This window comes from Microtus pennsylvanicus, chromosome 7 (assembly GCF_037038515.1).
Source record: "Microtus pennsylvanicus isolate mMicPen1 chromosome 7, mMicPen1.hap1, whole genome shotgun sequence".
Taxonomy (NCBI): domain Eukaryota; kingdom Metazoa; phylum Chordata; class Mammalia; order Rodentia; family Cricetidae; genus Microtus; species Microtus pennsylvanicus.
Genome location: NC_134585.1, coordinates 118,970,082 through 119,091,977, shown reverse-complemented (window position 1 = coordinate 119,091,977; position 121,896 = coordinate 118,970,082). Strand labels below are relative to the sequence as shown.

The following is a 121,896-nucleotide window of genomic DNA, read 5'->3' as shown; positions in this document are numbered from 1 at the left end:
AAAACAGGCCAGGTCATGGTGGTACACGCTTTTAATCTCAGTACTAGGACGGCAGAGGCAGGTGGGTCTCAGTTTCAGGACAGCCTGCTCTACAGAGCGAGTTCAAAGACATCCAGGGAGACACAGAGAAACCCTGTTCAAAAAACAAACCAACAAAAACCAAACTGAGGCCATGACTGAATATTTTAAGCACAGCTATGTGACAGAAATCACATAGGGAAGGTTGAGCGCTCCAGCTGAGTCAACCAAGCAGGAGCGAGAGAGGGGTTTGTCGGAGGTGGAGCCACTATCAGAAGAGCACAAGGAGGCGAGTTAGGTGAGCTGCAGGCTGTTCAGACTCTCCAGGCCCGATTACAAAAAGAGACAAGACCTCAAACAGGAAGAAAGTATTTAATACAAAACAAAAATGCAAAACAAAGTACCAAAGTCACAGGACACAATCCCTTTGGTTCAGTGATCGCACCAATAGTTCACGTTCCCAATGGCTACAGACATCATACCCTAAAGTGAAGTCGGGTTGCCCCAAACCGCCACATCCTACAGTTCATCAATATTGTTTGCAATTTAAATGGGGTAAGAACAGGGAAAATGGGCTGGCTGAAAAAAAGGGGGAGAGGGAGAGACCACACATGCAGACCAGTCACTGGGAGAGAGCTCGCTGCCGGGTCATGATGTATCCCTGTACATGCTACATGAGGCTAAGTCCCTTGGTACAATCACAAATAAACACACACAATCCAGCAACTCTGAGCACTCCCAGGGAAGACAGCAGAGGAAGGAAAGGCTGACATAAAGAGGGGGCAGGTCACAGGATACCGGGAACATCTAGTCCTAACCCTCATTTACAGATAGGGAAATGTCTCACCCACCCATGCTTTCTTTAACATGAGCAACACCAGAAAAGACAGACGAGAACCTGCCAGAGCCACTGAGGCGGGAGACATCCATGGCCCAATCAAGTTCTTCCCTCCTAGGAAAAAAAATGCCTACAAGGTACTAACAGCCTTCCTGGGTGCTCCATGAAGCCAAGAACATCTTGATGCTCCGGGTCTCCTCAGGCTTCCTGTGACCCTGGGACAGAAGCAGGCAAAGAAATAGGAAGTCCAGCCACAGGTGCAAGATGAGACACGAGGCTGGCAGTGGTGGCACACGACTTTAATCCCAGCACTCAGGAGGCAGAGGCAGGCGGATCTCTGTGAGTTCGAGGCCAGCCTGGTCTCCAAAGCTACAGAGAAAACCTGTCTCAAAAAAACAAAACAAACAAAAAAAAAAGATGAGAGACTGGTCAGGTATGGTTGGTTATACGTGACTACAATTCCACTCAGGAGGATTAGGAGTTCAAGGCTCGCCTCAGACACATCCAAAGTTCAAGGCAAGTCTGGGCTAGACGGGTCTCTGTCTCAAGAAGAACTTTTAAAAAATGAAATGGAGAATTCAAGAAGACAAGTAGTTGGTTTCCTGACAGACCTGGCTCTGCCCATGGGCCTTCTGAAGACATGGAAATGGGGTCTACATTCCTTCAGTCCCGCTCTGCCAGGACAGTGGCATATCACACCATACCCATCAAAATTCGAACAGAGGAAAATCAGTGCAGATCAAATAATAAAATAAAACTTGTCTGACTGGTAGAGACTGGCTGGGAGAGGCAGGAAGCCATTCTTACAGCAGCTGCTTTCTTCCCTCCCAGCTTTAGGAGAACAGTACACCAGATCCTGGAGCAACAGACACGCTTGCTGAAATGGTCAGACATCTCCAAACATGCACCTGAGGTGGGCAGCCACCTCCTCCACTCTCCCCACCCCTCCCAACAGTCACTTCTTTGATGGGGAGACTCTGGCCGACTGGGACAGTGAGATCTGGCTGCACTTCTCAAAGACAGCCTCGGCTGACAGCTTAGGCAGCCCCTGATCCAGAGGGCACTCATCCACCAAGCTGTTCATGGGCGTGGGGGGCAGCGGAGGGTCCTCGTCATCCTGACTCAGTCCAGCCATCAGGGAGTTACCTGCCCTGTCCAGTTCCTTGTCTGCCTGCTCCCTGGACATTCCCACTACCTCAGGCTGCCCTGGAGGCATCTTCCTTGAGTCAAAGTAGGCTGAGAGGGCTTCCTGGAGCACAGGCAGAAGTTTCTTGCGAGAGACCTGGGTGTTGCCTTGAAGGTAGGTCTGGAGGTCAGGGAAGAGGCTCGGGATGGGGGTCAGCCTCAAGGCTGGGGAGGTGGACTGCTCCAGGACGCCACATATCTGCAGGAGACAAGAACAAGGCTGATGCTAAATTTGGCACAGCAGAGAGCTGAGGTTTCTGACGGAGGGAAGAGTATTCTGTGTGTCTCACTGTGTAGTCCTGGCTGGCCTGGAACACACGCAGACCCACCCACCTCTGCCTTCTCAGTGCTGAGGTTACCTGTGTGCCAGCATCCCCAACTGAGGTGCCTGGGATCAAATCCAGGGCTTCAAGCATCCGGCAAGCAAGCTGCAGATGATTTACATTTCCAGACCACCTCCCCACCTCCCTTTTTCTTTTTTCTTTTTCTTTCTTGACACAAGGTCTTAACACATACTGCTACCCTGGAACTTACTAAGCAGCCTAGGCTGGCCTTGAATGCATTGTAATGCCCCTGCCTCAGCTTCCCATGTGCTGATATTATAAGACACACAGCATGGCTGGAACATTTATTTAGATGACATATTTGAAATCAAAGTACACAGAGGTTTTCTCTCTGTCTCTCTCTCTCTTGACAGGACTGTCATCAAAAGTAGTGTTCTAAATGTCTTACCTAGGAGGGAGGGATGAGATGGCAGAGTAGACAGTAAAAAGATCCTATCTCCCAGCATGAAGAGCATGGGTAGCTACCATCATCAGAGTGGCAGAGAGGGGTAGGTTCCGGAAGATGGGAGGATACTTTCTTATAGCTGAAGTACCTTCCCTTAGCATGGTTGGTGAGAGTCACATGAACATGGACTCTGCCTCAGAACGCACTTTACGCTGACGGCCACGGCAGACTGCAATGATGACACTTACTTGAGTCATTGACTCTAGTCCTCTGGCTTAGCTCAAAGGGCGAGTGGGCAGGAACCCAAGACAGAAATCACGTCTACCTGATTATAAAACCTACTTCTCTCCATGTGCCAGCTACCCTACACCAGGGGAGGAAACAAAGGAAATGTGGCAGCAAAGGCAGACACTCCTCTCCCGGGTGCACACAACTTCTAGCTAGTGCACAGCTGAAAAGGGTCCTACTGTGTGTGCAGGGGTAGGGAGGGGCCCCCTTCTCTCTCCTCTCTCTCTCTCTCTCTCTCTCTCTCTCTCTCTCTCTCTCTCTCTCTCTCTCACACACACACACACACACACACACACACTCTCTCTCTCTCTCTCTCTCTCTCTCTCTCTCTCTCTCTCTCTCTCTCACACACACACACACACACACACACACACTCTCTCTCTCACACACTCTCTCTCTCTCTCTCTCTCTCTCTCTCTCTCTCTCTCTCTCTCTCACACACACACACACACACACACACACACACATACCTGCGCGCGAGCGGCAAGTGCCCCACCCCTGGGCCACACCCTTCTGTCCATAAATTGCCAAGACAATGAAAAGAAAGAATTGATTTTCTCTTAGGTTTTTTGTTTGTTTTGGAGACAGGGTTTCTCTGTGTAGCTATGGAGCCTGTTCTGGAATTCACTTTGTAGACTAGGCTGGCCTTGAACTCAGAGATCTGCCTGCCTCTTCCTCCTGAGAGCTGGGATTAAAGGAATGTGCTACCACCACCGGCTTTTTTTTATGTTTTTTTGTTGTGGTTGCTTGTTTTTGTTTTTGTTTGAATGGTATTGCAAACCCAGGGCTTGGGCTAGGTGAGTACTCTATCACTGAGCTAAATCCTCAGTCTCTCCCTAAGTTCCAGGAATACAGGCCTGGGTCATCATGCCCAGTTAAGAGCAAATTTTTAAGTCCAGGTTGACATTTCCTTGTAACCAGAGTTTGTTTTACAAACTCCTCGTAAGCAGGAATTGTTGTCTCTAGCTTTAGGAGTGCTTTTCTCAGTAATTGTATGCCTACGGCTACTCCTCGTAGATCATGTGGATAAAAACACGCACGGGGCCTGGTCCTTGTCTATGAGATTCTGAGTAGCTGGGCCTGGGGCTGGAGACTTCACTTGCACAATCATGAAGACAACTGAATTCCAGCATCCATCCATGTTGGGTGGCTATGTCACTCTCGCTCCACAGGATCTAAACACCTCTTCTAGCTTCCATGGGCATCCATACACACATATGCACATGCTCACATGGACACAAACACACAATAGTGAATAAAAATTATGCCGGGTGGTGGTGGTGCACGCCTTTAACCCCAGCACTCGGGAGGCAGAGGCAGGAGGATCTCTATGAGTTCGAGGCCAGCCTGGTCTACAGAGTGAGTTCCAGGACAGCCAGGACTGTTTCACAGAAAAACCCTGTCTCAAAAAAATAAATAAATAAGAATAAAACTAAAACACAGCCGGGTGGTGGTGGCGCACACCTTTAATCCCAGCACTCGGGAGGCAGAGGCAGGCGGATCTCTGTGAGTTCGAGGCCAGCCTGGTCTACAAGAGCTAGTTCCAGGACAGGAACCAAAAGCTACAGAGAAACCCTGTCTCGAAAAATCAAAAAAAACAACAAAACAAAACAAAACAAAAAAAACTAAAACACACCCTTTTATAAAGATACAGCCTGAGGCAGGGTCTTTCAGCACAGAGCTATAGAACACAAAGGCACACTCTGGTCACTGACCCTCAGATTGACTGATGGAAGACTTACTGTCATTCGAAGTGCCGAGTGGGGACAGAAAACAGCTAATTGTCGTACTGGCTCATTCTGAGTGTTGAAGAAGATAGTCATGGCAACCAGGGCATCATAGCTGTGCTCATGGCAGAAAGCACTGAGGTCTTCCAGGAGGTCCAGCCGCTGCAGAAAGGCCTAGAAAGATGAAGCCGAGTAAGGGACGCTTACAGCCAGACCATATTTTTTTTAATTGTTAATTATTGATCTCTACATTTTTCTCTGCTTCTCTCCCTGCCCTCCCCCCCCCCGACTTTCAATCTTCTCCCAAGCTCCCCCAAGCTCCCAATTAACTCAGGAGATCTTGTCCTTTTTACTTTCTTAGATCTATGTAAGTCTCTATTACTGTCTGCACTGTTGTCTAAGTTCTCTGGGATTGTGGTTTGTAGGCTGGCTTTCTTTGTTTTATGTTTAAAAACCACCTATGAGTGAATACATGTGATAATTGTTTTTCTGTGTCTGGGTTACCCCACTAAAGATAATGTTTTCTTTCTTTCTCTTTCTTTCTTTCTTTTTCTTTCTTTCTTTCTTTTTTTAAAGATTTATTTATTTATACAGTATCTTGCCAGTAGGCCAGAAGAGGGCACCAGATCTCATTATAGGTGGTTGTGAGCCACCATGTGGTTCCTGGGAATTGAACTAAGGACCTCTGGAAGAATAGTCAGTGCTCTTAACTGCTGAGCCATCTCTCCAGTCCCCAAAATAATGTTTTCTAGCTTCATCCATTTTCCTGCAAAATTCAAGCTGTCGTTAATTTTTTTCTTCTGTGTCGAACTCTATTGTGTAAATGTACCACATTTTTCTTATCCATTCTTTGGTCGAGGGGCATTTAGGTTGTCTCCAGGTTCTGGCTATGACAAACAAAGCTGCTATGAACATAGCTGAGCACATGTCCTTGTGGTACGACTGAGCATCCTTTGTATATATACCCAAAAATTGTATTACTAGGTCTTGAGGAAGGTTGTTTCCTAATTTTCTGAGAAACTGCCACACTGACATCCAAAGGGGTTGTACCAGCTTGCATTCCCACCAGCAACGCAGAAATGTTCCCTTTTCCCCACAACCAGCATAAGTTGTCATCAGTGTTTTTGATCTTGGTCATTCTTTCAGGTTTAAGATGGAATCTCAGAGTTGTTTTGATTTGTATTTCTCTGATGACTAAGGATGTTGAACATTTCCTTAAGTGTCTTCTAGCCATTTTAGATTCCTCTGTTGAGAGTTCTCTGTTTAGGTCTGTACTCCATTTTTTAATTGGATTATGTGATCTTTTGGTGTCCAATTTCTCTGGATATCAGACCTCTGTCTGATTTGGGGTTAGTGAAGATCTTTTCCCATTCTGTAGGCTGTCATTTTGTCTTGTTGACTGTGTCCTTTGCTTTACATAAGCTTTTCAGTTTATTTATTAATTGTTTCTCTCAGTGTCTGTGCTGCCGGGGTTATATTTAGGAAGTGGTTCCCTGTGCCAATGCATTTAAGTGTACTTCCCATTTTCTTTTCTATAAGGTTCAGCCAAACTTCTTACTACCAAGTAAGGGACGCGTACAGCCAGACCATATCCTTGCTAACAAGCGGTCTGTGCATGTGATTCAGTGTGTATACACTACAACGGTATGGAGCATTTCTGCTGGAGCTGTGACAGACGGGGAGAATGCAGGCTTCCGATTAAGACAGAATTGTTTTAAAAATTAGCTCTACTACAGTGCCTCTCAGGCGTAAGATCAAGAAGTGATAATCATCCCACCTTCCGGGCCTAGGCTTCCTCAATAAAATAAGAAGACAGCATTTACCAAACAGCTGTTTTAAGGATTAGGCCTGAAGAAGACAGAGAAGGAGAGCGTGAGTGTGGCCGGATGTGCCAGTTAGAGTTTCTGCTCGCCTGGGAAGAGGAAACGCCTCCCTTAGACCTGCCTGTGGACAAGCCTGTGGGGCATTTCACACTAATGATTGACAGGAAAGGGCCCAGCTCACTGTGGGTGGTGCCAACCCTGGGCAGAAAGGCCTGCGTTATATAAGAAGCGGGCAGAGCAAGCCATGAAGAGCAAGCTAGTTCTGTCTCCAGGGTCCTGCCCTGGTTTCCCTTCAGGATGGTAAACCATCCTTGGCTCACTCTTTGCTAATCTATATCACCCAAATATTTTTCATGCAGCGTTTTCTTTAATACATCATACTGGGCTTTTCTCAATTCTTGGCCTTTCTTCAGTTAGTGTGCGTGTGTGATATGTGCACATGATACATGCGTGTATATGTGCATGCGCAGAGACCAGAGGAGGACATCAGGTGTGCTGCTTTATCACTTTTGCCGTATTCCTGTCTCTAGGCTGCTGGCCAGGAAGCCCCAGTGAGCCTCTGTCTCCTCCCTGCATGACACTGGAGTTGCTGGTGCCCATGTCCTGGGGATCTGAGCTGGCAACTGAGCCATCACTACATTCTAAAGTGTCAGTCTGTACAGTGGCTAGGCTGCGTGGCAACCCTTTCGTGTTGTCTATATTTTTTCTTTTTTAAAGATTTATTTATCTATCATGTATTCAATATTCTGAATGTGTATATGCCTGCAGGCCAGAAGAGGGCACCAGATCTCATTACAGATAGCTGTGAGTCACCATGTGGTTGCTGGGAACTGAAACCAGGACCTCTGGAAGAACAGCCAGTGCTCTTAACCGCTGAGCCATCTCTCCAGCCCCTATACCATGGTTTCTTAAACTGTGTGTGTGATCCACATGGGACCTGAAATATATGAATGAGGGGCGTGAAAACTTTATCCAATTTCAGTGGTAGTGCATTTGCCCAGCATGTCCTCAGCACTGGTAAACAGACCAACCTATGAGACTACTGTATAACAGGAACTGTAATACTTTTTGTTTAGATTTATTTACTTTATGCGTTTAGACTGGGTGTATGTACTTGTACTATGTGTATACTTGGTAGTGTCCACAGAGGTCAGAAGAGAATGTCTGATTCCATGGAACTTTTTAAACTTATTTATTTTTATTTTCTGTGCATTGGTGCTTTGCCTGCATGTGTGTCTGTGTGAGGGTGTCAGATCTTAGAGTCACAGACAGTTGTGAGCTGCCATGTGGGTGCTGGGATTTGAACCCAGGTCCTTTGGAAGAGCAGTCAGTGCTCTTAACCAGTGAGCCATCTCTCCAGCTCCAGAAACTGGAATTATAGATGCTTGTGAGCCTCCAAGTGCATGCTAGGAACCAAACTCAGGTCCTCTACAAAGAAACAAGTTCTCTTAACCACTGAGCCTTCTCTCCAGCCCTCGATTGTTGTTGTTATTGTTTTCAAAGATTTATTTGATTAAGCACAAATGTGTATGTGCACACGAATGCTGATGCCCTTGGAGACCAGAACCATCAGGGCTGGAAGGAGGTAAGGCCAGAGTAAAGGTCAGAGGGCAGATAAAGGTACAGGGAAAGCTTTAGATTGTGTAAGAAACACAGTGAAAAAGAATAAAGCAAGGAGGGACTAGATGTGATCTCATTTATTATTTTATCTATTTATTTATTTATTTAAGATAGGGTCTCACTACATAACCCTGGCTGGCCTGTTTCCCAAGCACTGGGATTAAAAGCACTTGCCACCATACCTGGTGTTCCAGTGAGGGTTACTATCACTGTAAGGAAACATGACCAAAAGTGGCTTGAGGAAGAAAGGGTTTATTTGGCTCATATTTCCACATCTTAGTCCATCACTGAAGGAAGTCAGGGCAGGAGCTGATGCAGAGGCCATGGAGGGGTGCTGCTTACTGGTAACTCCACATGGTTTGTTCAGTCTGCTTTCTTACAGAACTCAGGACTAACAGACCAATCAATCTCACATTGACCACTAATTAAGAAAATACCATATGGTCTTGCCTACAACCCAATCTTATGGGGGATGTTTTATCAGCTGGGGTTCCCATCTCACAAATGATTCTAGCTTGTATCAAGTTGACATAAAACCAGCCAAAACACCTAGCCTGAGATATATATTCTCAGGTTATATATACATACATTCTAAAATAAAAAAAATTTATGTGTATATATAAGTGTGTCTATGTGAGAGAAGATACTTACAGAGGCCAGTCAGCATAGGAATCTCTAGAACTGAAATTATAAGTAGTTATAAACTGCCTGACATGGACTAAACCTTGATCCTTTATAAGAGCAGTGATCACTCTTATTTGTTGAGGATCATTCTACAGTTGGCTATGGTAGCTCAAGACTGTAATCCTAGCTCTTAGAAGCAGGGATGATGTGTGATGTCCTTCTGTATATGTGCTGCTTTTATTGGTTGATGAATAAAGCTGTTTCAGCCAATGGCTTAGCAGAGTAAAGCCAGATGGGAAATCCAAACAGAGATAGAGAGAGAGTAGGCAGAGTCAAGCAGATGCCAGCTAGCGACCAAGGAAAGACATTGTAGAAAATGAGTTAACGCCACATGGCAATATATAGACTAACAGAAATAGGTTAATTTAAGATATAAGAGCTAGCTAGGAATATGCCAGAGCTGCTGGCCAAACAGTGCTGTAATTAATTTCTTTTAATACTTAGGACCATTGTCCCACCACATTAAACGATTTATTTATTTTTATTTCCTGTGCAATAGTGTTTTACCTGGAAGTATGTCATGTACAAGAGTGTTGGGTCCCCTGGAACTGGAGGTGCAGAGAGTTGTGAGCTGCCATGTGGATGCTGGGAATTGAACCCAGTCATTCTAGAAGAGCATCTGGTGTTCTTAACCACTGAACCATCTCTCCAGCCCATAAAGGGATTTTTTTTTTTTTTTTGGAGACAGGGTTTCTCTGTATCTTTGGGGCCTGTCCTGGAACTAGCTCTTCTAGACCAGGCTGGCCTCAAACTCACAAAGATCTGCCTGCCTCTGCCTCCTGAGTGCTGGGATAAAGGTGTGCGCCACCACCACCCGGCAACAGTGTTGTAATTAATACAGTTTATGTGTGATTATTTGGGTCTGGGTGGCAGACAAAATGTGATTGCAGTCTCCATTTATAAATGGCACCCAACATGGGGCCATTTTGTAGATGTAATTTTACTATGTTAAATTTAAAGCCTTCCTTTTTAATCAGACAGAAAATGGGAGATAATGTGAAATGTCCTGCATTTGTGTTGCTTTTATTGGTTGATGAATAAAGCTGTTTTGGCCACTGGCTTAACAGAGTAAAGTCAGGTGGGAAATCCAAACAGAGATATATAGAGAGAGACGCCATGTAGCTACAGAAGGAGAAAGATGCCAAACCTTATGGGTAAACCACAGCCTCATGGCAACACACAGATTAACAAAAATGGGTTAATTTAAGATATAAGAGTTAGCTAGGAATATGCCTGAGCCGTTTCTGTCTACGTAGGGGCAGGAAGCTTGTTTTGAATTCAAGACCAGTCTAGACTACACAGTCCCATGCCAGCCTGTCTTGAAAACAACACGAACAGGGCCAAGCAGATGGCTCAGTGGGTAAAGGCACTTGCTGCCAACCTGAGTTCAACCCCCGGAATCTGCATAGTAGAAGCAAAAGAACTGACTATTGCTTGTTGTCCTCTGACCCTCGTAAGTGTGTTACAGGACACACTCTCTCACAAACGCCAATAAATACTCTGCTTTGTTTTGAGAAAGGGTCTCACTCTGTAGCCCCACCTGGCTTGAAACTCAGAGATCTGCCTACCTCTGAGATTCCAGAGTGCAGAGATTAAAGGCATGTGTCACCATGCCTGGCATAAATGTAATTTTAAAAATATTTTGAGGGGGAAGGACCTAGGACTTACCACAGGGCAGGGAACCCTGACTGTTCTTTGGACTGGAGAGGGAGGGGGAGAGGAGTGGGGGGAGGGGGAGAAGAGTGGGGGGAGGGGGAGAAGAGTAGGAGGAGGGGGAGGGAAATGGGAGGCTGGGAGGAGGTGGAAATTTGTTTTTTTTTTTTATTCTCCTTTTATCAATAAAAAAAATATTTTGAAAGGGCTGGAGATATGGCTCAGCTGTTAATGGCTAGAATATATATATATATTTTCGTTTTAGATTACTTTATGAGTGGTGTTTTGCCTACATTATATAAGTGTACTATGTGTGTGTGTGGGGGGGCCCATAGACGTCTAAAGAGAGCACGAGAGCCCCTGGAACTAAAGTTACAAATCACTGTGAACCACTATGTGGGTGCTGAGAACTGAACTCAGGTCCTCTGTAAAGTGAACAATGCTAAGAACCACTGAACCAACTCTCTAGCCCTGTTAAAGTATTTCTTAAAAAATACATATATAGGGGGCTGGAGAGATGGCTCAGTGGTTAAGAGTATTGCCTGCTCTTCCAAAGGTCCTGAGTTCAATTCCCAGCAACCACATGATGGCTCACAACCATCTGTAATGAGGTTTGGTGCCCTCTTCTGGCCTGCAGACACACACGCAGACAGAATATTGTATACATAATAGATAAATATTTAAAAAAAATACATATATACAAAATCACTGATTATATGCAAAACTGAGGTGGGCGCAGAGAAGCTAATACCCAGACTATGACAGCAACACAGTGAGAGGTGATGGGCTGTGGAGAATCCTAGAGGACACCGGGACAAGTGGAGAGGTACCAAGGCAGCCCACAGTGGGCAGGAGTGAAGGGCAAAATCTCGTGGATGAAGAAAGATGCTCCCTTCACGTTCACACCGGCGGTTGGCTCTTACCTCCAAATCCATGTAGATTGCACTGATGGTCACCTTGGTGCCTTGTCTGTAGATGGTCTTCTGGTCTTTTCTGAGCATCTGCTCAGTGGTCAGGCCTAGAAAAGAGACAGGAAATTAGGAGTCAGAGAGGGCATGCGGCCTAACACCATAAAGGGGAAGACGAGGAAAACGGGAGCAATAAGTGAAGATGTAATTACAGAAGGGATCACTTGACTAGTCAGGTCACAGGCTGGAGAGATGGCTCAGCAGCTAAGGGCACTGTTTGCTCTTCCGGAGCGCCAGGGTTCAATTCCCAGCACCCACATGGCAGCTCAAAACTGAGTAACTGTAATTCCAGGGGATCTGATGCCCCTCTCTATCTTCTGAGGGCATCAGACATGTACATAGTACACAGACAAAATGCAGGCAAAACACCCATAAATTAAAAAATAAAAAATTTAAAAGATGGTAACAATCAGGTCAGAAGAGTTGAATGGTCACCTTTAGAGTAAGGGACTTTGCAGAAGGGTCAAAGAAGAGGCGGTTTACTGGGTGTGGTGTGCACACTGTTATTCCAGGGCTATGGAGTCACGAGTTTGAGACGAGCCAGGTCTATACTGTGAGTTTCAGGTTAGGTAGGGCTATACAGTGAGACCACATCATTAAAACAAACACAACACCTCAAAAAAGCAAACGAAAAATCAGAACCAACACAACAGGCTTTTACCTCTTCCCCAGCCTCCTCCTGTCCCCATCACTCTTTCTTTTTTTTTTTTTAATATTTATTTATTTAGTATATAATATTCTATCTGTGTGTATGCCTACAGGCCAGTAGAAGGCACCAGACCTCATTACAGATGGTTGTGAGCCACCATGTGGTTGCTGGGAATTGAACTCAGGACCTTTGGAAGAGCAGGCAATGCTCTTAACCGCTGAGCCATCTCTCCAGCCCCCCCCATCACCCTTTCTTTATTGATTGGTTTTGCTGGGGGTCACACCTGGGCCCTTGTGCATGCTGGGTGGGGCCTGCTCTTTGGCTACATCCTTGGCCCTGGGGTTTTCTTCCTTTCTGTCTTCTTTTAACTTCCTAAAAGTACGCGTCACATTTCAGCTTCCTATTTTTGCTTTTCTTACACCAACAGGTAGATTATGGGAGTCCTTGGTTCTCTTTGTCCTTTGGACATACACTGAATTGCTTTCTTCTTTCTCCAGTCACATGGCTCCTGCTCTGATAACTTACCCCCCATATATGTTATTTATGGCCTACATTCTCAGATTAGACTGGGACTCTACAATTTTTATTCTTTGAGAATTTCATATAATACGTTGATCATAGTTACCCTCCCAGTATCCCCAGGCTCACCTGCCTTCCGAACCACCTACTTCCTTCCTTTCCCTTTTCCTAGCCATCAAGTCCCATTTGGGCTATGCATATAGCCTTGGGACTAAATTTATTTATTTATTTGTCTGTTTATTTATTCGTGATTTTTCGAGACATAGTTTTCTGTGTGTAGCCCTGGCTGTCCTGAAACTCACTCTGTAGACCAGGCTGGCCTCGAATTCACAGAGATCCACCTGCCTCTGTCTCTTAAGTGCTGGGATTAAATGTGTGTACCTGCCACTTCTCAGCTAGTCTTGGATTTTTTTTAGGTCCCTTTTATTTTATTTTTTTTCTTTCAAGACAGGGTTTTTCTATGTAGCTTTCACTTTTTGAGATAGGGTCTCCTTCTATAAACCATGCTGTCCTTCAACTCATTAAGTAGTGCAGGTTGCCCTGAACCTTCTGTCTTCCCACCTTGGCTTCACCAATGCTGGGAGTATAGCATGGGCTACCATCCCCAGATCTTCATCCCCAGCTCTTCTTATCTCTTCCAAACTCAGGATGGAATAACCTAGCAGATGACTAATCATTCATGGGCAGCCATGATGCCCCTTGTTTCTTTCTGGTGTACAGAGTAAACCATTTTAACGCTCTGACATCGCTCTGACACCTTTCTAGATGCCATGTTCAAAGCTTGCCCACTGAGTTCCTCATGTGGGAAATCCATCATACCCGAGACGTCAAACTTTGCCTTTTGCAGAGAATCAAAGATGTCCTTTCTCTGGGGAAGATCTGGGAAGAGGGCCTCCAGCTTTTCTACGTATTTGCTGTCCTTTGGGGTTGCCTTTCCAATTTTTGCATCCATGTTGACACAGTCCAGAATGATGGTACCTACGAAGGGAAGGGATATGGAGGAACAGGAGTACTGTGAGCAAGTCACAACCACCGGCACACATGTAATTCCAAACCCAATGGACACAATCTAGAGAGTACAGCCAGGGCAAACCATGAGAACAGACAATACATTTGGACTGACCATGCCCTAAGTGTGAACTCCCAAAATGAAACACAATGAAGAGCCTGGGAAGGTGGACAAGAAGCCTGAGGTTGGAGAGACGCTCAGCGGTGAAGAGAACTGGTTCCTCTTACAGAGTCCCAGAACCAACACGGCAGCTGACAACTCCAGGCTCTGGAGCTCTAAAGCCCTCTTCTGGCCTCCCTAGGCACCAGGCATGTACATTATGCAGATATATATGCAGACAAAACACACACATAAAAGTAAATAAATAGAATAAAAAGAAGCCTGGGCATCCTGGGCCTTGTGGGTTTCACAACCTCAGGGGAATCCAGCTCCTCAGTAAGCCAAATTCCATCACGGATTTTTTTTACATTTTTATTTATTCTTTGAAAATTTAATATTCTTTTCCCTTCCCCAGCTCTGCTTCCACCTCCCTACCCACCCAACTGCATGTTCTTTCTCTCTCTCAAGTAAGCAGGTAGGGGCTAGAGAGATAAATGGCTCAGGTAAGAACATTGGCTGCTCTTCCAGAGGACTCAAGTTCAATTCCCAGCACCCATACAGCAGTTCACAACAATGACACTCTTCTGAGTGTCTGAGGGTACCAGACATACATGTAGTGCACAGACATACATGCAGGCAAAACGCACGTCCATGTGAAAATTTAAAAATTTTTTTAAAAAAAGACAAAAATACAAAAGCAAAAACCCAGGGTTTTTGTTGGCTAATTATTCCTAAGAATGGAGCCTGCTCTGAAGAGTGTTTGAAAATACCTAAAGTCACTCCACAGAAAAACAGATTCCCCTCTTTCAGTAGCTATGAATTTCAAATAGCTGCTTGGCTACAGATGAAGCTTTGCGCCTACTTCCCTCTGTGTTTGGGTTTTGTCTTCCACCACAGATATCTTGGCTATTACCATTGGAAGAGACTGCCTCGGACAATCTAGTCTCAGCACACACACAACTGGTGGAAAAATGAGAGGAAAAAGGTGAGGAGAGCTGTCAGACACACAACCGCTTCCTGGTGGGACGTTTCCTATTTCTCCGCGAGTCCTCTTTCTATTAGACAGAGCTGCCAGAGGGAACTGCCAAGGTCAGCTGCCCTGTGCTTCCTTTTCATGGTCTCCAACACAAATCCCCAGGCAGTGAGAAAAATGCCCAACTACCGCGAGCGACCATTCACCCTCTGTGATGAGGGATGGCTTCGAGGGCACAGTTACAAGTAAGGCTGCAAGCGGCTAGACTTTCACGCTCCCTGTGTGGGAAGGGAGCAAAGGAACCCATCAGGTCCTAACCCAAAACTGATCCCTTACCGTGCAGTAGGGAGGCAGTTTGTCTGTCCAAGATCTCTGGCGCCCCCTGGAGGATTCTCTCTGCCACCAGGGTAGCACAGGACCCCACCAGCTCAACTGAAACATGACAGGGAGGACAGTATTTCTGCTCAATTGGTCGATGGTCCAGCACCTCTGCTACCGCCTCCTCCAGAGCAGCGTCACTTCTGGGGAGGGCGGTGGTTCACAGAAAACAGGAAGAGAGAGAAACATAAGAGCATTCCAATGCCAGAACCAGTCTCCACCGCAAAGAAAAGTGTGGGCACCTTAGGCAAACACACAGAGGTCACTTTTGCCCCCCCCTTCTCTACTCTCTTTAATGTGGCATCTGAAATGGCATTTAAACAACAAACTCTGTGAACCGTCTGCTATGAATGTCTACATTGTCCTTTAGGTTGCCGTTCCAATTGAGTGTCCACTCTGATACTCAACAGAGAACCTTCTTCTCTCGACAATCAAGTACCACTAGGTCACCAGGTTAGGGCTTTACCCATCCATGCCTTCCTTCCCACCCCTGTGCTACACCCTCTGGAGCCCCTAGACTGTTTTGGCTCTTCACCAGGGCTCATTAAACCTTCAAACGTTTCCTGAGTGATCACTTACTTAAAAACAAGACAACAATAAAAACTTTATTCTGTCAGGATCTGGAATAATATAATCCACAAACTCTATGCTACCTAAAAGTAAAGTCTACACTCTCAAAAGGCCCTATGCGGCCTCCATGATCTGCTCCGCACACCTCGGTCGCATAAATTCACGGCTTACCTCTCCCACACATTTAATGTCAGCTGCACAAAACAATTCCCAGTTCCCCAACTCAGTGTGCAATTTCATGCCTGCCTGGCTTCGCTTCCATTAATTCCTCTCAGCCACCTTCCCACCCCTGCAGGGGACAAACACCAAGTTCTCTTTGTAGACTAGGCTCAAGGGCCAACTCCTCTACAGACTGAGGCCCTCAGTTTCCCTCCAGTGCAATGAGATAAGTCCATGTCTAGTCCATCAAGTCTCAGCATCCTCAGTGTGACAGTTACCACTTCCCTCCAGCATCCATGGTGATGATCTGCTTGCTTACTGCCCTCTTCCTGACGGAAAGATTCATGAGATTGGCCACCTTCATCCACTTCAGAAAAAGGTTTCACTGAATAAACTCACGGATGCCCTCAGGGACCACCACTCCTTGCTGTAACCACAGTGTGCTCAAGGGAAAACCATGCATTTTGAAGAATAGCAAATTTCATACTTATGTTGCTTTCTGGCAGCATTTTGTAGTCCTAAATTAGAAGTGGAATTATTATAGATGTACACATTTGTTGAACAGACTGACTGATATTTCTAGAGTCTACTAGAACATAGTATTCCTGTGTTTCAAAACAGCAAAAGGTTCTGACATTAAAGGCAGATCTAAGGTATTTTGAATGATTAGTTTGAACTCACTAGGTGTTTTTATTTCTTTCTATCATAAACATCATATAATTAGAGAAATGACATTATTTTAATAGGTTGTTCATACTGGATATGACCCATTAATTATAGTTAGCTTCTGAGGCAGGTGGATTTCTGAGTTTGAGGCCAGACTGGAATACACAATGATTTCCAGGCCAGTCAATGTTGCACAAAACAAACAAACAAAAATCACAAAAACAACAAAAATTAGCCTCTGAGATTCCAGAAGGCAAACCCCCTTCCTTCTGTGTCAGCCACGAGTCTAAAATGCAAGATGAGCACCCACTTACTTGACTCCGTCCCCGCCACTCCGCCCACTTACTTGACTCTGTCCCCGCCACTCCGCCCACTTACTTGACTCCGTCCCCACCACTCTGCCCTCTTACTTGGCTCAGTCCCCCGCCACTCCGCCCACTTACTTGACTCCGTCCCCACCACTCCACCCATTTACTTGACTCAGTCCCCACCACTCCGCCCACTTACTTGACTCCGTCCCTGCCACTCCGCCCACTTACTTGACTCCGTCCCCACCACTCTGCCCTCTTACTTGACTCTGTCCCCGCCACTCCGCCCACTTACTTGACTCCGTCCCCACCACTCCGCCCACTTACTTGGCTCAGTCCCCCGCCACTCCGCCCACTTACTTGACTCCGTCCCCACCACTCCGCCCACTTACTTGGCTCAGTCCCCCGCCACTCCGCCCACTTACTTGACTCCGTCCCCACCACTCCGCCCACTTACTTGACTCCGCCCTCTTACTTGACTCAGTCCCCCACCATTCGGCCCACTTACTTGGGTAAAACGTGATGGTCAACAAGGATGAGGGTGAGCTGGCCAGCCTGGTGCAGTGCGTGGAGGTCGATCTCATCCCTGAAAACCAGCGCAGACTCTGGAATCTGAACCTTCTGGAGGAAGAAGACATTGTCCCCGCGTAGAGGAAGCTCAGCACGGTTTATGTTTAACACCGGTATAAAGATCTCTCCTGCCCCCGCCGTCTAGTAAGGAATTGAAAAGAAGACATCAGAGGTTTTGGAAACAGCAAGGAAGAGTTAAGTAGCAAGATTGGGCTTTGGGTTTACTCACTAACACACATATGTAAAAAACAGTCCAAAGCATACATGACCTGGGGTAACTTACCACCACACACTTATTAAATAAATAAATGTTTAAAAAATTTTATTTGAGACAGGGTTTCTCTGTGTAGCCCTGGCTGTCCTTCTGGAACTCGCTCTGTAGACCAGGCTGGCCTCGAACTCACAGAGATCCGCCTGCCTCTGCCCTCTAGAGCTGGGATTAAAGGCATGAACTACTGCAGCCCAGCAATTGCCGCCTTTGAACCAATTACCAAATCTATAAAAATAAAAGGATGACTTTTTTTTTAAACTAGAGAATCAAACCCAGAGCTTAACATTGGGAGCACACATTCTATGACTGAGCTGTACCCTGCTGTTCTGAGAGGATGGTTCTTGTCCTCCTTCTCAGCAATAGCACGGAAATCAACAAGTTGACTTATGGGAAAGACCTGCATACAGACTTCATGGTACAGGGAAGAGATTATCAGCCCTCTATTAAGAGTTAACCTGAGGGGCTGGAGAGATGGCTCAGAGGTTAAGAGCACTGGCTGGTCTCCCAAAGGACCAGATTCCATTCCCAGCACCCACATGGCAGCTCACAACCATCTATACCTCTGGTTCCAGGGGATCTGATGCCCTCTTATGGATTCTGACGGCACCTGGCATACACATAGTGCATAGACATACACGCAGGCAAAACATCCATACACATAAAATAATGGTTTTTAATTGACCTGAACCGGCAGGGATGTAGCTCAGTTGGTATAGTACTTACCTGGTGTGCAAGAGGCCTAGGAATTCCCAACAGTATGGCCTATGCCTGTAATCCCAGCACACGGGAGGTAGAGGCAGAGTTAAAAATTCCATGTTAGCTGGGAGGCGGTGGTGAATGCCTTAAATCCTAATGCTCTGTTGGCAGAGGCAGGTGGATCTCTGAGTTCAAGGCCAGCCTGGTCTATAAAGCAAGTTGGGGCAGCCAGGCTGTAACAAAAACCTGCCTCAGAAAAAACAAAACAAATTCAGGTACCTTGTGAGTTCAAGGTCAATGTGGAATAAATAAAAGCCTGTCTCAAGAAAAAAAAGCAAGCAAGCTAATCTGAGAAGACAACTACTAGATCATTGGGATCCATAAGGAACTCAGTAATAAGCTAAATATAATTTTATGGTTTTGCAAACCCCTTGGTGTGGTTTGAATGAGAATTACTCATTTGCTCATGTGCTTGAATGCTTAGTCATCAAGAAGTGTTACTGCTTGGGAGGGATTAGGAGGTGTGGCCTTACGGGAGGAAGTGTGTCACTGGGGGTGGGCTTTGAGGGTTCAGGGCCCAAGGCAGGCCCAGTGGCTCTCTCTCTTCTTGCTGCCTGTGGATGTGGACGTAGAACTCAGCTCCTCTCCAGCACCGTGTCTGTCTGCTTGCTGCCTGTCATGGTGACAATGGAGTAAACCTCTGAAACTGTAAGCCAGCTCCAATTAAATGCTTTCTTTTATAAGAGTTCCCGGAGTCATAGTGCCTCTTCACAGCAACAGAAAGACATTCCTCAGAACAGATTTATACATTCAGATACTAATACAGAACTCGACAAGGATCTTGATTCATCTTGTGCTGTGCACAGGTGTATGTGTACCTGCCTAAGCATGCATAGAGGTCAGGGGACTCTCAGGTGTCATTCCTAAGGCACCAGAATTGCCACCAGACAGGGTGACAATTCTCTCACTTGTCCGAAACTCAACAGGTAGGCTAAGCGGTGGCCACTGAGCCCCAGGGATTTGCCTGCCTGCGCCCTAGTGCTGGGGTGAGCAGGGAGTGCCACCCAGCCTGACCTTTTCCTGTGGGTTCTGGGGATCCAACTCGGTTCTCCATGCTTGCACAGCGAGACAGCAAGACCGTTGCTGACTGAGCTACCCCAACTTCTCTCCAAGTTTATTTTCTTTTTTATGGATTTATTTTATGTTTGGGTATCTGACCTGGGTGCTGTATGCGTATCACATGTGTGCTTGGTGCCTGTGAAGGTCAGAAGAGGGCACTGGATCCCCTGGAACTGGAGTTATAAATGTAGGTGTTGGAGAACTGAGCTCTGCTCCTCCCAGCCATGTCTCCAGCCCTTTTTCTTTTTCTTTTTTTTAAATGAAATAGGCCAGTCCTTATCCTCTTGTCTCCCACTTCTAAGGCCTTACAGATATGTGCCATCACACCTAGCTGAGGCTTAACTTCAGTTTAGCCAATGCTAAATTTTTGTTGTTATTGTTGTTGTTTGTTTTTTGAGACAGGTTTCTCTGTGTAACAGCCCTGCCTGTCCTGTAATTTACTCTCTAGACTGGGCTGGCCTTGAATTCACAGAGATCCACCTGAGCATTGGGATTAAAGGTGTGCACCACCACTGCCCAGCACTAACGCTAAATAGTAATAAATGATAGAGCTGGGTCTTGAACTCAAATCTTTTCACTCTAAGGGACTGTTTCTCGGTACTCACCTTTGTTAGGTAAAAGGCCAGGGCGAGAGCAGACACCATGGAGTCTAGGTCACAGGCTTCATTGCCCAGCACAACATGTAGAGGCCGGGACTCCTGGAGGGGAAAGAGGAATTCATAAAACCGTGTGTTTCCCGTTACCTCCCACTCATGTGGGGCCTCATGGACATCTTCTCACCCCTTAAGGACACGGTACTGCCATGGGATCAGCAGAGAGGGCCCTTGAGGCTTGGCTAGTCTTTATGCAGTTATACACATCCAGTTGGCAGAAAGACACTTATTCCTCTCCGCCAACCTTGTCCCTGCGCGTTAACTCTCAGAACACTTAACAATTACCTATTTGCTTACGCATCTTTGGGCTCTCACTGTAGTCAGAGACAGAATGTTCTGGCAATGGACAGTTATGCCATGCCCTCAAGGATATCAGGGCTGGTTTGCCACTCATTGCCCCTATTTTCAAAATAAAATAATAACTTTTACGTTTCTACGCTAAAGAAATAAGCAAAGAGGCTCTGGATATGAAGGTGAAAATAAAATCTAGAGTCGGCAAGAGGTTCGGTGGAGAAGGTGTTTGCTTGGTGACCTGAGTTGGGCTCCGGGAATCCACACGGTGGGAGGAGAAAACCAGCGAATGGAACTTACAGGCTGGAGGCAAGCACCTTCAGCCGCTGAGCTGCCTCGCCAGCCCCTCATCACTCCGTACGCTGACTACAGAAGTAAAGGGGCTGCTGCTGCTGGACTGGCTCTGGACTTTTGTTTTGGTGCCTGGCTTGAACACCTATGAATTTGGTGTGTGCCCGTAAGTGTGTCTGTCTGAATTTGGGTGTGCCCGTAAGTGTGTCTGTCTGAGCAAGACACTGTGCCATGCAGAGGTCAGAGGGCAACCTCAGATGTTGGCCCTCTCCTTCCTCCTCTTTTGAGGGAGGGTCTCTTGCTCACTGCTGCAGGTCCACACATTTCCAGGGGTTCTCCTGTCCCTGATACCCATCTGGCTTTGCTGTAAGTGCACTGAGACAACAGTTTGTGGCATCGGGCTTTACATGTGTTCTGGGATCTGAGCTTCTGCCCTCACACTCTCAAGATAAATTCTTCATTCATTCAGCCACTGTACTGGCGCGCTTTATGTCAATTTGACACAAACTACAGTCATTGAAGAGAAGGGAGCCTCGACTAACTTGGTTGGCTATTGATATAGGAGGGCCCAGCCCATTGTGGGTGGTGCCATCTCTGGGTTGGTAGTCCTGGGTTCTATAAGAAAGCAGACTAAGCAAGCCATGAGGAGCTAACCAGTAAGTGACACCACTCCATGGCCTCTGCGTGAGCTCCGACGCCAGGATCCTGCCCTGTTAGAATTCCTGCCCTGACTTCCTTCAATGAGGAGCAGTGATGTGGAAGCATGAGCCAAATGAACCCTCTCCTCCCCAAGTTGCTTTGGTCATGGTGCTTCTTTTTTTCTTTTGGTTTCTCGAGACAGGTTTCTCTGTGGCTTTGGAGACTGTCCTGGAACTAGCTCTTGTAGACCAGGCTAGCCTAGAACTGCCCGGCTGGTCCCGGTGTTTCATCACAGCAATAGTAATGCTAACTAGACAGCCATCTCCTCAGCCAGGAACTTCTGTGTTTTGTTTTGAGACAGGGTCTCACTATGGAGCCCTAGCTGGACTTGAACTCATACTCTCCCAGTGCTGGGATTAAAGGTATGTGCTTCCACGTGTGGCATGGAACTTTGAAAAGTCCATCTGCTAGCCAGGTGGTGGTGCTCACCTTTAATCCCAGCACTCAGGAGGCAGAGGCAGGTGGATCTCTGTGAGTTTGAGGCCAATCTGGTCTATAGAGCTAGTTCCAGGACAGCCAGAGCTGTTACAGAGAGAAACCCTGTCTCAAGAAAAAAAAGAAAGAAAGAAAGAAACAAGTCCAGGTGCTGATAATGCAGACAGAGAGAGAACTGATAACATTAGCCTTGTTCCCATTAATCTCCCGAGCTTTCAAAATCGTCAAAGACATTTAGACGATAGTATCTACAATAGCAGGCAGGCTGGTTTTGTTTTTATTTAAACATTTGAGGGTGACATGCATTATTCTAATACTTTTACACCAATTAACTGATCATTTAGTCTCTATAACAGCCAAAGGAGGCGTGCACACACTTCAAGCATTACCAAGCTGGGTGTAATGGCACAAACTTGTACTCTCAGCACTTGGGAGGTAGAGGCAGGAAAATCAGGAGTTTGGTTCAGCCTCAGTTAAATAGCAAGTTTCAGCCAGTCCAGGCTATGAATCCCTGTCTATGAAGAAAAGAATTATTATAACCTGATATTTGGGTGCTGGGGAACAACACACACCGGACCAGCACCCTGCTACTGAGCTATATATATATCTTACTGTTGAGATAGGGTTTCTAAATAATCCAAACAGTTCTCAACATTTTCATTTTGATCTTCCTACTTCAACCTTTCTAGCCCTGGGGTTACAGGCACGTACCACTGTGCCCAGTTTATGTGTTGTTGGAAATTGAACCCTGGGCTGTGCATTCTCGGTAAGATCTCTATCAACTGAGCCACACCTTCTGGCTTAAGCTAGCTTATTTTTAAAACGGTAGGGTGGTGGGCTGGGCATGGTGGCACCTGCCTTCCACCCCAGCACTCAGGAGGCCTGTGAGTTTGGGAACAGCCTGGTCTACACTGCAAGTTCCAGGTCAGTCAGGGCTCACAGTGAGACCCTGTCTCAGAAAACATCTCAATTCTGTGTGCTCCTTCCACCCTGTGGAGTCCAGGCGCCAAAGCAGGTCATCAGGCTTGAGTGAGAACAAACGCGGCCTACCAGGCACTGATAACTGGAGCGGGGAAGCCTTTGCTGTAGGGGATGTCCAGCCCCTTAGAGAACTTTGACAACATCTCTGGCCTCCAGCCAGGAGGCACAGATAGCAGCACAGTCATAGCAATCAAAGCCTGGCTCCACACTTGATAAACTGCCCCAGCCTAGGACTACTAGGCTCCAAGTAGGAGCCACAAGGTAGAAAGCCACCGTGCTTCTTGTCAGGAAGTGTGCTAGGCAGAGTTGAGTAAACTAGCAAAGGGGTTTGGAAGACTCGGACATAGCAAGAGGCAGCTATCAAGTAGTGCGAGCATTTGTAATTAATATTAAACTTCTGATGACCAGTTGAGAACGGCTGCACTACAGGAAAGCTCCACCTACGCCCAGATTCAGTTCCCAGCACCACAGAACCAAAGCATCAGCCTCTTTAGTAGCTGCGCATGAGGGCTGGAGAGAAGGCTCTGTCTTATGAGTGTTGGCTGCTCTTAGGGAAAATTGGGGGAACCTACAATGACCCTGCTTAGATATGCAACCCTCCTCCCTCTACCAAACAGGTCAAACTAGGGAGATACTCGGCCATAGACAACTTTGTTCTTTTTTTAAGATTTATTTATTTTACATATATAGGGGTTTTGCCTGACTATGTATGAACCATGTATGTGCCTGGTGCCTGCAGAGACCTTAGGAGGCCATGGGAACCTCTGCAAGTGAAGTGACAGATGGTTGTGAGCCACCAGGTGGGTACTGAGAGCCAAACCCAAGTCCTCTACAAGAGTAGCCAATGCTCATAAGATGGAGCCTTAATTACAAATGCTCGGTCGAGAGTTCAGGCTTGTTACCACCTACCTCTGACATTTAAATTAAATTAGATATTTCTTATCTAATCTGTGTCACGTGACTCATGGCTTAACTCATTTTCTACATGTCCTGCTTCCTCCAGAGGCTAGCTGGTGTCTCTCCCGACTCCACCCTTCTTCATCCCAGTATCCTATTTGATTGCTCCCCCCAACTTTAACCCGCCTTGCTATAGTATAGGCCAATCAGCTTCTTCATTAACCAATGAGAGTAATACATACTCAGTGTCCAGAGGATTATTCCACAGCACCTCAGGAGTTGAGTGTGCTAGGTGAGCGCTCTAGCACTGAGCTTAAGCTATATTTCCAGCCCACATACAGGCTTCTTTTTGCAATCCACTCTCTTCCCCATTTCTTATTTGTACCACAAGAGAAACAAAAAGCAGGGGTTGTCAGGCCTTTGGGGCAAACATGTAGGATGTTTGCTCCCAGGGTCTGGCATGCCCATTTCTGTAGGCCTACTTCAAGGGTACGGAACCCTTGGGCCAGAGAAATGCCTTAACAAGTGAAGGCCCTTGCGGCCAAGTGCAAAACCCTAAGTTCAATCTCCAGGTCTCATATAGTAGAAGGAGAACTTGTCCTCCGACCTTACTATGTGTGCCATGGTACACATACACAAAATAAATTAATTACTTTTTTGGATGAACCCCTTGTCAGGTGTGGTTATTTATACCTGTGATCCCAGGAAACTGAAACCAGCCTGGATTACAGGGAGTTAGAGGCCTGCCTAAACTGCATCGCAAAACCCTGCTTCAGGAAACAAACCATGAGCTGGTGTAGTGGTGCATGCCTGCGACCTCACTCCACTCGGGATGGGAACGGGGCGGGGGGGGCACAGAAAAGGGGGGACCAGTAGTGGTGCATGCCTGCGACCTCACTCCACTCGGGATGGGAATGGGGCGGGGGGGGGGGACACAGAAAAGGGGGGACCAGTAGTGGTGCACGCCTGCGACCTCACTCCACTCGGGATGAGAACGGGGCGCGGGGGGGGGGACACAGAAAAGGGGGGACCAGTAGTGGTGCATGCCTGCGACCTCACTCCACTCGGGATGGGGACAGGGGGCCAGAAGTCTCACTTGCGTTGTGAGATTGAGGCCAGCCTGTGCTATGTGAGCCAAAGGAACAATCAAACAGCAACAAAACACATCAGGACTAGAGACGCAGCTCAGGTAACAGAGTGCTTGCCCTGGTGAAAGAAGTCCTTGTCCAATAACCCAACACTGTGAGCCGAAGTGGCAGCACCTGCCTGTCCTCCCAGGTAAGAGCGTGGTGAGAAGCTCAGCTACTAAGCAAGTTCAAGGCCAACTGAGGCCCCAGGAGACACTGTCAAAGGAAAAGTAAAAGAGCTGGGAGTAGTGGGGCTCGCCTTTAATCCCAGCACTAGGGAGGCAGAGGCAGGCGAGTCTGAGGCCAACCTGGTCTACACAGTGACCTGTAGCCTGGGCTACAGTGAGACCCTGTCTTGAAGGGGAAAACAAAGACAAAAAGCAGAAGTGTAAGATCATGAACATGTGAATGACAGATATACCAACCAGCCTGACTGGACGGCCGCGCACTGCGTTTGTGTGTGCAGTGTGGGCCCAGTCATATCAAAAGCACCTCAGAAGGGCTGGGCTTTCACAACTTTTTTTAAAAATCGTTTTTGGAGATTTATTTTTATTTTTTGTGTTTGGGTATTTTGTTTGCATGTTTGTCTGTGTAACACATGTATGCACGGCCCACAGAGACCAAAGAGTATCTCTCTGAACTGCAGCTACAGACCACTGTTAGCCACCAAATGAGTGCTGGTAACCCAAGCAGGGGCCTCTGGAAGAACAGCTGGGATTAGCAACCCTGACCCATCGCTCTGGCCCCAACTTTCTTTTTTAATGTTTTGTTTTGAGTCATCCGGTCTCGGCCTCCCTAATGCTGGGATTCTACACATAAACCACCATGACATGGCACACACTAGACTCTTTTCCAAAGCAGTAAGGTAACTCTATACCCAAGACCCCGGCCATATGAGATAATATCTCCTTTGATTTCTGAGACAAGAAAAGGCCCCTCTGTCTGTAGATACCGAGAATCACCCTGAAGGCTGTGGACCAAAGAGACAGGAAACTCTAGCACTGAGTGGCTCAGAGCCAGCTGACTCACGGCGGCACGAAGGGGTTGTAAACAGAAAGGCCACGCGCCCCACCCGGAGGGAAGGGTAAGAGGTCAGGGGAAAGGCTGAGGAAGGAGCTCTAGGAACTGGAACAAGGCGGCCAAACCACAGCCAGTCAGGTGCCCAGCATGGAAGGAAGGTAAAGGAAAGCTGAAGGAAGGGACCAGAGCCACAGTGTGAGGAAGGAGAAATGGCTGCCGTCGAGCTCCGGGGCTCAGTCAAAGCCAGAAGCAGGCAGCAGGAATGCTCCGCCAGGCAGAACCCCCCAGACCTGAGGTGCAGTGACAAAAGATCTGCAGCCTTTGCTCCTTTTCCCGACCCTTCCACCCCTCGCGACCCAGAACTGCCTCGACTATGCGCCCACCAAGCCACGATGTGTGTGTGTCCTGCAAGGCCCTCTTCGCTCCATCCTGTCTCTGGATGCAACAGAACACCTCTTGGATAATCACGGACTACTTCAGTTCAAACCTGCTCCTTACTTGATATGGGGTCCTATGTAAAAATGAGGGCAGGGCTGGAAGACGGCCAGTGGGCAAAGGCTGCCAATCACAACAACCAGAGTTCAATCCCCAGAGACACTACGGTGGAAAGAGTTTGGAGTTTTTTGTTTTGTTTTGCTTTGTTTGTTTTTTGAGACAGGGTTTATGTATAGCTTTGGAGCGTGTCCTGGAATTCGCTCTTGTAGACCAGGCTGACCTCGAACTCCAAAGAACTGGGATTAAAGGCGTGCACCATCACCACCCCGCTAAGAGTTTGGAGTCTTGCAAGCTGCTCTCTGACCTTTACAGATATGCTATGACATGCTACCCACCCCCACAAAATATATACAGAAATGTTTAATTTTTTTTATTTTTGGACTAGAGAAATGGTTTATGAGTGTTTTTGAAGAGAACCCAAGTTTGACTCTTAATCACTACATTGGGTGGTTCAAAATGGCTAGTAATTCCAGCTCCAAGGGATCCTATGCCCTCTTCTGGCTTCTGGGGGCATCTCTGTTTACATATACATTCCTACACATACAGACACACATATACATATAATTAAAAATAGGGTTTGTTTTTTTTTTTCCAAGACAGGGTTTCTCTGTTTAGCACTGGCTGTCCTGGAACCCGATCTATAGACCAGGCTGGCTTTGAACTCAGGGATCCACCTGCCTCTGCCTCCAAGTGCTGCGACCAAAGGCGTGTGCCATCACTACCTGGCTTCAGCTATTTTTTTTCTTTTTTTAACGAGGATAAACTGGGCACGTTGGCGCACACCTTTAACCCCAGTTCTTTGGACTCTGAGGCCAACCTGAGCCACACAATGAGTCCAGGTCAGCCTGGAGTACGAGTGAGACTGCAGAACACCAGAAGGGGGTCATGCTGTGCCTTGTTGATTCCTGCCACTGTATGGATTAAGTGAGATATCCACTAAGAGCCTCCTCTTAAGCGAAGCGCCCCTTCTTCCTCCTCCCTGCTCAAGCTGGTGCACCTTTTAAAAAGCCCCTCCCCTGTGAAGCCCTCCTTAGTGACCCCCCCAGCTTCCCGCAGCTGCAGTGCTCTGCAAAGATGATACTGAGGGGGCTCCACACCGTCGCATGAATGTGTAGCCTTAATTCATAACACAGCTTAGGCCCCACTGGGAGATCCCTGAGAGCGAAGAGGGCACTCGTCATGAAAATGAAGACCCCTGGGTGCACGGCTGCCCCCAACTCAGCCGGCTCTGTCCTCTTCAATTAGGAAAAGCATGGAACTCTCATCTCCAACCCACCCCTCCACCAGCTAACATGGGCCAAACAGTCCGTTTCCTAACCGGAGGAAGAGTTCAGGAGAACACAGCTAAACTTAGCAGCATGTGAAACCCGAGCTGCCAGCGGAAGAAACGGAATCCGAGAGCCACAGGAAACACACTTTTTTCAAAAGACAGAATCTAGCTATGTTGACCTGGCTGGCCTTGAACTCACAGAGGCCCGCTTGCCTCTGTCTGGGATCAAAGGCGCATCCCCGGCTGACCTAGCGTTCACTACGTAGGCCAAGCTGGTAACTGAACTTCTGCTGCTTCTGCCGCCCAAGTGCTGGGACTGCAACATGTGCCACCATGCCCAATTTGTTGTCTTGGCACGGTCTCTGTGTAGCCCTGACTGTCCTAGAATTCGATATGCTGCAGACCAGGCTGGTCTTGAATTCAGAGAGATCCTCTAGCTGGTCCTAAAAGTGTGAGCCATCACATCCAGTCAAAAAACTTTCAGAAAAAAAGAAAGGGGTAGATTATGGCTCGTTGGGTAAAGGTGTATGCTGTCCAGCCTGGCAACTTGAGCTCAATCACTAGGACCCATATGGTGGGACATTAACCCCTGAAAACTGTCCTCTGACCGCCAAGTGTGCACTGTGGTATGGGAGTGTGTGTACTCTCAATAAATCAGTGTAAAGCTAGAGAGATCCACTGTGGTTAAGAGCACACTTGCTCTTACAGAGGACCCAAGTTCAGTTCCCAGCACCTACATAGTGACTCACAACCATCCCTAACATCCCTTCCAGGAGACCTGGCATCCTCTTTGACCTCTGAGGGATTACTCATCCACATAAAATAAATTAATCTAAAAACATTTTTTTCCTTAAGAAAAGGAAGAAGAAGAAAAGACCCATTAGTTGAAACAACACATCCTGATGGACTTTGTTTGTTTTCTGCCCTGGATGGCAGGCAGGAGGAGGCTTTAGGGCTAAACCCTCTTCCCCGAAGGGTGGTGGTGGCGCATGCCTTTAATCCCAGCACTCAGGGAGGCAGAGGCAGGTGCATCTCTGTGGATTCCAGGCCAGCCTGGTCTACAGAGCTAGTTCTAGGACAGCTAAGATAATACAAAGAAAGCTCATTTCAAAAACAAACAAACCAAGGAAGGAAGGAAGGAAAGAAAGAAAGACAGACCACTTCACCCCTGAAGCTAGATATGTTCTGACAGCTAGCTACTCTACACAATATTAACAAAGGGAGGGGCAGGCCAGACAACACCCTCGCCCCCACCCTCCTTACCCCAGAAAAATGAGAGGACTCTGTAAAGGACAAGCAGCCACTCCTGACTGCAGCCTCAGGCCTGAGAAGGAGCCCCACCCCAAAGAAAGAGTTCTTCCCACTGGAAGGGCAAGAGGAGTCTGTCCTAGGAATAGAAGCCCATTCAAAACTAAACAAAACAAGAACAAAAACAAAAACAGGCCTTTCTCCCTCTTCCCCTTTCCTATTTTTGGTTTTCAAGACAAGGTCTCACTATATAGCTTTTGCTGTCCTACAACTCTCCGTGTAGACCCGGCTGGCCTCAGACTCCCAGAGATCCGCCTGTCCGTGCCTCCCAAGGGATGAGATTAACGGTGTGTGCCACTACACCCAGCTTCTTTCTGATTTTTTTTTTTTAAAACACAGCCCAGGCTGGCCCGGAGCTTGCTCTGATCTGTTCATCTCAGTCTTAGCTACCATGCCCAGCTACGCAGATTTCTCTAAAGTGGACCATGCTATGGTCATTGTAGCAGAGGCTGCAGAAAAGTTTTCTGGTGTCACATCTAAAAATACGGTATTGCAGGAGAACTGGCCGCATTATCAGCTGTCTCTGGCCTGCGCGTGAGCCAAGTATTCACAACGCCCACAGAAGTCAATGGTGTGTCTGTCTGAATCTCGTCTCTCTTTACACAGGCAGATGTGAGGGTGACCTGGCCGAGACATCCATCATCCCGCTCCTCACCAGGACTACTTCTGCTGACCCAGGCTGCTAGGCCAGGGTCCAGCTTCCTCCTCTCCATCCCACATACAGCCCTCCTGAACACACACTGGCCCTAGGAGAGAACAGCCCTCTCGATCAGACTGCTCTTTGGCAAGGGTGTGCATGTAGCTGCATTCCTATGCTTGACCCTCCAAACAAACTCTTGTTTGTCTGACACACAGTCTCTCTGTGTAGCCCTTAATGTCCTGGAACTTGCACACAGACCAGGCTGGGATTAGGATCTCTTTATACAAGAAACATTAACAGAGACTGGAGATAGCTCAGCAGTCCCTAGCACCTACATGGAGTGGTTCACAACGGCTCCAGGGGATTTAATAATACCCTCTTCTGAACTCCAAGGGCGCATGTGGCAGATAATCATAGATATACACACACACATGCATAAATTCCTTTTAAAGAAGGAAACATTAACAGATTCCGGGGGAACTGGGTGGACAGGAATGAAAAAAAAAGGCCTTTATCTTTTTCACTTCATATTTGTTTTGTGTGTCGATGTTTTTCTTATGTAATATTTCTATAATTAAACAGAATCAAAATTACTGGTACCCCTAGGCATATACTGTCACAATCCTAAAAGCTAATATTCTTAGGGTCTCACGTTCAGCTCACTCCCACCTAGTGAGGCTGTGTGCCGAGAGGATTCTAAGGCTCAGTCACCTTCAGGAGGAAGCACACAGGTTCACAAAGGAGCTAGATTCAGATCCTTGGAGGAAGAATACAGAAAAGGACTGGGATAGTGTGGGACTGGAGAAGTCAAATCTACTGCCAAATTTTTTAATAGTGTAGATGAGCTGTGATCTGGGGCGGGTGTTGGGGGAGGAAGGAGAGTTGTGGTGGTTTGAAAGAAAATGGCCCCTAGAGGGAGTGGCACTGTTAGGAGGTGTGGCTTTGTTGGAGGAAGAGTGTCACCGTGAGGACAGACTTTGAGTTCTCTCACGCTCAAGCTACTCCCAGTGTCACAGGCCACTTCCTGTTGCCAGCAAGATGTAGGCAACTCATCTCAGCTACTCTCCAGCACCCTGTCTGCCTGCACGCGGCCATGGCCTACCATACCGAACTCCTGAACTGTGAGTCACCACAATAGAATGTTTTCATTTTCAAAAGTTGCCATGATCATGGTGTCTCTTCACAACATTAGAAACCCTAACCAAAACAAGGGTAAACGCTGGTAAGAAGATTGGTGCTTTGGGTAAGGTTTCAGGTCCAAGGGCTTTTCACTAACTGGTGGGAAAGAGAACATGATGCTGGAAAATCTCCAATAGGACAGCACTTAGCATGATGTCATAAACACTCTGCATTAGTGTTTGGGGACACTGCAGTAACAGTGCTTGCTGCTCTCCAGAGTACAGAAATTTTGTTCCCAAGACTCAAGTCAGGCGGCTCACAACTGCATAGCTCCAGTTCCAGGGGATCCAACACTCTCTTCTGGCTTCCTTGGATGCATGCATGCATGTGCACAGACATACACTGAGACACATATACATGCATGTGCACGTGCGCACACACACACACAAATAAGTAAACCTTTATGCACATGCGCGCTCTCACACACACACACAAATAAATAAACATTTAGGAACTGAAAGGATGGTTCATTAAAAGTTAAAAGGGTTTACTGCTTTTGCAAAGGACTGAGTTCCATTTCTAGCACCCACATTGGCATGTTCACAACCTCCTGTAATTTCAGCACCAGGGGAAATCTGAGATCTCTAATCTCCAAAGGCACCTACACTGACGTGCACACACACAAGTGATTAAAAAGAAAACTTGCTAGGCAGTGATGACACACGCCTTTAATCCCAGCACTCAGGGAGGCAGAGGCAGGTGAATCTCTGTGAGCTCGAGGCCAGCCTGGTCTACAGAGTGACTTCTAGGACAACCAGAGCTACACAGAGAAACCCTGTCTTGAAAAACCAAAAATAAATAAAATAAATTAAAAAAGTAAGTAAATGTTTTCCAAAATCTTCAAAAGTAAGTCTTCAAACAAACAAACAAACAAACAAAAAACTTTCAGGGCTGGAGAGATGGCTCAGTAGTAAAGAGAACCTGCTCTTCTTTCAAAGGTCCTGAGTTCAATTCCCAGCAACCACATGGTATCTCACAACCATGTGGGTTCTGATGCCTTCTTGCACTTGGAAGGCTGAGACAAAAAGACCAAGAGTCCCAGAGCAGTCTCAGCTGTTGAGCAAGATTCTGTCTCAAAAAACAAGAGCCAGCAATGAAGGGGAACAAATGAGAATGAAGTCTAAGTGTGTGTGTGTGCACGCGCACGCACGCACGTGTGCAAATGCTACAATGAAAACCCCATTGTTTTATGGAAAAAAAGGAAGGAAGGACAGACAAATGGAAAGAAAGGAATGAAAGAAAGAGAAAGAGAGAAAGAAGGAAGGAAAGAAGACGGGACGGGATAAGGTGGTTCAGCAGAAGTCACCAAGCACAACCACCGGAGTCTGATCCTGGGACCCATATGCCGGAAGAAGACTACCCAAAGTTTCCTCTGACCGCCACATGTGCCCACTGCACGGCTAAGGCCCCCAACACACCAATACATAAATAAATAAAACTTAAAGCAACAATTTTTAAAGGTTTAAAGAAATGACTGAGTGCTAAGGAACACATACCAGTCTTACAAAGGGCTTAGCACCCACGTCAGGTGACCATCACTGTATCTCCAGTCCTGGAATCCATGGGCACTGCACTTAAACGTGCGAGTCTGTCATTTAAAGGTAGTGCACGCCTTTAATCCTACCACTCGAGGCAGAGGCAAGTGGATCTCTGAGTTTGAGACTGGTCTGGTTTACATAGTGAGAACTTACATAAATTAAATTAAGCAAATAAAAAGATAGCCAAACTGGGCATCACAGTAGACTCCTATAATCCCAACACTTGGGAATTAGAAGCAGGGGGACCAAAAGTTCAAGGTCAACCTGGGCTACAACGGGACTTCAAGGATAGCCTGGGCTACTTAAGACCATCTTAAAAACAATCACACTAAAACAAAATGCAAAGCTCAGGCCAAGTGTGATGGCACACGGAGGATCTCTCTCTCTCTCTCTCTCCCTCTCCTCTCTCTCTCTCCTCTCTCTCTCTCTCTCTCTCTCTCTCTCTCCCTCTCTCCCTCCTCTCTCTCTCTCTCTCCTCTCTCTCTCTCTCCTCTCTCTCTCTCTCTCTCTCTCTCTCTCTCTCTCTCTCTCTCTCTCTCTCTCTCTCTCACACACACACACACACACACACACACACCAAAAAGTAACCAGTGAGAACTGGTTCCAAATTGCTTTATGAATTAAAACAACTTTCCCCAGATGCCATGGGACTTTTGTTTATTTGTTTTTTTCTAGGGGTTTATGAGGAGGGGTGAGTTCATAGAACCCAGTTTCCTCAGACCTCACTGTGTAACCCAGGCTACACATCAGCTAACAATTCTTTTGCCTCAACCTACCAAGGGCTGAGATTACAGGCATTCAGCCTGGTCAAATGTTTTCAAAAGGAAAATTTTAGTGTAGCTAGCATCAAATTGAAACTCACCCCAAATTCAAATTGAAAATATCCATTTATCCCAGCGTCTACAGCAAATTAGGTGACTTTCAGGGTTTGTTAAAGGCCAGAAAATATTGCTCAGAGAAATTTTAAATTTTGTTCTCTCTCTACATTTTTTTAATTAATTAATTAATTAATTAATTAAAGATTTCTGCATCCTCCCCCATCAAGTCCCCCTCCCTCATCAGCCGGAAGAGCAATCAGGGTTCCCTGCCCTATGGGAAGTCCAAGGACCACCCACCTCCATCCAGGTCTAGTAAGGTGAGCATCCAAACTGCCTAGGCTCCCCCAAAGCCAGTACGTGCAGTAACACAGAAGAAGTGGTAAAAATTGACTTTATGAAAGCAATAGAGTCCCTTGTTCTATATTTTTGTGGTTGTTATTTTTTGAGGTTTTTTTTCCCCCCCAAAGCTGGCCTGAAGTGGTGAACCTTCAGCCTCCTCCTCCCAAGTGCTGGAACTAGAGGCATGTGGCTACCACACCCAGCTAAGTTATTTTAAAGGACGCCGGCCATCTGTCTAGGTTTCTACAGGGGCAGAGAAACGCACAGTAGGAGGCCAGGTGACTTGGAGCCTCTAATGGGAACAGCGATCCAAAGCTGCCGTGGCCTGTCAGCGCGGCTGGGTGAGTCCAGCTGGCGCAGGAAGCACCAAAAATAAGCTACAAAGCATTCTGGAGCCGTGCTTATGGTTTGGATTCCAAACACACTTTGTGTTTATCCCTCACCAAGGAGGGGTATTTTTACGTATCTGTGTGTAAAGCGAGACTAAAGGAGAACACTGGAGGCAAAGGAATGTAAGTTGTGGGCCTGAAGCTTAAAAACAGAGATTTAAAGTAAAACACTAGGAACGCCTCTGTCTTGCAAAAGAAGGCAAACCGCCATTCAGAGGCAATAAAGCCGCGCACCCAGGTACCCCCCACACTCCCGAGCTTCACCTGGGGGCCGGTGGACAGCAGCTCGGCTCGCCCGAGGGAAACTGAGAGGGGCGGGGAGAGAGGGACAGACACACCTCGCCGGGCGAGGCTGGCGGCCACCTCACTCGTCCAGCTGAGGGACCGGACCCAGGGGACCGAAGGGAGACTCACTTCTCCGGCTCTCCAGCCCATGGGCGACGGGTTTGGTCCCCAGCTCCCCCGCGTCCACCTCTGTGATCCCTCCACAGATTCACGATCGGTGGATCGTCCGGGCTCCCCAGATCCCACACCTTCGTCCTTCCCGGACCCCACGCTGCATTCCTTTCGGTCACAGATGGGAACCCGTTACCTGCAGAGCGGCTCGACAATCCTGCAGGTAGTCCTCCATGGTGAAGCCAGAGGTGTGCCGTCCCCCCTCGGCTTGGAGAGGTAACCCGGCCGAATGCACCCCGCCCCAGACTCAGGGTCTAGAGCCGAGAGTCAGGGGGCGGGACTCGAACCCGCCACACAAGGGTTCGGCCTCCGAACCCCAGGAGGAAGTGCGTAATCCGGCACTCCTGCGTTGCCCCGCCCCCAGAGGCGGAGGCTGAGTTCTGAGCCCAGAGACTCATGGGAGGTCAAGGAGGAGCAAGTCGCAGTTCCTCCTGGGAAATGTAGTCCGGAAGCTCCTAAGTGTTTTCCCCCAAGCGAGCAGTTTTCTGAGCGCTGTGACATACAAGTTGTGTATGTGTCACAATAACTCGCCTTTATGGCATCTGAACTTGCTCTTCCACATAGGACTAGGTATAGTATCTTTCCATATATTACATCGAGCATCTGTTTGAGATTAATGTAAATTGATCTCTCAAAAAAAATTTTTTTAAATACAAAGTCTTGCTATGTAGCCCAAGTTAGTCTTTGGTGAACGCTGGATTCGCAAACCTGGTTTGGGCGGGACTTTAAATTACAACATATGTCTATATCTTATTAAAAGAGCTTCCCATATTAGGTGTTTTATTTTAATTCTTCCCTTTACCAAACTGACCTAGTGTGACCATGCTAGGAAAACATTAGCATAATGAAAAACCTAGTGTTTGTTCATGCTAGGAAAACATTAGCATAATTTTGGACCTGTCGTCTTAAAATCTACAGTCGCGCCAACTCTTCATAACGTCCTAACTCTGCAGCCTCCTTCCCCTTACAGTCTGGACAAATATCTCCTGTCATTCTTGGACTGATGCAACCGTGACTTTGCTTTCTGGGTCCCTGTTGCAACTGTTCTCTCTTTCAGAGTTGCTTGAAGTCTTATTCCGGCAGCCACTTCAATAGAGGAGCCTTCAGAATGTAAGGCTAGGTTCTAGCCTCCTCCTTAACTGCCACTTTCGTGCCCCAGCGCAGACTCGGGGGGGGGGGTGTCCCTTTGTCATAACTTGTCCCCTCATTTTTAAATCTATCTTCAGATGTACCCGCTCCTCAGGGAGGTGAGAGGAGACGAGGGTGCGTCTTCTTCACCCTAGATGTGTTAACAGCTCAAGCAGTTTCATTTCTAGCCTTTTAGGAAACTTACAGGGAGGAAGGGAAGACTTGGAAAGGAGCCCTCTGGGGGTCCGGCAAAACAGAAGCGGGGTCTTTTCTTTCACACTAAAGGAGTAAACGTGCAAACACGATGCTCTTTCGCCCGGCTTCCGTGGCTCCAGGGCAGAGGACGGCCGCCGGCATCCAGGGAGGACCCAGCAACTGCTGCCGTCCCGCCCCGCTCCGCTCCTCCCCGCTCAGCCAGGCTGCTCGCTTGCTTTTCCCGGTTCTCACCAGAGAGGCACACGCGCTCCGTCCCTTCCCGCGGCCGCGGAGGGAAGAGAAAGGGTCTGTTGTTTTTCTCTCTTCCTTTCCGCCGCTCACCGGCTGGCTGCACACCGGCTCCGACAGCCCTGATGGGAATCCCACGCGCCTGAGCAGACCCCTCCTCCAGGGACCTCGTCCTCGGCTAATTTGTCTTTGTCCCGACCGAGGGAAAGAAGAAGAAGAAAAACCACAAACTTCCTTTGCAAACCAGTTTGCGGCCAGGGCCTGAAGCGCACGCCGGAGAGTCAGTCGCTCGGGAACCCTGAAGACGCCGGAGGCCCCGGGAGCGCCGGGCTGCTCCCCACCGGTCCCCAGCCCGTCCCCAGCCTGCCGTCGCCCCCCACCCTCCTCCGGCGTGCCCTGGACTGGCCGTGAGTCCGGAAGTGGCCACGACCCAGGCTGGACGTCGCGCGAGGAAAGCCGTGTCGAGCCGTGGGAGCTCCGGGGCTGACAGCTGGGAGGCAGCTGGCGCTGGCGGCGCCCCTCGACGATGTCCCCTCCTCCCGCGTCGGGCCGCCAGAATTGAGTCCTCTCCCACTCCCGGAAACGCATCCACCCCTTTAAGGTAAAAACTTTGTTTTCAAACTGTCTTCTTCGCCTCTTCTCGCAGCTCTCCTTTCCCACTCCGGCTGGGGGGGAGTTGACACCTGATGTCCCGTCTGTGGTCTCTACACCTGGGTCGCTAATGGGATCCTTGCTAGGCACGGAGAGCAGTGAAAGCGATGGGGGTCCCTTCGTTTCCCCATTATAAACAAACCTTCTCCCCCTCTTTGGGAGCAAGAATTGCAATGTTTGACTTATTCTAGAGGAATCCCAAAGCATTGTGGCCGTGAAGGTTTGCCTTCAGTTGAGGAAGAGATTGGGTAAGACTAGAAAAGGAGAGAGAAGGGTCCTGAGAGAGGGTAATGTCTTCTTGAAGCTAAAGACTACCCATTTAATATGCTTCTTCCACTGTGTAATAGTATCTGCTGCTGACTAGGAAGGGATCGGGTGTTTTAACTCCCTCACCTGCCCCCATAGGTAGGTCTAGTTAGAGAGGAGGTGTAGGATTTGGGCAGAAGAAAAGGCTGAAACCCCAGTTTGTCTGAGTACCCTCCCCTCGGACTTTCCTGCCTCTGGGCTTTGCAAAGTGCGGTTCCTGCCCTGCCCTTGCCGGCCGTCGCTGAGACCCCACTCTCTCCAGTGGTTTCTTGTAGCTCCTCTCTTTGGTCGGCTAGCTTTCCCATCCTCCACTTAACTATTGATCGTTTCTAACCTTGGGCAGAAAAGCCACGCTTTTCCTTTGGCTTTTTAAATTTCCCAGGCGTGGCCTCTGTTTCAGGGTTCACCCTAAGTGCCATGGGAGGGGAAGAGATATGGAGAGGGCGAAAAAAAGTGTAAGGCCAGCATATTAATTTTGCTATTGTGGTTCTAAATTAACAAAATATAAATCACCCACAGTTAGCACAAATTATATTTGAATAAGGAGAATGATCTCTTGAGTTATTTTCAGTAACTTTGACATTTCTCTGTAGCTCAGGCAGACCTTGAACTAGAGATCCTCCTGCCCTGATCCCCTGCTATTCAGCAGGGATTGGCAAACCTGAGACATCACAACAAGCTAATGCCATTCCTGTGCACTAGGCCTTCTCCCAGCCCCCAAGTCCTGAAGGTTTAGAAGAAGAGAACAGGCAATGAAGAAGCTGAACGGAGGGCAAGAGTTCCAGTCAGGCACGTCATAAACCACTTAAAATCCCTTCACTTGGAAAACTGAGGCAAGATTACCAAAAGCTTGAAGTTAGCCTGGGCAAACCAGTGCTCTGCTTGTCTCTGCCCCTCCCCCCCAAAATCCTGGGATTCAAGGTGAGCGCAATTTCTTTTAAAATCATTTAAAAGAAAAAAAAGGCAAGATTTAATTTAATTAATTTGATTTAAATTAATTAACCCCTGCTTTTGTCTTCCTTTCTTTCGATGCTGGCTATGGAACCCAGCACCATGCCTGTGTTCAGCGCGTGACCACTCAGTGCCACATTTTTTGTTCTCACTGCTGAGTAGGGAGGGGCATAAGGAGATAAAGGGAGACTCCAGGGAGGAAGGGATTGTGACTGTCACTATCTGTAGTCCTATCTGTCTGTTACTTGATGTCTAACGCTGATAGACAGCGAGGTGAACAAGTCCAGTGTTCACCTGGAAAACCATCTCGATGGGAGCCGTGAAGAGAATGCTTGCCAGTGGATGTGAGCCTGCAGCCGGGGTGTTGTGTGCCAGGCAAGGCTCCATCGCTGAGCTATACCCCCAGCTCTTAAAGATCCTCCTACCTCAGCCCCCTTTAGTAATTAAAATTAAAGGCTTTTGTTACTACACACAAGTAGTGGGGGATCATATATATATATATATATATATATATATATATATATATATATATATAGTTGTATGTGAGCATTTTTTAATTTTTTAAAATATTTATTTGTTTATTTATTTATTTAGCCTGCATGCCTGCACACACACCAGAAGAGGGCACCAGATCTCACTATAGATGGTTGTGAGCCACCATGTGGTTGCTGGGAACTGAACTCAGGACCTCTGGAAGAACAGCCAGGGCTCTTAAACTCTCTCCATCTCTCCAGCCCAGAGCATTTTTTATATATATGCGTGCCTTCTGTAGGAGTACTTTCTCGTTGGGACCACCAGCCCACGAATCATGCATGACATGGAGACTTCTTATTAATTACAAAAGCTCGGCCTTAGTGGAGGCATAGTCTACCTAGTTCTTATAACTTAAAGTAACCCATATTTTTTAATCTGCATTCTCCCATGAGGCTCGTCACTGCTGCTTCTGCATCTGGCTGGTGACTCTGCCTTTCTTCTTCCCAGAGTCCTTTCTCGGCCTGGAAGTCCGCCTATACTCTCCTGTCGAGCTATTGACCATTCAGCTCTTTATTACACCAATCACAACAGTACATTTTCACACAGTTATAAATATTCCACAACAGTTTTCCTTTATGTCTGTCCATCACATTTTTTTATGTATACAATATTCTCAGTATTCTGTCTGCATGTATGCCTGCAGGCCAGAAGAGGGCACCAGAGCCCATTACAGATGGTTGTGAGCCACCATGTGGTTGCTGGGAATTGAACTCAGGACCTCTTGAAGAGCAGGCAATGCTCTTAACCACTGAGCCACCTCTCCAGCCCCCAGCACATGTTCTTAATGTGCCATAGAAGCCAGAAGAGGATATCAGATTCCCTGCTACTTAGGTTCCAGATCCTTGTAAAGCCCTCTGTGGGTGCTGAGAATTGAACCTTGGTCCTCTAGAAGAGTGGTATATGCTTTTAACCACTGATCCACCTCTCCACCCCTGGAGTATTTTAAATGTAAATCATTAACAGAAGTTTCCTATTCCATGTAAACAGTGAGCAAGAGACTATCTCTGGGTGCCGGCTCTGCTGGAAACAAACAGAAACTGAGGAGTTGTGATGTCAGCTCCAGACGGGGAGAGCAATCTATCAGAGGGGCTTGTGGGAAGCACTTTCTGTGCCCCCATCCTTGGTTGTTATTGATCATACCTTAGTGGTATGATCAGAGCCTGTGCCTTGGGCAGCCCTAATAAGCCAGGTTTGGCCTCTTGTTCCCAATAAGCGAATTCAAAGAACTGAACTAATAGTGAAAAGTAGGAGCAGTGAGATGGCTCAGTGGTTAAGGCTCTTGCTGCTGGATGACCTGAGTTTGACCCCAGGTCCCACATGGTGGAGGGAGAGAACGAATTTCTGAAAGTGTTCTTCCGGTTTCCAGGTATGTATACATTGACACACACATACACATACACACACTAAATAAATGTAATAAGATTAAAATAATCATAGGGAAAAGCAGGAAAAAAACAACAACAACAAGAGATTTTATTCAATGTGGCCACGTTAGGTCTAGGAAGAGAGTGATTTGGTGACATTGCTGAGTCCATCTTCAGAGTCCTAAATAAGTAGAAAGCCAGATACCAGTGCACAGCTCACCGGTGCACAGCTCACCGGTGCACAGCTCACCAGCTGGGTAGGTCAAGGTGCGGTCCTGCCCATTACTGACCCATTGCTGTTTGGGTCCTAACCTCACCTTGGAAGGTTATTGGACAAGTTGTTAGAACTCTGTGAAATCTTTTTCCTGGATATAGGTTCCTGTTTGGCTGCTTCAAGGCTCGGTGTTTTTCTCCTCCCTGCTTGAGATTCCGGGGGAAATTTCAATTCCTTGGGTCCATTGTTTCAGTGGTGTGACAGGCAATGCGATGGAGGATGACATGAAGTGGCTCTTTAGAACAGTGGTTCTCAACCTGTGGGTCACAGCCCCTTGGGGAGGGGTCACCTAAGACCACAGAAGACCACAGATACTACATTACACTTCATAACAGCAGAATTACAGTTATGAAGTAGCATCGAAAATAATGCTACTTATTAAACGTTATTGTTGTGGGGTCACCACATTTGGAAGATCGAGAACCACTGTTGTAGAATATTCTCAGTCTTTGCAGGGATGCCCAGGTTACGGAATTGCTTAGCCAACTCCGACAAGCCCCATGACCTACATTTCCTTTCCCTACAGGAAGCCCCTCCCGAGCCTTTTTGCTGCGGTTGGTTTGGGATTGTGTAAGGTTCCACCAAGTCTTCTGAGAGCCGGGCATGATGGCACAGGCCTCTAACATCAGCACCTGGGTGGCTGACATAGGAGCCTTACTGAAAATTCTAGGCCATAGCCTGGCATGGTGGTACACACCTAATCCCGGCACTCAGGAGACAGGCCGGTGGCTCTGAGTTTGGGCCCAGCCTGGTCTACTCACAGAGTTCTAGGACAGCCAAGGCTACGTAGTAAAACAAACAAACAAACAAATGAATAAATAAATAGAGTCATTTGAGGAGCCGGATTTTCTTACCTTACCGGCTTGGCACAAAATATACGAAGATGGTGTTACCTTTTTACCCCTCACCCCAACCACATGATGGTTGCTCTCTGGTCCCTGGAGTAAACCGGGAGAAGGTGTCTGTAAGGACATGAGCAGCCTTTGTGCTCAGAATGTTGGGAAGGGGCGAGGTTTGGTGTCTGGAACTGATGAGATGTCTTTAACAAGCGGGCTAAATAAACATCACCCCTGTTTGTAGCCACAAGGATTGTTGTTTGTTTGTTTTTTGTTTGAGAAACAACAAACCCAGGGGTCAAACCCAGGGTCTCGCAGGTGCTTGGGAAACATAGCCCACTTTAGGATAGTTTTAGCATTTTTTTATCCAGCCCTCTTCTTCGGTCTTTTGGCTTTGCACTTACCTTTCCCTTCTCTCTTTTTCTGGAAAAAAAAAATATGTTTAATTCTGTTTTGTGTGGGTGTTTTTCCTGTGTATCTGTACCGGAGAGGGTAGTGGGTCTCCCAGAAGTGGAGTTGCAGATGGCTGTGAGGTGTCCTGGGGTGCTGGAAATTTAACCAGGTCCCCTTGAAGGGCAGCCAGTCCCTGAGGCATCTCCTCAGACCCTCTCTCTTTTCTTCATTCTCTGTCATTTTCTGTTTCAGGAAAGCAAGTTCCACCTGGTATCTTCCTTCCCTTCTGAGCCTGGAGGCCCAATCTTGGCAGACGCATCTGGTCACAGCAGGTTAAAGGTTGCACAAGCCAAGGCCTTCAGTTTACGCCCACTGAGAAAAGCTGACTTGGGAGCCAAACTGGCTTTCCACACTGTTCACTTCCAGACTTCTCTTGTTCCCTTTGCTCTGTAACTCAATGACCTTATTGGCCTGGTCTCTCTTGTGCCTATCAGAGTCATTTAAGCAAGGTCCCTGAGGTCAAGAAACCCCTTTGTCCCTCTCAACCGACTCCAACCCCACTATGGAACAACCTCAGGTGGAGCCCCCAGCCCCCAGTAAAGCCAATAGTGCAGAAACTGTTGAATCTGAAAACCACGAGGCTCCGTCTGGACCAGAGGAGCACGCTCCAGACAGCCCTCAGGACAAGGGTGGCGCAGAGGCCGATGGAGCAGGTGGAGAACAGGAATCGAAAGACCAAGTTTTGCCACCAGCCCAGGATGGGGAAAATCTCGAGTGCCCTCCTCCTGAAGCTAGCTCAAGTCCATGTGGGACATCGTCTGAGGTGGAGACAATAGAGACACCTTCTAGGCCACAGGAACTTCCCCAGTCCCCAAGGACCCAGCAGCCTGATCTCGATTTCTACTGTGTCAAGTGGATCCCCTGGAAGGGAGAGCGGACTCCCATCATCACCCAGAGCACCAATGGCCCTTGTCCTCTCCTGGCCATCATGAATATCCTCTTTCTCCAGTGGAAGGTAAGTGCGGAGAACACAGCCTGTGAACTGCGGGGCACTGGGCAATTACGATAGCCTCAGATGCTGGGTGGTGGTGGCAGAGGCAGGAGGGTCTCTATGAGTTTGAGGTCAGCTTAATCTACAGAGTGAGCTTCAAGACAGTCAGGGCTGGGGGCTGGAGAGATGGCTCAGTGGTTAAGAGCATTGCCTGCTCTTCCAAAGGTCCTGAGTTCAATTCCCAGCAACCACATGGTGGCTCACAACCATCTGTAAAGAGGTCTGGCGCCCTCTTCTGGCCTTCGCGCATACAGACAGAATATTGTATACATAATAAATATTAAAAAAAAAAGTCAGTCAGGGCTGTTACATTAGAGAAACCCTGTCTTGAAAAACCGGGGGGGGGGGCAAAGATGACCATAGATTTCTCTTTCAAATGTGCTTGGTTCATTCATACAAACGTTCCTTACAATACCATGCTGTATAAAGGTTACTACAGTCTCATACACAGACGTCTTACCTAGTGGGGAATGGTTGGCTGGGCAGATAACGCTGCAGGGTTCCCCTGCGGACTTCTTTCCAGTAACGACATTTTGGAAGCTCTTTTTCAGGCTTGCACATCTGTGGCCGGCCAGGAGGGTGGCTTTGTTGGAGGTCCCAGAAAGTCCTTGAGCGCACAGGCCAGCAAGCCCAGGCCAGCAGCTAACACTGACAGATGGGCCTTGGTGCTGCAAACTTGAGGGTCTCTGAAGTCACAGTCACATGAGGGCCTGTCTCTAAGTCCCCTTGTTGATGGGTATCAACATAGAACCCTGAGATACCGTGTCTCGGGAGGAGTGTGATCCTGGGGGCCACCTCTGAAGTTCCAGTTTTTTGGCTTTATTCCAGTGGGCATTAGCTTTGCACTGTTGGGGCTCTCAGCTTCGGGCAGCTTCGCTGAGAAGTCAGGGCTGCTTTGGGGTGGCTCACCAGCGTGTCAGAGCCTGCCTTCTTCCCGTCCTTTACCTCGCAAGCATGTGTGAGTCTCAGTCACACAGAAGAGCTTCACTGAAGTTCCTAACAGGAGATGAGTCCTCATGTGGGGGGTGGGCTAAGAAAATACTGGGAGTCTGCTTCTCTGGCCCTCTTCCCCATCCTGATTTTTCTCAAGCCAGTCCTAAATCTCCAGTCCGTCCCTGCCAGCTCCTGTCCCCATGACTGCAGTTTACCTCAGGCTGGGCGTGCCTGGCAGCACCTCCCATTTCTTCCCTCTCCTGGCTTCGAGCCCCCCACCGTGGGTCCTACACCTGAATCTTTCTCCTGTATCTCTCTATTTTGACTCCTTTTTTTTTGTTTGTTTGCCTTTTGTTGTTTTGCTTTTTGAGGCAGGGTCTCACTGTGTAGCCTTGACAGACTTGAAATTAACTGTGTAGACCAAGCAGGCTTCAAACTCAGAGATCCACCTGCGTCGGGCTCCCCACTGCTGGGGTTAGAGGCGTGCACCATCACCACCAGCTGCTCTTGGGGGATTGTAAGCCGGACTGGCCTCGCTCCTCCTGCCTCAGCTTCTTGGATACTGGGATTGCAGTCATGAGCCGCCATGCCTAGGTTGACCCCTCTCTTGCCATGTGTTCCTCCTCCACTGCTGATAGTAAACGCTCACACACCCCCTTCTCCCTCCAGGTGAAGCTGCCCCCTCAGAAGGAAGTGATCACATCAGATGAGCTCATGACGCATCTCGGTGAGTGGCTCATGGGGCAGGGGCTCATTTGGAGCTCTGATGTGGCACCGAGGGCAAGGAGAGTCCGTGTCTTTTCTGTAAAGCTGGAGAGTAAAAGATCTAGGTATCAGAACTTTTGAGTGCTAGCACCAGCTCTGCCTGTGGTTTCTCCCCTCCCACCCCACTCCTGGTTCTGTGGATCAACCACCAGCCTTGACAGCGCTGGGCGAGGACTGTATCACTGACGTGCAGCCCTGGCCGCTGTCCTTGGCTTTCAGTCAGGGAGGTCTTTCACCTCTATAAACCTATTTATTCCTCTGAGAAATTAAAATTCTGGCTTAGAGTTTGAAAATCCATGGTCCTGAGGCATTACCCCATTCTCCAGAAGGGGAGGAAGCCAGCTTTTGGGACAACCGGCAGGGCAGGGTAGGCTGATAAGTTTCCTGTCTTGCAGGAAACTGCCTCCTATCCATCAAGCCCCAGGAGAAGTCCGAGGGCCTTCAACTTAACTTTCAGCAGGTGAGGCAAGAGGGGCAGTGGACATGGGGGCTGCAGGCTTGCGGGGGACACTGGACCTACTGAAAAGCCTTTGTGGGTGATTCCCTAACCTTGGTATCTTCTGGGGTGGGGAATTGGCATCTCTATCATGAAAAAAAAGTTCATTTTTATATTAAATATAGAGAGAATGGGGCAGCCCAGCATAGTATTATACGCCTTTAATTCCAGCTTGGGAGGCAGAGGTAGGCAGATCTCTGAGTTTGAGGCCAGTCTGGTCTACACAGTGAGTTCCAGGACAGCCAGAGCTATATAGTGAGACCTTGTCTTGGGGGTGAAAGGAGGGGATTAAAATAAACGGGTTGTAAGAAAGCCCGAGGCGAACAACAGGACTTCTGACTTGTTTCTGGGTGATGGGCGTGAGAGGTGGAGGGTGCTGGACTTGCCTTCCTTGTCTTTTCCCCCCAGAACGTGGACGACGCAATGACTGTGCTCCCTAAACTGGCCACAGGTCTGGATGTCAATGTGCGATTCACAGGTGTCTCTGACTTTGAGTACACGCCCGAATGCAGCATCTTTGACTTGCTGGGCATCCCTCTGTACCATGGCTGGCTTGTGGATCCACAGGTGAGGACTGAGGAGTGACAGGGTTTGGAGCCTGAAGTGGTGCAGAATTCCTTGACTTTTAATACTGTTGGGTGGAGTCACATACCAATACCAGGAAACCACACACAAATAAGACCCGCTCCTCGGACATCAAGAGTTCAGGAGTCTTTGATCACAGCCACAGTCCTAGGGGCTTGGTCCACTTCCTTCCTTTAAAAATAAAATCTCTTTGTTTCTGTCCCACCCGATCCGACTCCCCAGAGTCCTGAGGCCGTGAGCGCTGTTGGGAAACTGAGTTACAATCAGCTGGTGGAGAAGATAATCACCTGCAAGCACTCCAGCGACCCCAACCTCGTGACCGAAGGTGAGGGCGGTGCCCTCTTTCCTTGTGATTGCGCGTGAAGGCAGCTGAGCAACTCCTGCCCTTCCTGCCTCAGCCTTCTGAGAGCTCAGATCACAGATGTGCCCTCGCAACCCCTAGCTGTCCTGACTGAGCAAATGCGGTCAGGCTTTAAGGAGGGGTTTTCATCTCAACTCTGAGGACAGGGCTTCTCTAGGATCTCTTCTAGCTTAGGCTGAGCCTCTGATCCTGCCTCCAGCCCCCCCCCCCCCAGTACCAGGACCACAAGCATGAATTACCAAGTTTCAACATGTATGTGTACGCCTTGCTGGGAATCAGACCTGGGGTGTTGCACATGCTAAGCATAGAGTCTAAATCTGAACCATACTAGGGTAGCTTTGCAAAGGGGCTTCGGAGGCTCCCGGGACTTTTTGGATAAACCTTGTTTTGTTTGCTTTGGGGCTTTGCTGAGGCTTAGGGGTTTTCGTTTTGACACAGGGTCTCTCTGTGTAGCCTTTGGCTAACCTGGAACTGCTGCGTGGGGCCTGCTGCCCTTGGACTCACAGAGACCAGCCTGCTTCTGCCTCCTGGGTCCTGGGGCTAAAGGCGTGTGCTGCCCCACCCAGGACTGAATTCAGGATCTTGCCCAAAGATCTAAAATTGAGTCAGACTCCCAGCCCTTTTGATTTGTTTTGCTTTTTTCCTGTCGTGGGTTTGGATGTAATCCAAGGCTCACGCATATTCTGCCTTCTGGCAGGTTTGATCTCAGAGCAGTTCCTGGAGACCACCGCAGCGCAGCTGACCTACCACGGCCTGTGTGAGCTCACAGCAACTGCTAAGGAAGACGAACTCAGTGTCTTTTTTCGAAACAACCACTTTAGCACGATGACTAAGCACAAGGTGATGGGGCTTTGGAGGAGGGGAGCAGGAACAATGTCATTTCCCTGAGCCCTTTTCTCTGGGGTCAGTGTGTCAGGCAGGATAAAGTGGGCTAAGCCATGGTAACAGATAGCCCCTAAAATCCTTGTGGTTTGCCACAAGTGTTTGTTTCTAATTCCTGATACATGTCCAGTGCAAACTAGCTCTATCCTGTCTCACACCATCTTCACTCTGGGACTCAGGGTGACAAAAAAGCCTTTCTATATATTGGAATATATGCAGGAAAAGAGAATGACACAGTGCGTTCATTCTTGAGGCTTCTACCTGAAAATGACACTGACCAGAGCGGTTATGAGGAATAAGCCTGTCGTCAAGGGCAGGAAAGGGACACACAACAGTCTTTCCAAGTTAGAAGCCAGAGCTCTCTAGGAATTGAGTAGAAGAGACTGGTCCTGCTCATTCCTCTACTCCCCATCCAGCCCTGGCTGGGCCGGAACTCTGAGGTCTGCCTGCATCAGAGAGCTGGGATTAAAGGTGTGCGCTGTCACCCCTGGCCTTGCCTTGAACTGCTGATCTTCTTGTCTCCAGCTCCCAGGGCTGGTTGTCATGCGACACCATGCCCAGTTTTTCTGGTTCTCAAAAGGGTTTATCTCTATAGACATCAGTAAACAGAGAGCAGAGGAAAGAGAGTAGGAAGCTGGAGTCGGTGTGGTACCCAGTACCCGAGCCCCAGTGATTCCTTAACCAGGATAATCACAGCACTCACCTGTATTCAAGTATCCTTTCCTGTTCCCACAGCCACACAGATTTAAGAACTATGGGACTCACAGTGCTAAGTAAGCTAAGCTCCAGTCGGCACACTGATTCTCTTGGCTGACTGTGAACTGTCTCTGTGTCTCCTGTCCCATCTGTATGCTGTCCTTTTCAGCTTGTGTAAGGGGTGTGTGCTGGGGACCAAATCCAGGGAATGAGCCGACGCACACTCCAGCCCTGGCTGTCTTTCTCTTTCGCAGAGCCACTTGTACCTTCTGGTCACTGACCAGGGGTTTCTCCAGGAGGAGCAGGTGGTGTGGGAGAGCCTGCATAACGTGGATGGCGACAGTTGCTTTTGTGACTCTGACTTCCACCTCAGCCATTCCCTAGGGAAGAGCCACGGAGCAGAAGGTGGGGGCGGCTCCCCAGAGAAGCAGCTGCAGGTGGACCAGGTGTGCGGGGCCCTCGGAGCGGTGGTGTCCTATAAGCGAACCTCATGCCTTCTATTGGCTGAAGGCTGTCCCACGCGGCCTCTTCACGTTACCCTTAGGTCATTGCCTTGCTTGGGTGTATTTCCTGCGACCACAGATAGTAGACATGCCTGCGTTCCACTAGAGAGGGAAGAGCTGGGGAATTTGGACGAAATATGAAATTTAGCCTGAATCTCTCTCTACCTTTGGTCTTAGCCCATCTTGTGACTTGTTTTCTCTCTAGGACTATCTGATTGCCCTGTCCCTGCAGCAGCAGCAGCAGCCACAAGGCATGCTGGGCCTTAGTGACCTGGAACTGGCCCAACAACTTCAGCAAGAGGAGTATCAACAGCAGCAAGCTGTCCAGCCTGTGCAAACCAGGGCGCCTTTGCCCCAGGTGAGCCTGCCCCTCTCTCGGTAGGCAGGGGCACTGGCTTTGCTTGATGCAGAATGCGTATGGTTTTTGTACCCTTCTGAGGTTTTAAACCCTTCTGAGGCACCCCTTTTTGATCTTGACCCTTTGATGTCTTTGACCTCCACACAGGGGAGAGGAGCCACTTCTGGACGCCCAGCTGGAGAGCGGAGGCAGAGGTCGAAGCCTGAGTCAGACTGTGTGCTGCTCTGACTCTGCCCCACACAGCGTGGACACGCCCCTTCTTTCAGGGGCTGACTGGTTTGCTTGCAGGATCCCCCCCCACACACACACACCTCAACCCCTGAGGCTTACGGGGTGATTGATGTGCCCTGCTGGGGGTCAGAGCAGGTACCTCCAAGGTCAGACTTGGTACCATCCTTGCCCTCAGTGTCGCTGTCTTCTCTTCTTCCCAGACAGGGCCCTATGGGGATGGCTGGGTGGTCTCTGGTTCCCAGCTCCCTTTCCTGGGATATTCACATGAATATACAGACCCACGCTGATAGGTGTGGTACCGGAATCTGTGTCCGTGCCTGTCCCTGTCCAGCTGCTCCTGGCCACCCACAGGCCTGTCTCCGTTTGCTTCAGGGTTTGATTTGGGTTTCTATCTTTATTATTATTTTAATGCCTTCCTAGGGGGCTGGAATAAAATTTCTTTCCTGAGATAAGTTGTTTTCTTACCCTGGAGCAGTGGGGTTAAATATTTGACCCGCTTGAGGAATGTGAACCGGGGAGGAGGCAGGAATCTAGAGGTTGCCTGCCTGTCATTTCGCACAGGCCAGCAGGGGGAGCCCGAACGTGACAACTTCCCTCTTCCCTGGTTTAGATCGCTGTTTTGTGGGAAGCGCTGTTCTCAGCTCTCGCTGGAGAGGGACAGATGGACTGGGGGAAAGTTACTGAGACTTCCAAGGCTGGTAGTTTATGTCGATGGCCCTTCGCTAGTTCTGATCCCCTGGTGTCCACTCTTGCTTATCTTGCCTGGGATTCCCGGGGAGAAGAGATGATGAAGTTGAAGGGAGACTCCTCAGGGTGGGGTGTGCTGATAACTGCTCAGTGCAGCGCTGGGGCAAAACCAGGATTCCTGTGGAATGGCTAAGTCTACTTCAAAGACACCTCCGACTCCAAGGCCTCTTCCTGACCCATGTCCTGACCCGCCCAAATTTTAACCAGGAAACTTAAAAAGACAGTGGATTTGGCAAAGGGTTCAACTAGCAGGGAGATGTTCTGGCCGTGGTATGGATTGATGCCTAGGGCAGACACTATCAAAGACATCCTATTCCTCCTCCCCAAAATGTGGCTAGAGATGAGGGAAATCCGAGGATATCAAAGAAATTTAGAGGACCAGCCTCAAGAGGAAGTTAGGGTATATGGTGTTCGTTGGGGGTCTCCCATGTGTTCAACCAAACATGGGAATCCCCAGATTCTTGAATGCTGGGTCAGGGTGGGTCCACAAGGTCTCAGATGTCTTCGGCTCTGCACAGGGCCAGGAGGGCCGAGTGACAATCCCCTCTCACTGTACCCTGCAGGTGAGGGACTCAGGGTCAGACAAACTCATTACCACCATCATTCTCTAAGCATTGTAACCCTCCCTACCTTGTGCCAAAAAAATAGCTCATCGTCTAGACGGGACTCAACAAAAGGAAAGGTGGGGGGAGGGGAGCTGGGACACTAGGGCTCCAGGTTAAGAAATAGCCAACTTCAGTTGAGGTGGCAGAGGCAGGTGGCTCTCTGAATTCGAGGCCAGCCTGGTCTATAGTATGAGTTCTAGGACAGCCAGGGCTACACAGAGAAACCATGTCTTGAAGAGGAGAGAATTAAGTTTTCACCTGGAGAGAAGAATATAGAGACTTCCCAAATTTCTTCTTGAACTCAGCCCGAATGCTCAGAAGATCGATCTCGCTCCGGGAGACAAGGACTCGGGTCAGCACCTGGAAATCAGGCTCAGTTTCCTGGAAAAGAGACAGATAGGGGAGCCTGCAGCAGGCGATTAGGGGTGCTCTCATTAAGGGCAGGGCGTGAATGGCCTGGGTGGGGAGGGAGTGGAGGCAAGGTAGTACTGGGGGATCAGATCCAGGGCCTTGAACATGCTACTTACCACTAAGCTACATCCTCAGGCTTCTCCGGCTTTTTTTTTTTTTTTTTGGAGATAGGAATTCAGTGTGTGTCTTGGACTGGCCTCAAATTCACACAGAGTGCTGGGACTTAGGTATTAGCCGCCCTGCTCAGCCAAGATATATTTCTATGTTTTTGTGTGTGCGTCTGTGTAAGTGTATGAGACATGTGTGCAGATGTCTGCGGAGGTAGAAGAGGGTCTTATATCCCCTGGAGCTGATGTGAACTGCTGGACGTGGGTGCCAGGAATCAAGTTTGGGTCCTCCGGAAGAGCAAGAAACTCTTAACCACTGAGCCATCTCTCCAGATCCATGTTTTTGAGACAGTGTCTTGTGTACCCTAGACTGACCATGGACTCTTGGAGATCCATCTGCTTACCTCTGCCTCTACACTGTTTGGATTTAAGGTGTGGGCCACCATGCCTGACAAGCCTTGAACTCGTGATCCTCTTGTTTTTTCTTTTCAGGTTCTGGGATTACAAGTGTATGCCCTTTTGGCTAGTTTGATTCCTAAAATAATACCTTTTTATATCCAAGAATTCTAGTCTCCAAATCTCAATACACTAAGATGTGTGTTTCCTTTTACGTGTGTTCCTCATGGGCTCAGCGAGTCAGCGCTCCACCGTGAGCCACTTGTAGCCCATAGATTTGTTGCTTTCATATCAGGAACTGAGACAGATAACCACAGGTCTTCAAAGGGATCCTGGTGTTGACTCATTATAATGAGCCGGCCTTCTCAGTTAAGTATGTAATGATCTGTTGTCAAGATGGAAATCTCTGAATGACTGAGCAAGGGCGTATATAGACTGTCATATGAACAGTCATCAGTGCGGCATGATGCTGAGGCTTCTCTGTCCACCGAAATGTGGTAACTCCAACCTTTCATATATTACACTTCCTTTTTTATTTTTATTGTTTTTCAAGACAGGGTTTCTTTGTGTAGTACTGGCCATTCTGGCACTTGATCTACAGGCCAGGCTGGCCTCAAACTCAGAGATCTGCCAGCCTCTGCCTCCCCAGTGGATTAAAGGCATGTGCCACCACTGCCCAGATATTTTTGTATATATTCTCAGAGACCTAGTTCATGTAGCAAAATTATTAGATTCTGTCAAATTCAAGTCAAAGTGACCACTTCTTAGATAAATAATACAGCAGACGCAATGTAGCCCAGGCTGTTCTGGAACTCTCTATAGATGCAGCTGCCTCCTCTGTGCTGGGATTAAAGGCGTCACCACCTCGCCTGCTCACAGCGTGTACTAGAGCGAGCGCTGCAGAGATGGCAGGTGGAGCCCTGAGCAAATTCAGCACACAGTCTACCACCAGGCTTTCCCTCAAACTTGAGGATAAATAATAGGAATAAAATCCAGACAAGGTGGTTGGGCATGGTGGGGCAATCCCAGCCACCATGGGGGAGGCAGAGGCAGGCGGATCTCTGAGTTAGGAGCCAGCCTGGTCTACATAATTTCAGGACAGCCAGGGCTACACAGAGAAACCTTGTTCGGAAAAACCAAATAAATGAATCTAGCCAACTGGAGAGAAAGGAGGCCCGGAGTGCTCGGGACATTTGCTCTTTGTTCTTCATAATCTTCATCTACTTGAACAAGGACAACGAGCAGTTGTGAAGGGCAATTGAAACATGAGTAAAGTGTCAGAGACAGCTCCAAAGTCCCGGATGCCCTGGCTGACCTGGGATTTACAGTGCTCCTGCTTCTGCCTCCTGAGCCCTGAGATTTAGGGTTTTCACCACCATGCCCGGCAGTTATTCTTTATAGAGAGCAATGGTTCTCAACCTGTGGGTTGTGACCCCTTTGGAGGTCTGAGGACCATTTCACAGGGGGTCGATTATCAGATATCCTGCATATCAGATATTTACATTATGATTCATAAATGTAGCAAAATTACACTTGTGAAGTAACAATGAAATAATTTTATGGTTGGGGTCAGCACAGCATGAGGGTTGCAACATTAGGGAAGGTGAGAACCACTGGGACAGTTAACACCTTCCCCTCTGACAACAAAACAGGCTCATCTGGTTTTGGTACATAGACATTAAGATAGACTTAAACTTTAGTGCCTTGTGGGTAACTCATGTAGTGCTAACCAGAACTCACTCCCCTGCCCACGACAAGGCAGTCTGTAAACTCAGGGAACACAGTAGCTAGGGGTTCCACAGAGGTTCCACCGGGCTCGGGTCTGAAGGGCAGGACAGGAAGCAGTGTGCCTCTTACCTGAAGGGCTTGGTGAAGTTTGTCAGCGAAGTACAGCGCTGTGTTTCTCATTATGGAAGCTAGGAGCAAAGGTGAGAGGGTAGAGAGCCACATCTAGGGCCGCAGCTTCCCATCCCAGTAAAAATCCCTCATACATCCTGAGTAGATGCTTACCCAGGCTGAGCAGAGCCCGCTGAGCATCTCCGTGGAAACAGCTGCGGACAGCATCCTCCAATTCTTGCCCAGTGCATCTCCGGTACTGATCAAACACTTTGGTATGTGTAGGGAGTGGTTAGAAAGGTAAGTTGGTGTGTGGCGCTGTTACCACAGGAAGGGTAACCCCACCACTGGCTGTCACACTCATCAGTAGAGCAAGCTAGGTGGGGATAAGGAAGCTTGGGTACCTCGGATGAGGTGTTCAGGGCTCCGTTGTGTAAAGATCAGGACCCACTGACTTGCTGTACTGGATCCTCTGGTCTGCTGGAGTGCCTAGGGACGAGAAGGAACCAGTGAAGAGTGGGGCAGGATCACAGTTTGGAGCTGGAAGCCATGGTTTTGATGTAGCCAAAGAATCTACTGTGGTGAAGAAAATGGGACAGAGGGTGAAAAAGGATAGTGCAGAGGCAGGAGGATCTCTGCGTTGGAGATCAGCCTGGTCTACATTAGGAGTTCTAGGAGAGACCCTGACTCAAAAAAAAATAAACAGTAATAAAAAGAGGCAGGATTGCCGGGTGGTGGTGGCGGCGGCATATGCACTTGGGAGACTGGAACTTAATCCTCTCTGAGTTGTAGAGGCCAGCGTGGTCTACAGAGCAAGTTCCAGGACAGGCTCCAAAGCTACAGAGAAACCCTGTCTCAAAAAACAAAACAAACAAAACAGAAGATTAAAAAGGGGGCTCAGCTCAGCTGCTCTCACAAGAATCTGATCCCCACGATGAGGGCTAAGGCTTGCTTGATCCAGTGCCCACAGGAGGAGAATCGCCAGCAGATGAGATTGGATTCTGTGAACTCGGGAGGCAGAGGCAAAGAAGGCAGCGACAGGCTTGGAGCACAAATGGGTACACAGGATCTGGGCCCAGGGACGGGGCCCAGGAGGAGTCTGTACAAACACAAGTCCTTTTGCTCACCTGGACATCTTGTTCTTCCAAGTTGTAGTCAATGACCCCAGAGTAGCTCTCGCGGCCCCCCTAAGTGGAGACACTGTTCTCAGGAGGTTTCATGGAAGGGCAGTTTTGTCCAGACATCCTGCTCACAGGACAGCAGAGCTCCCTGCCCAGTCCCTTCCCTCGCAGGCCAAGCCTTACCTTGCTCAGGGCCAGAAGCAGGTCCTGCAAGATGCCATTGGTCTCAGTTCTGATATCTTCCTCAGCCTCCACCTGGAAATCTGGGGCAGAGGCAGGAGCCTTTGACTCCTGAATTTTCCCAGGGCAGGTAGCTTTAGGACTTGTCAGGTGCCTGGCCAACTGGGCCCTAACAGTTCTCCTTCTTTTTTTTCCCCAAAGATTTCATGTTTTTATTTATGTGGAAGGGGACGGGGGGGGGGTGCCCAGGAGGAGCCGGAGCTGCAGAGGGCTGCGAACCGTCCATGCGGGTGCTGGGAACTGAGCTCAGGTCTCCTTATGCTCTCAGCTGCTGAACTGTCAACTCCAGCCCCCTAGCCACCCATCCATCTCCTCTGCAGAGTGCCTTGCTGACTGATAGTGCCCAGGATGGAAGCCATGGGCGCCATCGCAGCCACTCTGAAAACGTTCCTAGGCTGTGAGTACTGGAAGTGGCTTCATCTCCAAACCCTCCCACTGGGAATCCCACCCATCGCTAGGCAACCAGAAGTCACTAGAGACAGGGAAGCCCAGATTATGAAGCTGGTTAGGCCTAGCCCTCACCGGTGTTTAGGAAGTGATGTGTAGGTAGAGTATGGGGCAGAGAGTGAGCAGGAGCGGGAAGGCCAACAGTGAAGACTGTGGAAGAGTGTGACTAGCAAGTGCAGAAACCCTGGGCTCAATCTCTAGTACAGGAAGAAGGATGGAAGGAAGGGAGGAAGGAAGAGAAAACAAAAAGTGTCAGCCATGGAGGCCCAAGCCTGCAGGCCCAGCACTTGGGGCTGAGGCATGAAGATCATGAATTCAAAACATTTCATCCACAGGAAACTATGATGTCCCAGAACAGGGGGAAATGGAAAGAAAGGGTGGCAAAGAAAGATGCAAACAGAACCAAGAGGGGATGCTGGAGGTCGGAGAGGGTTAAGGACACAGACCAGCACTGACTGAGCACCGAGGAGAAAGAGGGACTGTGAGCACAATGGGGCGAGATGAGGGTGGGGAAAGCCCGCAAATTAGTAGGTGAGGCAGGGTCTGATGGGTACGGCAGGACTTCGGGTCACCACCTGTCCCCCAGGCAGCAGCAAGGGGCTGGGAAGGTAACAAGGGGCCTCTGGGACTGTGGGCGCCTAATGTCACCACTGGGAAACTGGCCCTAGGGATCCAGACTAAGTTAATCATTGTTTCTCTTTCTTTAATGACCACATAGGGCTCTTTCCCCTGGGGAGACTGAGGCACTGGAGTAGTGTGGGGGTGCCGGGAGCAGAGACCTTAAGGGAATAGAATTTGGTCAGCCAGGGTCCCAGATCTGTAAGCATCGTAGGGGTGGAGTGATTGTCGTGATACCTTCAGCTCTTGGGGACCCCTCTTCAGCTCTTGGGGACCCCTCACACAGTCTTACCATGTTTATATACTGCCAGGCACTCCTGCAGTCGGGGTGCTGCTCGGGTGGCCAGAATTTCCAAGGCTACATCTCCAGCAGAACCTGAGGCCTACAAGAGATTGTGAGACCACTTGACCCTGGGACATATCATTATCCCAGCGAGATGGCAGACAGGGTTGGAGAGCAGGTGCCATCCCCTTCTCCATCTGGGTCACAAGAGGGTTGAGGGGCTGCTAGGCCCACTCTCTGGAGAGGTCAGTGTTAGTCAGCTATCCTTCCTTTCTCAGTTGGTGTCCTTGTTCCCCAGACAACCCAGCAACTGTCCCCCCGCCCCCCGTACCTTCAAGGCTGTCCTCAATTCCTGGGCATCAGACTGGGCTGCAGGCCGTAGGAGAGCCACCACAATTTTCTCCAGGTCGCCAGACAGTGCTGCCTGCAAGGACTTCAGGAGGTCCTGCATAAATGGGCCCCAGACAGACAGAGGCATGGGTCCAGGAAGGCCCCAGAATCATGGCAATCTGATTTTTATCAGAGGCCTGGCCACCAAGTCCCTGATTAGCCCGGAGGACGGGGCTGGCTACGGCTGGATCTGATCCCACGTCCTCCAGGGGTCTCCACCCTGCCCATAGCTCCTGGAAAGCCAGTGGTCCCACCTGTTTGGTACGCTCTTGGAAGGCTCGAGAAATGAGCTGTCTTTGCTCTCTGCTCCGATTGGTCAGGACATCCACAATGGTGCTGTGGTCCACACCTGAACCAAGAGACAAAACCAGGCTGCAGCCAGGGAGTTCACAGGAAGAGAGTTAAGATCAGGGAAGGGAAGACCAGGCCTATGTCGTCCCTGCTTCCATTTGTTCTCAGAGAAGATGCAAAGAAAATGCCAAAAACATTCAGAGGGGCTGGAGAGATGGCCCAGAGGTTATGAACATGGACTGTTGCCGGTAGGTGGTGGTGCACACCTTTTATCCCAGCACTCGGGAGGCAGAGGCAGGCAGATCTCTCTGAGTTTGAGGCCAGCCTGGTCTACAGAACTAGTTCCAGGACAGCTAGGGCTTTTACACAGAGAAACCCTGTCTCAAAAAAAAAAAAAATTAAATTAAATTAAAAAAAAGAGCATGTAGTATTTTTTCAGAGGGCCCGAGTTCAGGGCTCAGCAGTTGATCAGGTGGCTCCTAACCACCTGTAACTCCAGCTGCAGGGAATCCAGGATCTTCTGGCCTCCATGACACAGCATTCACATGAGTATGTTGGGGGATATTTCATCACATTGTGAACCCTGAGTTAACATTCTCATTAATTAAATAAAATTAACCTTGGGTCAGGGGGCTGAGTTAGCAACTAGTTGACAGAAAGTAATCATAGAGCCTCAGAGGGCATGGGGGATAGAGAGACACAGGAAGCAGTAGGAAGCAGTAGGGCGGGGTTTGAGTGGTAAGGCTTCTTTTGGGGGGAGGGCAGAGAGAAAGAACATGTTCTTTTGGGGATGCACCAGCAAAGAGAGAATGTGAGCTCAGCCTCTCTGAGCTAGTTGGTTTCCACCCCAGACTTTGAATCTCTTGTTTTATTTATAAATAAAACAATAGTGATTTAGAGGCAATGACAACAGAAGCCTGCTAGGCTTTGGTCTGAGTGGCCAGGCCACGGCCACTGAAGCAGGCTGGTAACTGTGGCGTGGAAACTGTTGGCTGAAACAGCAGGAGGTTAAGTGCAGCCAGTGTGCCGGGATTAAAAACATGCCTACAGACACACACGGACACCGTTTTTTGGTTTGTTTGTTTTTTAGAGACAGAGTTTCTCTGTAGCTTTGGAGCCTGTCCTGGAACTCACTCTGTAGACCAGGCTGATCTAGAACTCACAGAGATCCACCTGCCTCTGCCTTCCAAGTGCTGGGATTAAAGGTGTACGCTACCATCTGGCTTCTGACTCAAATCCTAATTCAGGCAAAAGTGGCCTAGTATGGTGGTTTAAAAAAGGAAGGGAAGAAAATAAAACCATAAATGAATGAAATAAGAATTTTTAAAAGCAGGGGCTGGAGAGATGGCTCAGCGGTTAAGAGCACTGCCTGCTCTTCCAAGTGTTCTGAGTTCAATTCCCAGCAACCACATGGTGGCTCACAACCATCTGTAATGAGGTCTGGTGCCCTCTTCTGGCCTGCAGGCATACAAGCAGACAGAATACTGTATAAATAATAAATAAATAAATATTTTAAATTAAAAAAATAATTTTTAAAAGGGTTTCTGGGGTGAGGCCCATTAATTTGGCTTAAAATCCCGGATCTCCTGTTATAAACTACGTGATCTTGGGCAAGCTTTTCAGTCTCTCTCTGAGTCCAGTTTTCTCGTGTGTGAGAATGGAAAGAATGAACCTGACCTCACACGGGGGAGGTGGCAGTGGGGTCTGACACACTGCCACAGAACTGGACACGCTAGAATCGATATCTTATCGCCAGTACCCCCAGAACATCACTAACTCCGCTTTCCCGGCTTCTTAAAAATAGTTTTTTAAAAGCCAGGTGGTGGTGGCATATGCCTTTTAATCCCAGCACTTGGGATTGCAGAGGAAGGTAGTACTGTGAGTTCGAAGCCAGCCTGGTCTAAAGAGAGTGTTCCGGGACAGCCAGGGTTACACAGAGAAACCTGTATCAAAACAAAACAAAAAAGACTCTTTTAAAACATTTATTATTTAATAAGTGTGTGGTGGCGGCACAGAACACCAATTGTTCTTCCAGGAGACCCTAGTTCAATTCCCAAGCACAGTTCCCTCATGGTGACTCCCAGCCATCTGAAACTCTAGTTCCAGGAGCTCTGAACCCCTCCTCTGGCCTCTGTGGGCACCAGGCTTGTGTGTGCAGAGACCTACATACAGGCTAAACATACATACATATAAAATAAAATAATAAATAATAAATTTGTAAGAGAGACAGAGAGAGAGAAAGGCAGACCTGCAGCGGGCTCTTGCCTGTAATCCCAGCACACAGGAAACTGCTACAGGAGGATGACCGCAAGTTTGAAGTCATCCTGAGATAGGGGTGAGACCCTGTTATGTGTGGTATGCACACCCTCAATCCCAACACTTGGGAAGCAGATGCAGATGGATAGGATTTGGAGGCCAGCCTGGTCTCCATAGTGAGCTCCAGGCTAGCTGGTGTTACAAATGAGACCCTATCTCAAAATAAAATAAAAAAAGCCGGGCGGTGGTGGCGCACGCCTTTAATCCCAGCACTTGGGAGGCAGAGGCAGGTGGATCTCTGTGAGTTCGAGGCCAGCCTGGTCTAGAAGAGCTAGTGCCAGGACAGGCTCCAAAGCTACAGAGAAACCCTGTCTCGAAAAATCAAAATAAATAAATAAATAAATAAAATAAAATAAAAAAAAAATCAGATCCACAGTGAAAAGCAGCCCTTAAACACCAAGGGCAGGAGCTTACCTTGGCCTGTAATGGCCTTCAGCAGCTTCTGAACATCCTTGTCCACACTGAAGCTCAAGAAAGTCCTGAGGGTGCCCAGGGTCCCCCAAGCTGCTGTCTGCAAGAGCATGAGAAGGTAGCATCATGAGGGGGGAGCCTGCCCTCCTCCTCCCATCTTCTTCATTTATTGTGGGTGCATGCAGAGGACAATCTGAGGACTCCTAAGGATGTTGTCTGCTTCCATGGGGTCCTGGGGACCAAACTCAGGTCATCAAGACGTTCACCCCACTGAGCTATCTCTACTTTCCTCTTCCCCAACATCTCCTGGCCCCTGAGAGGACACATTAAACTTGATTGTTGGGGCTGGATTTTGTGGCTCAGTGGTAGAGCACTGATTGGTCAAGTGTAAGGCAAGAGCAATCACAGCACTGTGGAATACACACGTGCATTTCTGAAGTCCCAACAGCCCGTACCTTGTTGGCAAGGCCCAGCGAGCTAAGGATCTCCTGGGTCAGGGATGCTCCGATTGGTCCACTGCTCACAGACATGGTTCAGTTGGCTTCCCTGTGGAAGGAAATAGGAGTTAGCTGAGGGGATCGTCCCACTTGGGCCTGTGGATGGCCTCCCATCTGGGGCCGGGACTCTCAATCCATGCCTTTCCTTTGTTGCAGAAATAAATGAATGAATATCAGAATATCGAACTTCTTTGTGAGCAGGTGTAAGGATGGAAGATCAGGGCAACAGGAAGTGCCTACCTTTCCCCTTCCTTTCCGAAGCCAGTACTGGCTGGGGAGGCTGCTGGAACCAGCGCTTACCAACGGTTTCCCACCCCCAAAGCCCCTGAACCCTCAGTCTGAGATGGTGCCCCCTTCTGAAGGTCAGGTCCCTCCCTTCCCTGGCCTGGATTCTCCGACTGCTGAGGTGAGGTGGCAATAATGATGGGCACAGGGGAGAGGGGGAGTCAGCTCCCCACAGATTAGCTCCAACCCCTACCTGTAGAGCTGCTTCCTGCCTGCTGCCCTTCCCCCCAGATGGGGTCTTTAGGTCAGCAGGTGGAATCCGGGCTGTTGTCTCTGTCCGTGTAGGAACATGGGTACCTGGGCATAGACTAGACACTCTAGGAGCGCACCACTCCTCCCTCAACCAGTAAGTTCTCCCTCCCCCAGATAAGGGCTCAGTTCCAGGACTTACCCAGAAGGAGCTGGAGGTGAGGTGGGTGTTGTGGCCTGGTGGCTTGCCTGTGTGGGCACCAGCTCCTGGGTAGCCTGCTGGTGAAGAGGAGGAGTGAGGAGCCCAGACCGAGCAGCCAGTCAGATGACCTCTCTTGCAGACCAGCCCAGCTGTTGTCTCTGACTCGGCCCCTCCCAGACGTGGGAGAGGACCAGGCTGTACAGGGTCTACCAGCAAACACCTCCCTGCCTAGCATCTCTCCTCCCAGGAACTGGCCCTTAACCCACGCAAGTGAACTCCACTCAGCCTCTCAGGCTCAGCGGAGGACACAGGAGGCTTTGTGCCTTGCTTTCCCTACGGGGCCAGGTTGGGACCACAGAAACCTAGCCTCTTGAGTCTTGCTTCTAACCTGGCTCTACCACTGGCTCCAGCTCCCTGGGGGTAAGGGGGGGGGGTTAAGGGGAATGTAGGTCAGGCAGGCTCCAGGCTGATTTCAAGGTTGATAGAGAAAAACCTGTTGGGACACATACCATCAGGGCACCCCAGCCTGCACCCCACAGGGGGTCCCAGCCCAGAATTTCCTGTGATTATGCCTTCGGAAAGCCAGCCAGCACGGGTGGGGAGGCAAGGGAATTGTTTATATCTGTGAGTAAGGAAGGGCGCACAGGTAATCAGATGAAGGCAGATGCAGAGTCAAGAGAGAAAAACGCAGAGGGTGTTCCCTGCAGACCGGCACCGTGGGAGAACCGCGCTCCCAAAGGCAGCCAGCAGATGGAGGAGGATCCCAGGGCCCGGATTTCAGTTTCCTCCTGTTGCCTTTTAGCTGCCAGTGTTCCCTGGCTGTTTAGGCTTCAGGGTGATGCAATCCCAGGGTGCTACCTGAGGTAGCACACAGCGGCAGGCGCTCAGTCCCTCGGAGCCTCTGGGACCCTAAGCGGTTAAACCTCGGGGCTGACCCCTTAAGGCTTGGGGAGCCGTATTTTTCTTGCCTTCAGTCCTGGGGCAGGAATGGTCTTCCTTGATCTCCCAGAACCCCGGAAGGAGAGGGCCACAACATAGTCACTGCTATTCCACACAGAGAACAAGCTTGGGGACTCCGGTAACGAAGTTCCATTATGGAGGTCATATGCTGGCTTTGGTCCTCACTCAAGTGGAGAACATACTCCAATTTTAGAATCAGAGTCAATCTCTTTTTCGTTTGCTTTTTAAAAAAGATTTATTTATTTATTATGTATAGTGGTCTGCCTGCGTGTATGCCTGCACACCAGAAGAGGGCGCCAGATCTCATTCATTATAAATGGTTGTGAGCCACTGTGTGGTTACTGGGAGTTGAACGCAGGACCTCTTAACCTCTGAGCCACCTCTCCAGCCGGCACAGTCAATCTCTAAGTTTTATTTTATTTGCTTATTATTTATTTTGTTTTTTGAAACAGGGTCTCTCTATATAGTCTGGGCTGTCCTGGAACTCGCTATATAGACCAAGCCTGGCCCCTGCCTACTCAGTGCTGGGATTAAAGGTGTGTGTCACCAGCCCAACAGCCCAGCAATCTCCAATTTTTAATTAATTGGTTTTGTGTGTGTTTTTTTTTTTTTTTTTTGAGACGGGGTTTCTCCATGTAGCCCTGGTTGTCCTGGAACTCACCTTGTAGATTAAGCTGGTCTTAAATTCACAGAGCTCCACCTGCCTCTGCTTCCTGAGTGCTGGGATTAAAGGCGTGCGCCACCCCCATTCCTGGATCCTTAGGATTCTCTTTACTGTGCCTGTGCCCAGCCTGTGTGGAGCTGAGGGGAAGCCCAGGGGAGCAGTCCTCTCCTCTAGCACTGATTTCCAAGGTCAGGTTGCTCTCCCCTCGAAGCTTTGGTTTCTGCTTGTTTCAGGGAAGGTGCGGGTTTTTTTTTTTTTTTTTTTTGTATAGCCCAGGCTGGCCTGAGCTCACAATTCTCCTGCCTCAAATTCAAGTGCTGAGATTTCCAGGTGTGAGCCATCACCCCCAGTCTGCCACTTTTTTATAATCTGCGCTAGAAACTTCATCATCTCTAAATGGGAAGGACGGGAGAAACTGTAGGCAGAGGAGGAGAGGTTGTTGTGTCTGAGAATAGGTTCCTTTGGGAGGAATAAATGAGGCAATCTGTGTAAGCATAAAATCACCTTGCAGCCTGGCGGTGGTGGCGCACACCTTTAATCCCAGCACTCGGGAGGCAGAGGCAGGCGGATCTCTGTGAGTTCGAGGCCAGCCTGGTCTAGAAGAGCTAGTTCCAGGACAGGAACCAAAAAGCTACGGAGAAACCTTGTCTCGAAAAAAAAAATCACCTTGCAAATTAGGGGTGTTAGATTAAATAAATAAAAATATACCACTTCCACTTAAGTTAGTTCAGATAAACAATGAATGATTTGCTGTTAAAAGTATGACCCAAATATTTAATGTGATTATTTCTACTGACAAGTTATTTATTGTTTATCCGAAATTCTACTAATTCTAATGGGATAGCCTGTGCTCTGCCTAACACCCCCCACCATAGGGCTTAATCTTTACACTGTGGCTAAGTTGAAAGCTGCAGGTCTAGACCCCCCAGAGACAGAATTCTGACTTCGCGGACGATGGTGACTATGCTGGATAGGTGCCTGACAGTCCCGGCTGTTTCCTTATTCTTGGAACAAAGCCTGGGGGCAGGCTGTAGAGCTGGCTCAGCAGATAAGAGCACTGGCTGCTCTTGAAGAGGATTAGGGTTCAATACCCAGCACCCACAGGGCAGTTTAGGATTGTCTGTAATCCCAGTTCTGGGGGACCCCATGCCCCCTTCTTGCCTCTTTGGGCTCTGCGAGTACATGGTGCACAGCTATATACGTAGTTGAAACACTCACACATGTAAAATAAGAAAAAAAAAGGGGTTTTGTTTTTTTAAAGACAGGGTCTTTCTATGTAGTTCTGGCTTTCCTGGAACTTGCTATGTAGACCAGGCTGGCCTCAAACTCACAGAGATCCTCCTGCCTCTGCCTCCCACGTGCTGAGATTAAAGGTGTGCACCACCGCCACTTGACTAAAATAACTCTTTAAAAACAAAACCAGGCTGAATAAGAAGCCGAGTCCCTGGTTCCAACCCCAGCACTGAAAAACACAAAACCTCTCTCATATACACAGAAGGAGAAACAAGAGACTGGAGAGAGCCGGCTTAGCAGTTAAGAAGACTTGCTTCTCTTGCAGAGGACCTGGGTTCAGTCCCTAGCACCCAGCGCCAGGAGATTCGATGCCTTCTTCTGGCCTCTCCAGGCACCAAGCACGCGTGGTGTGCTCACAGACATGCAGGTGGAACACTCATACACAAAAATAAATCTTTAAAAAGAGTTTTTATGTTATAGATTGCTGGGAGAATTAGATAATATATATTGAGGTGGAGATGTAGGTCAGCGGCAGAGCCATTGCCTCTCAAGGATAAGGCCCAGGTTCGATCCTAACAAATACATATAAAATCCTGAGAAAAGTGCTGGTCACGGAGCACTAAGTATGCGTGTCAAATGCTAACATATGGCAACAAGAACTGTTACAATCTTATTTATACTAGTAACAGTTGCTTCTTTCTGTAAAATCCAATCCTGGCAGGCTTAAGTTCTTTCCTGCCATTCCCCAGGAGTGCCACAAGAGGGCACCAGCAACCACTGAGAGTATTCTTAATAAATCACCTGGGGTCACTTGCTGCCCCTTGCTCCACCTGAGCCTATCAATGGGCTCTCACAATCCACTTGTCAGAAGAACAGCTTCTTGAGAACACAGGGATCTGGGCGGACTTGGTGGCAGCTAAGGTAAGGAGCCCCAGCGAGATAACTACTCACGACAGGCAGATGGGGTGACTACACGGCCCGCCTTCTGACTCTTCAGAATTGATTCTGGCTACAAGTCATGGTGAAAGGGAGGGAGGGTGAGGGCGCCTGTTTGCCCTGGCCAATGCTTCCCAAGGGACTCCTGGCCAGAACCTGCGCGGTGAACTCTAAATTCGTAGATGTCACACAGAAACCCAGTCACACATGGCCGAAGCCCGGCCTTCCTGCAAGTGTGCAGGCTGTGTGCTGCATCCACAGCGGTTCTGCTGAAACTTGGGGGGATTTCGCCGCTCTCAGTCTGGCCTGGGACAGACTGACTGCCTTCAACGCCCATGCTCTAAATTTAGGAGTGCACACTTGGAGGACCGCTCAGTGAGGATTCACTCTACACCTTCATTACAGACTTGAGGAGGGCAGGGACTTCCCACACCCAGGGACTTCCAACCAGAGTCCAGGTATCTCATTGCCTCTGCTTTTTCGACTGTTGATGAGGAACAGGTGACTTGGGTGTCCCTTGTGGAACACTAGGGCACCCCAGTGCTGCTGCCCAGTGCCTCAGCTTCCGACTGTGAGCTTTTCTTCACACTCCCTGCCCCCACTTTGCTTTTCTTTCTTTCTTCTTCTCTTTTAGGACCCCCCATATTTATTGTCTGTCTGTCTTGTGTGCACGTGTGGCCTGTGAGCACCACAGCATGCCTGTAGAAGTTAGATGACAACTGTAGGAGTTATTCCATCCTACCATGTGGCTCTTCGGACTTCCACTCAGGTTACGAGGCTTGGCAGCTCTTGCCTTTAACCACGAGGCCCTCACACCAGTCCCCATGTGCCAGCCCTGTTTGACTCCATACTCAACTCAGGTGGGCTTCCGTGAGCTTGTGTGTGTGTGTTATATGATATATATATGCAATGTATAAAAATACACATAACACACACAAAATAGGGTTTTAGTGTTACATGTTATATATATATATATATGCAATGTATAAAAATACAAAAATACATATAACACATACACACACACACACACACACACAACAGGGTTTTAGCTCTGGCTGTTCCAGAACTTTCTATGTTATACCACTGCTGGGATTGACAGTGTGTCACTATGATGGGCAGGATTCTGTGTTCTATAGGCCGGCTGCAGTTAGGGTCCATGTCATCTGTCTTCCCAGAAGCCTGTCAGATACCTAAACTCTGGCCCATGGCCTTTTGACTGCCTTGGGACACCTCAGCAGCCTATTCAGAGGAAGTGAGTCACCGCAAGCAGGGCACACTTGGGACATTGTGGGCATGGCAATGCCATCTGAGGGCGGGGGACATGCTGGAAAGGCGTGGTGATTCTAATCTCCTGGTCCACCCAGGGGAGGGGTGTGGGGACATCATCCCGGTGCCGCTGGCCGAGGCCAAGTTTCTCTTCTTTCCCCTTCTCTTTGTCTGCCTTCTTATCTCCATTTCTCAGGCTCCCATTATCCGGCTTTTGCCCACAAAGCTCCCCACTGTTTTCCCTTCTTTCCTTCTCTCTTTCTTTCCTTTAAACTCCACTTCACTTATGCAGAGGAACCATTTGGAAAGTCTGGGGGAGTTGAGCGTGATAGTTCACACCTGCAAATCTAGAACTCAGGAGAACTGGCTTTGAGTTTGAAACCAGGCGTGGCTACATAGTGAGCTACTTACTATCTCAAAAAAAAATATCTGGGGGACTGGAGAGTTGGCTCAGGGATTAAGAGGACTTGTTGCTTTTGCAGAGGGCCTGAGTTCAGTTCCCAGTACCCACATGATGGCTCACAACACCAATTTACACACACACATAAAATATAAAACACACTTTTCTAACCTTCAAGGGCACTGTATGCACATGGTACACAGACATGCATGCAGGCAAAACAACATTACACATAGAATAAAAAAATAATCTGGTGGGGACCAGAGGAAAGCAAGGTATTAAAGAACAAAAACCAAAACCAACCAAACAAAACCCCAAGAAAAGAAGTCATAAACTGAAAGAAGAGGGACAGTCCCTCCATCAGTGTGGCTGGGCTGAAGAGAGCTAGCTGGGGCCCAGATAGCAGTCACAAGAACTCTCCTGGAAAACGGTGAGGCTGTGTGGTAGAAGATTCTGGCAAGAGCACTGAAGGGAGAGCAGAGTGTGGGGACCCCGCAGAGCGCAGAGGACAGTCACGCTCGTGGGGTGTCTAATCCGTGCTGGGGTTCCCCCGCAGCAAGCAAGTGGACGATTGGATGTCATCTAAGGCCTCTTTACACCCACCCCAAGATCCAGAAGCCGACTCCCAAGGGAGAGTCGTGCGGCCACACCTCTGTCTATGGCAACTGGAAAGTACTGGTGCTTGGCTGTATACACTGTGAAGCAAGCCGCTGCCACAGGCTTGGTGATGACATAAAAATGCTCTTTCGTGGGCCGGAGGGAAGGCTCAGCAGTAAAGAGCACTTGTTCTTGTAGAGAAGCAGGTTTGGTCCCAGCACTCACATGGCTGCTCACACTGTATCTAACTCCAGTGCCAGGGAATCTGATGCCCTCTGCTGAACTCCGTCGGCACGGGGTGTGCATGGTGCATGTACATACATGCAAAACATTCAAACAATAAAATAAATACATATTTTTAAAATATACCGTTTCGCTAAGGTGAAAAATGATACTTCTGCTTCAGTTTCCCAAAAGCTGGGACCTTGCTTGGGGATGAGCCACCAAACCTGGCCAGGTAGGTTTGTTTGTTTGTTTTGGGTTTTCAGGACAGGGTTTCTCTGTGTACCAGGCTGGCCTCGAACTCGCGGAGATCTATCTACCTGCCTCTGCCTGGCGTGGCCAGATAGTTTTAAAAATATTTTTTACATGGAAGAAGCTGCAGGTCTCCCTGTAAAAAGGCCCTCAAGTACAACTTACTCAGGTTCTGTCCACAATGGGAGTCAAGGCCGCTCTCTCCTTGAAGCACAAATTTTATGGGGCCACTTATGGGATAACTGGTTTGACACTGATCGCGGCTAAGCATGGAGTGTCGACTGGAGACGGAAGCACACTTTACTAAAGGTTGAGAGCAACTCCGCTCGGGCTCCGAAAAGCAGGGCTGGGGTACTGCGGGTCTCCCCGCCGGGAGCCTCGGGGTCTGTGCAGGGCTTTCACCGGGTGTACCTGGACGGGGCTCCCGGCTGCGCCATTCCTCCCCCACCGCGCAGTGCGGCCGGGCGCGGGAACTGTGGCAACCAACCCCAACCCGGGAGGAACTGAGGGCTGCACGCCGGGCTGAGGCTGTCGACCGCAGCAGGGCCGCGGGGTGGGGCAGAGGCAGCCGGCTGTGAGCCGTGTCCTCAGGCGCCTGGGGGCTCCTTCCCAGTGGGCCGCCTCCGCGCCACCCAGAGACCCGGGCGGCCGCCAGCGCGGGAGCCACCCGCCCCGTCGGGGCTCCGAGGCTCCGCAGGCGCAGCGCGGGGTTCCGGGATTCTGGTCCCGCCCGGGCGCTGCCCACGGCCAGCTCGGCTCGGCGCACGCGGGGCCTTCCCTCCGCGGCTGGGCTCGGCCTGGGCTCGCCGGGGCTCGGCGGGCAGAGGAGGAAGGAGGGAGGGAGCCGCGGGCGGCGGAAGGGGGAGGAGAGGACCCGGCCCAGCCAGTGCGCACGGGCCGGGCGCTCGGAGAGGAGACGGAGCAGCGGCGCCCGGGCCGGCCAGCTCTCCACCGGCCACCGAGTGAGTTCATGCGCCGTGCGCGGGGGCCGTGGGGGCCGCGAGGAGGCGGCAGGCGCGGGGGCTCGGGGCGCAGCTCGAAGGCGCCGGGGACTCCACCGGCTCATGGCGGCCTGCCTGCCGGAGGGCGGGCCGAGCACTGCGGGAGCGATCGCGCCGGGCCGGGCCGGGGCCTTGGCGGGGAGAAGGCCTGCGGGGCAACAGGTAAGGGCCGGAGCCCGGCGCTCGCCCAGGACCCGAGCCACAGACGCCGACCTTTGGTGCGAGAACCTCCCGGTGGGCCGCGTGCGTCCCGGGGCCTGAGTGCGGAGAGGCCCGGGAAGAGCGGTGGCGGCCCCTGGTGCTGCTGCTGTTGCTGCTGCTGTGGCCGCCGCCGCCTCAGCCACTGCTGCTGGGCCCCTTTTGCCCATCCCAGAAGAGAGGTTAAGAGCGTCCATGTGCTGAACGGGAAACAGGAAGGAGTAGACTTGCTCTGTCCTGGCCCCAAAGGGCTAAGATTCCTGTACCGTTATGGGGTGTGCGTGGCCAGCTCTGGGAGCAGCTGGTGAAACTAGCTTTATGGGTGGCAACTTGCTAATTACAGGCTCAGAGGCCCTGGAGCTAGTTTGCTAGGGCAGGTGCGTGACATTCATCGTTGGCATGAGCTTGGGAGTGTTCTGTGCCTCAGACGCGCTCCTGGCATCCGAACCAGATCTCAGATATTTGAGTTGCCAGCCTCAGCAGTCAGGGAGTTGTAAGCATCGTGAGGTCTGGAGTGAGGCGGTCTTCCCGGAGAACTGAATTAGGGAAGGCCTCCTGCAGGCAATTACTTCTGTTTATGTTAGAGCTGGGGAAAGAAGCCACTTCCCATCCCAGAATCGAGGTAACTAGCTTCAAGTTTGTTGACGGCACTTGTGATGGGGCCCTTGAGGGTAAGGATTGGGCTGCAACACTGTTCCTTAGGTCCTGGTCCTGGCCACACAGTACTTATTTTCTAAGATGTGCGCGCGCACGTGCGTGTGCATGTGTGAATTTGTCCTTGTCTCCATTCCTGCCCCATACCTCTTTCACCTCACTGGGCCTCTGGCCGGGTTTTGCCCTGGAGAGAGGGCGCTTTCCCTCCGGCCTCTGGCCATAGGCAGAGTGACCCTATACTGTTCCTTTATCACCCATCCACACTCAGCTGCTGCTTAAACCTGCTGGCTTCTCCGTGTGTCTGGGGGCCACACTCTTATAACGTGTTTGGGTTGGGGGTGGAGTTTGTGAACTTCTCAGACAAGCTCTAGACCACATGAAGCCTGGGGTCGCATGGTTGCCACCTCACACCCCCATCTTTGCCAGAATCTGACCCATATTTTTGGGCTGGTGCAGTAGTATCCTGAAGCAGAGACACACCTTTTGACTTCGCCCATTGTTCTTCACCTGCTAGAGAGAAGTCCATGAGCAGCTGATGCTCCCCGGAAGGAAAGTTTTCAACAAGAAAGAGTACTCCGACCTCCTTCAGACCCCAGAGCCCGTGGGACCCTCTCTTTTTTAATCTCTCTGCAAACAGAGTCACCAGGACTGTCATCCATTGAGTCTGAGCAGTTTTTCTTACAGGCTAGCTACACTTATCCCTTCCATCCTTCTGGGCCTGCAAGCTCCATTGGCACCTGTCTGCCACCCTTTTCATCTGCTGGGGAGAGGCTGTGGGCCAGTTTGAGGAGAGAAGGCTGGAGCTAGGTTGAACCTGCTCCATTTGGGAGTCACACAATGCCTGTGAAATCCCTGCCGCACTGGCCCCTCTCCAGCGTGGTATCTGTGTCTGAGGCAGGTGTGCAGAGTGGGAGACCAGTAGATGAACACATACACCGTATCTCTCTGTGTGTGCAGGTGGCATAATTTTTGTGAGTGGAAAAGCTGCAGGTGTAATCAAGACTCCATCTACCCTTAGGGACGAGGGGGCTGAATGTTGCCTTTTCTCTGCCTGATGTTTATGGATGCTTGTCTTGGTGTGCTGGTGCCAGTGCCACCTGGGGTGCAGCAGGGAGCAGAATGGTTCTGGGGAGGTGTGTAAGAGACTGGCTGGAAACTCCAGCCCCTTCCCCTCCCTGCTGGATCTGGGGCAGCTTCTCTGCTGTTCTGGACAGCAGGGACTCTGATCACAGCGTGCAGCCCCCACTGGCCCGCACCCCCTAGTTACACACCACTCCACACACAGGGTGGAGGAGGTCTGGTGTGTTGTTCTAGTGCTTTCCCTCAGCCGGTTCTGTGATACCCACTTGCCCCACCCCCAGCCCCTAGCTCTTACCTTCTTTGTAGGGATAAGAAAGGCACTAGACATTCCTCTGCTCTCGGAGACCAGGAGAGAGGCTCCACCCACCCTGCAGGCCCTTAGCTAGTCCTCCGTATCCTTAACCCTCTAGAGGTTCTAATGAGAAAACATCCTACTAAATGTGACGGGATAGCCCAAGGCTAGGAATTTAGGTCTCACTGGAGGAGAAGTTAGGCCCTGCGAAACAAGGTAGTCAGATGCCAGGGTCAGGCATTGGTCCCCACTCCTATCTGGCTAAACCACAAGGTGGGGAGGAAGAAATGGAGGTGTACAGACCGCCCCATTAGTCTGGTTTGCTGCTCTTCCCTTGCCTGCTCAGTTTTTTGCCTCTCTTTAGGAAGAATGTGTGCTTGTGTGGGCAGTTACATTTAGTTTTGTTCACTTTGAGAGGCTCCCATCTCTTTTCAACAAATTAAATATTTATTCGGGCTAAGGTGGAGTGGGAAGGAACACTGCCCTCCACGGCAAGGCCTGGAATGCATGGTGGGGTGTGTGGAGCTGAAAACCCTTTATCGTCTATGCTGACCTCTGGTTTCATCCGAAAGAGCAGTGACCAGGAGTGGGGACAGGAGGGTAAAGTCCTCAAGCTGGAATACTGACTGACCCGTGACAGGCAGAGAGGGATTTCGCAAGTGCTTCTGTAGAGGGTGGGGGCGGAGCTGCTGAAAGAGTCAGAGCCCAGCCCAGCTCAGCTGTGGGCTGAGGTGTCCGCCTCCTGAGGCAGCGCCACTTGAAATTCAGAGCCTGGTGCCTCCGCTCACACTGACCCTCCAGCTCCTGCTCTCTCTCCACCTGTCACAGCGCCCAGTCCATAGGTCAGTCTGAATGCTGCCACCTCTTCTCTCTATTCAAGGAGGATGAGAGGTGGGGACTTCCTTGGCTCCCCTACTCCTCGAGTCGTAGACTGTCCCCTGCCTCATCTGGATCCCGGCGTTCAGTGCCAAACTGTTTTTCATCTTTCTGTGGAGGAGAGGAGGGAAATTGAAAGCAGCAGCTCTTTCCTGGCTTGAGGATGTTGACTTGCAGACAGGTTTTTATGTTCTGGATGCGCCTTTGTAAGAAATAGGTTATGAATGCTGGGTGATTGGTCGCACATGCCTTTAATCCTGGCACTTGGGAGGCAGAGGCAGGTGGATCTCTGTGAGTTCGAGGCCAGCCTGGTCTACAAGAGCTAGTTCCAGGACAGGCTCCAAAGCTACAGAGAAACCCTGTCTTGAAGGAAAAAGAAAAAAAAAAAGAAATAGGTTATGGCAGCTGTGGTGGTGAGCTTGTCATTTCAGCACTTGGGCTGCTTGAGCTGCTGAGGCAGTAAGGTCATGAGTTTGAGACCAGCCTGCACTGCATAGGTGCTGTCTCAAAGAATAAAGGAGAAAGAGGAGGAGGAAGAGGGAAAATAGGTCGCTTTGCCAGATGTCTTGTTTGCTGTGCAGACCCTGTCCTCAGCGCTGACACTGTGTGTGCCTCTCACTTCCCTTCTGAACAGTCTTAGTGATCATGCTCTGCCTCACTTAAGAGACTGAATGCCTTGGCATGGAGTGCCAATGCTCACTGTTCTTTGGGGATGGTACCTGTTTCATTTTCTCCTGTAGATCTGCTGGCCAGCTAAGGGTCACTATGTAGCCCTGGCTGTTCCTGTTCTGGACACCGTGGCCCTACCTGCCTCTGCCTCCTGAGTCTGGGATTGAAGGTGTTACACCACGCCCAATCAACCTGGATGACTTCCCTGGCTGTTGACTATTGCTTCTCTGGGTCTTGCTTGTTCTCTCCAGGTTGAGAGCCAAAAGATAAGACTGATAAGAAATTAAGAAATGAGTGGGTTTTTTTTGTTTTTGTTTTTCCCCAGGGGATCAGGCCTTTGTGGTATCAGCATCAGCTAAGGTTGCAACAAACTGTAAATGCTGGAACTTTAAAGCTGCTGATTTCCTATTACAGATAAGGAAACCGAGTCAGTGGAGGAAAGCACTTTGTTCCAGGGCCATGTAGCCAAACCCAGAGTCCCAGGCAGAGTCCCAGTCCCATTCCTTTTTTTTTTCTTCCCTGCGGAGCTCTGACTAGCTTCTCCCTCCCTCACTTAGGATGCTCCAGACATTGTATGACCACTTCTGGTGGGACCGACTATGGCTGCCCGTGAACCTAACCTGGGCTGATCTAGAAGATAGAGATGGACGTGTCTATGCCAAAGCCTCAGACCTCTACATCACACTTCCCCTGGCCCTGGTCTTTCTCGTCGTTCGATACTTCTTTGAGCTGTGAGCATGCCCCACACCTCCGACTGCGGCCAGCCTAGCAGACTTCATGTTGGTCTCTTGAGACTTAGTTCTGGACAGTGGTGCTCTCTGCACCCAGGTCCCTGCTGCCTGCTTGCCCTCCCCCAGGGCACCATTGTCTTCCTGAGGCCTCAGCACCCCCAGCCCTTTCCTTCAATAGCTGGTTGTTCTCACCCTGTGCCCGCCTCCTCTTCGCCTGGTCAATAGTGAACATAGGCAGCTTTGTCGGCTGTGGGCAGCCCAGGAGGCTAGAGGAAAGGGGGTTGCCAGGAAACTTGGGAAACTGAGGCCCAAAATTAAGATGCCTGAACTTGTGGTACTTTGTCCTCCCCGTTTAGGGGTTAGGAGTGCTCCAAGGGAGCCAGACACCTCTCTCTCATGTCCCCTCCCCAGTTATGTGGCTACACCTCTGGCTGCCCTCCTGAATGTTAAGGAGAAAACCCGACTACGGGCTCCTCCCAACGTCACCTTAGAGCATTTCTACCTGACCAGCGGCAAGCAGCCCAAGCAGGTACGAGCTGCAGATGACCCTGGCTGGGAGTTGCTGAGTTTGGGTGGGCCAGGGTTTGAATGCTAGCTCTGGAAGATGAGGACTTGGTGGGTTGTTACCGGGTGAGGTTGGGCAGAGTTGGGACACTGCCGATTTGACGGCTGAATGTCGTGGCCTCACTATGCTTAGGTGGAGGTAGAGCTTTTGTCTCGGCAGAGCGGGCTCTCTAGCCGCCAGATAGAACGCTGGTTCCGCCGCCGCCGCAACCAGGACAGGCCCAGCCTTCTCAAGAAGTTCCGAGAAGCCAGGTGGGGGAAACTGGGTGGCACAGTTCTGTTGTTTCTTGCTGGGAGGAGAGGGCTGTGGTGTGCAGGAGTAAGGGTCCCTTGAGAGGGTGTGTGGGGGCAGTGGAAGCTGCTGATCTTCCCGCCTAGCCAGATGTGCTTCCTCTTGCAGTTGGAGATTCACGTTTTACCTAATTGCCTTTGTTGCTGGCGTGGCTGTCATCATGGATGTGAGTACTGGGATGTGGGACACATCTGTCAAGACGGGGAAAAGCAATAGGATTTGAGATCTTTCTTTAATCTCTTTGCAGAAACCCTGGTTCTATGACTTGAGGAAAGTTTGGGAGGGATACCCCATACAGGTATGAGGACTGGCCTACAGCACACAACACCCATTCATTATTAAGAGTTTCTTCACACAACAGAGTATCTTGAGGGGCTAGAAGGGGCACGAGTTTGGAGGTGAGCCCCTTAGAGCTAGTTGTTCTGGGATCCCTCACCCCTCTTTCCTCTCCCAGAGCATCGTCCCTTCTCAGTATTGGTACTACATGATCGAACTCTCCTTCTACTGGTCCCTGCTCTTCAGCATTGCCTCCGACGTCAAGCGGAAGGTGGGTGAAGAGGCTGTGCAGTTAAGTCCAAGGGCCAGATGAGGCCCTGGAATCAGGACTTCTCAGAGATCTGGACAGAGCTGCTGGGATACCGGGAACAAAAGTTTGGGTTGTGTGTGTGAACAGTGAACATGGAAGAGTCTCTTGAAGCCTGCATCTTTTCTGCAGGATTTTAAGGAACAGATCATTCACCATGTGGCCACCATCATTCTCCTCAGCTTCTCCTGGTTTGCCAACTACGTCCGAGCAGGGACTCTCGTCTTGGCTCTGCATGACTCCTCTGACTACCTGCTGGAGGTTAGGCTTCCTCACAGTAGAGGTCCCACTGCAGGCTCATTTGTTCCTCCAGTCTTCCAGGGGTGGAGAGGGCACTGATATTCCTGGTACTGAGGTGGGAGGGCACAGCCAGTGCTGCTAGCCACACACACATAATTAATGTGTACGGGAGAGTCGGGGGCCCATGATGATAGATGGACTATTTATAGTCTGCCAAGATGTTTAACTACGCGGGCTGGAAGAACACCTGCAATAACCTCTTCATTGTCTTCGCCATCGTTTTCATCTTGACGCGACTGGTCATCATGCCCTTCTGGTGAGCAGGGAGCTGGCTCTTCTTGCCTTTCTCTCTCGTTTCACCCAGCTCCATGTAACCACTCTCTCTTAACTCCTCAGGATCCTACACTGCACACTGGTATACCCCCTGGAGCTCTACCCTGCCTTCTTTGGCTATTACTTCTTCAACGCCATGATGGCAGTGCTGCAGATGCTGCACATCTTCTGGGCCTACTTCATCCTGCGCATGGCCCACAAGTTCATAACTGGAAAGGTGAGGAAGGCTGCCTCCCCTTTGTAGACCTCAGCACTCTCAACCCCAAACCCTCTAATCTAAACTCTGTAGTGCCAGTAACGCTTCTGAAACAGTGTGAGGTTCTGGGGGCTAGCAGGAAATACATAACCCTTTTTGTCCTTTTCACAGCTGGTAGAAGATGAACGCAGTGACCGAGAAGAAACAGAGAGCTCAGAGGGGGAGGAGGCTGCAGCTGGGGCAGGAGCAAAGAGTCAGCTCCTAGCTAATGGCCACCCCATCCTCAATAACAATCATCCTAAGAATGACTGAACCATTGTCCTAGCTGCCTCCCACATTAATACACGAAGCCAAGAAACTAGCCAGCCTTCCCTGTAGGGACACCTGAGCTCCGGGGACAAAGGGCGTAAGGAGAGGAGTCTGTCACCTAACTGTAACCAGCCTATCTCAGGGAGAGAAGGTTGGTCATATCCTCTGCTAGAGAGGGGAATGGTCTGACTTCCCTCTCTGTTTTCCAGGCTACCCTTTCTCATGCTTTCTGAAAACCTTTCTCCACTCTGAGGGTTGGAGTTAAAACTCACATTCCTTATTCTGAAGAATTTGGAGCTATTTGCCTTTGACTCCCTGACTTTAAGCCAGGGTTGTGCCTTACTGTCCCATCTCTGGGCCTCATTCTGCCAAAGCTGGACCAAGGTTCCACCTTTCTAAGCACCCTAGCTCAAGCCAAAAATGAAAGCTGAGCTACTTTTAACTTTTTCTCCTTTATAACAAGTTAACTAAGTGAAGGAGGGTATACATGCCCCTCACCCTACCCCAGGGACCACAGTTCCAGGATGTCACTGCCTCCTTTCCCCTCCCTCCAGCTAAGACAAGCTGGCGTGGAGTAGAACGGCAACTAGTTCTCTTATTTATTGAACATTTGGAGTTTCAGTTATAAAGCCAGAACTACAGCTAGGACCTGGCATTATGGCGAGGGACCATTTCAGACCAAAATGTACTGTTAATGGTTTTTTTTAATTAAAGTATATTAAAGGTTAAATAAAACATGACAGTGTGTCAGACTATTAAGAACTGAGAAAGGGGATAGTTTTCTTAGGCCTTCTTTGTGGTTATGTAACTTTTTTTTTTTTTCTAAAAATTACACAAGTAAAATGGAGGTGTAAGACAGCTGCCCACTGGGAAAATGACCTCTCCCTGGGAGATTACGATGGGGACTGAGGAGAGAAGATACACAATCTTCATCACGAAACCACACAGGATAGGGACGGCAGACATACAGCCCATGAGAATCGTGAACACGGAAACATCTGAGAAGGACCTCAGGCTGAGGCTAGAGTGGCCATGTCTACCCACCCTAGTGCCTGCTAGCACCACACTGGGAGAGTCCTGATCCAGAATCCCCATTTCTATCTACTAGGAACTGGAGAGTAGCTAGACCAGAGACCTGGGGTCAGAGTTCAACAGCCAGGAAGACCCTGTCCAAGGGTCTCCCTTTACAGGAGACGCCCTCTGCATTCAATGGCTCCGCAGCAGCACAGCAGCTCCTTGCCTTCCACGCTGCCCACTTCGTAGTTGTAGTCCCAAGTAAGTTCTGTTCCAGCACGGATTCTCCTGAAGAGGGAAAAGGATGGGGATGTGGTAGCATAGGCACTTGGAAGTAGAGTTTAGAAGATAAAGGTGAAGCCTGGCCACAAAGGAAGGTCCCCCCACCCAGAATCTCCATGGAATTTACACCTTCCTCGTTATCCCTCTTACTTGCTGGCAAAAAAGGCCACCCAAGGGAAGCGAAGATCATGAGTATCCACGAAGACATTCTGGACAAACAAGTTGGGGCTGCAACTGTGCTGTAGTACAAAGATGACAGTCACTTGACCAAGGAAACGTCTGGCTTTGTGAGAATTACAAGAAAGTGATATCTCTACCCCCACTGCACATCAGTGGTGTTTTGAAAGAAAGCTACCTTATTCTTTGAAATCAACTTATAAGCAAAAGTGGGTTTGTATAATATCTTTAAAGAATTTGAGAGCAATGGCATACACAACCCTGCACTTAGAAGTGGTCAAGAGTCTTACATTGAGGTAGCGGCCTAGGTTGCCTTCAAGCTTGGCGTCAATGATGTAGCAAGATTCTTCACCATCGTAGAACTGGCGTGTGTTCTTACGAACTGGTGCGCTCTCCCCCTTGTCCACAGAAGCCATGTTGGTTGATTTAATAGCAATCCCATGGGTTGATTTAAGAGCAAAACCTCGGGTTGATTTTACTGCCACCTGGCGCTTTGCTGGACCTGAAAAGCAAAAAAAAAAAAAAAAAAAGGGTGTGTGAGACCTATACCAACTCATGATCAGATCTCCTATCTTTTATTTAACCCAGCCTGCTCAGTTCAGGAATAGCAATATGCTAGGCTAGATCTCAGGCTAAGACCCTAAATCACTAGTCAGGTGTGAGTGGTGCACGCCTTCAATCCCGGCACTCAGGAGGCAGAGACAGGCGGATCTCTGTGAGTTCGAGGCCAGCCTGGTCTACAGAGCTAGTTCCAGGACAGGTTCCATAGCTGAGAAACCCTGTCTGGAAAAACCAAACAACAACAAATGTTCCCGACTTTCCTGCTTCTTCCTACTACTCCCCAAACATTTTCAGGCTACCGGACGAGGTCTTCTTGTCCTCAAAGTCATCGCCTTCAGAGCCAGAAGAAATGGTCTGGATGTCATCACTGTCAGCGGCTGTGGCTGAAGTCTGGCCAGCAGTGGGCTTTCGGCTGGTTGCACTTTCCCCCTCGCTTTCTGTGCTGCTGGACAGTGTCAGGATGTCCTGGGGAGACAATGGTGGAGAGGGAAGAAAGGCTGCTGCAAGTTCTTGCTTTTACCTAGGATTTGGCAAAATGGGCTATGGCAACTGCAAGATGATGATGGTCAGATGTTGAGAACAAGGTAGAAAAGTCAAGACCAAAGAAATAAGAAGAGACTTAACTGATAGTTATTCTAGTGAATGATTTGAGGTGAGGCTACTACATGTTCCTTTACTTGGACTAAATAAAAGAGAAGGCACTCACATCATGGTTTGACTGAGTAGAAGCCACAAGTCGCCGGCTTTGGGGCACAGAATTTTTACTAGATGGTCGGCGAAGCCCTTCAGACTTCATAGGAAGATTGTGTCCATAATTCTGAGAGCTTTCAGTAACTCTGATAGGAAGGGCAAAGAATGAGAGGGGTCAAGTTACTGGCTGTTTCTCTTGTAAGTGTGAAAGGAGAAGGCAGACTCAGCACAGTCCAAAAGCAAGCACTTACACTGACGTCTTGTTTCGGTCATCTGGGTCCTGGGAAGGAACAAGGGAAGGGTTAAATGCTTTCATGGTCCAAGGTAACAAAAGATTTCCAAAGACAACATTAGCATAAGGCAGTAAAGAGGCACACTAAAGAAGGGTGCTGTGGGGAAAGCACTCTGTAACCTAACAGCAATAATCATTCTCATCAGTATACTCCCCTGGCAAGGTCCTTTAATCTTTCCCAGTAACGTAACACAGGGAACAGTATTGCGAGCACAGTGTTCCATGGACCCAACAGTTTTACTACCTGTAACGGGGAATGTTTCAATATCAAAGATATACTTGTAAAAGCAAATTTCAAGCCAACCTGGACTGTAGTGCAATCCTATCTAAAAACAAAATGAAACAAACCCTAATATTTCAGTTATTTATTGCTTTGGGTTTGAGATGGAGTCTTGACCGAGGTGGCCCCCCCCCCGCCTCAATCTCCATTTGTACCAAGGTTAAAAGGCACTGCTCTTAACATAGACACATGTTCCCTGACTCTTGCCATGCGACACCTTACACTGTCCTAGGAGTCCTCCAGCTAGGATGGCCATCACCAGACATAGCTTTAAAACTTCAGAACTATGCATTAAAAAGCACAAGTTTTCCTGGTGGGGAGGGGTGGCTGCTCTCAAGAGTGTTCAGCCAGCTGGGTAGTGGTGGTGCACATCTATAATCCCAGCACACGGGAGGCAGAGGTAAGCAGATAGAGGCCAGCCTGGTCTACAAGAGCTTGTTTCAGGATAGTTATGACTGTTATACAGAGAAACCCTGTCCCGAAAAAAAGAACAAAAAAAGCATGTTCAGTCCTTTCTTACCTCTTTCTTAGTCTGCTTAGTGTCTCCTTCATCCTTGAAGCTCAATACTGAGGTAGAGGCCTTCTCAGCCTCTCCCCGGCCTCCTCCACCTTCACTAGTCTTGAAGGAGGAACGGCTGTCAGAGTCGGCAAATCCACCTTCACTGACACTATTGCAGCTCAGCCACGAGGCCACCTTGTTCTTGGGAGTCTCCTCAGATGAAGGTGGTTTGCAGCCCCCTACAGATACTGAGGGAGGTATAGGAGCATGTGGAGGTCCAAGGTCTGGGGCGCGGGAATCCTTGGAAGCCATCTCAGACAGCCCATTCTCCTTCTGACCCCGGGTCTGTCTTCGGGTAGCATAGCTACGCCACACTGAACTGGTGCTGAAGTCCTCATCCTTACAGAAGTTATCATCAGAGCTGTCGTCATTGGATTCCTCAGGGTCCTCGGAACCACTGTTGCCATCTTCCTGGTCCTTCATGTCCACCCCACTGCTGTCAGAGGAATTGCCGACATCACTCTCATATCCTTCCTTAAAGTTCTCCACACTTTCAATGTGGTCCAGATTTGCAAAGTACTCATCACCCATCTCCAGGCCTTCTTTGTCTGCAAAGTCATCTGTCAGGATTTTGCCTGAGAATGAAGAGAATTGAAAGGTTTTTATCAGTGACCCTACCCAGAGGGCAAACCCTGTACTATGTGCTCACTCTGGAGGCCACCCTTGTCTTCACCATGAAAGCAAGGTCACTACAACCTGTCACATTGGCCTTTGACCTTCTATGTTAAAATATCTCTAGGAGAAAACGATACAATGGGATCTAAATGAGGTCTCTCACTGAAGAGACAACAACAGCCAAAATCTGATTCCCTTTCACCGCTTTTTTCTGTTTGTTTGTTTGTACTTCGAAACAAGGTTTCTCTGTAGCTTTTGGAGCCTGTCCTGGAACTAGCTTTTCTAGATCAGGTTGGCCTCGAACTCACAGAGGCCTGTCTCTGCTTCCCAAGTGCTGGGACTAAAGGTGTGCGCCACCACTGCCCTTTCCCTGTTTTCATGAAGCACCTTTAACTCTTTCTGGTCTGCCTACATAGGTACATCACCTAGCATGTCTTTACAGGAGAAGCTCCTGTCTCCTCTTACTCTCAGTTAAACGCCAGACTGTCCAGTCCCTCTTCTAAGTGCTAGGACTGAATTCAGTGTCTCCTGCAAACTAAGCACATGCTGTTCTTCAGAGCTCAGTTTCACTGCTCAAACACTATGCTTTTTGTTTGTTTGGTGGGTTTTTGTTTTTTTGAGACAGGGTTTCTCTGTGTAGCCCTGGCGGTTCTGGAACTAGCTCTGTAGACCAGGTTGGCCTTGAACACATGGCTCTGTCTCCCAAGTGCCCGGATTATAGGTGTATGCCACCAATGCCCATCAAACACTATTTTTCTAAGGCAGAGTCTGTGTATGTACTCCAGGCTACCTCCAACTCCTAAATTTTCTGCCTTCACCTTCTGAGTACCTAGATTATAGGCACATGCTACCAAGCCCAGTAGCACTTTGCTATGTTCAATTTTGCTCTGAACTATCATGTCCCAAAGCCCATGGAGCAATAACCTCTTCTTTCATTACTAACCTGCATAGATACAGACAAAAGAGCCTTTGGCAATGTCATCCAAGCAGCGGATACCCCAGCCCTTGTTCTGTGTCTTAAATAGCTGTAGTCGAACCTGTAGTCCATGCTGCACCAACCGATTTGTGCACATGTTTGGATCACATTTGCAGCGTTTGTTACACTCATAAACCCTAGGAAGGTAGAATAAAATCAATGACAGTCACTAAAGTACTAAAAGCCGTAAAACCTGTCATGAGTAAAGATTATGAAGTAGGGAATGACCTAAGTGACTAGATTTAGAGAATGAGCCACTCATGTTCTTGGACTCATTTGCAAATAAGACCAGGGACATAATTCAGAAGGGAAAGTGATTCACAGACATGTTCAAAATAGTATAGTGCACAATATGACTGTCAGAATGCCCATAGTATAGTGCACAATGTGACCGTCAGAATGCCCATAGTATAGTGCACAATGTGACTATCTGAATGCCCACTCCTTGGAGAAAAGATAAGCAAACAATGAGGTGAGTCAGACTGCAGCTATAAATTTATAGATTATTTCTTTTTTTTTTTTTTTTTTTTTGGTTTTTCGAGACAGGGTTTCTCTGTAGCTTTGGAGCCTGTCCTGGAACTCCCTTTGTAGACCAGGCAGAGATCCACCTGCCTCTGCCTCCCAAGTGCTGGGATTACAGGCGTGCGCCACCACCGCCCGGCTTAGATTATTTCAACTAATAGAAGTAGAGGAGCTGGTGAGCTTGCTCAGTGGGTAGAAGCACCCATTGCCAAGTCTGATGACCTGAATTCAATCCCTGGATCCTACATGGTGTAGACACACACACACACACACAGAGAGAGAGAGAGAGAGAGAGAGAGAGAGAGAGAGAGAGAGAGAGAAACTCCTGCAAGTTGTCCTCTGATCTCTACATACCTCTTCCCACTCATAAATGTAACAAAAAACTGACATCTAGAAATAGTTACAGAAGATAAGCAGAAGCCAACATCACATATACTAAAAGAAAATAGAAAAACTGTAATTTCTGTTTGTTTTTATTTATTTATTATATATACAATATTCTGTCTGTGTGTATGCCTGCAGGCCAGAAGAAGGCACCAGACCTCATTCCAGATGGTTGTGAGCCACCATGTGGTTGCCGGGGATTGAACTCAGGACCTTTGGAAGAGCAGGCAATGCTCTCAACCACCGAGCCATCTCTCCAGCCCCCAAAACTGTAATTTCTGTACAATGCTTTTTTTTCATTCAGTTTTTAAAAATATTTATTTATTTATTATGTATACAACATTCCTTCCATGCCTGCCTGCATGCCAGAAGAGGGCACCAGATCTCATTATAGATGGTTGTGAGCCACCATGTGGTTGCTGGGAATTGAACTCAGGACCTTTGGAAGAGCAGGCAATGCTCTTAACTTCTGAGCCATCTCTCCAGCCCTGTACAATGCTTTTTTTTTTATTATTATTTATTATGTATACAATATTCTTTCTCTGTGTATGCTTGCAGGCCAGAAGAGGGCACCAGACCTCATTACAGATGGTTGTGAGCCACCATGTGGTTGCTGGGAATTGAACTCAGGACCTTTGGAAGAGCAGGCAATGCTCTTAACCGCCGTGTACAATGCTTTTTTAAGGTCACTATGTAGACCAGGCTGGCCTCAAACCTATGTACTACCATGCCAAGCTGTCAGTAAACAACATATTAAACCAGAGTTGTGTCAAATACTTTGAGTACAACAATAAGAAAGGTCATAGCAATTCTGACCTCACATTTCCAGTTCAACAACTGAAGAAAAGAGTATCATGGGAGGCACAGGTAGGTCGATCTCTCTGAGTTCAATGCCAGCCTGGTCTACACATTGAGGTCGAGGACAAGAGATCTGGTCTCAAAAATCTAAATCAAAACAAAAACAAAAAGTATAACTAGTAAGGCTGGGGAGATGGCTCAGCTGGTATATGGTGCTTACTGTAAATGCAAGCACGAGAATCTGAGTTCAGAATCAGCAATGCTATAAAAGCTGGGTGTGGTGATGTAGGCCTGTAATCCCAGTGACGGCAGAGACAGGAGGACTCCTGGGGCCTAGACAAACTGGTGAGCTTCAGGGTCAGTGGGGGGAAAGGAGGAAGAAGAGGAGAAGAAAAAAAAAAAGCTGGGCAATGGTGGTGCACACCTCTAATCCCAGAACTCTATGAGTTTGAAGCCAGTCTACAGAAAGTTCTAGGACAGCCAGGGCTACACAGTGAAACCCTGTCTGGGGAAAGGGCGTAGAGAGTGAAGACACAAGATGAACTCTGGCCTCCATGAACATGCAGCACTCCCATGACTCACTGCATAAACCAGTGGTGGTGGTATAGCTAATAGCAATAATTATTGTGGCTGATGTAAAGTAAGCTTGTGTGTCCACGTCTAGTCCTACTGTAAACATATGGTGGGCCCATACGATAAATCCTAGAAACCCAATAGACAATATAGCTCAGACTATCCCTATATAACCGAGCTTTGCAATCCTAGCACTTGGAAGGTGGATGTAGGAGTTTCAGAAATTTAAGGTCATCCCTGGCAATACAGAGTTCAAAGCCAGCTTGGGCTACCTGAGACCCTGTCTCAAAATATCAAAACAAGGGGCTAGAGAGACTGGTCAGCAGTTAAGAGCACTTGCTGCTCTTGCAGGAGACCTGCATTCAGTTTCCAGTACCCACATGGTGGCTTACAACCATCTGTAAGCCCAGTTCTAGGGGACCCAACAGGCACATACAGAGAGCACATGCCTGAATGTATGTAAACACACACACACAGAGCAAATGTAAATCTAAAACAATTAACAATAAAAAATAAAGGCGTATTTTTCCCCCCAACTTTACAAAGGACTGTTGAGACTGTGGATGTAGCTCAGTGGAAGTGCTCTTGCCTAATATTAAAAGATCTGGGCTTGACTCCCAGTATCACAAAAATAAAAGTTAAAATTTTATGTTTTTAAAACATGAGTGGGGTTACTGTTAATACACAGAGAGGAAAATGAACACACAGACCTATAGTCCAAGCAATTTCCAGAAACTGAATATCATAGATCAGCACCTTCCCAGGAACAAAGTTTTACCCTATGCGTCCTTAAAAGCCTGCTGGTCGTAGTGGAGCATTCCAGCACTCCTAAAGTGAAGCAGGAATGTGTACCTGGGGCTGCCCTTGTCTACACAGCGCGCTCCAGCCCATGCCTAAGAGTCTATTGGGAATTAGGGAGCTATTTGTGTAAGTATCTTTGTTCCTGGCCCGCAGTTAGATCTATAGAACATGTTCCTGATCAATGGTAAATACGCAAGGGTTCAGCACACTGGGCAGGGGGTCTTCCACTATGTAAGAAAGCAAGCAGGGAGAACCACAGAGAACAAGCCAGCCGGCAATGTTCCTCCGTGGTCTCTCCTTAAGTTCCTGCTCCAAATTCCTGCCTCGAGTTCCTGTACTGACTTCCTTTCATGATGGACTGTAATCTGTAAAATGAAATAAAGCTTTCCCTCACAAAAAAAAAAAAAAAAAGAAAAAAAAAGAAGAAAATGAAAAAGTGTCTTTGTTACCAGCACAGGAAACTTCAGAGTAACTACACTAAGTATCATCAGCTACTCATTCTTCAAATGTCTTTCAGTGGCTACTCTGTAGCACTGTGCTAGGCAGTGTCTGGTGATACAATGTGTGTGGAAGACCAACAGGGCTCTAGTACCCAGGGAGGAAAAAAAAAAAACCCAAAACTGAGCCTACAAAGTTGTTAGAAATACTTATAGAAAGCATAAATGTGGTGCTGCAAATGCAAGGGAATGAAAACGTCCTGTGTGCCCGCTGTGTGGCAAAGGCCTGTAATTCCAACACTTAAAGTGGAGGCAGGAGGGCCAGGAGTTCAGGGTCATCCTTGGGTATATAATCAGTTGGAAGCCGGCCTGGACTGTGAGGCCATGTCCAACAAACAAAACAAACCAATCAAACCCCCAGGGGGAAAAGGCCTACTTTCCAAGTGTCCAGGGACAGGCTGAAGACAGGCAGCCAAACAAAAGCAGCGCAAGGTGCCAAGAGCACATCTCCTGCACCACAACCTCAGAGGTAGGCCGCAATACAGAGAAATGACTCTGGGAAGTAACGGATATAAACACCCGTCACATAACTTTATAGGGAAAGAAACAGAAAGGGGCTAGAGTAAAGAACAGAATGAAATCCATGTGTGCAGTGGGCAATTGATAGTTTTAAGTAGCTGAGTGCCATATATTCGTGCTTATTCAGAAATATTTTTACCAGGTATGGTGATGCAGGCTCATAATCCTAGCACTTGGTAGGCCAAGCCAGGTAGATGGCAAGTTTCAATGGCAGCCTGGGCTACAGAGAGAGACCTGCCTCAAAAAAGAACCAAAGAGTCTGTTTCTTGTAGGATTGGGTATGTATTTAAGTGGTTGTCTTAGTTATTGTTCTACTATTGTGAAGAGACACCAAGACCAACTCAACGTATAAAAGAAAGCATCTGCTGGGTGGTGGTGGCCCATACCTTTGATCCCAGGACTCAGGAGGCAGAGATAGACAGATTTCTGTGCGTTTGAGGCTAGCCTGGTCTACAGAGGGAGTCCTAGGATAGCTTCCAAAGCTACACAGAGAAACCATATCTCAAAAAACAAAAAAAGAAAGCATTTAGTTGGGGACTTGTGTTTTATATGGTGAGTCCATGACCCTCATCGTGGGACACGGCACTGGAGTAGTAGTTGAGAGCGTAAATCTGACCCACAAGTATGAGGCAGACAGAGCTCTAACTGGAATGGTGTGGGTTTCTAAAACCTCAATGCTCACCTCTAGTGACACACCACTTCTAAGAAGGCCACACCTCTTAATCCTTACCAAATAGTTCAACCAAGCATTCAAACTTAAGAATCTGTGGGAATCATTCTCATTTAACCCACTGCAGTGACAAACTAAACATTCCCAAAATGTATTTTGATATTTTAAAATTTCTACATTTTTTGAGATAAGGTCTTATGTAGAGCAGGCTGGCTAGCTTTAAACTCACCATGTAGCTAAGGATAACCTTGCCTCCTCCCCCAAACAGGATTTTGGAGCCTGGACAGCTTTGGAGCCTGTCCAGGAACTCGCTATGTAGACCAGGCTGGCCTCAAACCCAGAGATCTGCCTGCCTCTGCCTTCCAAGTGCTGGGATTAAAGGTGTGCACAACCAATGCCTGGTGTAACTTTTCATTTTAAGTTAACAAAGACCTATAATTTGTTTTTCCTACTCTCTTTGAATACATTTCACTTGTTAGAGTAAGTCATAAGCAGAACATTTACACAGCTATGAAATTAATGGTTCTTTTAAAAAGTTAATCTTATATGTATGTTTTGCTTGCATGCATGTCTGCATATCACGTGTGTGCCTGATGTCCTTGGAGATTAGAAAAGGGTATCAGATCCCCTGGAACTGGAGTGACCATGTAGGTACTGGGAGTCAAATCCAAGTATTTACAAGAACAAGTGTTCTTAATGTTGAACATCTTGCTAGTGTTAGTTCTTTTTTTCCATACAAGGTCTTGGGGCATAGTCCAACCCAGCCTAGAAATCAAGCAATCCTATCACATCCTTTTAAGTTTTCTATATAAGAAAATTATTAGAGGGCTGGAGAGATGGCTCAGAGGTTAAGAGCTTCGCCTGCTCTACCAAAGGTCCTGAGTTCAAATCCCAGCAACTACATTGTGGCTCACAACCACCTGTAATGGGGTCTGGTGCCCTCTTCTGGCCTGCAGGCATAGACACAGACAGAATATTGTATACATAATAAATAAATATTTAAAAAAAAGAAAATTATTAGAAACTATCTAATTCTGTTTTTTTTTTTTTTGAGATGGATTTTGGACTGATGGGTCTGAAACTATCTTCCTGTTTCAGCCTCCCAAAGGCAATGGTTCGCATCATTCTGGAGTCCTAGCATGTATTACCACCCTCAGAATAATCTTCAGGTTTCCAATGGTTCTTACAAATAGAAAAACCAGAACCTACTCCTCTATCTGAGGCAATCTATCATCAATCCAACCACTTACCCTGTGGGCAGACATTCTTCTAATCTTTTGTATTGGTAGCCAGAATTAGGGTTGATCTGACCCCCTGGGGTGCACGCTGTGGCTTGGATAGTTAGCTGATGGCAGGCACATTTGGATCTGTAAAGAGAAAAGCGTGTCAACAGAGCCATGACTATGAGATATATGAAGGACGGCAGCTGGACACGGCGATGCACATCTGTAATCCACCATTTGAGACATGGGGTAGGAGGGTCAGGAGATAATTATCCTCAGCTACATGAGTTCTGGGCCAGCCTGAGCTACATGAGACTGTCTTAAAGCAAAACTGAGTCCAGAGTCCATAACTTAAAATCTCCTAGAAGCAGCCACTTGTCTCATGCCAGGCTCTGCGATGCCCAAGGTGCCCATGTGTGACAAGGAGGTGTACTTGCTGAGTGAGTGACCTTGCTGGCAAGGATTGCCTGAAATGTGAGACACGAAGAAAGGCTCTAACGTCCACAGGTCACGCTAAGCATGAAGAAGCCAGGAGAAGCTAAAAGCCACTTTTAAGCAGACCTTGGTTATGGAAACCCTCTGACCAGGGACATTCGAGGTCTCACCCTCAGTCACTAGGGACTCCCAGAAGTCCTTCATGCTCTGAGTAAAAACCAAACAACAACCAAGGATGGGGATAAGGTAAAAGGTACTGCAATTTCAGTTTGTGTTTAGAAAAAGAGGAAGATACAGAAAGTGTAGATACAGAGAATCAAAGGACTGAACAAAGAGACCAAAGTTTAAGAAAAGGAGAGACAAAAGCAGAGCAAGTAGGGACAGGAACAGAGAAAGAAACAAACATTCCCAGGGTTACAGGAGGCCGCATCAGACTTCGGCCTCCTTACCTCAATACTTTCTTCTCTGTTATTTATAAAAAGACCTCACTATGTAGCCCAACCTTCAGAGTTGTTATAAAGCCCAGGCTGGCCCACAATTCAAGATGCTCCTGCCTCAGCTTCTCAAATACCAAAATTACAGGTATGTGCCACCACACTCAGTCTCTATATCATAACTTTCATGGTGGCCTTAGCAGAACTGTAGCTGAAACAGGAAGGAAAGGAAGATAGGAAAGCAATATAAAGAAAAAAAGAAAAGAAAAAAGAAGGCAAGTGTAATAAAGCTGGAAGCAGAAAGAGCACCCTATACACCCCAACTCACTTATCCCGACACCCATCCTTGCAGTCACAGCCAACCAGGAATTCAGGGCCCGTGTTAATGAAAACACCCTTGCCAGGGATGCGCTCCTTGCTGTAGGCCACCTGGGGTGGGGGAGTGGTGTCAATCTCATTAACACAGGACAGGGGAACATCTTCCTTGCCGTAGGTGATGTCCAAAATATAGTAAAAAGGCTTAAAGGGCTGAAACTTTCTGTCAACAAGAACATATGGATCCAAACAGAACATCTCCAGGAACAGGAAGTCACAGCCAGTCTCAAAAAGGTAGCGTTCTATCTCCTGCATTGTCCGAAGGCAGAGACCACAGGGTGTCTTATAGATAACATGAAAGCCCATCTTGCGGTTAACTCTTCGCCGGGCTGTCATCCTCCGGAAGTCATACAGCAGCGGTACTAACAGGGGGTTCTTGCCCCGGTACTGTTCATTCCTCATGGGTCTGATCCGGGACAGACAAGTGTGACTACAGACATGAGGTAAGTAGAAAAGCTTCTCCATGGGGGCTCGGTAGGAAGGCTCAGCCGGTGCCCGCTCTAACATCCCATGGAAGGCTGGAGGAGCTGCAGGTGCTGGGGCAGATGTTACTGAGGCCAAAGGTGATCTGCAAATTAAATGCGAAATATCAGATCATAAGATAACAGGCCAGAAGATAACAGGACTCTCTGCCATATAATCATCCCTCCTCCCGCTGGCTAAGCCACCTCTCTCATCTTTCAGAGAGTGCTGCTTTTTTTTTTTTTTTTTGAGATAGGGTATCATCATGTGGCCCAGAGTATCCTGCAGCTCCCAATCTTCTGCTCTACCCTTCTAAGAGCTGGGATTACAGGTGTGTGCCAATGCACCCAGGCAGCTGTGCTCTGGATGCTAAAGATTAATGTCAGATCTTTTCTCTTGGCAAACAAACCTAGACAGTGAACCCCCCTGCCTATTCTTCACGGACAGATCACGTCTCTAGTTCAACAGGACTTTCCCTAATGAATCTGTGTTACAGAGCAGAGTCAAGTCCTTTACCAAAGCAGCTGTGTTTTATATCCTAAACATTCTTGCTATTCCTAGGAGTCAAGGAAAGATGATGGTAACACACTCAACAAGTTTTGGTGACAGTGTGTTTCTCAGGCATGGGGTTTCTAATTTAACTATTCTTTTTTTTTTTTTTTATGACGGGCTTCTCTGTGTAACAGCTCTGGCAGTCCTGGTTGTAGCTTTGTAGACCAGGTTGGCCTTGAACTCACAGAGATCCACCTGCCTCTGCTTCCCAGATGTTGGGATTAAAGGCATGTGCTACCACCAGCTGGCTTAATTTAACTATTCTTTTCAAGTCCAAGTTTCTCCCTTCAGGACCCTGTATAGCAGTCCACGTTGTCAAGCTGCCTACAGTGTCTGAGGTTTCCTTACCTGTATGTCTGGTTAATCCCAAGTTTCCCAGCAGGTACATTTTCACTGAGTGTGGGTGAAGTAGGGGAGGAATGGCCAGAGCCCACAGATCCTGGCCGAAATGACGTGCTCTTTTTGGCCACTTGCTTCCGTGACTGAGCAAGTTGGCTTTCTAAGCTTCTAGGGAGGTTGAAAAGAGAACACACAGTTAAGGATTCAGAAGTTATGTATGGGAGGGAAAAATATTCAAAGTAAAAAGGAGGATGAGCACTCACTCAGTGTCACCTGCTTGTGGGGACAGAGGAGGGGCAAGGGGTGGGGCGGGTGGGGCAGGTGGGGCAGGTGGGGCAGGTAGGGCAGGTGGGGCAGGTGGAGCTATGGGCTGTGGGGGCTCCAGGGGCTTGAACTGGGTTCCAGTGCCAGTTAGGTCTTGTGTATACTGAACAACAGGACCTTTGCTCCTCACAGCACCTACAGGAAAAACAAAAATTACAATTAGGAGGATAACAGCTGTGTCAGATATCCTTATCACACTCTATCAACTAACGCAATATAAAAATGCAGCAAAGAAATGCAGAGGTGGCTCAGGGGTACAAACACGAGGCTGTATTCAAATCTTCACACCTATGTAAAGCTAGGCATAGTAGCATGTGTCTATAATCTCAGTGCTCATGCAGGGAAATGGGAGGTAGAGAATATGGAATTGCCCCAGAAGCCTACAGGGCAGACAGCCTTGCAGATGCCCCAAATAGACAGAACTTGCCTCAAACAAAGGAAGATGAGGCCTTACGGTTTCTTTGTGTAGTCCTAACTGTCCTGGAACTTGCCCTGTAGACCAGGCTGGCTTCAAACTCACAGACCCCACCTGCCTTCGGCGCTGAGATTAAATGCCCAGCAGGAAGCTGAGTCTAAACCTGAGATGTCCTCTAACCACATGCACTATAACATGCATATGCACACTGTATTCACATATAAAAGTGGCACTGGCAATTTTCTAAGTGTTAAGATTGTTTGTTTCATTATTTACACCATAAGGAAGTATACTAGTATATGCTGGTTTTGGGAAAAAATTGTTTTGAGGCATGGTCACATGTAAACACGGCCGGCCTCAAACTATGCAGTCAAAGATGATCTTGAATTCTGAATCTACCTCCTTTCTTTCCCAACTACTTGGAACTGCTTATAGGTGTGCGCCAACCACCTGACCTTATGTGGGTATTCAGAAAGAATCAGAGCCATAGCAATGTGGAGGCCTCTCCACAAATCCATCATCACTAATGAAACATCCTGGACACTTATCTCTAGCCAATGAGTTACAAGTATTGTTCTGGTAAATAAGAGGACAGCTGCCATATGTAATCTTTGTTGCAGAATATTTGTTTACATTGTAAAGATGTATCTTTGCCAAGGTGACTTCTGACTGGTTTAATAAAGAGCTGAATGGCCAATAGCTAGGCAGGAAGAAGAGGTTAGGTGGGACTTCTGGAAAGGACTCTGGGAAGAAGAAAGGCAGCCACAAGCCAGACACACAGGAAATGGGAGATACGAGATGAAAGAGAGGTAATGCCAAATGGCAAGAATATAGATTTAATAATATAGGTTAATTTAAATTGTAAGAGCTAGTTGAGACAAGCTTACACTAAAGGCCAAGTTTTCATAATTAATAAGTCGTCTCTGTGTTGTTATTTGGGAGCTAGCTGGCAGGACAGAAAAGACTCGTCACATCTATTGGCCTGTCTCCTCGTCTGTTCCCTAGGTACTTTTAGGACATACCCATATTAGGACGGGTTCTGAACTGTCCCCCTTGCTTCTTCTCCAGCGCAGAGGCTGATGATGTCTTCATACTGAACATGGGTTCCAGGCGTGTAGAGCCTCGGTAGATCCACTCACATCTTTTGTCATCCTGGGAGGCAGGATGAAAGGAAGGCAAAGAAACAGGTTCAGGGTAGAATCAATCCTCTCTCTTGTGAATATATGCCACGAGTCACCTCTGATTCCTGGACTTGGCAGTAAGTGGCTTTACCCAATGAACGCTTCTTTGAAAGAACATTACCAGAAAGAGGATCCTGACTAGGCTGCCATCCACCTCTTCAACTCGAGACTTCCACCATGTGCCCTCCCACTCCGTCTTGATGAGCTGGCCACTCTTGAGAAGTACCATGGGGCGATTTGGATAGGCAGTGATATATTCCTCTATGAAGTCTCGGCAGGAGCTGTCTTCTATGTCCTCCCATGTTTTTTTCACTATCCAAAGGAAAAAAGCAGAGTTGAGGGCAGAAACATGTCTTGGAAGGGAAGGACAGTTGGCAAGGAACTATTAGACACATTTAAAGTTTTGAGAGAGAAAAAAAATGAAATCATAACCTCAAGGGAAACAAAACCAAGGCCATCTTAAATATGGAATCCAATGTGCAAATGTATATACAAATTAAGTAAATACTAAGTAAGTCATACACTGCCTAAGCGATTTGCATAAAACAAATAAACGTTGCACTTTCTGGAGCTCCCCACTGGCTGGCTGATATAAACTACTATGAAATAAACCATCAGTCCTTCCCTCTTTTCTGAGGCAGGGTCTCAACATATCACTACCTTTGTTTTTTCTAATCAGTGTTGGTGATCAAGCCTACAGCCTTCCAGATGCAAAGGAGGAGCTCTCCACCACTAAGCTACAGCACATCCTACCAGCTCCGTTCTGTTCTCCTAAAATCTTACTTCTTTTAAAGATTCGCTCTTTTTACTTTAGGTATGAGTGCTTTGCCTGCATGCATTTCTCTGCATCACATATGTGCAGTCCCCAAAAAGGTCAGAAGGGGGCACTGGGTCTCCTGGAACTGGAATTAGACAGTTGTGCTAGAGCATCAAGTATATTCTTAACTGAGCCATTCTCCAGCCTGACTCAGACACCCAGCACCTATATAGACTAGTGCTGTGGGACAATGGTCTTGTACCTTGTCACTTATATTGTATTAATAAAATGATGATTGGCCAGTAGCCAGGCAGGAAGTAGAGGTGGGGTGACCAGGCAGGAAGTAGAGGCAGGGCAACGGAACAGGAGAATTCAGGGAAGAGGAAAGAGTCAGTCTGCAGTTGTCATCCAGACACAGAGGAAGCAAGATTAGACTGCCTCGCTGATAAGAGGTACCAAGCCACGTAGCTAACCAGACAAGAATTATGGGCTAATGTAAGTTATAAGAGTTATAAGAAGTCTGAGCTAATAGGCCAACCAGTTTATAATTAATGTGGACCTCTGTGTGTTTCTTTGGGACTGAACAGCTGCGGGACCAGGCGGGATCAGAAACCTCCATCAACAGACTAGGTACCATAGCACACACCTGCAACCCTAGTACTGCTGGGGGAAGAGTCAAAGAATACGATGGCCTACCTACCCACAAGCCAGCCAGCCAGCTATCCAGGTTAACCTAGCCAACCGGTTACGAGTTCAGTGGGACATCCTGTCTCAAAACGTAAGGTAGAAAACAATGTAATAAGAAACCCAACATGAACTTCTGGCATGTGTGTGCGTGCACACACATGTGCACAAATACACACACACAAATACAAACACAAAATATAGCCATAAATGGTGGCATAAACCTATAATCCCAGCATGTGGGAGACGGAGGCAGTAGGATTAGAAGTTCGAGAAAAGCCTTGGCTATACAGGGATTTCAAAGGCAGTTGGACTCCAGGAGACAGAGCTCGGCAGGTAGAGCACTTGCCATGCAAATACGATGATCAGAGTTCAGATTCACAGAATCCATATAAAAGCTGAGCTGGTGTGGTGACTGCCTATAATCCTAACATTTGGGCAGAAATAGGATATCCTCAAAGCAACCTGCTAGCTGGGATTGGCAAGTTTAGCCAATAACCATGCCTCAATAGATAATAAGCAAAGTAGACAGCAACTGTGGAAGGCATCCAACGTCAACTTTGGCCTACAGACATGCCCAAACACATGTGAACATGCAAACATAAAGTTTAAAACTCAAAAACAAAAGACTCTGGAATATGCTTATTTCCATGCTAACAATGATTATCAGAAATGTATTCTTCACCTTAACACCTATGTGAAAAAGACATGGTGGCCTGGAACTCCAGCATTAGGGAGTAGGTACAGGTATATCCTGGGAACTCTCTGGCCAGCCAGCCTAGCCAAAATGGTTTCTGTTTCAGTGCGAGATCGCATTTCAAGACAATAAGGGAGAGAGTAACAGAAGACATCAGACGTCCTCACACCTGGCCTCAATGGATGAGTGCACAGGCACTGCACAGAGAGATTAAAAATAAGTTAAGTGTGGAAGGGAGAGGCAAGTGGATTGCTGTACGTTCAGGGCTACCTGGTCTATGATAGACAGTTCTAGGACAGTCAGGACTACACAGAGAAACCCTGCCTCAAAATTATAGAGGCCGGGCGGTGGTGGCGCACACCTTTAATCCCAGCACTCGGGAGGCAGAGGCAGGTGAATCTCTGTGAGTTCGAGGCCAGCCTGGTCTACAAGAGCTAGTTCCGGGACAGGCACAAAAGCTACAGAGAAACCCTGTCTTGAAAAACCAAAAAAAAAAAAAAAAAAAAAAAAAAAAAAAAAAAAAATATATATATATATATATATATATATATATATATATATATATATATATATATAAAGGCTGGGGAGATAGCACAGTGGGTAATGTGCCCAATTCACAACCATGAAGATCTGAGTTTAACCCCTAGGATATACATAAAAAACATGCCACGGGCGTGTGCACTTGAAATGCCAGTGACAATCCAATTCCTAGCACTCCTCTGACAGCTTAGAACCAGTTTTAACTCCAGTCCCAGAGGATTCAAATGCACGTAGTCAAATATATGCAAGCAAAACATTCATACAAATAAAATAAGACATTAACAAGACAACCAAAGAAGGAAACAGCACCTTAGGAGCAACACCCAAATTTGCCCTCTGGCCTGCGCACATGTGCATGTGTGCACACAGCTGTAACATGAAACACCGTGTAGACAACACTAACAGAAATATGAAACACAACAGTAGCCTTCTTTAACCTAACACCTTAGAAATGAAATCAAAGCACATCTGTCAGATGCTAATGGAAGCCAGAACCTTCTAGTGCCCACTCTGGCTATGACGGGCTATCTATAAGTTAACCAACAATGCTGTATCTGCAAACAAACTGCAACACCAAAACAAAATTCAGACTTTCCAGGTGACCATTTTAAGAAAGACAAAGTAGAAGAGAAAATCAGAGTTGAGGAAGAGTACAGGAACACTTACGTGGTCGACAAATGGGATACAGTTCTGACTGAGTGACATAGGAGGCATAACCATCATCAAAGAAAATCAGAAATCTGCAGGGGAAATGGAAACGACAAAAAGATGTGGGGGTTATAGAATATTTTATAATACTATCTATTCTCTGAATCACAAACCTTCCAGTCTGTTTTTATTTCTACCCGTAGATTTTCCCTTATATCAACCACCTCTCCCTTTTCTGAAATATTTCTTTCTTCTGGGCATGGTGGCATACACTTAATCTCAGCACTCAGGAGGTAGAGGAAAGAGGATCCTTCTAAACTCCAGGACACTTGTCTGAATAGAGAATTACAGGTCAGCCAGGATTGCATGATACATTTTTTTCTAATCCCAGCACTCAAGAGACAGTAGCAGGAAGCTTGTGAATTTGAGAACAATCTAGGATACATAAGAAGTGTGATGGCAGTCTGAGCTATGCACAGAGATGTCTTTAAAAAAAGAAAGAAAGAGCCGGGCGGTGGTGGTGCACGCCTTTAATCCCAGCACTTGGGAGGCAGGGGCAGGTGGATCTCTGTGAGTTCGAGGCCAGCCTGGTCTACAAGAGCTAGTTCCGGGACAGGCCCCAAAACCACAGAGAAACCCTGTCTCGAAAAACCAAAAAAAAAAAAAAAAAGAAGAGAAAGAGAGAGAGAGACAGAGACAGAGACAGAGCCGGGGGGTGGTAGCACACGCCTTTAATCCCAGAATTTGGGGGGCAGAGGCAGGTGGACGTCTGTAAATTCAAGGCCAGCCGGGTCTACAAGAACTAATTCCAGGACAGGCTCCAAATCTACAGAGAAAACCTGACTCAAAAACAAAAACAAGAAATAACAGCCACAACAAAAACAAAAAAATAAAAAAGAAAAGAAATGACATGGGAAGAGAGGAAGGGTTTCTGATTACAAAGGATGAGAACACAAAAGCTGGCAGGGAAATCTTGCCCATGGTTATGAATAGTGGGGTGCTGTGCTCCCAGCTCCCCTACAATCTACAAACCCGCCCAGGTACCTGAGCTTGTTCTTGACGTTGGGGGTCTCAGCTACAATGCCAGCATAAAGCCAGACCTGATTTCCGTCTTTGTATTTGGCCACCACTCGACTGCCCACGAACAGCTTGTCGGCAGGAGGGTGGTAATCGTAGGCAATATGGTTGCCGGACAGCAGACTCTTCCCTTTGTTGTCAAACTTCACTTTGTATTTCTTTCCTAGCCCTGGGTGTAAGACAAACAGAATTAAAACAAAACCAACGACAACAACACAACTCTAAGACCTGGGTGCAATGTAGGAGATGAAAGAAAAGGCTTTGGGGAAAGGATCAGCAATGGAGACCCACAGGAGACTTTCCTTAGTCCGTCCTCTGGCTTGAACATACCAACAGTCTGGATGGCAATAAGGGTGCCTTTGTGCCACGTCTTGGTCCTCTTCTTGCCCAGAATTCTCATGTTGACTATCAGGTCCCCATCTTTGCTCAGTTCTCCAGACATCTGACCCAAGGTTCCTACGAACACATAGAGTTGTTATAAAGAGTGACGTCATAGGTTAGAGAAAGGAAAGGTCAAGAGGGCAGTATGGTAGGATAGGGGTGCAGCTCAGCTGGTGGAGTGCTTACCTAGCACGCACAAAGCCCTGAATTTCAATCTAACTATGACATATACCCAACATAGTATTTCATGCCTAAAACCCAAGTATTCAGGTAGGGAAGGTAGGAGAATCAGAAGTTTAAGGTCATCCTCAGCAAAATATGAAGCTCAAGTCTAGCCTAGGATACAGAAGACACCATCACAAAGATCGTAGTATAGGAAATAAAGGAAACTGAGGTATTCTACGACCACTAGATACTTTTGCTGAACCCTTGGACAAAGGCAGCAACACAAGACAACTCAACTGTTTATGCTAACAGGAGAAACAGAACGCTGAATACCGAACATCCCCACGTTCACACCTAAAGGTATCCTTCGGCACACCCTACCAGCACGTCCTTACTAACAGCAATAGTAACAACAGTTACCAGCCTGAGCCACCACATCAAACAAGCTCAGGCCGACTGTGGACACCTCTCATCTCTGTAGCTACTCCTCAACACCAACCTTTGTGCAGATCCTGGGAACTGCTTTTCTTGTTGACAGCATCCATGAACTTTTGGACATCCTGAGCTGATTTTCTTAAGGCAGCCATAGCTTCACGGAGCTGTAGGAAAACAGAAGGGTCCAGGGATGCAGTTATCAGGAGTTAAGACACAATGAGAAAGCCAGGGACTTAGTGAGACAGAACTTGCTTAACATGTTCAGGGACCCCTGCTTCACATACCTAGTACTGCAAATAAATAAAATAAAATAAAACAGGAAAAAGAATACTGACTATGAAGACTTGTCTTCAACAATCAAAACAGATTCAATTATATTTGGAGGTGCAGGGAGAGGCAACTTCTCAATTTTTCTGCATTCTTGCAATATCCACATGGGGCTTACTACATCATAGATACATTGAAACTAAACGAACTATATGCACAGGCCAAAATTATTCCTAGTTTCAAAAGCTACTTCTATTTTTTTTTTAAAATAGGGTCACCTGAGCCAGGTGGTAATGGCGCACACCTTTAACGCCAGCACTAGGAAGGCAGAAGCAGGCATTTCTGAGTCTAAGTCCAGCCTGATCTATAGATTCAGTTTCAGGACAGCCAGGGCTACACTGAGAAATCCTGTGTCAAAAAAACAAAACAACAAAAAATAAAACAAACAAAAAAGAAAGGGTTGTCTATATTCCAGGCCTGCCAAGAATTTACTAGGTAGCTGAGGATGACCTTGAACTTCTGGTCTTCCTGCCTCCATCTCCCAAGTGCTGGGATTATAGGCAAGTACCACAAATCTGATGGTGTAGTACTGGAATTGAACCAAGGCTTCCTGCATGCTAGGGCAAGCACTGTACCAGATGACCAACATTTACAGCCTATGAGTTCATATATATTCTTTTAAACAAGTAACTATGAATTTTTTAAGATAATTTTTAAAAACTTGTTTTAGATTTATTTATGTGTACTACATATGTGCTTGCTGAAGTCAGGACATTAGATCCCCTGGAACTGGAGTGATGGATAGTCATATAAGAGATCATGGGAGCTGGGTGGTGGTGGCGCACACCTTTAATCCCAACACTCAGGAGGCAGAGACAGGTGGATTTTTGTGAGTTTGCGGCCAGCCTGCTCTACAAGAGCTAGTTCCAGAAAAACAAAAAAACAAAAAAAACCGGGATTATGGGAGTGATGAATAGTGAACCTAGGTCCTTTGCAAGAGCAGTGAGTGGTTTTTGTTTGTTTGTTGTTATTTTTGGTTGAGACAGGGTCTCTCCATGTAGAACTGGCTGTCCTAGAACCCACTCTGTAGACCAGGTTGGCGTTGAGCTCACAGAGATCCAGCTACCTCTGCCTCCCTAGTGTTGGGATTAAAGGTGTGCGTCACCACTGTCCGGTGCAGTGAGTGTTCTTAAACAGAGTTATGGTTTATTATTGTTATTGCTATTATTATTACTACTACTAGTAAAGTTTTTGAGACAGAGGCTCACTTTTATAACTCTAACAAGCCTGGAATTCTTTATGTAGATCAGGCTGGCCTCAAATCCATTGAGATCCACCTCTCCGCCTGCCTCTGCCGTCACAGAGCGGAGATTAAAGGTGTATGGGCTACTATACTCAGAAAACTTTACTGTTTTTAGTTATTACTATTTTGATTTTTTGAGACAGGGTATTTCTACACAGCCTGGAATTCACTATGTAGACCAAGTTGGCCTTGAACAGAGATCCACCTGCCTCTTGCCACCCAGTGCTAGGATTAAAAGTATGTCCTACTAGGCCTGGCTTTAATTGGGTTTTATGTCTGTTTGTCTCTGTAAGTGAATGCCACTTGTATATAGGTGCCTGTATACCAAAAAAGGGCACTGACTCCCTTGTAGTTAAGGTATAGGCAGCTGGAAGCCTACCAACATGGTGCTGGGACTGAACTCAAGTCCTCTGCAAGAGCAGTATGCTCTCTTAAACCACTGAGACATTCCTCTTGGCCAATTTCATGTGTCTTAACTTCCTATAACCAACCCAACTAACCTTCTGGTCTTTTGGAGTTCTGCTTCCAGCATCACCTATGGAAAAAAAAGAACTTTAATGAGTATACAGATATAGGTACCAGAATTTTCTTTTTTTCTTTTTTCTTTTTTTGGTTTTTCAAGACAAAGTTTCTCTGTAGCTTTGGAGCCTGTCCCAGAACTCACTCTGTAGACCAGGCTGGCCTCAAATTCACAGAGCTCTGTCTGTCTCTGCCTCCTGAGTGCTGGGATTAAAGGCGTGCGCCACCACCACCTGGGAGTACTGGAATTTTCAATGAAGCAAGAACTGAATGAACTCAAATCATAAGTAGAAAAACATTATTGATAAAAGCAATTTAAAAGTCTGGGATGGCTGAGTGGTGGTGGAGAACATCTTTTCTTTCTTTTTTAGTTTTTTGAGAAAGGGTTTCTCTGTAGTTTTGAAGCCTATCCTGAACTTGCTGTTTAGACCAGGCTGGCCTTGAACTCACAGAAATCCACCTGTCTCTGCCTCCTGAGTGCTGGGATTAAAGACAAGTGCCACCGCTGCCCAGCTGTGGAGAACATCTTTAATCCCAGCAGAGGTAGGTGAAGCTCTATGAGTTCAAGGCTAGGCTGATTTACAGATGGAGTTCCAGGACAGCCAATGCTACACAGAGGGATCCTGTTTCAATAAAACAAAACAAGTGCGGGGAAGTAGCTCATTGGCAGAGTACTTACATAACATGGGTAAGGCCCTGGGTTCAATCCCCAGCACCAATAAGGAAAACAAATGTTCTAAATAAATAAATATATGAAGATATTGAAGGAAAGCAGTGCCTGGTGTCAAAACATATGAACTCAGCTACTTGAGAGACTGAGGCAAGAACATGAGAGTCTGCTGTGGCTACAAGATAAGAACTAAACCAGCCTGGGCAATTTAGACCCTGTCTCAAAATAGAGAGGTAAGACAGAAAGATAATGGAGTATTTAGGCCAGGCTAGTTTACACAGTGAGTTACACACCAACCAAGAACACATATGAATAAAAAAACCAAACCAAACAAAAAAACAAAAGTCTAAGACTAAAGAGCAGACTCTGTGATTAAAGGGAACAATTCTCTTTCAGAGGACCCAGTTTGGACCGTAGCACCCACATCAGCAGTTACAACCACTTATCACCACATCTCAGATCCGGTGACCTTTCCTGAGCTGCGTCCGGTTATACTCATATCCATATACTCATATACACATAGACAGACACATTTTTAACACATAGTTAAAAAGAATAAAAATAAATCTCTAAAAGGCAAAACCCACTTTTAAACCCCCAAACCAACCAAACAAATAAGTAAACAGCAGGTGGGGCCACATTTTCTGGTAATATAGATGAGTCCCTGGGCTCAATTCCCAGTAGGAGACAGGGTAGTGAAAAAAGTCTAAGAGAGAAAAGCAGTAAGCTCCTGCCAGTGCTTCCCTCTAGATGAAGCACAGAGACGGGTGGGGGTCTACAACACTCAAGGTATTCATCATCTATTTGAAATTTTCTTTCTTTTCTTTTTGAGACAGGTTTTGTCCGTGTAGCCCTGGCTGTCCTCAAACTCACAGAGATCCACCAGCCTCTGCCTCCCAAGTGCAGAAATTAAGGGTGTGCGCCACCATACCCCAGCCAAAAAACCAAATTCTTAATTAAGGTCCAATCCATGTGCATGTAATTCAGTGAATTTTAGTCCACTGATTAGACTGAGACACTATCTTGCTGTACTTACTTTCAAAACATTCTCATCAGTCCAAAAGGAAACTTCATGCTCATTACCCATCATTCCTTTCCTCCACTTCCCCAGCCCCAGGCAACCAGAAATCTATAGTCTGTCTCCATGGATTTGCCTGTTTTAGACATTTCATATAAATGAGTCATATAACATCTGTGGTCTACACAGGTCCCTCTCTTGTAGAACATGTCGGTACAATTTCATAGCTGAATAGCACCTCACTGTAAGCAGATACCTTGTATTCAGTTTACCCATTCTTCAACTCACCTGCTTCTACTTTTCAGCAACTATGAATAATGCTAAAATAAATGTTTGTTTGCTTTTTTTTGTTTTTTTGAGAGTGAGGCTTCATGTAGCCCAGGCTGCTGTAGGATATTTGTTCATACTGTGTGAAGACGTGTTACTATGACTGATTTACTAAAGAGCTGAATGGCTAATAGCTAGGCAGGAAAGAATAGGCAGGACTTCCAGGGAGGGAAAGGAACTCAGGGTTAGAACTTAGGTGGACAGGAAATGCCACCGAGACCTGGAGGAGAGGTAAAGAGTCATGTGGCAGAATGCAGATTAATAGAAACAGGTTAATTTAAGTTATAAGAGCTAGTTAGGAACAAGCCTAAGCTAAAGACCAACTATTCATAATTAGTAAGTCTCTGTGTCATTATTTGGGGGCTGGCAATCCAAAGAAAGTCTAACAAGAGAGTCAAACAACACCAGGCTGGCCTGGTATTTAGTATGTAAGTGGAAGCTGCCCTTGACCCTACAATCTTTATTGCATTGCTTCCTGAGTGCTGGTTTTATAGGCACGTAATACAGTTAAAAAGTGGTTTTGATTTACATGTCACCCATGATGAGTGATGCTGAGAAATCTTCTCATGTATTTATTACCATTTACAAATCTAGGAAAACCAGATGCTATGGCACACATGTGTAACCTCAGGTTTAATAGAGAGGCAGAAAGATCAGGAATTTAAAGAACACATTAAGTTCTAGGCCTGCTTGGGTTACAAAAGACCCTGTCTCGAAACAAGCAACCCCACAACAAATAAAACCAACATCAAGCTGGGCTGTGGTGGCATACACCTTTAATTCCAACACTCAGGGAGGCAGAGGCAGGTGGATCTCTGTGAGTTTGAGGCCAGCCTGATCTACAGAGTGAGTTCCAGGACAGCCAGAGATACACAGAGAAACCCTGTCTCAAAAAAACCAAAAAATAAATAAATAAAAACAACTCCAAAGAATCCATTAAAAGCCTTCGCCCTTCTCCACTTTTGAGACAGGGTCTCAGTTTGTTGTGCTGGCTGGCCTAGAACTTGCTATGCAGACTAGGCAGTATTTTTTTTATTTTTCTCTCTCTCAAGACAGGGCTTCTCTGTGTAACAGTCCTAGCTGTCCTGGAACTTGCTCTTGTAAACGAGGTTGGCCTGGGACTTAGAAATATCCACCTGCCTCCCAGGTGCTGGGATTAAAGGCGTGCACCACCACCGCCCAGCTAAAGATTTATTTATTCATTCATTTATTTAATGTATATGAGTGCTGTATCTGTATGTACGTCTTTATGACAGAAGAGGGCATCAGATCCCACTTTTAGATGATTATGAGCCACCACCATGTGGTTGATGGGAACTGAACTCAGGAACTCTGGAAGAGCAGCCAGTGCTCTTAACTGCTGAGCCATCTCTTCAGCTAAACTGTCTTTAAACTAAGAGATTCACCTACCTCTACTTGCCAAGTGCTGAGATATTCAGCCTCCAAAATCTAAAATTATTTCCCTTGTTATATTATAGTTATTTCTATATTCTAGGTAATAGGAGACTTTTCAACTTTCGTCTCTGCTTTTGAGATGGCCTCACTCTGCCACCAAGGCTATCCTGAAACTGTTGCGAGATATTTGACTATATTATGTAATGTGTGTTACTGTGATTGGTTTAATAAAAAGCTAAATGCCCAATAGCTAGGCAGGAGGTATAGGTGGGACTTGAGGATAGAGAGAGCTCTGAGAAGAAGAAAGGGGGAATCGCCAGCTGGACGCAGAGGAAGCAGGACATGCAGGAGAGGTAAACGTCACATGGCAGTAAAAACGAACAGAAATGAGTTAAGTTGTAAGAGCGAGTTAGAGACAAGCCTAAGCTAAGGCAGTTTCCATAATTAATAAGAAGTCTCGTGTCATTATTTGAGAGGTGGCTGATGGGACAGAGAAAGACTCATTTCAGTAATCCTTCTGCCTGAAGTCTCCAGAAAGACAACAAAAGCAAACCCTGTGAGCAACAACACTGGTAAATACAGGGAGCCTGGAATTCTCATACCTCAACTGTGTATGTCATGTATGTCAGTCAAGCATTCTACCACTGAGCTATTCCCATCACTTGTGAGAATGGAAACTGATCTAACTGCTCTGAAAAACTATGGCAATTTTGCCTAATAAGACAAACATACGTTTACTAAAATGCCCACAAAAACACTGAAACAAAAACATTCACAGCAGCATCATTCATGACATCCCAAACTAGAAAGAGTCCAAATGTAGCACAACTCTACAGCAGTTGATGCAGAGACTGCTAACTGGTCAAAGCAATTAGAATACCCTAAATGGGACGGCTATAAGCATCCCCAAGCCCACAAGTCAGGACAACCTTGCAGAAGAGGGGGTGGGATAAGGAGGAATGCTGGGAAAAGTTGTCTTCTGGATGGCACAGGAAGGACTCACAGCAGCTCTGGTGTCACCCGCCCAAGATGCACAGAAGATCAAGTCAGTCAACATTCCAGCAAGGATGAGGGAGGGGCACCAGGTCCCACCCTTCCCTGAGGAACTATTGGCAGTTAAATGTTGCTGGGGGAGGGAGAGCAATTCTTCTTCAGGGATGTACGTAGCCACTGGTAAATTGCCCATGATCCAGTAAAGAACCCCACACCCATGCACGTGTAAGCAACTCTAATTAAACTCAGTGGATTAGAAAATAAAAATTAAAAAACAAAACAAAACATGAAAGTTGAAAGAAAGTTGGGAAGATGAAAGACTGTAGATAGTATGGGAAACAGTAAAGAGCAGGAGAGTGAGGCCAGGCTGTGGTTTAATCCCAGCATTTAGGGTGCACAGGCAACAGGATCTCAGTGAGTTCAAGGCCAGCCTGGTCTACCAACTGAGTTCAAAGACAGCCAGGACTGTTATAAAGAGAAACACTGTCCTGAAAAACAAAACAAAACACAAAGTCTGGGGGTGGCACAAGCCTGTAAACCCAGCACTTGGGTGGCAGAGACAGGCTGGTCTCTGTTGAGTTCAAGGCCAGCGTGGTCTACAAAACAAGTTCCAGGACAGCCAGGGCTGTTACACAGGGAAATCCTGTCTCGAAAAACCAAAAAAGAAAAGAAAAAGAAAAAAGAAAAAAATAAAAGAGGGGAAAAATGGAATGAATAATGAAAATCTGGCACACATATGTAAATGGAATATTATTCAATTCTAAAGAAGAATAAAATCACAATGTTTTCAGGAAAACGGAGGGATTGGTGATCCAAGACAAAAGTGACAATAAACACAACACATCAACCCGAATATAGATAGGATGAGAGTTCATGCATCTGTCAGGTTACGCATGCCCACTGGGATTGCGCATGCACAGCATACGCACATGGATGACGCTGCAGTCTACGGCACTGGCCTGCTGCTGGCATGCAGGTTTCTCAATAGGTTTGGCATGGACAAGATCTATGAAGGCCAAGTGGAGGGAACTGGAGATGAATACAATATGAAAAGCATTGATGGTTAGCCTGTTGCCTTTACTTGTTATCTGGGTACAAGTCTTGCCCCAAGTACAACTGGCAATAAAGTTTTTGGGTCCCTGAAGGGAGCTGTGAATAGAGGCTTGTCTTCTCCTCACTGTACCAAACAATTTCCTAAGTATGATTCCGAAAGCAAGTTCAATGCAGAAGTACATGAGAAGACAGCATGGTCAGAATATTACACACTACAGGCATTACCTAATGAAGACAAAGATGCTTACAAGAAACAGGTCTCTCAGTTCATAAAGAACACTGCACTCCAGACATGATGGAGGAGATTTGTAAAAAAGCTCATGCTGTTACCCGAGAGAATCCAGCCTATGAGAAGAAGCCCATGAGAGAAGTTAAGAGGTGAAACTGTCCCAAAATGTCTGTTGCCCAGAGGAAAGACTGAGTTGCTCAAAAGAGGGCAAGTTTCCTAAGAGCTCAGGAACAGGCTGTTGAAAGCTAAAGCAATTATCTATGAAGATTTCTTTTCATAAGACAATAAAGTTACTCACTGACTAAGCAGGAAAAAAAGCCAACGAATGAATAATGAAAATCTGGTATATATGTAAATGGAATATTATTCAACTAAAGAAAAATTAAATCACAACACTTTCAAGAAAATGGGTATTAAGTGAGGTCACTAAATCTCAGAAAGGTAAACATTCCTTTTACATATTTGGATCTTTGCCTATAATGTATACACACGTATATGTAAACAAATGTACATACAGGTACAACTTAACATGTAGAAAGAAGAACAGAAAAGGGTAACACTGGGTGATGAGGAAGAATGGAATGCAGGTAAAAGACACAGAAAAGGGCATAAGGCTAGCCTTTTCTTTTCTTTTTGAGACAGGGTTTCTCAGCGCAACTCTGACTGTCCTGGAACTTACTTTGTAGACCAGGCTTGCCTTGAACTCAGAGAACCACCTGCCTCTGCCACCTGCCTCTTAAGTGTTGGGATTAAAGGCATGCATGACCACAAATGGCTAAGGCTAACTTTTTCTACTTTGAACTCTGCCACAGAATTTTTGGGTTTTGTTTTGTGTGTGTATGTGGTCTTAAGTGTACAAAAGTACAACTGAGAGTGTGAGAGAGTGTGTGTGTGGTCTTAGTATATAAAAGAGTAATTGAAGCCAGGCATCGCACACATGTCTTTAATCCCAGCACTCAGGAGGAAGAGGTAGGCAAATTTCTAAGTTTGAGGCCAGTCTTGCCTACACACTGACTTCTAGGCCAGCCAGGGCTACTAGTGATATTCTGTCTCAAAAGAAAGTCATTGACAGTCAAAGTGCAAAATCCAAAATGAAGCTTCACAGCTGCAGAATGGCTAGCTGTTCTACTGTACAGAAGTTCACATATAGACTTTTGGTCTGGGCTGTGTTGATCTAGCTGCAGGATGATTTTTATTTGCATGTTCTTTACAATAAAGTGACCCTTATTTTGTAAAAATTAAGTGACAGGCTGGGCGGTGGTGCCGCATACCTTTGATCCCAGCACTCGGGAAGCAGAGGCAGGTGAACATCTGTGAGTTCGAGGCTAGCCTGGTCTACAAGAGCTAGTTCCAGGACAGGCACCAGAGCTACAGAGAAATCCTGTCTCACCCCACCCCCACACCCAATTAAGTGACAGTATACACATTGCATGATTGTAGTTATATTTATCTATAAGTGACAAAAGTATAGAGAAGGCATGATCAGTGGTTGTTAGGGGTGACCATGGAAACTTAGTAAAAGGAATATTTTGAAGTGATACAAATTTTCTAAACTTGGATTACTATATAAATGTACTAAAACTCAAATCACATAGTTAATATGTCTATGTTTTATGCTATGTGAATAATACCTTAATGAAATCTCACATAACAGAAATCCCAGCAATCAGGAGGCACTTAATAGAAAAATAAAAACAAAACAACCTCCCCCAAACCGCACAACAACTAAGAAACAAACAAACAAAAAACAACCAACTGCTATGGAGTCAATGCTAAATTGCCTACTGAGGGAAGTCATGAGCCACACATGAATTTGGTGTGTTAGCCACGTCTGTAACCATAGCACTTAGAAAGCAGAAGTATCGCTACAAGGCTGAAGCTAGTATGCTCTATATGGTGAGTTCCACACCAGCCAGATACAGTAAAATCTTAGCTCAAAATAATAGTAGAGAGATGGTTCAATGCATGAAGTGTTTACAATACAAGTCCCAAGTCCTGCAGTTTGGATCCTCAGTACCAAACCTGCAATCCCAGTACCCACAAAACAGAGATACACTGTAAGCTGGCTATCTACACATGCTAGAGTTGGTAAGCTCCAGGTCCAGTGAGACCTTGCGTCCATTATAAAGTGAAGGAAGAAAGCTGTAGACCTCTGAAGTCTCATGCTTGAACATCTGCAAACATACATGTACTCACACACTCAAACATGCCCATGTGTACATATACTGTGACCACTAATGGGAAATCGACAAAATTTGTAAAAAGGGAATTATTTTGACTGTGTAGTGGTGGAAGATCCTGCCCACGAGGGTAGTCACCATTCCCTAGACTTCATAAAGAGAGAAAGAGAGTTAGCTAGCTTAAGCAGCAGCATGAGGCATCCTCTTTATCTCCAGACTTCAGATACAATGAGACCAGATGCTTCAGGCTCCTGCCACTGTAAATCTTCACCATGATGGGCCATGATCTGGAAATAATCATCAGAATAAGCTCTTTCCCTTCAATTAATTTTGTCAGAATATTTTATGATAGTTACAGAAAAAGAAATTAAGACACAGGTAAACCACACACAAACACATGGGGGGGGGGTAGAAAACATACCTTATCTGAAATTGGAAAAGGAAGCAATCAGGATATAGCACACAGGGAATATTTATGGTGCTAATAATACTTGCTTTTTTCTACAATAAATGTGCCAGGCAATGTAGTATATGGAGTTGTTGACAATATGGTTTCTTATTTTCTACCTGCTCATCTCATATTTCAGCTTTTATTCTAAGAACTTTCTTTCTTTTTTGGTGTTTTTTTTTTTTTTTTTTTGGTTTTTCAAGACAGGGTTTCTCTGTAGCTTTGGATCCTGTTCTGGAACTAGCTCTTGTAGACCAGGCTGGCCTTGAACTACCAGAGATCTGCCTGCCCCTGCCTCCCTGAGTGCTGGGATTAAAGGCGCACGCCACCACCGCCCGGCTTTTTTTGGTGTTTTTGAGAAAGGCTCTCACTGTTTAGCTCTGTGGTTCTGGAACTGACATCTGCCAGCCTCTGCCTCCTGAGTGCTGGGACTAAAGTGTATGCCACCATGCCTGGTCCATTCTCATTCTCTCTCTCTCTCGGTTTTTTTTGAGACAGGGTTTCTCTGTGTAGCTCTGGCTATCCTGGAACTCTGTGAACCAGGATGATCTCAAACTCACAGAGGTCTGCCTGCCTCTGTCTCCCAAGTGTTGGTATTAAAGGTATGTGCCACCATCGCCCAGCTTTCTAAGAATTTTTCTAACTAAAGTTTCATCACTTACCTGAATCAATACTGAGGACATCATCATCTTCATCAGGAATCTCAATTATTTCTGTAGGCTGGGAAGATTCATCCTCGGAGCTGCTGTCATGATACTGCAGTCCCAACTTAGAGTAGAAATCCTTCACCAGAGACTCACAATTAATCACTGCCCTAATATTGGAACACATAGAGAAGATCAAAGCCAGTGGAGAAGTAAGGTTTGGAGCATTAGCATTCATCCACATTTATGCAATGTCAAGCCTAGGAGCTCACACCTATGATCCTGGTACTTAGGAGCCTCAAGTACCAGAACTGCCTAAGTTTGAGGTCAGCATAAGACAATACAGTGAGTTCAGGGCCAGCAAGGCCTACAGAGTGAGAAACCTTTAAAAACATGAGTAACAACACAGTATCAAGAATATAGTCTGTTTGCCATACATGTTCCAAAGTATCTATTTATGCTTTTTCCATAACGTTTCTTGTTTCCAAGCAATTACTACATGAAATAATTAATTTGTTAGAGTCATATCTTTCTACGTGCTGAAAGTTAGAAGACCCAGCACTAATTATTTATGTGGATTTGGGAACTAAGAATAAGGTTTTAGGGGCTGGAGAGATGGCTCAGTGGTTAAGAGTACTGATTGTTGGGGGCTGGAGAGATGGCTCAGAGGTTAAGAGCATTGCCTGCTCTTCCAAAGGTCCTGAGTTCAATTCCCAGCAACCACATGGTGGCTCACAACCATCTGTAATAGGGTCTGGTGCTCTCCGCTGGCCTGCAGGCATACACACAGACAGAATATTGTATATGTAATCAATAAATAAATATTAAAAAAAAAAGAGTACTGATTGTTCTTCCAGAGGACCTGGGTTCAATTCCTAGCACATATATGGCAGCTAACAACTGTCCATAACTCCAAGATCTGACACCCTCATACAGAGATACATGCAGGCAAAATACCAATGTATGTAAAATAAATAAATTATTAAAAAAGAAAAAGAATAAGGTTTTAAATAGTGGCATAATTTCACCAGGCAGGAAGGCACACACCTTCACGTTTAATCTCAGGGGCAAAGGCAGGTGAATCTCTGTAAATTCCAGGCCAGCCTGGTCTATAAAGTGAGTTCCAAAGCAGCTAGAGTTATGTAAAGAGACTCTGTATAAAAAATAAGCAAACAAGCTGAGCAGTGGTCGTGCACGCCTTTACTCTCAGCACTCAGGAGGCAGAGGCAGGAGGATCTCTATGAGTGATCCTCTACTGAGGTTTGTCTGGACTACAGAATGAGTTCCAGAACAACCAAGAGAAACTTTGTCTCAAAAACAAAAACAAACAAAAGAAAAAAAGGAAAACAAACAAACAAATACTGGCATCAGTTTCAACTAGTTCCTCCACAAAAGTTCTCCCCAAGTGTAATACTAACACCATCTACTTGGTGATCTGAAACAGATATTCTGGAGGGATTACGAATTTATTAATGTTTCTCAGTTAAAGACAGCAAGCTGAGAGGTTGAGGATATAGCTTAGCTGGCAGAATGATTGCCGAGCCCTTGTTGTATTGGTGCTATTCCAATACAACACAAACAGGGCATGCTGGCCCACACCTACATCCCAGAACTCAGGATGTAAGAGGATGATCAGGAAGGTCGAGATCTGCTCAGCCACCAGCAAATTCAAGGCCACACACTGGTATTGGTGAGACCCTAACAAACCAACCACAAAAAGTTGGGTGCTTTAATTGCAGCACTTGGGAAGCAGGGCTAGAGCAAATTTCTGCAAGTTTGAGGCCAGTTAAGTCTAGATATTGAGATCTTGTCTCACAAGGAAAAGAAAAACAGAGCTGGGTAGTGGTGGCGAATGCCTTTAGTCCCAGCACTTGGGAGGCACAGGCAGGAAGATCTCTGTGAGTTCGAGGCCAGCACGGTCTACAAAGTGAGTTCCAGAACAGCCAGGACTGTTACACAGAGAAAACCTGTATCTAAACAGCCCCCCCTCCACCCCAAAAAAGAGAAACAGAAAACAGCAAATCCACAATCCTTACTTCCTGGTGATCTTACTAAGGAAACAAAGTTTAGCAGAGAAGGAAGACAAAAGAATTCAAAAGCTTTTAACTTGCTTATTGCTGACCAAATACACAGGGGAAAAGTTCATGCTGCTACGCTGCCCTATAAACCCTGAAGAAGTGTGAGGTCCCACATGACTGAACTAGGTTACGAAAAACCACCTCAACAAGCCCGCAAATGCACATTGGCTACCACAATCCCAGAGAACTTAAACAACAATGCAGACACTAAGAGAGACTTACATAGATCTAATCTACATGGGAAGTAGAAAAAGACAAGATTTCCAGAGTAAATTGGGAGCATGGGGACCTTGCGGGGGCTGGAGGGGGGAGGGGAGAGGCAGGGAGGGGAGCAGAGAAAAATGTAGAGCTCAATATATATCAATAAAAAATGTATAAAAAACATAAAAACAAAAAGAATGGAAAAAGCGCACACTGGCTTCTGCTTCCAAGAGTCCTTACCTGGACACATCGTCATATACCTGGTCAACATAAGCCACCTCAGACTCCTTCTGCAGCACCAACGTCTCCAGCTCTGCCAGCTGCTTCTTGCGCTGCTGTATACAGTCCATCTTCTCCAGTTCTTCATCAATTAAATGACGAAGTTCCTCCATAGAGATACCCAGCTCCTCAACCACTGCCTGCTGCAGCTCAGCAATGTCATCAGAGTCAGCTGCAGCTGTTGCTGCGTCCAAACTAATGCACCCTGGGAGGGAGGACATGGTTTTGCCCTGTGGGGAATAAGAAACGAGCATGACTCCCACCTCAACTCACAGACAATTTCAGCCTCGGAAGAAAACGCACTCTATCCTGCAACCTCTTAGTCACACAGTCTGTTCTCTCTCCTCCTCCTCCCGAACGTGACCCGGAGATTTTTCTGGGGAAACTCACCTGCTCATATAGAATAACGGGCCTGAATAAGATCTACCAACATGCAACAGGGAGCTAGCAAAATAGTGTTTCAGGAAACTGAAGAGCTTACCTACAAAGTAAGGTATTTCTGTATTTCTATGAGACAACGTGTTCTTTAACTAATAGGATGACTCTGTCTCGACACTGCGTCTAATCTAACTGCCACGGCCACCTGCAGACAGGGGATCGTAATTAACTAATTCCATCTTGGGTTCTTTCTCACGTTACTTGGCTTCCCTGTGGAAAGTAGCTTCTACGACCAGGCAGGGGGATGGCTGCGTTGAGGAAGGGGTTCTCAGCGGCACCAGGCCCCGGATTCCATGCCCAGCAGAAAGCAAAGGAAGACAGACAAGGTCTCCTTGCGTGAACAGAGCAAAGCCTGCAGCGAAGGCGACCACTCACACTCACGCTCCAGGAACCGCGCGCACGGGGCTCGGCGGCCAGGGCGGCGACGGGATCGCAGCGGCAGCAGCAGCGGCGGCCCCGGTGCAGCGCCCGCAGCCCCGGCCTCACACCCGCCGCCCGCTCGGCCCCGCCCCCGGCCTTCTCCGCCCTCCGCCGAGTCTCCCCGCACAGCCGCGGGCTCCGAGAAAAGCAGCCCGGGTCCGCTTCAGCCTCCCTCAGCCCGTCCTCCCCACAACGCCGCTCCTCACCACAGGGCTGCGTCTCTCCACACGGACCCCAGATTTCGACGCCAGGGCTCGGCCTCGCCGACAAACACAAAAACCGCTGCGAGCGACAGCGGGGGTGGGGAGGCAGCGTGAGGGAGACAAGGTTTTGGGAAAACTAAAGGAAAGCCCGGAAGCAATGTCGAGCGCACTTCCGGCTACGGTAGGCCGAAGGGGTCAAATTTCACAGCCTAGCGTCGCGGGATCGGCAGGAACTGTTTGGGCCGAGCGGGCTTTGTCAAGAATGTTTACTGAAGCTCCTCCCCAACTAGCGGCCGAAAATACTTTGTTTTGAAGATATTTTTTAGTTATAAAACTGCCATTTATTGCAAAATTACTGCATGTTCACTTCAGAAAGTATGAAAAATACAAACAAACAGGAAAAGATCACAATTCCACCACTGAGATTGTATGGTCTTTGGTCTGTCACACGTCTTTAATGTGTGTCTGTGTGATACACAAGGGGACTCGCATCTTCTCATTTTGTGTTTAAATTTTGTGTGATGGGTGTCCCCTCCCCCCAAGCATGTTTCTCACGCTCCCTAGGTCATGTTTCACCCTCTTCTCTCCCCATAGTCTCATGTTTAATGCCTGTTTTGTGTGTCGTCTTTAAGACCCTGAAGATCTTGAATCAGCATTTCCTTAAGAGTTTCCTTTGGTTGGGTGGTGGCACATGCCTTTAATCCTAGCACTTGGAAAGCAGAGGCAGGCGTATCTCTGTGAGTTCGAGGCCAGCTTGGTCTACAGAGCAAGTGCCAGCCAGACTCCAAAGCTACACAGAGAAACCCTATCTAGAAAAAAAAAAAAAGATTTCCTTTGATTTTATTTTTTTCCTCCTCTTGTGGAAATATTTTTCTACTCAACTTTGAATGCAAGCACTTCCAGTACAGATCCGACCAGGAAACCCCACCCCTTTTTCATCCTCAGGGATTGAACAGCCCTAAAGATAAATTGCCAAATTCAAGTAGATGGTTCTCTCCTTCCACTGCCCTCATAACCCTGCCTGTGTTATATGCCCAGATCCAAGAAGTCCCTCAAAAACCAGCAAGGAGACCGAGTCCTGTATGTGAAAGCAAAGAGCCTTTCTTTATTTTATACAAGTTTGCAAACACTGTCTCTCTGCATGTCCAACCTATCTGAATAATTGGAGAGCCCCAAACTCAGTTAGAGTTGGGTTTTTATAAGTAGTAAAGGTGGGAGCAAGGGATTTCTAAGGTTCAGGACTCCTGAATGGCTGACATTTGTCTAGGGGTGTCCTGGTGAGTGTGCTGGCAGGTGATCCTATCTACAACAGTTGGAATGTTAGGAATTTCCTTTGGATGGTCTGGGTTCTTGGGTGATGCCTGGTTTTAGGAATTTTTCCTAATGCATGAGTTCTCTGCCAAAGCAAAAATCCCATCAAGCCAAATCACAACAAGTCAAATTAAGAAATATCTAGGTTTAATGGGATTCCTGTGCTCTTGGGTAGCCCTGAGGGGGAACCGGGAGGCCACAAAGGTGACCATCCTCCAAATTCATGCATTCCAGATCCTGACCCCTCCCCCAGGGAGGTTAGGGTATTTAAGTGAGCTGCCAGAGGAGAAACACGTGGTCTCTTTCCTCTCTCCCCTGTGGTCGCTTTCACAAACTCCCAGTTGTAATGGAAAAATTAAAAATGCTGCAGGATCCCCAGCGGCGGCTGGCAGCAAAAACGCTGCAGGTCCCTAAGCAGTGGCAGCGGGCCATGTGGCAGCAGGCAGGGGGCCCTGAGAGCAGCCAGTCCCAGGCAGGGATGTCTGCAGGCCCCTGAGTGGTAGCTGGTCTAGGGCAGGGAGACATGGAGAGGAGACACTTAGTAGAGGGTGACAGAGACATGGATAGGCACACCATGCAGAGTGAGGTTGGATATTTATTTAGTGGGTTATGGAAGGGAAGGAGGAGAAGGAGAAAAGCAGAGAGAGAAAGACAGAGAGAGGGAGGGAGAGGGACGGAGGGAGAGACAGAGGGGAAAGGGGAGAAGTGGAGAGAGGCAGAAGCTGCCTCTTTGAGAGGGAGATGGAAAAGAGAAGGAACTCAGGCTGGAAGCTAAAGATCAGCCTGTCTCAGCAGAAGGGGAGGGAGTGGGCGTGGCTTGTCTCTTAAAAAGACAGAACAGATAATTACACTGGTTTCCCCTTGGGGCCACCTGAGGGCACAGGAATCCCACTAAACCTGGATATTTCTTATTTTGGCTTGTTGTGATTTGGCTTGATTGGGATTTTTGCGTCAGCAGAGAGCTCGTGTTAGGAAAAATTTCCAACACCTGGGTAATCTCAGTTTGTGGTCCTTCTTGCAACCAGGTATTGCTTCACGGTAAACTACTGAAACTCAGGCTTCCATTAAACTTATCATGGCTAGTGTAATGGTAAAAATAAAACGGTGCAGGTCCCCAAGTGGTGGCAGTGGGCAGTGGGCACGAGACAATGTCAGGTCACCAGGCAGGGAGCCCTGAGTGGCCTGCGGGCCATGAGGGCCAGCAGATTCCAAGCAGGGAGCCTCGTGGCGGGTGAGAGACCTCGGCGGGACAGATGGATAGGCACAGCATGCAGAGTGAGGTTGTTTGTTTATTTAGTGGGTTATGGAAGGGAAGAGGGAGGATAAGGAGAGAATAGGACAGAGGGGGGGAGAGGAGAGGAGCCATGGTAGCAGCTGCCTCTTTGGGAGAGAGCCAAAAGGGGAGACTCAGACTGGAAGTGGAAGATCCACCTGCCTGTGAAGGGGGGAGACTGCTTCCTGCTGATTTTGTGGGCATTGGATGCTTGACCACGTCCTGGAGTGGCTGATTACTTCTGTGCTTTTTGGGTTCTGTGGAACTGGCTGGCTTGCAGCTTGGACCTCGCAAGATGCTGGCAAGGCAGAAGATTATGTCTGGAAAAAAAATTTAGATCCTGGTGATTAAGGGAGGAGAGTCCCAAGATGGAAGATGGAGGGGATTTTCCTGTTTTGTTTTTTTTTTTTTTGAGGTGGAAGAGGGAGTTTCCCAGGAGTTCCTGAGACCAGGAATGATAAGGAAAGAATTAAATGATACTTCTTTTGGATGAGTTTGGTCCATTTAGGTAGGCCCAGTTTGGTGCCCTGCAGCTTATGAAAAATGTTTTAAAAGAAATAAATTTTAGACATATTAAAAGCTTATGGTTATGTGTTGGAATAGAAGACAGTGGGGAGGAGGGAAGAAAAGAAGGGGGAATTATTAGAAAAGGAAATTATTAGACCCCTTAATGTTTTACCTGAAGCAAATCTTAAGGTACTTATCCATAATATAATCTGAGTTAGTTATGGATCCTCTTGTTGTCATAAGAAGCCCACACTCCTTCCAAATGGCTGCATGGGACAGGAGGATATGAAAGGCATATTTGGAGTCTGTGCAAACATTTAAAGATTGTTTCTGTGCTAACTGTAAGGCATGGGTAAGGGCTATTTATTCAGCCTGCCAATTAGTGGTATGGGCAGGGAGTGCTTGTACCTCTACCACCCCAAAAGCTGCCTTGTTTAAGGGGCAGGTGAGGAGAGAAAAAGGGGATCCAGGAACACTTGAATCCAGCTATTCCTAAGAATGATAAAACCTCTTCTTTTGTAGAAGGAACTGCAAGGGACTGAATTAGCTTTTTTTCTGTCTAGGGTAATAGCCTTTTGGTTGGAGGTAATAGTTTATAACCAAGTAAATGACCTGAGAGGTAAACAGTTGGACCTTGGAAGGTGAGATTCTATAGCCCTCTGTGGATAGGAAATTTAAAAGAGTGGAGGTATCAGTTTTGCTAATCTCTAAGGATGGACTGCAAAGTAAAATGTCATCTATATACTGTATGAGTTCAGACTTAGGGAGAGACGGTGAGAGCAGATCAGAAGCTGAAGTCTGACCAAACAGGTGTGGGCTGTGCTGGAATTCCTGGGGAAGGATAGTCCAGGTGATCTGTGTGGAGAGGTGAGTGTCAGGGTAAGTCCAGGTGAAGGCAAAGATATTTTGAGATTGAGAGCTGATAAGAATAGAGAAAAAAGCATTCTTGAGATCTAGAACTGAGAAGTGGGAGGTTCCTGGAGGGATAGTGGAAAGAAGTGTGTAAGGGTTAGGCACTACAGGATTAAGAGGGACCACTGCAGAGTTAATGAGCCTTGAACCAGGCGATAGGTTCCATTAGGTTTTTTAACAGCAGGTATAGGGGTATTAAAAGGAGAAGAGTTGGGGTGAAGTAGCTTTTTTCTTAGATGATCAGAGATGATAGGTTTAAGTCCCTTAAGGCTCTGGAGAGAGAGAGAGAGAGAGAGAGAGAGAGAGAGAGAGAGAGAGAGAGAGAGAACTGAGCTTGGGTAATGTACTTAGTAAGATCTTGTAATTTGATGATGGGGAAATGATGTTTATCAACCGAGGGGTTTTGGGTGTCCCATTCTTGGGGGTCCACTGAGTGAGAGACTAATAGAGGAAATGACATATTGGAGCTGGGAGGTTGGGACACTAGAAGGAGGAGGAGGGGAGCTGTTGGTACGTCTGGTGTAAGGTGAATAGAAGGAGCAAATGAAATGGAAGCTCCTACTTTTGCTAAAAACGTCTCTTCCCATAAGAGGTACTGGGCAGGTTGGCATGACTTAAAATGAATGAGTGAGATAAATACCCCTAATAACACAGTTAGGTAGTGGGGTCTGCTGAGGTAGATAAGGCTATCCTTTACCCCAACTATAGGAAAACTAGGAGAGGTAGGCCCCCAGAATTCCTTCAGCACTAAGTATGTGGCTTCAGTGGCCAAGAGAAAGGAGATGGGCCGTCCTGATACCATGATCTTTACCCGTGGCTCCCTGTTATAGATGATGGTTGTGGTCAGGTCAAAGGAGTCCAGGCAGTTTCACTAGTCATTGGCCAGACCTATAAGGTCAACTTGAGAATCTTCTGGGTTTGATGTCTGTAACATGGGGCTTGCTTGTTGGAGTTTCTGTCCTGCCCAGTTCCCACAGCCAGTAAGCCCCAAAGAAAATCACACAGAGGTCTACATAAGTTATAAACTGATTGGCCCATTAGCTCAGGCTTCTTATCAACTCTTATAACTTATATTAACCCATTATTCTAGTATATGGTAGCCACACAACTCAGTACCTTTTTCAGTGAGGCAGGTCACATCTTGCCTCTTCGGTGTCTGGACAGGACTGGGGAAAGAGCTTCCTTCTTCCCAGAATACTCCTGTACTCATTGCTCCACCTCTACTTCCTGTCTGGTTGTCCCGCCTATACTTTCTGCCTGGCTACTGGCCAATCAGTGTTTTTTAAAACATAATTGACAGAATACAGAATTGTCCTGTACCATTTTCCCCTCTTTTTTTTTAAACAAAGGAAAATATCCATAGTCCATTTTTGGGAATGTGGGCGTAGTTTTCCAGGCTACTTCCTGCTGGTTGGGGGTGTTGATAATCTTATGGGGACCTAAATAAAATTTAGAATTATGATCAAGTCCTAACTGGAGTACCCTGTGAGTCTTGATCATCTCAGGCAGCAGTCTTGAATCTGTTCTAGATATAGAACTTAGACATCCAGGCAATCTGTTCCTACCAGAGATTTCTCAGGTGGTCTTTTTTGACCAAACCTGATTTTTTTCTTAACTCAGAATGAATCCACAGCCTCTCATTTCCTGTGGAAACAGAAGCAAAATCTCTTCTCCTGTTGGACCCTGAAGTCCAGCTACCAGGAGGAGTCACCCCAAGAGACCATCTCTCACACCACAGTTGATGTAAAAGCATGAGGATTTTATTAATTCTGTCATGACATGGTCTTTCAGCATTCGAGAAGCCAGAAAGACCCCAATGGCCGGTATAGGCTACTTTTAAAGCAAAAAGCCACAGGAACAATGGGGGAATTTGGGGATTGTTCTTTAACTATTATGATTGGCTTATTCAAAGGGCTATTACCAATAATTGGCTGGAGAGCAGTTGCCAGATCAGATGAGGTAAGAGGAAACATTTGAGGGTCACTTTGCCCCTTTCCCAGGGCCTGAGTCAAAACATCTGTGGACATCTGTGGATTATCTTGTCCCAATTTCAGGAATGGAGCTCTATTTGGAGAACACTCACAAGGACTCAGGGAGACGGAAAATTCCCAACATTCCAGTACATGCATGTGTAGTTGTTAGGTCCTTGGTTCCCAGGGGAGGGGGGAGCACTAATGCGGAGAGGCCTCAGCTTAAAGTTCTACACTCCAAAGTAACATACCTTTTGACTTCAAGTTTGAAGTCAAGGTATTTTCAAAATACCTATCTTGGATTAATTCAGCAGCATTTATAAGCAAATATCGTTTAGCAGCTGTTGCTCCTTCCTTAGCATTCAAACAATTCAAAGAGAGTATAATAGCATACAGTATCAAGATTCTCTTTGTATTTTTACTTTTTGGCTTTTTGAGACAGGTTCTCTGTATATCTTTGGCTGTCCTGGAACTCCCTCTGTAGACCAGGTTGTCTTTGAACTCACAGAGATCCACCTGCCTCTGCCTCCCAAGTGCTGAGATTAAAGTTATGTGCCACCACACCTTGAACTCACAGAGGTCTCTCTGCCTCTGCCTCCCAGGCTTTGGGATTAAAGGTGTGTACCACCATACCCAACTACTCTCTTTCTTTCTTTTTTATTTTAAGGACTTTAACCTTTAACCTGCATATATTTATAACACAGTAAACCATTTAGAGTTTTCTTTGTCTTTGAATCTATCTTTACTGTATCTCTCTTTTTATGACCACATGAGTCTTTCATTTGCTAAGCAATATAGGTAGGATTAAAGCTGTGGATTTGATGGCTGGATCCAGCCCATTCCTTAGCTTTCTGAGATTTCAGGCTCATGGCAGAGGTACTGGCCGGAGCCATGTTTATTGCCACAACTCTATGGTGTTTCACAGTCCTTTCCAGCAAGCAAGATGCAACAGTGTGTCCACAAACAACACTCAAATGCTCTCTCTGTAGCCGGATCTCCTGCCTCAAAGAGTCAGAGTTTGCACTGGCAGGACGGCCCAGAAATCCAGCATTTTAAAACAGCACGGCTTTTTTTCCTGCTATGGCTTAAAACCAAAAAGCATGCATTCAGCTTTTCATCAACACTGTTTAAGTGTTTTGTGGCAGGACCTCTTAAAGAGCTGCAGGTTTTTGCAGCTAAAGCTGAGGCAGGAAGCCTCTCTTAAATGAGAGCGCTTGCCTCTAGTAAGCCGAGCAGATCTGAGAATTGCTGCAACCAAGAAGCCATGCTTTACTCTTTTCTGTCTAGAATTACTTCCCAAGCTCTCTCAGATTTTATGTGGATGCAGTTGTCTATATGGACACAATTTGTAACATAAGGGCCTGTTTGTTGGGGTTTCTGACATGCCCGGTTCCCACAGTTGTTAGGTCCCAAAAAATCACACAGAAGTTACATTAGTTATAAACTGATTGGCCCATTAGCTCAAGCTTCTTATTAACTCTTGTAACTTATATTAACCCATTATTCTTATCTATGTTAGCCACATGGCTCGGTACCTTTTTTGACAGGGTAGGTCACATCTTCTTTCTTCTGTGTCTGGGCAGGACTGGGGAGGAATGCTTGCCCAGTGTCTTTCCCTATGGCATTTTGGACAGGTCTCACGGGTCCCATACGAGGATTAGGGCATGCTCAGGCCCAGTGACCAGTTTCACCACATTTGAAACATGGGCCTGGTGGTTCTTAAGCCCTGGTGGGCAAGGGAGCAGTGTGGACAGCATGAATTGGTGGGACTGAGTGGTGGTCTGTCACCTTGGTCAGTTGAGGGGCAGTGGCTGGCTAGCATTTGACAATTATGATTACGGGCTTTGTCATTCCTTGCATGGTACACCTTAAAAGCCAACTCTAAAACTTCTGCCTGCAGGGTCAAGGGGCCTTTCTTCAAACATCTAAATTTAGCCTTAATTTCGGGGTAGCTCTGAGAAAATAAAATAAGTCATGAGTAACTGTCTGCCTTCTCTGGTTTCTGGATTTAAGTTTGTATATTGTAACAGAGCTTTAGTGAGGCATTCCAAAAATGCAGAAGGATTTTCCTTAGTATCCTGAATAACCTCTGAGTGTTTATTATAGTTTACTGGCTTGAGGGCAGCCTTTCGGAGACCTGCCAGAAGGCAAGTCAAAAACTGGTCCCTAGCTAAAATACCACCTGGGTATTTTAAATAACCCTGGGGGTGTTATAATCCCAGTGTGGCTCCTGCTTGGGGATTGCCTCTGCCCCTGTGGGGGGGTGTGCTGCTTTAGTTTGGTGAACCTCATTTGCATGTGTTCTGGCCTGCACTCCTCAGGAAGTAGGTTATTAGATAGGGTCATATAAAAATCATTAAAGGTGAGACTCTAAGACTGGGTAGTACATTAGAATAGCTTTATGAAAGAGGTAGAACTAGACGCATAAGAACTCAGTTTTTGTTCTATATGGGAGAGTCCTGAGAAGGAGAAGGGGACGAGTACCCTGACCAATCCATCTACATTCACCACCTCTCTTGCAACAGGAGAACTGCAGCTGGCTTGGCTTGGTCAGGGTTGGGTTCCTTAGAAGCACAAGAGCACATGAGAAGAGGGGTAAAGGTGGGTACTAGAGCCGGGCACCTGCCGTGGCCTGCCAGAGAAGTGGGAGTAGCTGCCCACTGAGGTTGGAGAGGTGGGGGTTCGTTAGTGGGGTCCAGAGCAGAAGTGGGGTGTTCTTCCAGCTTACATGGCATAGGCAGGAATATATGAGCAGGTGAACAGCTTGCAAGGACAGAGGGCTTAGACTTAAAGCTTAGATAGAAAAAGGCTTGGATATAGGGAAACTCCTTCTATTTGCCTGTATGTCAACTCCCATAGAATATTGGGATCAAAGGTGCTGTTAGGTGGCCACTTTAAATTATTATCTAAAGGGTAAGGAGGCCACTTTTTTTTTTTAAAACAAAGATGGACAAGCATGGGAATCTGTAAATAGGGCATTAAGGCCTGTGGTTTTAGGGCCTCTAAAAGGCATCCCAGGCGGGGAGGTTGGACTGATGGTCTTCAAGGGTTTGTTTCCCATAGTGGAAACCATGAAAACTCACGAAAACAGCGACACCTCGAGGCCTGTAGGAGAACATTTTCTTTCTATAGGTGGGGTGTTAATGAAACCTGACTGGCTCCAGTCCAGGCCACTCAGAAGACAAAGGCTAGAGGCCTCTCTGGGTGGTCTCACAGCAGGGACCACTTGCAAGTGGTCCAAAAGCAAAATAAAGAAACAAAGAAACAAAAAATCCGAGGGACCATGGGCCCCAAAGCAAATGCACCACTCAGGGTGTGCAGTGCTCCCACAGGAGGACCACCCTGGGTGGGCTAGTCACGTTTTTAGCTATGGGAAGAAACCAGAGATGAGTGTCAGTGAAGGGCTCAACTGTAGCTGTGAACCTGTGGTTGGGGGCGATTCCCCCATTTCTAGGAATTCCAGAGAGTTTCTGGGACCTCAACGGTCAATTCCTTGGGTTTGGAAAAACGGTTAAGCTGACTAGAAGGGGGAAACTCACCAATTAAACCGGTGGTGCGTGTAGAGATCGACACCCAGGCAGATGGAACACAGGGCTATTGTGGAGAAACCTGGTTTCGGGTCCCAACCCTGGGAGAGGGGCGGAAGGGCCTACCAAGTCTCACAGCACCAATGAAATTATCTGGCGTGACTGAAAATGAAGCACACAACAAAACCCACTTAAGAGTTTATTAGAGGAAAGACACATGTACACAGGCCTGAGGAAGTTGTAGAGAAAGAGAGATTGGAGACGGCATAACCAGCTTTTATAGGCTGCCTAGCGCATGCACATGGGAGGCATCGTTGACATAGTTACGTCTTACGCAGATGACAGAGCTCAAGCATTTGTGCAAGGGCTTACGTAGCTGCATCATACATAGGTGACGCAACCATGCTGCACTTAGGTCACACAAGGCCTTTTAAGGTCCCCGGGGTGGCTAAGTGTTTTGCCTGAGTGCTTGTTTGCCCACGTGGCCCTCTTGAACCCAGAAGCGCTCACTGCCGCTGCGTGGCTGGAGTCATAACAGCTAGCACCTGGGGTGACTAAGTATTTTGCCAGAATGCTGACTGCCATGGGACTCTGGGTGTGATGGAAATTACAACATTCCACCCTTTTGTTTATTATAAAAAATGGGGGGTTAAGGGTATCAGGTGGGTGGGAATGGAAGGTGTTGGGTCTTTTGAAACTGCTTCAAGCTGACTGGCTGAGTGTTGGTCATCTCTAGGAGGTTTGTCTAAGTGGGTCATGTCTTCACAGTTATTTGAACTCTGTGGAATTGTCTTGCTGACATTGGACCCAACAAGATGCTGGCAAGGCAGAAGATGACATTTAGAAAAATTTCATTAGATCCTGGTAATAGAGGAGAATTCCAAGATGAATGGAGCTTCTCCAGGGATACCAGGATGAGGGAAGGGAGTCCTGAGACAAGGAAAAAGTTGGATGTTACTCATCTTGAGTGCATCTCATCTATTCAGGTGGGTCCAATTCGGCTCCATGGAGCTTAGAAGAATTTTTAAGTTTATAAAAGATGTAAGTTTTTAGACACACTAAGAAACAACCAAAGGGAATTGAAAATCCTGAGCTTGTGGCTTTGCTCATATAGTGGTAGAATGGAGTGTTTAGTACTCTGTTAGAGCTGGGTTAACAGCTTATCAGAATTGTATTGGTTAGGGTTAAGTTTATAGACAGTTGCATAGCAAGAGAGAGAAGAATTACCAATTAAACGTTTTGATTTTCACCTGATACAAAACTTGAGGTGCCTGTTTCTTTTTAATCACGTGGTATCACCTTAACATCCAGGAGACACATGTAGTTGATTGCTGAGGGCAGATAATACTAAACTTGTTATATTAGAATCTGTTTGTGAGTCTTTCTTTTGAGTCTGGGGGTGTGGAGTGTATCTTTGAGAGTCTTTGTGCCTCCGGCTCTCTGGCTAATGGTGGTCCCTGTAACAGCCCTTGAGAAGTTACTTGATGGTGGCGCATGCCTTTAATCCTAGCACTCGGGAGGCAGAGGCAGGCGGATCTCTGTGAGTTCGAGACCAGCCTGGTCTACAGAGCAAGTTCCAGGACAGGAACCAAAGCTACAGAGAAACCCTATCTCGAAAAACCAAAAAAAAAAAAAATTTGAATATGTCATTAAAGACACAGAAGGGAAACTGATGAAGCAGGGTGTGTTTGGTAGAGACAGGAGAATGTGGAGAGGGGGTCAGGAAGGAAAACTTGGGGTTCCCAATTGAATAGAGTCGAGTACAGTTATGGGGTGAGACTTCATTCTTCTGGACTTGGAGACAAAGTAATTGAGATCAGTGTCCTTTGGAATGTAAGGGGTCAAAGCCCTGTTTGAGTCACTGTGTATGAGGAGAGATTATCCTGGGGTGAGGGAGTAAATCGTTTGAGTTGAGATAAATTCATCCAATGAGGAAGGCTCTCAAACTTAGCAGCTGGGGGGCTACAAGAATTACCTTAAAGGAGCCCTGCCAATTAGGGGCAAGGGGTGGGGGGCATTGGTCTGGAGGCGAGAGAAGGACCTGATCCCTGATGTTGATGGAGATGGACAGGGGTTGGCACATTGCTGTGGTCCACAGGCCCATACAGTGGAAAGCACAGTTGACACATCTTTAGACTAATTCATGGGAATAGTCCAGGTAGGAAACCGATTTGCAAAGCTTCAGGAATACTTGTCTTTCGAGTAGTTGTTGTCATTTCTGTAAAAGTCTCCAGAGTGGGACTTGTCCCCCAAACCCCAGCAGTGTATTAATCAATTATTGTGCATAACTCCCTCCATGTACCATTATACTAGATGACTTTTCATTGGCCATATAATCTTGATATAGAGAATACATACTGAGTGCCTTGA

The 121,896-nt window shown here is 47.4% G+C and overlaps 5 protein-coding genes and 1 pseudogene across 15 annotated transcripts; 3 read left to right on the top strand and 3 right to left on the bottom strand.

The window, feature by feature from the left end:
- Window positions 1–371: 371 nt before the first annotated feature.
- Window positions 372–36,021, bottom strand: Prune1 (prune exopolyphosphatase 1). 5 transcript variants are annotated; one of them, XM_075978179.1, is made up of 8 exons: window positions 35,921–36,021; window positions 20,125–20,217; window positions 17,372–17,574; window positions 15,119–15,303; window positions 13,521–13,679; window positions 11,489–11,583; window positions 4,801–4,959; window positions 372–2,240 (listed from the first exon to the last, which is right to left on the bottom strand). In XM_075978179.1, the coding sequence occupies exons 2-8, from the start codon at window positions 20,161–20,163 to the stop codon at window positions 1,812–1,814; spliced, it is 1,269 nt and encodes a 422-aa protein (XP_075834294.1). In that variant the 5' UTR covers window positions 20,164–20,217; window positions 35,921–36,021; the 3' UTR covers window positions 372–1,811. The 5 variants fall into 5 exon arrangements, with proteins under 5 accessions (XP_075834294.1, XP_075834292.1, XP_075834295.1 ...); XM_075978177.1 differs by lacking the exon at window positions 35,921–36,021 and adding an exon at window positions 34,482–34,723; XM_075978180.1 differs by lacking the exon at window positions 35,921–36,021 and adding an exon at window positions 34,482–34,721 and having other exon boundaries at window positions 15,119–15,214.
- On the top strand, window positions 36,013–48,533 carry Mindy1 (MINDY lysine 48 deubiquitinase 1). The gene is made up of 10 exons (XM_075978176.1): window positions 36,013–36,518; window positions 41,479–42,241; window positions 43,880–43,937; window positions 44,371–44,435; window positions 44,880–45,038; window positions 45,279–45,381; window positions 46,115–46,257; window positions 47,250–47,441; window positions 47,704–47,856; window positions 48,004–48,533. Exons 2-10 carry the CDS (start codon window positions 41,789–41,791, stop codon window positions 48,082–48,084), a joined length of 1,407 nt encoding a protein of 468 aa, XP_075834291.1. The 5' UTR covers window positions 36,013–36,518; window positions 41,479–41,788; the 3' UTR covers window positions 48,085–48,533.
- Window positions 48,534–48,629: 96 nt separating this feature from the next.
- Anxa9 (annexin A9) lies at window positions 48,630–58,850 on the bottom strand. The gene is made up of 12 exons (XM_075978182.1): window positions 58,762–58,850; window positions 58,310–58,406; window positions 55,543–55,637; window positions 55,230–55,343; window positions 54,908–54,998; window positions 53,494–53,573; window positions 53,317–53,376; window positions 52,594–52,678; window positions 52,364–52,459; window positions 52,211–52,269; window positions 49,698–49,820; window positions 48,630–49,391 (listed from the first exon to the last, which is right to left on the bottom strand). Exons 1-12 carry the CDS (start codon window positions 58,834–58,836, stop codon window positions 49,329–49,331), a joined length of 1,038 nt encoding a protein of 345 aa, XP_075834297.1. The 5' UTR covers window positions 58,837–58,850; the 3' UTR covers window positions 48,630–49,328.
- A 7,847-nt stretch (window positions 58,851–66,697) lies between these two features.
- On the top strand, window positions 66,698–74,797 carry Cers2 (ceramide synthase 2). Of its 3 annotated transcripts, none has more exons than XM_075978174.1 (11): window positions 66,698–66,971; window positions 71,337–71,510; window positions 71,922–72,039; window positions 72,208–72,326; window positions 72,475–72,532; window positions 72,614–72,664; window positions 72,821–72,913; window positions 73,082–73,210; window positions 73,399–73,505; window positions 73,586–73,739; window positions 73,890–74,797. In XM_075978174.1, the coding sequence occupies exons 2-11, from the start codon at window positions 71,338–71,340 to the stop codon at window positions 74,028–74,030; spliced, it is 1,143 nt and encodes a 380-aa protein (XP_075834289.1). In that variant the 5' UTR covers window positions 66,698–66,971; window position 71,337; the 3' UTR covers window positions 74,031–74,797. The 3 variants fall into 3 exon arrangements, with proteins under 3 accessions (XP_075834289.1, XP_075834290.1, XP_075834288.1); XM_075978175.1 differs by lacking the exon at window positions 66,698–66,971 and adding an exon at window positions 67,056–67,172; XM_075978173.1 differs by lacking the exon at window positions 66,698–66,971 and adding an exon at window positions 69,993–70,076.
- On the bottom strand, window positions 74,714–110,182 carry Setdb1 (SET domain bifurcated histone lysine methyltransferase 1). Of its 5 annotated transcripts, none has more exons than XM_075978169.1 (22): window positions 110,030–110,182; window positions 108,927–109,195; window positions 106,426–106,577; window positions 97,432–97,466; window positions 95,426–95,525; window positions 94,711–94,836; window positions 94,348–94,549; window positions 93,322–93,395; window positions 90,099–90,289; window positions 89,819–89,948; window positions 88,321–88,516; window positions 88,067–88,222; window positions 86,658–87,272; window positions 85,488–85,604; window positions 79,441–79,610; window positions 77,844–78,457; window positions 77,003–77,031; window positions 76,768–76,897; window positions 76,361–76,526; window positions 75,791–76,002; window positions 75,474–75,562; window positions 74,714–75,329 (listed from the first exon to the last, which is right to left on the bottom strand). In XM_075978169.1, exons 2-22 carry the CDS (start codon window positions 109,184–109,186, stop codon window positions 75,212–75,214), a joined length of 3,882 nt encoding a protein of 1,293 aa, XP_075834284.1. In that variant the 5' UTR covers window positions 109,187–109,195; window positions 110,030–110,182; the 3' UTR covers window positions 74,714–75,211. The 5 variants fall into 5 exon arrangements, with proteins under 5 accessions (XP_075834284.1, XP_075834286.1, XP_075834283.1 ...); XM_075978171.1 differs by having other exon boundaries at window positions 88,067–88,225; window positions 110,030–110,163; XM_075978168.1 differs by lacking the exon at window positions 110,030–110,182 and adding an exon at window positions 109,447–109,463 and having other exon boundaries at window positions 88,067–88,225.
- Window positions 102,783–103,384, top strand: LOC142853550 (large ribosomal subunit protein uL18 pseudogene; annotated as a pseudogene).
- Window positions 110,183–121,896: the final 11,714 nt, after the last annotated feature.

Bases quoted from the DNA above. Each gene is read 5' to 3' on its own strand.
- Prune1 (XM_075978177.1), bottom strand. From the start codon at position 34,520: ATGGAGGACTACCTGCAGGATTGTCGAGCCGCTCTGCAG. The intron at 11,584-13,520 runs GTATGATGGATT...TCTCTTTTCTAG, and splicing joins GGCAAAGTTTGACGTCTCGG to GCCTGACCACTGAGCAGATG. The intron at 4,960-11,488 runs GTAAGAGCCAAC...TCATCTTTCTAG, and splicing joins CAATCTACATGGATTTGGAG to GCCTTTCTGCAGCGGCTGGA.
- Mindy1 (XM_075978176.1), top strand. From the start codon at position 41,789: ATGGAACAACCTCAGGTGGAGCCCCCAGCCCCCAGTAAAGCCAATAGT. The intron at 43,938-44,370 runs GTGAGTGGCTCA...CCTGTCTTGCAG, and splicing joins TGAGCTCATGACGCATCTCG to GAAACTGCCTCCTATCCATC. The intron at 45,039-45,278 runs GTGAGGACTGAG...CCGACTCCCCAG, and splicing joins GCTGGCTTGTGGATCCACAG to AGTCCTGAGGCCGTGAGCGC.
- Anxa9 (XM_075978182.1), bottom strand. From the start codon at position 58,836: ATGTCTGTGAGCAGTGGACCAATCGGAGCATCCCTGACCCAGGAGATC. The intron at 52,270-52,363 runs GTAAGCATCTAC...CTTTGCTCCTAG, and splicing joins GCGGGCTCTGCTCAGCCTGG to CTTCCATAATGAGAAACACA. The intron at 49,821-52,210 runs GTAAGAGGCACA...TCTCTTTTCCAG, and splicing joins AACTTCACCAAGCCCTTCAG to GAAACTGAGCCTGATTTCCA.
- Cers2 (XM_075978174.1), top strand. From the start codon at position 71,338: ATGCTCCAGACATTGTATGACCACTTCTGGTGGGACCGACTATGGCTG. The intron at 72,040-72,207 runs GTACGAGCTGCA...CACTATGCTTAG, and splicing joins GCGGCAAGCAGCCCAAGCAG to GTGGAGGTAGAGCTTTTGTC. The intron at 72,665-72,820 runs GTATGAGGACTG...TTCCTCTCCCAG, and splicing joins GGGAGGGATACCCCATACAG to AGCATCGTCCCTTCTCAGTA.
- Setdb1 (XM_075978171.1), bottom strand. From the start codon at position 109,186: ATGTCCTCCCTCCCAGGGTGCATTAGTTTGGACGCAGCAACAGCTGCA. The intron at 94,837-95,425 runs GTTGGTGTTGAG...ATGTGTTCGTAG, and splicing joins TTCCCAGGATCTGCACAAAG to GAACCTTGGGTCAGATGTCT. The intron at 90,290-93,321 runs GTAAGTGTTCCT...TCCTTTGGATAG, and splicing joins GTATCCCATTTGTCGACCAC to TGAAAAAAACATGGGAGGAC.